Source organism: Theropithecus gelada, chromosome 9 (genome assembly GCF_003255815.1).
Source record: "Theropithecus gelada isolate Dixy chromosome 9, Tgel_1.0, whole genome shotgun sequence".
Lineage (NCBI taxonomy): Eukaryota > Metazoa > Chordata > Mammalia > Primates > Cercopithecidae > Theropithecus > Theropithecus gelada.
In genome coordinates this window covers 126,568,560-126,712,738 of record NC_037677.1, presented here as the reverse complement: position 1 = coordinate 126,712,738, position 144,179 = coordinate 126,568,560, and the positions used below count along the sequence as shown (strand labels likewise).

The 144,179-nt window shown below is 44.5% G+C and overlaps 2 protein-coding genes and 1 pseudogene across 6 annotated transcripts; 1 reads left to right on the top strand and 2 right to left on the bottom strand.

The window, feature by feature from the left end:
- Positions 1–11,301: 11,301 nt before the first annotated feature.
- GLRX3 (glutaredoxin 3) lies at positions 11,302–55,770 on the bottom strand. 4 transcript variants are annotated; one of them, XR_003121182.1, is made up of 11 exons: positions 55,639–55,770; positions 46,559–46,667; positions 32,193–32,267; positions 31,273–31,474; positions 25,266–25,438; positions 24,970–25,031; positions 22,759–22,816; positions 20,621–20,669; positions 16,770–16,809; positions 16,587–16,679; positions 11,302–12,336 (listed from the first exon to the last, which is right to left on the bottom strand). XR_003121182.1 is itself a non-coding variant. In XM_025397184.1 (11 exons), exons 1-11 carry the CDS (start codon positions 55,728–55,730, stop codon positions 12,317–12,319), a joined length of 981 nt encoding a protein of 326 aa, XP_025252969.1. In that variant the 5' UTR covers positions 55,731–55,770; the 3' UTR covers positions 11,302–12,316. The 4 variants fall into 4 exon arrangements, 3 of the variants coding, with proteins under 3 accessions (XP_025252969.1, XP_025252968.1, XP_025252967.1); XM_025397184.1 differs by having other exon boundaries at positions 16,766–16,809; positions 20,621–20,673; XM_025397183.1 differs by having other exon boundaries at positions 12,009–12,336; positions 20,621–20,673; positions 24,970–25,028.
- A 22,324-nt stretch (positions 55,771–78,094) lies between these two features.
- Positions 78,095–126,890, top strand: C9H10orf143 (chromosome 9 C10orf143 homolog). Its single transcript, XM_025397032.1, has 4 exons — positions 78,095–78,209; positions 111,162–111,326; positions 111,435–111,497; positions 126,591–126,890. The coding sequence occupies exons 1-4, from the start codon at positions 78,141–78,143 to the stop codon at positions 126,618–126,620; spliced, it is 327 nt and encodes a 108-aa protein (XP_025252817.1). The 5' UTR covers positions 78,095–78,140; the 3' UTR covers positions 126,621–126,890.
- On the bottom strand, positions 80,572–82,909 carry LOC112631621 (annotated as a pseudogene). Its single transcript, XR_003121161.1, has one exon. The product of XR_003121161.1 is annotated as an endoplasmic reticulum export factor CTAGE5 pseudogene (transcript).
- Positions 126,891–144,179: the final 17,289 nt, after the last annotated feature.

The window sequence follows — 144,179 nt, the reverse complement described above, 5'->3', positions numbered from 1 at the left end:
GTTCACACAACTGCACTCCAGCCTGGGTGACAGAGAGATACCCTGTCTCCAAAAGAAGAAAAATGAAGAAAAGAGATGAGTATGCAGACGTCTCCATGTAGAACTCAGCAATTTATGGGCTACTCCCCCTCAGGGACACTCATTCAGTGTGGGCTGCACACAGGGACTTCCAACGACACCCTATAGAAGGAGGGAGAAAGCAGAACTGGGGTGGAGACCGGGCAGGTGACCAAGGTCAGTGCCGCAGCGAGAAGTCGTGTCAGCAGCGTAGCCTCGATGTGACGGGAGCCGGGTGGCGCTTTGCCCCTGAGGGCTTCCTCCCACAACACCGCTGCCCCAACCTTACCGTGAGAAAACCCCAGTCGAGAAAGCCTTCACAATACTCTTCACACTGTCACGGTCACCAGAGACAAGCAGAGTCCGAGAAATGCTGCAGCCAAGGAGCGTGAGGACACGGCGGTCTGGTGGGATCCTGGGACAGAAAGGGGACCTCAGCTGTATGGACTCTAGCTAATAGTAACGTGTCACTATTTGTTCATTCATTAGAACAAATGCACCTCGCCTGTGCAAGATGTTCACGGGGCGGGTAGGTGGGGGGAGCAGGGGGTGTAATAAGAACTCTGGACTACCTGCTCACTTTTTCTGCAAATATAGAACTGCTCTAAAAATAAAGCCGACCAGTGTTTTAAAAAGCCGAACCTCAACTGTCCCCAAGGTCCCTTGGCTCCCCTCTTCGAGGGGACGCAGAAGGTTCACCGGGGCTAAGGAACAAAAAACTCCTGGGGAGGGCCGACTCCGGGGAGGGGAGGCCGGGCCTGCGGGGCCCTGCTGCTCGAGTGCTGGGGCCCAGGCCCGGTGGCTGCAGGGGCCGGGCCGACCCAGGTTTGGGGAGGCGGGCAAGGCACCCCGATGGTCTGGGGCTGGGGTATGCCAGCTCCGCTCCCTTCTTCAGCGCAGGTCGCAGCCCGGGCAGGACGGGACAGGGGCGTCCCCTGCACGACCGAGCACCCCGCGCCAGGATGAAGGGCCCACCCCGAGGAGGCTCGGCCGCCAACCAGACGGACCCGCGGGTCCCCGGGGACGGACGGGCAGGGGTCCGGGGATCCGCCCTGCTTCACCGCAGCCGCCGCTCGCAGCACGGCCGCCTCCAGGGCTCGGGCACGTGTTCCCCGGAGGTCCCGGCCCACTCCTGCTCGGAAAGACTGGGCAGCCGCAGGCAGCGGGGCGGGGCTCCGAGCCAGACCTGGGGGTTCCTGCCCCGGCCACGCAGGCACCGCGGACTCCGCTCCGCTCCCGCAGGTAGAGCACGGTGCATGCAGGTAACGCCCGGGCCGGCCGCAGAACCAGGTGAGCCCCGCACAGGTGTGAAGGCAAGCGCCTCTGGCTTGGCGCGCCCCCGAGACCTTCCAGCCGCCGCTTCATCTGCGGAGGAGGCCCGGGCAGACCGGTCGCGCTCCCGGGACCCCGCACACAGTGGGGCACACGGCGGGGCACACGGCGAGGCACATGGCGGGGCACACGGCGGGGGCGCGCGGTCCGGGATCCGCGGGCTGGCTCTTGCGCGCTCCTCGGTCCTCGCACGCCCCCTGGCGCCCGGAGACCGCCCCTGGAGACGGCGAGGCCGGGCTGGAGTGCGGTGCGCAGCGCCCTCGCGTGGACACGCGCCGCCACCGCCCGCCGCCAAGGTCTGCAGCCGACGTGGCCTCTCTGTGACTTGCTGCGCGCTGACCTCGATGGTGCAGCAGCGACTAGGGGACGATAGCATCCTGGACCGTTTTGCATACGTGGAAACTGAGCCTTTCAAGGTGAGCTGGTGCATTGACTCCGCATATGACAGAAAATTCAGTTCGCGCCCCGGCCTTGTCCCTCCAGTCACACCAGGCTGCAGCGGCAGCAAAGCTTCCAGTTGGCGCGGGGCCCTGGGCATCACCTGCCGTCGCTGGTCCCAGGGTGTCCCTGCAGCCTCAACGTCCAAGGCACTCTGGGATCCAGGACAGGGACCCGACCCAGCCAGTCAGGGCTCGTGACTGGCTCCTACCCTGGCGTCTGGTTCCAGGGCTGTTGGTTCCTGCACACGCCCTCCCCAGTGGCGCCACCTGGACCCTGGCACCAGGGGCTGCGCGCCTCCCCAGATGCGCCGGGCAGACTCCTCCAGAAGGGATGTGTACAGGCCGCCCCAGGAGCGCACGCCCGGAGCCTGAGCAGCCCCTCCCGGCGCAGACCCCTGACCCCACCCCTGTGTGCCCCAGGGCCCGGGGGAGGGGACAGAAACAGGATGGGAAGCAAGGGGGGCACACGTGGGCGGGCGATCTGTTCCCTGAAGCTCCCAAGACCCAGGACTTTCTAAATTTACAAGGCAGCCTTCACGGTCACTGGTAGGTGTATTTGTCAAGGTAAGAGGACAGGACACGGTTTAACGTTTGTTCGCTTGACTTAAAACTTCCAGTATTTGCGGCCTGGCGCGGTGGCTCACGCCTGTAATCCCAACACTTTGGGAGGCCGAAGCGGGCCGGATCACGAGGTCAGGAGATCGAGACCATCCTGGCTAACACTGTGAAACCCCGTCTCTACTAAAAATACAAAAAATTAAGCTGGGGGTGATGGGACGCACCTGTAGTCCCAGCTACTCGGGAGGCCGAGGCAGGAGAATAGCGTGAACCCGGGAGGCGGAGCTTGCAGTGAGCCGAGATCGCACCACAGTAGATAGAACCCTCCCGCCCGCGTCAGACCTGACTTCAGGCAGAATCTGTCCCCGCCCCAGGCCTGAGCACAGTGCTTGCTGTGATCCGGGAGAAGCAAGATCCGGAGCGGGTTTGAACCCTGGGCTGAGCCACTCGCCCCCTGGATGACAGCTTTGGCAAATTCCTGAGCTTGTTTCCCTACCGGCAAAAATAACACCCAAAATGCCATCGTGCTGGGGGGTCCTCAGCAGGTTCTAAATAGGCACCATGCTTCGGGCAGGGCATGGCCTTCATGGTGGGCTGTTCCTGTGGTGCCAGCGTTCTCTCCTTCCAGCAAAGCTGGTCCTGGGCACCTCCTCACCCTCTCTGCCTACCATTAGGACCAGTATGGGCCCATTCACAGCCCATCACTCCACCCTCCACACAGTGCTGTCCCTGGCCACCCAGAGGAACACGTCTCCCTCCCAAGCCACAGGAGCCAATTCACTGACTCCTCACACCTCACAGAGGTTAAGAGGGCCAACTGCAGCGAGGAGGCCCAGGGTCAAATCCTGGTCCACCAGGTACTATGACCAGAAGCAGTTTGCTTCACCCATGCCTCAGTTTCCCCATCTGTCAAATGGGGCTGATGATGCCTACCTCATAGGGTTGTGGTGAGAATTAGATGACTTAATACGTGTCAACTATTCAGGACAGCACCTGTTTGCTGTGGTACTTTCAGCGTCGGTTAGAGAGTAGGTCCCCGTAGGAATGCACATAGAACAAGGGGTCACAGGTGACCAGGTATGTGTTTCTCTAGTGAGAAGTTCGGAGCAAGTTCAAAGAGAAGATCATGGTTAAGGTAAGTGGCCCTTTAACAGAATCTCCAGGAAAGGAGAACCCTGGGATCAGGGCCTGAGCTCCCCAACTTCCTTCAGCCACACTGCTTGAAGCAGGACTGGCTTTCCAGGCCTGCCACCTGTGCGGTCCTGTGGGGCCCTGCACTCAGGACTACATTCGGTTTCACGTTCTGCTATCATCATCTCAAAATTCTTAATAATTTTATCTGAACGCGTGCTGTTAGTGCAGAGGCACCACAGAGCATGTGGGTGAGCAGAGAACTGGCTACTCCTTGCCACCCGGCTAACATGCAGGGTTCACAATGCACCAGAAGCAGCGTTCCAGTGGGCCCCAGCGTCAGGCGTGACAAGACTCAAGGCGAGGGCAACCTCAGCGTGTAACTGGCTATGACAGGAGAGCTGGAGCTGACAGCCCTGGCACCACACTTTCCAATCACACCAGAACTTGCTTCCAGCCCAGAAAGAGAGCAATTGCATTCTAAGAAACACGGATGACGGAGTAAATCATCATATCCTCTCTGCCTTGTCTCTTGCCTGTACTAGCCAACTACTCACTGAAGATGACACAGAAGGCAGGCAATGAGAGGGCAACCCACAGCTCCTTCTCTCTCTCTTGCCTTAGCCTGAAGGCAGTGCTCGCTGAGGGAATGTGCACGGATCAAGAGCATTTCCTTTTGTGCAGCGCCTCCAGCATCCTGGCAGAAGCTGAGATAGACATTAATGGGCCAGCTCAGGTACCCCACACGTAAGTTAAATGCTCTTATATTTGCATTTGAAATTGCCACTGCACAGTGTTTAAAAGCAGAAACGTTCATGTTAATGACTTAAATTTCTAATTTTTCTTTACTTAGAATATTAAGTAGCAAATAATAAACACCGGGGGAAAAGCTTTGTATCTCAGCACCTCCAAGGGCACATTTTGCCTGCTTCCTGAACAAGCCCTAAAATTTATACACCTGGACCTGCATGCAGGCCCTGCCCTGTGATATAGGAGACTCCTTCCCTGACAGCGGACGGGGAAACAGCAGAGGGCTGCAGCCCCGATGGGAACCCAGGGCTCCAGGACTCCTGGGCTTAGCTGCAGGAGGAGGGCAAAACCTGTCGTCATCCCAGAGCATGCCCAGCGGGATGTTATTTTCAACAGGAACATGCTTTCTTACATTTAAGTGTGTGAAACTACACACAATTCCTGCACCTCAGTGCATGCGGTTCAGGGATGGAGACAGAATGGGCCACCACCTCCCATCTCAGCCTCTCTGCTCAGGACCATCCCTGCCAGATCCTATGCTGCTTCTCATCAGCAACTTTAGACAGCCAAGCGTGCTGCAGCATGGGACGCGCTCCTACCCACCAGGAGCCTTTGATTCTGGGACAAGACTCCTGGCATGAGGAAGACCCGCAGATCCTTCCTACCTGCACCCACCAAGGGCAAATGCCCTGGAACCTTCCTCCAGACCTAAACGCAAAATAGAGGGATAGGTTGGGGCTCAGAAAATGATACCCAAGGCCTGGGGTTTTGGCACACTGAGTACTAGGAACTTCAGGACACCGGAAGGGCCTCAGAGGCAAGGGCTCTCTGACCCCCTCTGGTCCCTTCCCTTGCCCCCACCCCACCCACCTCAAGGTAGGCCACAGGAAGTAGAATGCCTCTTCCCAGTGCAGGTCACAGAAACCAGAACCCCTCTCATGCAAGGCCAGCCATAAAAACCTAGAAATATGGCCGGGTGCTGTGGCTCACACCTTGTAATCCCAGCACTTTGGGAGGCTGAGACGGGTGGATCACTTGAGGTCAGGAGTTCGAGACCAGCCTGGCCAACATGGCGAAACCCCATCTCTACTAAAAATACAAAAACTAGCCAGGTATGGTGGTACATGCCTGTAATCCCAGCTACTGGGGAGGTTGAGGCAGGAGAATTGCTTGAACCCAGGAGGTGGAGGTTGCAGTGAGCCAAGATTACGCCACTGCACTCCAGCCTGGGGGACAAGAGCAAAACTCTGTCTCAAGAAAAAAAAAAAAAAAAACTAGAAATATGACTCTCACCTTCCCTGGCCTTGTGTAGGAGTGTAACTGAGCAGCTTAACTTCAAAATGCATTTTTAAACTTTTTTTTTTTCCTTTTCTTTAGTACTGAGACATAACCTTAAAGCAAATTGCAGAAGCCTTTTCCCTTAATCTTAAAATAGACTCCATACCCCTCCCCCTTCTTACCGTATACCCTCTTCACATGTGTCTGTGAGCTAGTCTCTAATTACGTGCTTATTTCGAAGTTCTAGGGGCTAATCTTGTGACAGACCAAGCGTGGAAACCCAGCTGCAAAATCCCAGAGCTTACCTCAAGGTGGGCAGTCAAATCTGGCCACTCGTTGAGATGATGCCAACCCACACTCCAGGTGGACTGAGGCCCAGGACAGCCACCAGAACAAGACACACAATGTACTCAGCACAACCCCTGCACACCTCCCATTTCAAGTCCCCTCCTGTCCCCGCTTTCTAAACCCTTGCCTTCTCCCCAGAAATTCAAAGTCGTTACTTTGGGTGGGAATCCAGCCATATCCCCATGACTAGCTCTGGTTAACCGTCATTTTCTTTCTACCAGACCTTGCTCTTGTCAACCGGACTCTGTAACTGGCAAGCAGCCGGACCCGTGTTCCACTACAGGAGCCGGCCACAAAAACATCCTCCATAGTACTTTATCTGAAAGTGTTCCCAGACCTTCATCCCAGAAGGGCCCTGTCCTGTACCTGGAAGGAAGGAATGCTACACAGGGGGCAAGGTTTTCCCATCCAGTCTACGATTAGATTCTTCCCTTCTGTCCAATCACATTTCTGCATGGCCACCCACTCTTCGTTGAATCTGAGTGTGAACATGCAGTTTCTCTTGGGTCTTTATTTCTGAAGGCTCCTGTATCACCTAAGTCTTTACATAAATTTTATTTTTCCTTGGTAATCTATTAAAGGGGTGTTGGCTGTGCCCCTTGTGATGGGTGAAGAAAGGTATCCTCCTTTCTGCCCCTACAGACAGGTGACGGGGTTCTCGAGGGCATCCAAGCTCCTTCTGGCTTTTCTCCATTATATCGGGGCTCTTCCTTTTAAGCACAAAACATAGGACAAGAGCATAAAAATCTATTTTAATTCCTTTACAAATTACCATACATGCCTTCGTCCTAAATAGACGGCTCCCATATCCAGGTTACAAGCTTGGGCTCAACGACAGGGCTAGGAGTTAGGGAACTCGTTCCTGGGGACAGCAGGCTGGTAGACAAGGGGCAGAGAAACGCTTACCTCACCTTGGACCACATGGCAGGCATCCCCCAGGCAACCCCGAACAAGGGCAGGCTCTCTAGGAGTTCATACGGAAATCTGTAACTTCCTCAAACAAAAGTTGATTTTTTGAGAAAAGATTAAATTAACACTGTACCACTGACAACCAATGACAAGATGAATGACCGTGGGGAGAACAGGTCTTTTTCAGTCAAAATGTGCAGGTCCTCGCAATTTTTTTTTTTCCCCGAGACAGGCTCTTATTTTGTCACCCAAGCTGGGGTGCAATGGCACGATCACTGGAGCCTTGACCTCCTGGGCTCAAACAATCCTCCTATCTCAGCTCCCCAAGTAGCTGGGACTACAGGTGCACACCACCATGACCAGTTAATTTTTTATTTTTTGTAGAGATGAGGTTTCGCCATGTTGCTCAGGCTGGTCTCAAACTCCTGAGCTCAAGCAACCCACCCGCCTCTGCCTCCCAAAGTGCTGGGATTACAGGCATGAGCCATTGTGCCCAGTCTGGCACTTAATTTGTAAAAGCCACATCATTTCTAACAGGAAGGTAAAAATACCAGGTCATTTCAGAAGCCCCAGACTTGGGCAACTCCACTCACTAAGGCAGTGTGCTACCTCAAAGTCAGTGTGGCATGAGGTTTCAAGTACAGCACTGGGGCTGCACTGAGGGATCCTGGTTCAAATCCCCACTCCTAGCCCTATAACTTACAGTGACCTAAGTGCACCAAGACTCCCTCAAGGTATTCTGCTGCTTTCAGTGACAGTGCCTGTGCCCAGCCCATGAGCTAACTGAACTCATTTCTTCTGAATCTGAACGTCTCCAAATATCAGACAAAGCTGTATGAAAAAAGCCCCCAAGACTCTGAAACTAGAATGGGATGCCAGTTACAAAACTTCTCTTTAAAGTTACCCATCCTGGTGAATGAGGCACCAGGAAGCTACTGCAGCTTGTGTCTGATTCGGAAAGGTGGATACCTTTCCTCATCCATCACAAGGGGCACAGCCGACACTCTTATAACAAAAGAGATTAACAAGAGAAAAGCATAAGATTTATTTAAGTCTTACGTGACACAGGAGCCTTCAGAAATGAAGACCCAAAGACTCAAGAGAAACTGTCCATGTTTACACTGATTCAATGATCAGTGGATGGCCATGAGGAAATGTGACTAGACAAAAAGGGAAGGGTCTAGGTCCTCCAACTCAACATCTGAAATGTGTATAAAACAAGAATTCATCTGCAAAAAATCAAATTACTTTCGAAAGGTTTAAATTTTGAAAAGTCGCAACTGTCAAATTTAAGAAAACCAATCTTAGGCCAGGCATGGTGGCTCAGGCCTGTAATCCCAACACTGTGGGAGGATCACTTGAGCCCAGGAGATTGAGACCAGCCTGGGCAACAGAGTGAGACTTCATGTCTACAAAAAAAATCAAAACACAGCCGGGCATGGTGGCACATGCCTGTCATCTCAGCTACTGAGGAGGCTGAGGTGGGAGGATCTTGAACCTGGGAGGTCAAGGATGCCGTGAGCCATGATTGCACCACTGCACTCCAGCCTGAGTGACAGAGGAGACCCTGTCTCAAACAAAAAAAAAGAAAGAAAGGAAGGAAAAGAAAGCTGATTTTACTTTAAAAACTAAACCAGAGATCATGTTTCATATTGCAATCTTAAGCTTTTAACTTTTGACTGTCAAGATAGGTCTTATTTGTGTTAATTCTTTCCAATAAGACAGATCATGATTACCAAGTGCTTAAAATGTATTACAGTTGTTTCAAAGATTAAACATTTTCTAAGTTAATAAAATGAGACTTTCTAATTATAAAAACATGCTATTTTTTAGTCTACCCCTCAGTAGACTTATGACATTTTTGTAAAGAATGGAAATGGCAATAATTTTTCTCCTTCCTTCTTAATATCAATCCAGTGAGACCAAGGTGGACTTCCTGATGCTTCTGCAAGGCTCAGCGTTCAACAAAAAAAAGGCAAAAGCATGTAAGTCACACGTGGGCAAGGCAACTGAACCCACAAGGTCCTGTTATTTTAATAAGGAGCATTTACATTATGATAGCAAGTTTCAACACATTCATCAACAAGGCGGTCTTCAAATCAGTCAACCCCCGGAGTTTAGAAAACAGAGTCATGAGGAAGAGCTGCTCGGCTGTAGGAAGTAGGGTTAATGCCCTCTAATCCCCAGGAAAGGGGCAGACTGAAGCCAGAGCCAGAATCCTGGCAATTCACCAGTTTCTCATCACAGGTAAAAAGGCAACTGCATCCCACACAGCTCTGATGGGGAGGCCTCCCGGGAGGGGCAAGCCTAAGGTTTGCGTGTCCCAGACCCTGGATGGAAGCCCCAGCTCCCAACCTGTAGCTGTGCCCTTGAGAGAGCTGCTTTCTCCCCTCACCTGCAAAGGAGAATTCCACAAACTACCTAACCTGTTTCATTGGTTTTAGTTTTCCTTTCCATTTTTGATCAAGAGTTTTTATTTAAAAATAAAAAAAGTTCATTCCTGCAGGCTTATTTCCCCTAAACAGATACCAATTCCCTGAGAAGCCTTCCTACAAAGAAGGCACAAACACACAAGTCAGGAGGAGTGAACAGCTCTGTCTGTATGAGGGCCGTTCTGGTTCCTATTCAACCGGCCTCTTCTAGAAAGGAAATTCTGACATGTGAGGTTTGGTTTCTAAGAGTTAACAGGCAAACAGATGGCAGCCCTCATCATTGAGAGCCTCCCCACAGCACCAGCTCTATCCTAAGCACCATGCAGCTTTAACCTGGCAGGATGCCACACGAAGCCCCACTACAGACTCAACAGAGCAGGCCGAGAAAGGGAGGGCAGGCAGAGCTGGCCACAGGCTCTGGCCTGGGTCCATGCTCCCAAAAGCATAGCAGTGCTTCTCAGGACAGAAATGTGTCCAGACATGAAAACTCTCCATACAAAACCTGCCTGAACGGTCCCTCCCACCATAAGCACCCAACAAGGCCTCACGTGTGGGACAACATCCAAATGTCACATTGTCACCTTTCCTTGTGAACTGAACAGATTTCTCAAATTCAGAAAAAAACTTTGTCTCTAGAATTTGAGGATCAGAGAGGATTTCAATTCTGATAAAACATTTCTGTAAGAGCAGGCTCAATTATAAACCCATACACAAACTCTCTTTTTGTTAGAAAATTCAATAGGGGAAGTTCAGTTGGGCTCAAGAATCTTACTTTACTTTCTAAAATACACTAATAAAATCAGATTACGAATGGCCAACAGTCCGCCTGCATGAACAAGATCTCTTGACCTTCTCCATGTCTGGCCAAAAACAACTAGAAAATAGAAATATGCTGCATTGTCACCCCAACTTACCTGGAGTCAGCGGAGCCAATGACCACCAGAATTTAAGAGGATAAATTCATATGGGACACAGGGGCAACTCCCCAAAAACTCTCAACACTCATCCTGACTCAAAGCAGGATGGCTCAACAAAGGATAATGTCACTGGTATCTTATGTCCTACAGGAGTCAACCAAAGGAAAGGAGGTCTTTCTAAAGTGCACTAACCACATGACCTTATCAGAGCAATGGCCTCTGGCCAGAACAGTGCTTCCTAAATTGGAGGTAGCCATTTATGTTGAAAGTTGTGCATTTTATTTATTTGTATGTGCATTAGAAAAAAACAGGCTTACTGAATCTGTGATGGCAAAGATATTCTTGCTTAGGATAAAGTGAAGTTAAAAGTTGACTTAGAAAATATACTAGGACAGTTGGCACTTAAAGAAAAAGCAGTATGCAAATGATTTGTTTGAGATAAGTATACAAAAAAAGTACGGAGCCCTCCTCCATGACACACACATCCCTGCAGCCAATGGCTTCATAAAATTTTCAGTTAAAATTCTATTTGTATCTGCATTTAAAAAGTTTTATTTATACAATGATTTTCATTTTAAATAGAAACAAGGAAGTTGTCATGGACCAATGCTCTAAAGAGCCTTATTTAATTACACAGAACGCCAAGAAAATCCACCACCATAGGCATCCTAACACCTAGCAGGAAGCAAGGCCTCATCGAGCTTTATGACTTGTACAGACCAGCCTCTGTCACACACAAATACAGCACTCTACTCCTTACACAATCAAAACAGAGAAAAACAGCCTGAGCTGAAGAGACAGCAACAGTGTGCAGGTGGTGGGCTAATCTTACCTAGGCCTAGGAATAGACGCATTTCATCCTGTTTATTCTTGTCTGAATTACTGACTTCTGCTTCCCTTTCCTTATCACCACCAGACAGTGCCAGCATCTTAACCGCCTAAACAGGGTGGGGTAATATATGAAGAGAACGTGTCACAAGTGCAAAAAAAACTAAGACCCATGAGGTGAATTTAGCCATCCCATTTGAAGCCTGCTTGTGGAAGCCTAGTGAAGCAACTATTTCTCATATATGTTAGATTCAGGATCAAAAATACTGTTAAAATTTTCATGGACTTCAAACTGTTCTCAATAGGAGGACCAAAGGACCTTGAAAGACCAAATCAATGTTTATTATAAACAAGTGGACCAAGTGTGGTGGTCCTACCTGTAAATTCCAGCACTTTGGGAGGCTGAAGCAGGAGACCTCATCTCTACAAGAAATAAAAAAATTAGGTAGGCATGGTGGTGGCAGCCTGTGGTCCCAGTTACTCAGGAGGCTGAGGCAGAAGGATCGCTAAGCCCCGAGAAGTCAAGGCTGCAGTGAGCCATAATCGTGCCACTGCACTCCAGCCTGGGTGACAGAGCCAGACTCCGTCTTAAAAAAAAAAAAGTAGTGATGCTTACAACAAATGACAATACTTTTCCATTCTTTGTCATGACTACCCACTCTTCTAGACCTTATGAAAAAGTGCTTGTTGTATCATATTCAATGAGAAATCATTTTCCTCTGAAATGTTTCTTGATAATTCACTACTGGTGCCTTGTGAAATGAGAGTCTAAACCTGCAGACATCCTACACTGCCTCTGCAATTTAACCAGTGCCGAGCTCAGCAATGACATCAGAAACTAATTTCCGTTGTTTTTCCTAAGCTGTAAGGAGATCTTTCACCAGCGAGGGGAGCCATTGTGTTGGCAAAGGAGTTGTCCTAAATACTGTTGTGTACTGCATTCCGCCACAGTTCTCCATTTTCTGAAGACTGCCTTTCTTAACTGCTAGAAGATACTCATGTACTAAGAAAAAGAGATTTAATGTGGGTTAATTATAGTAGCTGTATGTTTAATATTGCTGTAAAGATATACTTTTTTCATACAATTATTGTTAATAATTTGAAGATGTTTATTGCATTCTATTTTTGGTGGGAAAAAAAATGTAACATACATTTATTTAGCACGACATTGTGAAATACACAAAACATGTAACTGAGTAAGCAGGAATTTTCTATTCCTAGTCCATTTCTGAGGACTAAATCATGAACTGCTTCCAATGTAATTAAATATTTCTTGCAATAGTTGGGCACCAAGTTTAAGATTTATTAATTTTCTCCTCTCAGTATAGGCAGCAATTCACCATTTTCTTTCAGTTCCTAAAAATGAAAAACAACAATAATAATATGTATATGCATATATAAAAAGATGGAAACATCTAAACAATCACAGCTTGTATGTATATCTGAGAACCAAAAGAAACACTTATTGGATTAAAACTCCAGTCTTTTAACATTTTCAAACTAAATGTGCCATAAAACCTGAATACACTATCAGGTTAAAAAAATAACAAGGTATTCTTGGCCAAGTGTGGTGGCTCACAAATGTAATCCCAGCATTTTGGGAGGCCGAGACAAGCAGATCACTTGACGCCAGGAGTTCAAGACCAGCCTGACCAACATGGTGAAATCTGTCTCTTAAAAAATAAATAAATAAGGCTGGGCACAGTGGCTCATGTCTGTAATCCCAGCACTTTGGGAGGTCGAGGTGGGCAGATCACCTGAGGTCAGGAGTTCAAGAACAGCCCGGCCAACATGGTGAAATCCTGTCCCTACTAAAAATACAAAAATTAGCCGGGCATGGTGGCGGGTGCCTGTAATCCCAGCTACTCAGGAGGCTGAGACAGGGAGAACCTCTTGAACCCGGGAAGCAGAGGTTGTAGTGAGCCAAGATCATGCAATTGCACTCCAGCCTGGGCTAGAGCGAGACTCCATCTCATTCATTCATTCATAAATAAATAAATAAATAAATGAAGTTAAGGTATCCTAAAACCAACAGATTGTTTAGTATTAGGAAATGGAGCAACCGGAGCCAATGAAGCCCCCTATTTAAACTACAGCAATAAATAAGGAAAATAAATCAAGTGACTTTCAAGGTTGAAGAATGAAGCAACATGGCTAGGCGCAATGGCTCACACCTATAATCCCAGCACTTTAAGAGGTCAAGGGGGCAGATCACTTGAAGTCAGGAGTTCAAGGCCAGCCTGGCCAACATGACAAAACCCATCTTTACTAAAAACACAAAAATTAGCCAGGTGGGTGTGGTGGCATGTGCCTGTAATTCTAGCTACTTAAGAGGCTGAGGCATGAAAATTGCTTGAACCCAGGAGGTGGAGGGTGCAGTGACCCAAGAGCCAAGATCACCCCACTGCACTCCAGCCTGGGTGACAGAGTGAGACTCTGTCTCCAAAAAAAAACAAAAAACAAACAAACAAAAAAAGCAGTGTGACGTTAAAAGCCTACTCAAATCTGATGCTTGTTCCCCTCCCATTCTTCCACTCACAGAGAGGAAACAGGCTTTGCTATTGAAACCCAACCTGGCAATACATCTCTGTCTCAGGAAAAGCAGAAACCATCAAAAAGACCTAACAATTCAGAAACACACATGGCATCAAAAGAGCTACCACTAGATTGACTGGAACTGCAGTACAGGCGCCATGCTCCTTGTGCCTGTTTTTCAGATTTAAAATCTGGAGTATAGACCCCAAGTTTGAAAGGAGAGACATGATAAATAAAATTTTCTGGTTTAAACAAACATTTAATATGATATAACATCTCAGGTTATCACTGAGCAGTGTAAACATCAATCAATAAAACCATTAAAATCCGTATGACCTCCTCTCTGGATGAAATTCAAATAGGAATGATGCTGTCACACAAAACCCAGACGGCTTTGTCATGTCTAGGGATCTTCTTCTACTATTCAACGAGCAGACACCCTGCCGCTCCAAGGGACCGAGCAGGACTTTTCTGAGCACACGCTCAAGGAGGCAGAGAGAGGACCATGCAGCTGAGTGGGCAAGGGCAGGTGGCCCTCAGGTGGATCTGGACTCAATGGATTACTAGTGATGGGATGGTTGACAACTCACCTGACCTCTCCATGTCTCTGTTTCCTCATTCTTCTACTGACAGAAGAATTCTGCTCTCTAAGGCTGCTTGGGAGATTACGTGAAGCAGCCTCTTAAAGCACCAAAGCAGTGTGCCTGGAACACTGGGAGTGCGCCAAATAAGGAAGTCCTCACTATCCTCACTGCTGTTAATGTGAGTCGGCAGGTGAAACATCTAAACCTAACCAAACCAAATCTTCTAAATCTCTCTCAACAAACTGTGTTAAGTACAAACATTCTGCAACAGCAGCAGTGAACCGTTTACTCTTCAGAGGCAGTAACAACTCACAATTTTCTCAGGACACTAGATTGGCTGAGTAACGAAATCATTATTCAGTCACTCATTCAACAAAAAAAATGCTCATTGCTCCAAAGAGGCCAGCCAGATTAGACCATTTCAAACATCTTTTAATTGAACTGAACATGAAGAACTGCATTCTGCAAGAAACAGATCAAAATGGCATCGAAAGAGCTATTCCATGTATCTTCTCAAGGAAAAATGTTAACAATATCACACATTTCAAATGTGTATGTTCTTAGCAGGTGAACATAAAAAAATCATATAACACTCTGTTATATAACTAAAAAGAAGTTATCCACGCAGCTTAGCTTTAGAATTAAATGAGATTTATTGATTGTATCTTCCCAAGAGTTACCAATGGCTAAGGTACAGGCTATAAAACATTCAGACAAGAACAGGCTCAAGAGTATTTGGGGTGTGAGTACTGTTTGTGTCTTACAAAAATAAGATTTTATATATATATATATATATATAGAGAGAGAGAGAGAGAGAGAGAGACAAAGGGAGGGAGGGAGGGAACGGGAGGAGAAACAAATGCAGATCTGTTTTTGCTGCTTCAGGGCTATACAAGAGCTATATATGGTCTTAAACATTTTTTCCTCCAGGAGTGAGACCATTCCCCAGGAAAAATGTCTCACTGGCTTGTTGAAGAAGTATGAGATCAAACCTGGAACTCTACAGGAAATAAAACAGAGGCCACCACAGGACAAAAACAGCCTCTGCAGTCAATGGAGCTCAAGCTTTGTTTCTATAAAACATATTGGTCCAAAGTGCTGATGTCATTTCAGTGGTACGCTAGTGCTTCACTTTACAAAAGCATGTGTTAAAAACTTTTATTTTGGCCGGGCGCGGTGGCTCACGCCTGTAATCCCAGCACTTTGGGAGGCCAAGGCGGGCGGATCACCTGAGGTCAGCAATTCAAGACCAGCGTGGTCAACACGGTGAAACCCCATCTCTACTAACAATACAAAAATTAGTGGGGCGTGGTGGTGTGCGCCTGTAATCCCAGCTGCTCGGGAGGCTGAGGCAGAAGAACCACATGAACCTGGGAGGCAAAGGCTGCAGTGAGCCAAGATTGCACCATTGCACTCCAGCGGGGCAACAAGAGTGAAATTCCGTCTCAAAAAAAAAAAAATTTATTTTACAACGTAACTAGAAGTAGTACTACTTGCTACTTGTTCTCCACATAAAAAGTCGGAAGATCTGACCTCACAGAAAATTCTCTAATGGACTGAGGCAAGAGGAAGGTCTGAGGGCAGTCGGCAGCCCACCTTTTGGGGCAGTTTTGTTCTTGTCCCCGAGCAGAACCTGGCATTCCTGCCCAACATTCCTGTCTAGCTCCTCTCTATACCCACCCGGCTACCACCCTCCTCGATACCACCATGCCCACAGTGGGCCTGGGGTGCAGTGGGGCCTGTGGGTAGATATTAAAGCTACAGCTTCTGTTTACTGTTTTGGGCTAATCAAAGAGCTATGGAGCACACAGGTGCTAGTTGGTGGGCCTGCCCTAAATTCTAGACATTAAATATGAGCAAAGTCATGTCCATTTAAAACTCAAGCAAGAAGTAAAGTCACTTATTCATCCAACAACCATTTACTGAACTCCTAAAATACACAAAGCATCAGGAAGGACTCAAGATACATAAGAAATGGTGTCTTCTCTAAAACACTTACAATCTAACAGATAACAGATTTCCAAACATCTGAAAACCAAAAAGCGACCTACATTTTTTCTCTCGGGGGACCGGGGCAGTGATCTTCAGCCTCTGTGGCAAGGATGGGCAGCATTGGGTCATAGGCCTCACACTGCTGTCAGTCCATGCACCCAAGGGCAGGTGAGTAAGGCAAGAAAAAATAATTTGTTGGCTGGGAGCTGAAGCAGGATCTCACAAGGACCCTGAGTGGCAGGTAAGATCACCCCACAGAAAGGGGATGAAATGGCTAGTTCAGGTGTGGAAGTAAGAACCGGCTGCCAGGTGGGGACAGTGAGAATGGCAGGGTACTTATGCACACAGAAACGGTGATACTGGTCTAGAAATGCCTGACAGTCAGGCTGGAAACAGGAGTCAAAAACAACTCTCCAGTTTCCATTCAATATGAAATCATTTTTAAACACACCAAAGTCTTCTCCGTTCTTTAGAAGAGCAGAAGAACTGACTTACCTTCACGATATCCAATCCTCCCACCAGCTCCCCTTTCACATACAGCTGAGGGTACGTTGGCCAATTTGAGTAGGCTTTTAATCCTTGCCGAACCTAAAGAAACAACAGGAGTCCGGAAACCATCCTGTCAGGCCCTTATGATTAAAGCTAAGACAAAGGTGAAACATCAAACACAGAACTTACTTCTTCATCCTCCAATATATCGAATGTTTCATATTCAACACTGGAAAAAAGAGAAGACATTTTAACTGGAAATACAGTTAAATCAAATTGTAACACCTCTGTGCATTTGATGTTTTAAAAATAATCAAGAAAACTATTTTGTTGCTAACAAAATGTACTATAGACCAATGGAAATGATTTTACTTCTTAATCTGTCTGGTACTACACAGAATTAGTCATTCCAAGATACAACTTTATCTGGATTTTTCTCCGTACAATATTGGGTTAGACCAGGGATGCGGAAACGTCTTCTTAAAGAGTGAGACAGTAAACACTTCAGGCTTTAGAGGCCAGTCTCTGTTTTAACTGCTCAGTTCTGCTGGGCAGCACAAAAGCAGCCACAGACAACATATAAATGAAGGGATGTGGCTGTGTGCCAATATAAATTTATTTACAAAAATGGGCAGCCACCTGCAACTTGCCAACCCCTGGGTCAGACCCACATCCCCATCTGCACAAGCCTTCATTAACTGAACACTCTCATCCACTTCTAATATCTAATCCACCCCCGGCTGCTGCTTCTTAACCTCCTGGAAGCTGCCCGTGGAGCAGGAAGTAGTAGTGCTCGCGGATGGAGGCTGGAGGGCTCAGCAGCCAGATGACAACCACGCTGCCAGTTCCCTCCACCTTAGCAAGAGACATGCTTTCCACACTTAAACTTATTTCAGAGAGGGTGCTGTTTTTAATGTACAAAAGGCCAATGAAAGCTTTGTGGCTTTATGCCATACAATGAACATTACTCGTACAAAGAAAAATCACTGCATGAATGTCCAACTGTATCTACTCAGAGTGATTTCACCGTTAGGTGGTCAGGTATTAGTAAGCATATATGCCTAAATCCTTGCAGGGTGCCTGAGGGTACAGGTGCAATTCCCAAAAGTGGTCAAAAAAAATGCTACATGTAAAAAAAAACTATAGACTTTCCATAAAACTGAAACCATCACAGGGAAATCTTGTTTATTTAGTAAACAAGTTCCCAAGGAAACTGTCTATGGTGCAGGGAACAGTAAAAAACAAAAAAAAACAAAAAAAAAACAAAAAAAAAAATAAATGACAGGATAAATCAGAAGCAATTACCAAAAAAGGAATGTTTGAAAGAAGAGCAAAAAAGGACCCCAATGTAAACCTAATGTTTTTTTAAAAACCCAATGTAAGTCTTTGTTCAAGCTGAACTAACTAAAGGTGGCAGATCTCTTAATACTGTGATAAAAACAATGAGTTACAAAACTATTCATAAAGGATCCAGGAAGCACTGGGCCCAAGTGTATATATGTGGAGTCCTAACAGTCAATACACTTTCTAAGAGTTATTCATAAAGGGTACCTTTCAAACCTCAATATACACTTGGTTCTCAGCCACTCATGCATGTGTATTTTGGCTACTAAAGGAAAAGATAAGAAATGAGAAAAAGTAAAAAGGAGTTTTCTCCACATACTTTGACTCCAAACAAGAGCATGGTCTGTTCACGTTAAAAGAAGCTGAGGTCCTGGATGGCCTCACTCATCCTAGAGCCAATCATGCTTAGCAAGTCCGGAGCTGGGAGTCATTCTCTCCCAAAGTAGCCTCCTGCTCTCTGCGACAACAGGGTGCTTTCAATACAATGGAGATCAGACAGATATGGGACAGAAAGCCAAGTTACCAAGATATTCCACCACAGACATGAGCTGGGTCAGGCCCAGTGTGTCGGCTCAGAAGACACCTGAGGAACCTGGTGCTGCTTAGGGAGGGATGGACTGTGTGTGTCTCACTGTGGGGCTGCAGCAGAGGGTTGACAAAGAAAAAGCAAAATGACCAAAAACAAGTCAGCCCCCACTGTATGGCCCAGGGCAGGAGTGAAGAAAGGAACAGGCTGGAAGTTACCATCACAATACACTCACTGTACTTGCCTCTATAAAATGTCATAATAATCTGAAGAAAACCACATCTTTTTTTTTTTTTTTGAGACAGAGTCTCACTGTCACCCAAGTGGGAGTGCAGTGGCTTGGTTTCAGCTCACTGAAATCCACCTCCTGGGCTCAAATGATTCTCCCAGCCTCAGCCTCCTGAGTGGCTGGGATTATAGGCGTGCGCCACCACACCCGGCTAATTTTTGTATTTTTAGTAGAGGCGGGGTTTCACCATGTTCACCAGGCTGGTCTCGAACTCCTGACCTCAAGTGATCAGCCCACCTCGGCCTCCCAAAGTGCTGGGATTACGGGTGTGAGCCACTGTGCCTGGCCCGATATTATTTTTGTGTCCCTGAAATTGTATTCAGCATGTGCTATTCAACTGACGATTTTCAATAGATCTTTGAAGTATATCAAAGATTACTTGAAAGTAATTTATTTAAAGTTACAGTTAGAATATATGATTTTTAAAAGATGCAATTATGAAATAATGAGAAATAAACAAAAATATTTGACAAACCCTACAGAACATGTGCTATATATCTCCAAATAAGTGCTTTTGTTTTTAACCACAAAAATCAATGGCACTGTTCTTACCTGACAGCTTCACCACTGAGCACATTAAAACTAGGAGCACTGCAATTTAACTTGCATTACACCTCTCAGATCCAGGTAATGGACCTTAATATGCACCCCTCAGCTTTTTGTATTGTTTAGCAACTAGGATATTTGAGAAAAATTAAAAACTACCTATAATATATTCTCCCTGAAATATATTTATGCATGGTGAGGACTCAGTTACACATCCTCCTCTGGGAAAGTAGACAAATAGTTATTCCAAAGGTTGCCTAAGGACTTCCTTTATGTTACTAATAGGTTGACACTGGCCAGAAAATACTATTTTGGTCTAAGTTAAGGCATTCATAAAATAATACAGCAAAAATAATGAAAATATACAAATATTTATGGATACAGACATTACAACTGAAAAGCACCAGTGGCAGAACGGAAAAGTAGAAATATTTTTTTCTTTTTTTTGAGACAGGGTCTTGCTCTGTCACCCAGGCTGAGTGCAGTGGTGTAATCACGGCTCACTACAACCTCACCCTCCAAGACTCCAGTGATCCTCCCACCTCAGTCTCTCAAGTAGCTGGGACCACAGACGTATGCGACCATGCCTGGCTTATTTTTTTATTTTTTGTGGAGAAGGGGTCTCACTATGTTGTCCAGGCTGGTCTCAAACACCTGGGCTCAAGCAATCTTCCTGTCTCAGCCTCCCAAAGTGCTAGGATTATAGACATGAGCTACTACGCCTGGCCAGGTTGGAATTTTTTGGGGTTTTTTTTTTTTTTGAGTTTTAAAAGTTTAACTTTATTTTTTTTACTAAGGTCCAGAAATTTCTGTAAGACAAGTACATTAATGAAATGTTTCCAAAGAAATACTGAACAATATACACTCTAGTTTGCTGAGGGGTCCAGCTCAAAAGTTCAAACCTAATTCTTGTGCAATAAAAATCAGTATGGATAGCAGATGATCTAGAATACACTGTGTTTTGAAATCCACAGCTGGTTTCATTTTTAACCATAATGAAAAACCAGTACTCCTATTCCATCAAATGTGTTTTATAAGCAATAATAAATTCAGGTCCACTGTATTATGCAACACACATCTTTGGAAAGCAACATCAACAGTGAGATCAGATCAGTAGAAATATACACAGTGAAAAGAAATACACAAAGTACTGTAGTTTTATGAAAAACTACTACTTGAGAGAGAAATCTTTCCACAAATAGCATACAACTGTAGACTGATGAAAGGATTTGGGAAAGCTTTACGAAAGCTTAATTCCAATTCTATCTTCCTGAGAGTGGTGGCAAAGGGTATTTCCTTCCTTCTCTGGGACATCTGAAAACAACATTTACATACCCAGTACTATTTAGTATTTCCAGAATTTGTTTGCTGAATCCACATTTTGCTTCCTAGATGAAAAAAAAAATTGTAAAGATTACATTTTTTATATGACCCAAGCAGCACGGTTGTACCTAAAACTCTGTCAACCAGCACAGCACTTGTCCATCATGGTTGCCACTGCTTTCACTCAGCTAGCAGAGCTTCTACTAATCCCTTCTTCAAGTACGAACCATCTGCACATCAACCCAGGCACACGTGACCCACAGACTTACTTTGGTTTGTAACCACTTGAGATGACATGTGTTCCAACAGTTTATAATCTCTGTGGTCAAAAAGTTCCTCTAAGTGAAACCTAGATTTTCTACAAAGATTTCAGTTCATTCTTCACTTCACTCATGCAAAATGATCTTAACTCACTTAGTCTTTTTGCAATGATTATGACAATTATTTTCCCATTTCCAACTGGACTCTGACTCCTTTTTTTTTTTTTCTTTTTTTTTTTGAGACGGAGTCTCACTCTGTTGCCCAGGCTGGAGTGCAATCTCGGCTCACTGCGACGTCCACTTCCCAGGTTCAAGCAATTCTCCTGCCTCAGCCTCCAGAGTAGCTGGGACTACAGGCGCACGCCACCACGTCCCGCTAACTTTTAGTATTTTTAGTAAAGATAGGGTTTCACCATGATGGCCAGGATGGTCTCGATCTCTTGACCTCAGGATCCACCTGCCTTGGCCTCCCAAAGTGCTGGGATTACAGGCATGAGCCACCACGCCCGGCCTCATTTATTTTTACATTACAGAATACTAACACTTTTTTGAGTTTATGAAAATCTTAAGCTTTTTTCATCCCACAGGACTCCAAATTCCAGCAATCTTGTGGAAAAGATATGGTACCATGTAAACATTTTAATAGCCCTAATAACACTGTTTCCAAAATGTATTAAAACTTTCTAGGTTTCCAGAAAAAAACAGTTTTGAGAATAAATATCCGCTTAAACAATTACCAAGAATAAGAAAAAAATGTCACTTTATCATTACTAGGAATTATTAACTTCCTCTATTGTTTCAATACACTGAAGCAAAACCAAAGAATTTAGGATCTAACCTAGTGATTCCAAAATGCTGAAATTTATATTAACATTTTATTTGTTACTGTTACTTTCATTACCTAATTATATTAACCAATTAGTTATGTTAACTAATTAGCTTCATTATACTAGTTATGTTAACTTACACACTAGTTATGGCAACCAGAGTCTGCCCTGTGAAGAAGTATTGAGTCCCTTTCCCAATGAGCAAAGTGGCAAAGTGGTTCTCTGTGTCACTTGCCCAGTGCATCTGGCTAACAAGTGAGGCAGTTTCTTTATTCCAACAGCCTCACCTTTCAAAGCTTTGGTTTCTTTATCTCTAAAATAGGCCAAACTCTGTCCAACCCTGCCTACTTCAACAACTGATTGAGAATTAAATAGAGGTTCAACTGCTATGAAAACTACAAAATATGGTATAAATGTGTATGGCTGGTTTCTGGAAATTACCACTCTGATCTCAATCTGAAAGAAAATTAGTTCTGCTCAAACTATTAGTGGAAGTAATCTATCAAACTTGATATTCAAAATGACGCACAATCAATATGCACTTTCGTCAAAAAGCTACAAGAACCATCCCATTACAAATGAGAATTGCTGACCATTTCACTCATTCATCAAACACACACAGAGCACACCTGCTACAGCCAGGGTTTGCTCCTCCACTGTCACAAAAGGACGATCTAGGGGTGCAAACCCAAGCACGACCAGGTTCCCTGCATTCAGGAAGTCCAGTGACTCAGCTGCACACTCCAGCAGTCCACAAACTCCAACAAAGGATAATGAAATAACAACTCATACAACCAGTAAAGCGTTAACAGTGTTGACCACGTTAGCTGACAAAGTTTGGCAGCAGAAAGAAATGCACCCCACTGAGATGTTGATGATAAAGTCAAGCAAAATGTAGATTACTTTGTTTGATCTCCGTAAGCACCAATTAAGGCCTGGATAACTTCCTGATACCGCTACAGCTTCATTAGCTAAAGCTAGGAAAAAGAGATTTAACTGTCCCCTTGTTGCAGATGTTAACATCAAAAGAAATTACAAATAAAACCATTTTTGAGTTCTTTACCTGTTTGTTTCCTTTCATAAAGAGCATCACAGAAGCTTTATTTGTCAGCACTTTGAGCCTAAAGAGAGAAAATTGATATAAAACGGCTCAGCTCAATTATGCAACACCACTTTTCCTCCGCTTCGTGAGTAACATGCATATTTGAGGGATGGCAGGATGACAGTTCACAGCTTTGAGTGGTATTAAACAAGCAAATGCGTTGACATTTTCCTTGATTTCATTCTCTCCCTAAGCCACTGTAAAACACAATATGGCTTTTAAGGCAAAGAATGTTCCTTCAAGTTGCAATTTAAGCCCATCAACTCACAGTAATAAAAAAATAATAATAATAACCAATTCAGTAAGGAATTGTTCAATAAGGGGCCTATATATTAAGCCCATCCAAAACTTTCAGAACTAGATCTTGTGAGCACCATCTTCCATCATGATGCTGCACACCACTGTACACGTGTAAAGCTCACAAGGTCAGACTGCAGGGTGACAGCGTTAAACCTCAGAACATCAACTAATGCCAGATGCTCAAATCAAATACTTTCATCTTAACATTATATTTTATACAGTCTTGCCAACATCATAATCTAATATGTTATCAGAAATTTTAATTATCTGTATACAGCCACAAGTTTAGTCACAAATCTCAGGAAAAGTCAGTGTTGGGAGGACAGGTCACTAAAGAACCTAAGCTCCATGGGGTCACGCCACCATGTTCTCCCAATTCAAGGCTCAAAAATCTCCTTATAAACGAATCCCAAATGAAATGCATAAATCATGCACAAAGCTGTATCACTTACATTGCCAACCGAGTGGGATTAGCTCAAGTTCAGAAAAATATGAATGGATATAGGAATATGATGCTGACCCTGACAACCCAATAACTAACCCAGCCACCTGGATACAGGGAACCACAGCTCACAATGTACTGCCAAAATACACGTCACAAGTCCATGAACTCCACTTCCTGCACTCTGCTCACTAGGAGCCCTTTAAATTATTACTCAAAATATGCTGAATTTTACTTTCTACATAATTCTAGCCAGTTACCTTTCAGTGTCCGCAAGCACAGATTTAGAAACAGCACATTTAGGAAAACAAAGGTCCAATGGAGACAAGGCCATTAACAGCAGCAAGTGTACTCAGCAGAGAAGGAAAATCAACTGAACAGCGAATACAAGCATATAAAAAGCACAGCTGTCCTTGGAGAACACACAGCCTCCATGGGCCATGGGCATCACCAGGCTACAGGCAACAACCACACATGAAGACGCCCAGAGTCAACAAAGGGATGCGGAGCATCACTTTCTCACGAAGAATGCAGAAAATGGTACAAACCACAGGACAGAATGCAGTACTCAAAGATCAGCCTTACATACGTGGAATGGAGCATTATTTATAGAAATTATTAATTAACAACAGACAAATGAGGTATTTATTATTATTACACACTTTTAGAAATTCTCAAGATGTTACATGGCAAAAAAAAATTACCAAAGGAAGGTTTATCTTACAATCTCCAGCCCCAACTATGAATGGCTGATTGCTGATATAGTAAATTCCTCTTTAAAGTTCTATATTAATTCACATTTACTGCAATAAAAATCCTATTAAGTTGCCTTATACACCAAAGTCCAACATTTCTGTAAGAGAACTTCTCCAAAAGCCAAGTGAGATCCTTGACAAAACAAATACATGTTTCACAGCCCCAAAACCTGCTCATGTAAGTTCTCGTGGTCTAGAAAGGCCATGAGAAGTGCCCAAAGCTTGTTGCGAGGTGATGAGCTTTTCACACTCACCACTTGTCACTCAGTGCTCTGGCGTTGGGGCAGCACCCGCAGCAGTCACCAAGGCTGCACCCAGGAAAACACGAGTGTGCTGAGGTTACGCCAAGGAGCAGTGACAAGACAACTGGACCCTGGCTCTGAAATGCAGAGAGGTAAGCAAAATTTGGTTGTTCCACAGAAACAATGACATATCTATAAAAGCAAAGAAGATCTTCCACATGATCATTAAGTTGGTGCTAAAATTTCTCCAATCCAAATTAGATTTGCCAAAGTTTGCATGGCTAGTTTGACTAAACAATGAAATTATGACCTCTGGCATACAAATACCAAATCCTTGATTTCCACACAGAAAGAGCAATGCAAAACCTGAGGACTTTAAAATATTTTTAACATATTAAATGATAGACTATTTAAAACTTTCCAAAACACTTACCTTTCCTCTAATTTGGGAGCTTTGGGACAAATTGTATCTAGTTCTTCAGATGCTTCTAGCTCCTAAAATAAGCACACATGTCAGTTTTCTAAAAAAAATTATTATAACATAAATCTCCTTGATCACACCATAACACAACTTATTGATCAATCAACTAATCAGAAATACTGTGTATTCATTACAGGTTCTTATTAGTAAATATAGATTCATAAGAAATTTGTATCTTAGATTTATCACTTTAAAAAGTATGCTCTAAATGGAATTTATTTACAAAGCACAGACTTCTCAATTCTAACCTTAATTATATCAAGTCCTCCTATGAGCTCTCCAGAAACGTAGAGCTGAGGATAAGTAGGCCAATTGGAATAGGCTTTGAGTCCCTGTCGAACCTCTTCATCTGAGAAGATATCAAAACTGCTAAACTGAATATTATGTTTGTGAAGAATTTCCACCATCTGCTTGCTGAAACCTGTACACAAAAAAAGAAAATAAAGCACTTAGCTTCTCTCTCTCGAAACACGTACACATGATAATACATTAGTTCAGCATACATATCATCTAATGGACATAGACGCCTGCCTTATTTTGCTGGTGATTTAATTAGCATGGCTGAATAGTATACAAACAGAAAATAAATTCCTGGATCCCCTTATTTGACCTTGAACCATATCACACACTCAGATATGACTTAACTTTTTGACACAACTGTGAGTATTAAAAAAAAAAAAAAAAAAAGTGGTGTGTATATTTATTAAAGTTACTCTTCAATATCATGGACATTTTTTGTCACAGAAGAAATAGCACTAGCCAAAAAGCAGAGACCTGAGGGTGATGGTGCACACCCGTAATCCCAGAGACTGGGGAGACTGAGGTAAGAGGATCACTTGAGACCAGAAGTCTGAGGTTGGAGCAAGCTATGAGATTGTCACTGCACTCCAGCCTCCAGTTTGAGTGATAGAGCAAGACCCTGTCTTTAAAAAAAACCAGAAATCTGAATCTGACACCTGCTCCCTCCACCCACCAAGGTGACACATGATGAGGCCATAGGTGGCCTCTGCTCAGCACTTTCCTAGTAATCAGGAGACTGACCTGACGCTCTGGACAGTCCCTCCCAGCCTTCCTGTTGTGAACCTATAAGAATCAATTCTGGGCAGAGGAAAAAAATTCTACAATTGTTATTTTTAACTACTACTTGACTATACTAAAAACCCAATGCTGTTTCGTTTCTACTGCCATTTTACTACTTCCTGAGTTCCCACTTCGATAGTTCTCAATCTTCACTGTCTCTAAGTAGGATAAATTAAAAATCAAGAAGGCATGTGTTCTCCTGTAGTCTGAAATACACACAGTACATTGAATTTTAAAGCTATCTTCTCTGTTGTTATATATGAACCATCAATAGATTGACGGTATTCTTTCTCATCTCAAGTCATAACTTGACAGTTTCTTTTTTAAAACTATTTACATTCCCTAAAGTATGTAATGTAATTTTTTTTACTACACTATAGTGACAATTTTATGTTCCATGATTTTATTATACTTTTGTGACACATTTTTATTCTGTACTTTTTTGACATCATCTTATTATGACATTAGAACTGAAGAATAAGAGTGTGAATATCAGTCTTTTATAAACCTATTAGCCTAGTCTGGAAAAAAAAAAAGTATTTTTCTTTCCATAAGCTAATTCTTCCCCATTGTTCCCAATACTTTGTAGGGCCCTACTCTTTCACGCCTCATTCTTCTTCTCAAACACAGTTATAATTCACTGGAAAAGAACCTATTCTTCAGATTCAAACTTTCTAAAAGACTTAGCAGTATCAGCAATTGTTTTTAAATAAAATCAAACCATAAAATTCAATATAAGATTAATTGCAAGAAAGGGTTTTACTGATGTCACCCAAAATCATATTTACCATTAAAACATGGATCTACAAGTGAGCTCCAAACATTTTCCAAATCTGCAGTTTATTGAGATGAAGCACTAGTATTTATTTGTATAGCATGTAAGTTGCTTTTCCTACATCGGAAGTGTGAAGTTCATGTACAGCCTGAAGTAAAACACTGATTCTGAAATTTTTTTATTCATCTGGGAGTTCATTAGTAAACAGCTAACGGCTGATTGCTGATGGTTATTCTGTTGCCAATATATTAACTCATTTTTACTGTAACTGGCTGAGAAAAAGCTTTATTTTAGCTTTAGGCAATTACATGCAGACTAGAAAGATTGATTGGTAGTGTTTCATTTTTAAGGGTTAAAGTGGCAGACTAGAAATGTTATGCTTCAGGATAAGATGGCAAGAAGGCTTTATTCTAGTAACAAAATATTTACACACTTTTTTTTAAGAAAAATGCATGCATGCAATAAAAATATTTAAATGTAGAAAAGTAATGTTTAACTGCCACAGAATCCCCATTTCCACCCCCAGTCATTTCTACTCATGACATGAATAGGTGCCTAACACTGCATCTCATCACTACCTAACAATAAACCCTAAAAAACATCTTTGAAACCTGATTTTGTGGCTGATACTGATTTAAAAGTAAGAGCCAGGTTGGATGACTCTCACTGCAGGAGGAATATCTGACTATGACTTAAATACCTTTTGCTTTGCTAAAAGCTTTGTTAACTGAAATAGCTATAAGAATTCCCAAATAATTAACCTGCTCAAGGATTTAAGATTCTGTTTAAGATGACATATACCTCAGTGCTTCTGGAAACTCTTCCTAAAACAAGCATTTTCCTGTCTTCATGAAGATCACAGAGTAAGGACAATCCAATTCTTTTCAACTGAGACCCTATTTACATGTCAGGCTCATAACACACCATACAATTCTGCAGGCAGAGCCCACGTGAAGGATAAGAAGATGGAGACATGACCTGTGCAGGAGCTGGGCTGAGTCCAATGGGGCTCCAGCAGAAACCCTAAAAATGGCTTTCAAGGCTTTCTAGATATAAAATTTAAATGTTATTCATTCATGTTTTTCTGATTAGCAGAAAGCAAGGTGGGGACCAACTAAACAGACATCGTTATACTCCACAGTGGAGTTCAGTGTTGTTAGCAGAGGCAGCACTTTCAAAGCTAATTTAGTGCAAAATAAGGAAAGAACAGCCACATGCGTGCTCACAAGATGAGACAGCCAGTGCTTTTATAAAGGGGGCTTTGCCTACACCCTTCTCTAAAATGCCAGCAGAAGAGCAAAAACAACGCTCCACTAAGCAGGCTCGGAAAGGAACAGCAGAGGGTCCAGGGGACTTACGTTCTCATAAGAAAACAGTTTAAAAATATTTTCCAATTAATCCTAAGTATTTTATTAAAGAACAGCAACATTCTTAAATGATCTATTTACTATGTAAGACAGAAAGACATGTAACAGAAAATATCAGGAAACAGAAAAACCCATTGAAAATGTAGTTATAAAAATTATATAGAAAACGAGTACTCTGAAAGAAGAAACTAACCGTTCAATCATATGTATCTCAAAATATTTATTGTCTTGTATTAAATATCTATAACACCATGTTTTCAGATGGCTCTGAAATGTGTTTTGTTATGTTTTGTTTTGTTTTGTTTTGAGACGGAGTTTCACTCTATCACCCAGACTGGAGTGCAGTGGCTCAATCTCGGCTCAATGCAACCTCTGCCTCCCAGGTTCAAGCGCTTCTTCTGCCTCAGTCTCCCAAGTGGCTGGAATTACAGCATGCCACCATGCCCAGCTAATTTCTGTATTTTAGTAGAGACAGGGTTTTGCCATGTTGGCCAGGCTGGTCTCAAACTCCTGATCTCAAGCGATCCGCCCACCTCAGCCTGTTGAAGTGCTGGGATTACAGGCGGGAGCCACCACGCCCAGCCCTGAACTATTTCAAAGTTTCTTTTTTATTCTATTATTTGTTCAGTCTTCCAAATGTCACTCCATTATAATAATATAAATATAATTTAAATAACATAAGTTTAACATAAATATAAAAATGCTAGTATATTCTAAATTCAGTTTAATAAAGTGAAAGGTAAGCAGAAAAATTATAATTTCTAAGTTTCTCTCTAATTTACTTGAATAATCATACAATATCTGCACTGAAAAGGCCCTCCAAGATTGGCTCCAACAGCCAATCTTATTCCCAACAGCACTAGAAGGAATTAAAGGCATAAGGAGGGTACCTGACTTGTCTCCAAAGTTGCTAAGGCTGCAGGAGTGGGCCTGAGGCTCGCCTGGCATGACATCCAGTGTAGCACACTTCCCAGGACACCCTTCTCCTCTGAGCACCCCTTCCCCAAGCTTCAGTGTTGCCACCTGCCTTTTCATTAGTTTTATCATTCAGAAAAGACTGAGACTGCTGCTGTTCAACCCCAAAGGAGACAATACTGTAGAGATTTCACTGTAGGTGTGCTTCACCCACATTTCATAGCCAGTTCTACTGTACCTGAGATCTGAATGAAGGTGCTGAATACGATCCATTCGTGTGGTAAGTTCCCATTTAGTGGCTACCACATAAGGTACAAGAAATGATTTTCATGTTTCATGGAAGAAGGTGAACGTGAACCATTTGCAACCCCCGTTAAAAACAAAATAACAAGCGCAACAGAGACTATCTGTTGCTACTTTTAGTGTAGTACAGACTAAGTTAGCTTTGCAATACAGAAACAGCAGGCATTATGTGACACATAAATACTGGCAGTGAAATTTTTTAGGCAGAACTAAAAGATATTTTTAAGACAGAATTCACAGGCGTCTCACGACTGTAATCCCAGCACTTTGGGAGGCCGAGACAGGCAGATCACCTGAGGTCAGGAGTTCGACACCAGCCTGACCAACACAGACAAACCCTGTCTCTACTAAGAATACAAAAAAATTAGCCAGGCAAGCTGGCAGGCACCTGTAGTCCCAGCTACTTGGGAGGCTGAGACAGGAGAATCGCTTGACCCCTAGGAGATGTAGGTTGCGGCCCGCTGAGATCGCACCATTGCACTCCAACCTAGGCAACAAGAGCAAAACTCCGTCCCGAAAAAATAACAATTCATCATGAAACTTTAGTTTTAAAACTAGACATAATCATAACCTAATATGTAATTTAATAGCTCTACAGGGAAGAATTTAGAATCAAATTCACACTAGAAGCTTGGCTATCTTTATAAAGTCACTCTGGACATGCTGTAATCACATTAAGAGCATACTCAATGTTACTGCCCCATCTTAATAAAGTCCCTCCTGTGTAGTTGATATAAATACTCTTAGAGTCTCAACAGCATCATCAAATGGCATTAAATGCTCAATTATGCAGCATACTAATGTTGTACTAGGCACAGTAAAAAGAAAATAACATAAACCCAGTACCAGAGGGGTCAAATAACTCTAAAACTTACTTAAGGACAAAATTATAAGCATCCATGTGTACAGAAAATAAGAGTGACTACAGGCCAAGATTTCGGAATCTTTCCATTACTAGCAGCTATAAACTGGAAACGACAGCAATGCGAGAAGAGAATCATTAGACAGTGATGACGCAGGGGAGGCAAAAGCACACAGGGTGGACGCAAAAACACTAAAATATTCCACAAATTTTTTAATTGCTGAATCTGAACTAGGTGAAAAACAGGAGGCTGCCAAGAAAGAAAAAATAACTGCTAACAGCAAAAGCAGCTAAACAGGCAAAAAAGACAGCAATACAGCAGTTGGAACCTAATCCTAACTCTGCTTACCAGGTGATCTTGGGCAAGTCACCTCTATCTTTGAGTCTGAGGACTTAAGTATAAAACAAAAATCTGAATTCGATGAGTTCCGAGACTCCTTTTGGTTCCAACATTCTGAGTCCATAATGCAAACTAATTCTTTTCTTTTTTCTGAGACGGAGTCTCACTCTGTCGCCGAGGCTGGAGTGCAGTGGCATGATCTCGGCTCACTGCAAGCTCCGCCCCCCGGGTTCACGTCATTCTCCTGCCTCAGCCTCCCGTGTAGCTGGGACTACAGGCGCCCGCCACCATGCCCGGCTAAATTTTTTTTTGTATTTTTAGTAGAGATGGGGTTTCACCATGTTAGCTGGGATGGTCTCGATCTCCTGACCTTGTGATCCGCCTGTCTCAGCCTCCCAAAGTGCTGGGATTACAGGTGTGAGCCACCACGCCCGGCCTGCAAACTAATTCTTCTATAGTGTCACTGGGAGTTATAACCTTTCTGATTTTAAAGGTATGTGAACACAAGTATAAGATGTATAGTATAGCTTGGAAAGAGGATGCCCATCTCAACCATACCCTGTTCTGGGAAAGTACCCATTTTGTTTATATTATCTTAAAGGCAGCTTCTTACCACAGCGTGGTTCTTGAGGAGTTCCTTTCATAAACAGCATGCAGGGGGCAGCATGAGTCAATTTCTTCAAGCGAAGGTTGAGATCTTCTTTAAGATGTTCATTAGCGCTGGGTGGGAAGGAGCCACTAGATGCATGTCGCTGAACTTTTTTGGTCAACTCTGGGGCATGTGCACCATCTAATCGGTCAATTTTCTGAGAATTCTAAAGTTTAAAAAGTTATTTAGAATACATGCAGCATTCCATAATAATGACATTGTTCTAGCAAATTTTTAAAGGGGACAACAGTATTACTGGAGATGTAAAAAAAGAAACCCTCATTGCCAACTGCCTGCACTGCATCTCAATTTTAGAAATACATAATAATTTTTTTCTTTTCTTGGAAACACACAGAGAAAACACTGCAACATCTCAAAGTCAAATCAGGTCAGTCTAATATAATACAAAAAAGACGGCCCCCACACTGGCTGGGATGAATCTATTATTAAGTATAAATGAGGCATTTGGGGAACTATGATGACACCCATGGGTGCCCAGCACAGTTGTGCACCTGCTTCCTAAGACTCATTCATCAAACCAGAACCAGTCAGAGGTTCCATTATGTCCAGGCACATGCTCTGAACAACCAATTTAACCAACTCAGGGAACACTGGGGTTCCACAGCCACATATCTGAATTTTGATCAAGAAGCTCTTGATTCTGGCTGCTGGCCCTACACAGTCCATGTAAGATGTTGGCAAGCAGCTGGCATGGTCTTCTTTTTCAGCATGGGTGCAAAAATGAGACTATCAGAAGAAAGGTGGAGGGCCAGAAACAGCCAAACACCTAATATTCGGGGATTAGGGAGAGGGTAAAGAAACAAAATAGGTAGCCCCATGGCACCCTACAAATGGATAATCTCTTGTACCACCTGTATCCTTACCTTAAAAAACAGAAAAGTGGGAACAGAGCTAATTTCATATTTTTCAGATACTTCAGGAACACCTTCAGCTTCCAACTTTAAAATAAAAGAATTCAAACTTGATTATTACAAGGTCCTTTTTCTCTATTTGATATGTAAATCAGTTTCACATGCAATATTCCTTCAAGTAGTTGGCATTTTTAAAGAGTATGGTACAAAAGTTTATGACACATTTACATTTAAATGAGACTCACTGGGCTGGCATGTCATCCACTGAGTTTGCAGTGTCAAAACAGGTTCAGAGGTTTTTATTTTGTTGCACATTTCAAAAGATGCCTGGAGGCTGTGAATAAAATTTTTGGTGCACTAGTGACCTAGTAAATTTTCAATCATATGCAGCTACTACTATATTGAAATCCATAAATCACTGACCCCAGTTATGTCATGATTACAGTGCTTATTTTCTGCCCACAGCAATTCTTGCTGTTTGCTCTATTGACTAATTTCAAGAGGCAGTACATCATGACTGACAGTTGCAGCCTTCTGCAAATTATGAAGCAAAAAGGACTATTTTTTCAATAAACTATTGATGTCTGATAAATTTTGCTTTTAACTCCTGCAAGGCTGCTGGACACTAGGCAGATAACTTGCTAGCTTACTTGCTTCCAGTCTATTTACAATGTAAATGCCTTTTAAATAAGATGACTGCATTGTTTGATAATTTCCTTGAGGCCCCTCAACAAGAGAGGATGTGATATCTGATGCATGAATTTAAAACATATTTAGTAACAGAATTTCTAAATAATTATAGCACAATTACTGTAAGCTATTTATGTAGGTCTTTATAAATGATATACTTTGAGAAATACCAAGATATATCCTTCCCTCATAGGACTGTCAATTTAATATAAACTTTTTGAAACCAATAAAAATCTGTATTCACATTATACCTGTAGGAAATAAAATTTATTGATAAATTATATTGTTAAAAGTTTTTAAAATATATACACTGTATTTTTCCAAGAGTGAAAGATTTCCACTGGGCTTGAAATACTATTTTTATTTAAAGCCTTACCCAATCAGGTTATATCTACCCAAATAAAGTTTGCAGATAAAGTGGGAAGCAAAGTCATATGTATTTGGTTTTTATCCTCTATCTCCTACATTCTTGGGTGCTCTTTTACTACCTTAATTTTTAATATTTTAGAAAACCCTTGTGCAACAATATTTTTAATTGTTTCCATTTTTAAAATGTACTTATATGAAAATTCCATAAAATCAACAATGTCTAATAATCTGAAAAAAGAACAAAAAGATAAGGCATTCTGAGACAGCGATTTAGTACAGACTCTCAAAAGTTTTAAAGACGTTTGTGCTATTTTCTTTTACACAACAGCACACTCAGATCAAAGATGACCAGAAAAGTTGACGAGTAGGGCATGCCTACATTACCATCCTCCAGCTCATTATTTTCGGTCTTTCAACTAACATCTATGGAGTGCCCACTACGCGCTGGGCATTGTGCAAGGATCAGAAAACGGCCCTTCCCTTAGTACAACTGAATTCTAATCAAAAAGTAATACAAATCTAAAAACAGGGCAATACTAAGTAGAAATAAGGTAATGTGATCTTAAACCACAACAAAACAGGTAGCACCCTGACTCATAAAAACAAATTCCAATCTTCTTTTAAAATCTGATTTCTTAGCCAGGCATGATGGCGGGTGCCTGTAATCCCAGCTACTTGGGATGCTGAGGCAGGAGAATCACTTGAACCCAGGAGGCAGAGGTTGCAGTCAGCCCAGATCGCACTATTGCACTCCAGCCGGGGCGACTAAGCAAAAAACTGTCTCAAAAAAAAAAAAAAAATCTGATTTCTTCTTATATTCTTACATTCCTGCTGGTTTCCAGTGGAGTAACAATTATTCTGAGAAGTAAACGACCTCTTACAATTCCTGCTGAAGGCTGAGAACTACCACAACTGCCTCCACTCAATCAGCTCCCAAAAGAAGAGATCTTCATAACACAGAGGCAATGGTAACAGACAAATCTTCAGAAGAAGGCAACAGGAATATCATTTAAGGCAAAAGAGTTCTCCAGAACATCAAGGGCATCTGACTGAAGTCCTAAAACCGTTGCAGCACTAAAATTCATTACAAATACTTTGTTGGATTTAACGTAACAGTTTTAACAATGAAAACAGAAAATAAATATATAAACATTTTTAAAGGATCTGCATTCAGAAGAGCTCAAAGATGACCAGAAATAGCTATCGTTCATGGGCGACCTACTCTGTGCCATAAACTATGAGAAGGCCTTAACATAAAACAACCTAGCCTACAGACAATTTTGAAAGGTGCAAAATTTTAGCATGTTATCATCTCAAGTTAATAAGTGGTTAAAGAGGAGGTGCGATGGTTGATTTAAGGTTTCAACTTGAATGGGTTAAGAGATACCCAGACAGCTGTTAAAACATTACTGCTGAGCATGGCTGTGAGGCTGTTTCGGGAAGAGACTGGCATTTGAATCAGTAGACTGAGTAAGGAAGATCCATTCTCACGCAATATGGTGGGGGGGAGGGGCACCATCCAGTAAGTTGAAGGCCTAAAAAGAACTAGGAAAAAAAAATGCAGAGGAAAAGCAAAAAAGCAAATCCAGTCTTTCTCCCTCTTTCTCTCTCTCCCTCCCTCTCCTCCGCACACTCCCATCCCCCACCCCTCCTGCCCCATTCCTCCCTCCTGGAGCTGAGATATCCATTTTCTCCTGTCTTTGGACATCAGAGCTCTAGGTTCTCCAATCGTTAGACTGCAGGACTTGCATCACCGGCCCCCCAGGTTCTCAGGCCTTCAGACTTGGACTGAGCCACGCCACCAGCTTCCCTAGTTCTCCAGAGAGTGGAGGGCAGATGGCAAGACTTCTCAGCCTCCTAAATCCCCTCACATCTATCTGTACCTATCCTATTTAGTTAGTTCTGTTTCTCTAGAGAACCCTAATTAACACAGGAGGTAACTTGGGTAACTTGCCCAAAGATACCCGGCTAATAAATGGCAGAGCTGAGAAACAAATCCAAGTTTGTTTGACTATAAAACCTGTGCTTTTTTCACTATACCATGGTTAATTTTTTCTACTACTACAATCAAAAAGAAAGATTACATGTCAAAGTAGGATTTATACACTTCAGGACCAACCAAACATGAACATTTCCAAAACAGAATCTAGGCAAAATGCCTCAAGTGGGAACCACTTGCTTACTATACCAAGAATCTAAACCTTGGGACCAGTCCCACCTGATATGTGTCTATGGAGAAGGAAAGAAAGCGCAAGGGAAGCATCAGGTAAATCCAGAGATGGGGAATCCTCTCTCTATTCTACTTTTATGGAGCAGTGGTCATCAGAGGCCACTGTGATAGTAACAGCAAATAGCTACAATTTATTCTGGGCCAGATACTATTCTAAGTGTGCTTCATGTATAGACTCATTTAATCCTCACAATAACAGGTACTGTCTTTAACATCCATTTTACAGAAGAAACTGGAACTTAAAGAGGTTCAATAACTTGACCTAGATCACTGCCATGGTTTGAATGTATATGTCCCTCCTAAATTCGTATGCTGGAAATTAACATCCAAGGTGATAGCAATTAAGAGGGGACCTTTGGGAGGTGATTAGGCCAAGAGGGCTCTGCCCTCAGGGATGGGAACAGTGCCACTATAAAAGGGTTTGAGGCTGGCTAGTCCGTTTTTGCCCTTATTCTCCTGCTGCCAAGTGAGGACACGGCAACAAGGTGCCATTTTGGGAACAGAGAGCAAGCCCCTGCCAGACACTGAATCTGCTGGTGCTTTGATCTTGGATTTCCCAGCCTCTAGAACTGTGAACAATAAATCTGTTGCTTAAAAATTACTCAGTCTAAGGTATTCTATTACAGTAGCACAAATGGACTAGGACAATTACAAACCGTTGAGTGATGGAGGCAGTGTGTCTCTGGAGCCAAGCGCCTCCCTACACCACGTTCCACTTCATGGCTGCTGCCCTTTCTTCATTCCACAGACCCTTCAGTAACCTTCAGTAACAGTGACCACAACCACCTTCCTGCAACACCTTCCACTTGGCTCTCCATGTTTCTTTCCTCTGCCCTCCCGAACTGCTCAGACTCTGTCCATTTCTGTCATCTCTGGCAGCCTCTGAACACCAGCATGTGCCAGCCTTGGTTCTGAGTCCTCTTCTATGCCTATCCACACTCACTGTCCTGGAGTGGGCTCATCCGATCCTATGGGTCTAAATGACGCTGCTATTATAACCCCCAAGTTCTTCCCAGCCCAGGCCTCTCCCCTCACCTCCAGACTATACACTCAACATCTGCACTCAGAGCTCTATCAAACACCTCTCACTAAACCTGTTCCTCCCCCAAGGCATCTCTATCTCACAAAATCCATCCAGTTCCTCAAATCAAAAAGGAGACAACCTTGATTAATCCATTTCTCTCACTCTCACATCTACTCCATCAACAGGTTTTCTGGGCTCCCCTCCAAAATAGAATCCCACTCAGACCATGACATCATTTCGTCTCTCACCTGGCCTAGCAGCCTGCTAACTGGGGTACCTGCTTCTATTCTGCACCCTTCCCCCTTCAAACCATTCTCCACCCAGCAGCCAGAGTAACTGACTTATGACAGGAATGGAACTGTGTCATTGCTACTGCACTTGGAATAAGACCTGAATGTTATCATTCCCCACAAGGTCACTGACCCCTGCCACTGCCTGCCACTCCAACCTCATGTCACATTCTCCCCTCCCTCACCGCTCTCCAGCCCCACTAGCCTTCTGCTTTGACACTCTGCACTTCGGTTAAAAGCTCTTCCTAGCTCTCCCAAGGGCTGGCTCCTTTTCATTCTCCTGATGGCCCTGCTGGCACAGTAGCTCACACCTGTAATCCCAGTATTTTGGGAGGCCAAGGTGGGAGGAATGCTTGAGTTCAGAAGTTTGAGGCTGCAGTGAGCTATGATCACGCCACTGCACCCTGGCCTGGGTGACAGAGTGAGACCTTGTCTCTTAATAAAAAAAGAACTCTCTTCCTTAGATACACCTTCCAGTCCAATCTAAATAAAGTATCCCACCTATCCCAGTTTCCATTTTTCATAGCCTATTTCTTTCTTTTGCAGAACTTATTACTACCTAAAATTACCTTGATAACATATATGTCTACTGTCTGTTGTCTGTGACCCTTAGTGTTATGTTTTGTATCCTCAGTGCCTAGACTACTGTGTGGCATTTAGCGTTTGATAAATAAATTTTGATAGAATAGTAAACAAAGGGGGTCAGTATACCTAAGCCAAGAATGGGGATGGCCACTTGCCAATGATGGCACTGAGCCGCAAGACTAAAGAGAGAACACTTAAACCTGCTATTCAGGAACATTTGGTTAAACCTCCAAAAGAGGCTTCCTTCTACTCTGTGATGTGTGATATTAAAAAAAAAAAAAAAAAAAAGAATTTCAAAATCAAAATCTTTGTCAAACAGCCAAATATAAATCTCACAATAGAAATTTAAATTAACAGTTTTGATAGCTTAGGCGGAGATCGCTTCCAATATGGCCAAATAGGAAGAGCTCCAATCTGTAGCTCCCAGCAAGACTGACGCAGAAGACGGGTGATTTCTGCATTTCCAACTGAGGTACCAGGTTCATCTCATTGGGACTGCTTGGACAGTGGGTGCAGCCCACGGAGGGCGAGCCAAAGCAGGACGGGGCATCACCTGACCCGGGAAGTACAAGGGGTTGGGGGATTTCCCTTTCCTAGTCAAGGGAAGCTGTGAGTGACTGCACCTGAAGGAATGGTACACTTCTGCCTAAATACTGCACCTTTCCCACGGTCTTCGCAACTGGCAGACTAGGAGATTCCCTCTGGTGCCTGGCTTAGTAGGTCCCACACCCATGGAGCCCTGCTCGCTGCTAGACAGCAGTCTGAGACCGACCTGGGACACTGAAGCTTGGCTGGGGGAGGGGCGTCCGCCATTGCCGAGGCTTGAATAGGCAGTTGTATACTTACAGTGTAAACAAAGTGGCAGGGAAGCTCGAACTGGGTGCAGCCCACCACAGCTCAGCAAGGCCTACTGCCTCTCTAGATTCCACCCCTGGGGGCAGGACATATCTGAACAAAAGGCAGCAGACAGCTTCTACAGACTTAAACATCCCTGCCTGACAGCTCTGAAGAGTGCAGGTGGTTCTCCCATCATGGCGTTCGAGATCCAATAACAGACAAGTGGGTCCCTGACCCCCGTATAGCCCCACTGGGAGACACCTCCTAGTAGGGGCCGACAGATACCTCATACAGACGAGTGCCCCTCTGGGATGAAGCTCCCAGAGGAAGGGTCAGGCAGCTATATTTGCTGTTCTGCAGCCTCCACTGGTGATACCCAGGCAAACAGGGTCTGGAGTGGAACTCCAGCAAACTCCAACAGACCTGCAGCTGAGGGGCCTGTTAGAAGGAACACTAACAAACAGAAAGGAATAGTATCAACATCAACAAAAAGGACATCCACACCAAAACTCCATCTGTAGGTCACCAACTTCAAAGACCAAAGGTAGATAAAACCACAAAGATGGGGAGACATCAGAACAGAAAGGCTGAAAATTCCAAAAACCAGGAATGCCTCTTCTCCTCCAAAGGAACACAACTCCTTGTCAGCAAGGGAACAAAACTTGACAGAGAATGAGTTCAACGAGTTGACAGACGTAGGATTCAGAAGGTCGGTAATAATAAACTTCTCCTAGCTAAAGGAGCATGTTCTAATCCATCACAAGGAAGCTAAAAACCTTGAAAAAATGTTAGACAAATGGCTAACTAGAATAGTCAGTGTAGAGAAGAGCTTAAATGACCTGATGGAGCTGAAAACCACAGTACAAGAACTGCGTGAAGCATACACAAGCTTCATACTAGCCGATTCGATCAAGCGGAAGAAAGGATATCAGTGATTGAAGATCAAATTAATGAAATAAAGTGAGAAGACAAGATTAGAGGAAAAAAGAGTGAAAAGAAATGAACAAAGCCTCCAAGAAATATGGCACTATGTGAAAAAACCAAATCTACGTTTGATTGGTGTACCTGAAAGTGGCAGGGAGAATGGAACCAAGTTAGAAAACACTCCTCAGGGTATTATCCAAGAGAACTTACCCAACCTAGCAAGGCAGGTCAACATTCAAATTCAGGAAATACAGGGAACACCACAAAGATACTCCTGGAGAAGAGCAACCCCAAGACACATAATTATCAGATTCACCAAGGTTGAAATTAAGGAAAAAATGTTAAGGGCAGCCAGGGAGAAAGGTTGGGTTACCCACAAAGGGAAGCCCATCAGACTAACAGTGGATCTATCCGCAGAAATCCTACAAGCCAAAAGTGAGTGGGGGCCGATATTCAACATTCTTAAAGAATTTTCAACCCAGAATTTCATATCCAGGCAAACTAAGCTTCATAAGTGAAGGGGAAATAAAATCATTTAAAGACAAGCAAATGCTGAGAGATTTTGTCACCACCAGGCCTGCCTTACAAAAGCTCCTGAAGGAAGTACTAAACATGGAAAGGAACAACCCGTACCAGCCACTGCAAAAACAGGCCAAATGGTAAAAGACCATTGACACTATGAAGAAACTGCATTAATGAACAGGCAAAATTACCAGCTAGCATCATAATGACAGAATCAAATTCACACATACAGGCTGGGCATGGTGGCTCATACCTGTAATCCCAGCACTTTTGGGAGGCCAAGGCAGGTGGATAATTTGAGGTCAGGAGTTCGAGACCAGACTGGCCAACATGCTGAAACCCTGTCTCTACTAAAAATACAAAAATTAGCTGGGCATGGTGGTGGGTGCCTGTAATCCCAGCTACCCAGGAGGCTGAGGCAGAAGAACCTCTTGAACCTAGAAGGCGGAGGTTGCAGTGAGCCAAGATCGCATCACTGCACTCCAGCCTGGGCAACAGTGAGACTCCAACTCAAAAAAAAAAAAAAAAAAAAAAAAATTCACACATAACAAAATTACTTAAATGTAAGTGGGCTAAATGCCCCAATTAAAAGACTAAAAGACACAGCCTGGCAAATTGGACAAAGAGTCAAGACCCATCAGTGTGCTGTATTCAGGAGACCCATCTCACATGCAAAGACAAACACAGGCTCAAAATAAAGGGATGGAGGAAGACCTACCAAGCAAATGGAAAGCAAAAAAAGCAGAGACTGCAATCCTGGTCTCTGATAAAACAGACTTTAAACCAACAATAACAAACTGGATAAAGAAAATGTGGCACATATATATACACCATGGAATACTATGCAGCCCTAAAAAAGGATGAGTTCATGTCCTTTACAGGGACATGGATGAAGCTGGAAACCATCATTTTCAGCAAACAATCACAAGGACAGAAAATCAAACACCGCATGTTCTCACTCATAAGTGGGAGCTGAACAATGAGAACACATGGACACAGGGAGGGGAACGTCACACACCAGGGCCCTGCTGGAGGTGGGGAGCTGAGGGAGGGATAGCATTAAGAGAAATACCTAATGTAAATGATGAGTTGATGGGTGCAGCAAACCAACATGGCACATGTATACCTATGTAACAAACCTGCATGTTGTGCACCTGTACCCTAGAACTTAAAGTATAATAATAATTTTTAAAAAAAAGTTTTGATAACTTCTTTAAAGACTTTCACCAAACTTAGCCCAGAAACAGCTAATAAAACCATGTTAATTGTGGGTTTTTTAAATTACCATGATAGCACAGATAAAAACCTACAGTCTTTTTAAGATTTAACAATTCTACCAGAATTATCTGAGAAGCATTTTTAGAGTTCCTTCCTGTAGAATGAAATCCAACATATGCTCTCTTAAGATGCCAAATAAATTGGCCAACATTCTCTTACACTGAAAATTTTTAATTCCACTAGTTAGCGTGCACCTGGTTATACAGTTAGTTGGTATCCTTCAGAAGATTGCCCAACACTATCTGTTTACACAAAATAATTATACACTCAGATATTAAACATAAACTACACTTACATTTATGATTGTACAGACCTTTAGAAATTCAACAATGCAATCTGTATCTTTAAGACAGTCGCACTTTCAAAATAAGAATAAACTTTGAAGATTCCTGTTTTTTAAGAAGCAAAAATACATTTAAATACATAACTCCTCCATAACCTTGATCGTATATTTTAAATTACAGTCAACATAAAACGCAAGTACAGCAGCTACTATACAAACAAAATTAATGTCAAATAAAATACAATAGTATAAAATCTCACCAACCAGCCAGGTGGTAAGTCTGACTTTGAGAATGTTTGCGCTGAAGCACATGATATGGTAAAATGAGTATACCACAGCCTAGCAGGATGAGAGTACTAAGCTGGAAGTGGGATCAGGAAGGCTTGCATGGAAAGCAGGAGCCACCCAAACAAAGGAAAGTCATTTTTTTCTTTTTTTTTGAGACGGAGTCTTGCTCTGTTGCCCAGGCTGGAATACAGTGGTGTGGTCTCAGCTCACTGCAACCTCTGCCTCCCGGGTTCAAGCGATTCTCCTGCCTCAGCCTCCCGAGTAGCTGGGAATAGAGGCACGTGCCACCACACCTGGCTGGGGTTTTTTTTGTATTTTTAGTAGACACGGGGTTTCACCATGTTAGCCAGGATGGTCCCAATCTCCTGACCTCATGATCCGCCCGCCTCAGCCTCCCAAAGTGCTGGGATTAAAGGCATGAGCCACCATGCCCAGCCCTATTATTATTATTATTTTTTTTTACTAATGAAAACCTGGTAAGGTAAAGGTCCCCATCTCAAGTATCTCACATCTAGTCAAGGAGGCAATGAAAAGAGGAATTGAATGACAATACAGACAAAAACATAGGGCATTTCCTGATCCAAGCAACCCATGGCACAGACTAAGTTCAGAGACAAACAAAAAGCTACAGGAAAAAATAGCTAAACTTTCATACAAAATAGCTGATTTGGATCTCAAATACAACCAGCAGCAGGCACCCAACAAAGCCTTGTGCTATTCTTCCTCTCTCCCATCCCCTCTGCCAGATACCATATTTTGGAAGATTCTATCAAACAATTAATTAAATGACAAAGGTGTACTCCTATTTTAGGTAAAGACACAAACAAGGATCAGTATGAGAGAAGGTACTGACAATGTAATTTGAAATTAAAAGGCATTAAGATATTTTAAGTATTTCATTTTATTCTCAATAAACGTAAGGTTTCTCTAAGACCTTTCTGTTCTGTTTTGAGACGAAGTCTCGCTCTGTCGCACAGGCTGGAGTGCAGCAGCGCGATCTCCGGTCACTGCAAGCTCCGCCTGCTGGGTGGAAGCGATTCTCCTGCCTCGGCCTCCTGAGTAGCTGGGACGACAGGCGTACGCCACCACACCTGGCTAAATTTTGTATTTTTAGTAGAGACAGGGTTTCACCATGTTACTCAAGCTGGTCTTGAACTCCTTTTAGTGATAGAAATACCACATCATCTCTTCCGTGCCACTGGAGGTGTGACAGCCTCAGGATGGAGCCCAGAAGAGCCCACTATACATGTCAGTGACTCAGATAAATGGAACACCACCCATTATAAAGACAGCACCCAAAAGGAGTACAGATGCACTTTTAATTTTTTTTTTTAAGAGACAAGGTCTCACTCTGTCACCCAAGCTGGAGTGTAGTGGCACAATCAGAGCTCACTGCAGCCTCTCCCACCCCAGCCTCCCAAGTAGCTGGGGCAACAGGTGTACACAGTTAGTTTTTTAAATTTTTATTCTGCAGAGATGAAGTCTCGCTATGTTGTCCAGGCTGGTCTCAAACTCATGTCCTTGAACAATCCTCCCACTCACGCCTCCCAAAGAAGCCTCCCAAAGTGCCGGGATTACACGTGTGAACCACTGTGCCCCACCCCAAATACACTTTACAACCATATCATCAATATAGAGAATGAGGGATTCAGACGCAATAAATATGAAAACCTTGTCCTTCAGCATTCAATTCCAATGAGCACAAACTAACTACTCTGACCAAAAATGGGTGACTAACTCTTCTAACTCTATTTTACCAGCTCCTACAAAATAAGAAATTATTGATAGTCACAAAAGTTTACAACCTGTTTAAAAATATCTAGTTTATGATCACTTATTTAAATGATTTTATAAATCCCAGTCACAAAAAAGAACTGATCCCTTTACTTTACAAGCCAAAAATGCCAAATTATTTTATCATTTAAAAAAAAAAAAAGACTGAAGGGCAAAGTGGCTCACATCTGTACTCCGAGCACTTTGGGAGGCCAAGGTAGGCAGTCTGCTTGAGTCCATGAGTTCAAGACCAGCCTAAGCAACAAGCAAAATACAAAAATTAGCTGGGCAGGGTGGTGCACACCTGCAGTACCAGCTATTTGGGAGGCTAAGGTGGGGAAATTGCTTGAGCCTGGAAGGTAGAGGCTGCAGTGAGCCAAGATCACACCACTGAACTACAGCCTGGGTAATAACGGTGAGACCTTGTCTCCAAAAAAAAGACTAAGAAATCAAATAGACACAAGATAAAGTAGAAGAACATTAGTTCATACTCTAGAACTTTCCAAAAACTCTCATTAACAAAAAGAAAGCAGTTTTAAAATGAACTACATTCCTTTTTTTTCAGACACGGTCTCACCCTATGTCACCCAGTGGTGTGACTGCCTTGAGACCTCCTGGGCTCAAGGAATCCTCTGCCTTATCCTCCCGAGTAACTGGGACTACAGGTGCACACCAACATGCACAGCTAACTTTTTTAGTTTTTCTTGTGTAGAGATGGTTTTGCTATGTGCATCAGGCTGGTTTTGAACTCCTGGCCTCAAGCAATCCTCCCACCTCAGCCTCAAGAGGTGTTGGCATTACAGGTGTGAGCCACGGCGCCCAGCCTGCATGCCTCTCTTACTGGGAAAGACCAATGATATCTCATTCTACTTCTCTTTTACTTACTACTGTTCAGCAAGTACCTTTTAATTAGCTACCTTATAAATGCCATGCAAATTACCTTTGGCCCTAATGATGGCTAATGAAAGAAAACTATGTTATAGAGTGAATTTCCAGAAAGTGATGACTCCTGGAAGAATGACCAATCTTACGCTGTCATCATCCTCATGAGTGGCAGGTGCAGTCAGGCTCAGGTATCCCCCACAACCCAAAATCGCTGAGGGCTCCTCCAACTTTTGGCTCACAGAGATACTTAAGCACTTGAACAACTTAAAATCTCACTGCCAAGTCTGGTACCAATGTGAGAAGTAATTCTATAGTCACTTTAAATAAATCATTCAGTTAGCAGCTAAGAACAATGTGTTACCTAAACCAGAAACATGATACACATAAAAGCAGACTTAGAACAATTACCATCATCTCGATTAATCTTATGATTGAAATGTTTAATCATTCATTTCACTTGTAATCATTATCTTTTATCACTGACCAAACATGCAGTTTTAATGCCCTCCTTCTATTATTTATATTGGACATTTTAGGGTTACACTCTAAAGTTACATTATACATTTCATTGGAATTTTAAATAAGCCCTTAAATTTTAAAAACCTAATCACTATATTCACATCTGCCCTATTTGCATAAAGAAACACTAGAAGGATTCATACAAAATTAATACAAGCAGTTACTTATGTGGTGGGACACAAGGGTGACAACGGAGGAATGGGGTGAGCCTTCTCAATGGACACCTTTCTATACTGTTCAGTATTTTGAGCCATCTAAGTACAATACCTATTCAAAGCAAACTTATTTCTACAGAAGCTGCCTGAAAATTTTATCACCTACTACACGAATGAATTATCCTGTCAGAATTCTGTTTTCAGTTTACATAAAAAGAGACATAAGACCAATACAGTTGATGTTATTTTTAACCCCATATATGAGTATACTGGATAACATGTACTCTGAACTCACAGATTCTTGTTTTAAAAAATAAGACTTTGGTTTTTCTTTTTTTTTTTTAAATCTTAAGGATTCAGGCTTTGGAATACAAGGTGCACCTCCCCTCCTGATAATTCATTTCTAAGACTTTCAACACATATTTTGGCCCTGTTGCCTAAACCAGTACTAAGTCCTAAATAGTATTTTCAATGTGCTAAACCAATTGAGTTAATCCACAGTCACAACTATGGCTTTCCTAGTACTTATCCACTCAAGAGAGAAGCAGGAATGGAGGAGCACACAAACCAGAGTGAAAAACAAAAGAGGCAAGGAAGAGACTGACTGGCTTCCCTCTTCCTCCGCATTCTGAACAGGTTAGAAAGACTTTCACCTTCTCCCATAGGTCTGTCTGCCTTCATCTAAACCAAGATAGCAACTTCCTGTTCCCTGGTCCCTAGCAGCATTTACATACCCTTTCCTGAACTATTTTCCACAGCACACCTAGCTTTTCAATGACATAATTTGTGTTACTATTTTAAATGTCTTAAAACCACAGTTACCCACAGGGAACTAACTCGTCTGCCTGTGCTCTCCAAAACTCCAGCCCACAGCCACCTTGATGTTTGATAGTCATGCCCCACACTCGAGGATGATCGAGGAAAAGTGTACATTTGGCCGGGCGTGGTGGCTCACGCCTGTAATCATAGTACTTTGGGAGGCCGAGGCAGGCAGATCACGAGGTCAGGAGACCGAGACCATCCTGGCTAAGATGGTGAAACCCCGTCCACCAAAAATCCAAAAGATTAGCTGGGCGTGGTGGTGGGTGCCTGCAATCCCAGCTACTCAGGAGGCTGAGGCAGGAGAATCACTTAAACCAGGGAGGCAGAGGATGCGGTAAGCCGAGATCGCACCACTGCACCCCAGCCTGGGCGACAGAGCAAGACTCGTCTCAAAAAAAAAAAAAAAAAAAAAGAAAAGAAAAATTATTTTAAGATTTTTAAGAATAATGTGCAAAAATAACAGATCCCACATCAATCACAGATATTTGGAATTCCACACCACTCCATCTTTATATTAGTTAATAAAATCTGATCTTTTATTTTATTTATGTATTTTTCAGAGACAGTACCTCGCTCTGTCACCCAGGCTAGAGTGCAGTGGCGCAATCTCGCTCACTGCAACCTCTGCCTCCCAGGTTCAAAAGGGTCTCCTGCCTTAGCCTCCCACACAGCTGGGATTACAGGCACCATCCCCCCACCACGCCCAGCTAATTTTTGTATTTTAGTAGAGACAGGGTTTCACTATGTTGGCTGGGCTGGTCTTAAACTCCTGAACTCAGATGATATGCCCGCCTCAGCCTCCTAAAGTGCTGGGATTACAGGCGTGAGCTACCATGCCCAGCCCTAATCTAACCCATAAATCAGAATTAAATTCATAAAAGACATGACATTGAAATATAAATACCTTCACAAATGAAACTTGAGGGTGTTCTTTAGCTAACTCTGCCATAACTTCATTCATCTGTGCACACTGTGGAGCCCATGGTGCCCAGAAATGGACCACAAGGAGGGATCTGTAAATCAATTAAATGCATTGATTTAAAATTATAACAATTTTGGAAATAAACAAATACTGATATAGATTAAATTACCAAAAAGAAAAAAAAACTTTAAAAGAACTGCCTGAAGTTTTTCATATTGCTAGAATTTTGTTGTATACAACACCGGAATGTAAAAGCACTCTGCAAAGTCTTGAGACTTTCAGATAAATTTTCAAGTCAATGGTATTTTGAGTCAAGCCCATTTGAAGTAGATCTGAATATTCATCCACATCAATTAAAAGTCATGTAAATCACTGTTGTTGGGAGTGTAAATCAGTTCAACCATTGTGGAAGACAGTGTAGCAACTCCTCAAGGATCTAGAACCAGAAATACCATCTGACCCAGCAATCCCATTACTGGGTATATACCCTAAAGATTATAAATCATTCTACTATAAAGACACATGCACACATGTTTATTGCAGCACTATTTACAATATCAAAGACTTGGAACCAACCCAAATGCCCATCAATGATAGACTGGATAAAGAAAATGTGGCACATATATACTATGGAATACTATGCAGTCATAAAAAGGAATGAGTTCATGTCCTTTGCAGGGACATGGATGAAGCTGGAAGCCACCATTCTCAGCAAACTAACACAGGAATAGAAAAACAAATGCTGCATGTTCTCACTCATAAGTGAGAGGTGAACAATGAGACCATATGGATACAGGGAGGGGAATATCACACACCGGGGCCTGTCAGGGAGTAGGGGCCAAGGGGAGGGAAAGCATTAGGACAAACACCTAATGTATACAGGGTTTAAAACCTAAATGATGGGTTGACAGGTGCAGCAAACCACCATGGAACATGTATACCTATGTAAGAGACCTGCATGTTCTGCACATGTATCCCAGAACTTAAACAAAACTAAAAAAAAAGCCAGGTAAATCAACTATATTTTTAGACCCCTGGGCAAAGTGGAAACTGAATTTCCGTATTAATGGCACAATGTTTGTGAAAAATGGTTGTAGACACATTATTACTAGTAATATCATTATTTACTTTTTAAATGTGGTATAGTGATGAAGAGACATAACCGTGGCCATAGAAACAATAGTAAGTGTTGAAAATGAAGGCATGCCAGTGGAAAACGAGGAAAAGAATAGAACTGCTTTTCACAAAGACATTCTTTTATACTTTTTAATATTATGCTACAAAAGATTTTTCCAGGCCTGGCACAGTGGCTCACACCTGTAATCCCAGCACTTTGGGAGGCCGAGGCAGGCAGATCACTTGAGGTCAGCAGTTCAAGCCCAGCCTGGCTAACATGGTGAAACCCCATCTCTACTAAAAATACAAAAAATTAGCCAGGTGTGTTGATGCATGCCTGTAATCCCAGCTACTCAGAAGGCTGAGGCAGAAGAACTGTTTGAACCCGGGAGGCAAGAGGTTGCAGTGAGCTGAGATCACACCACTGCACTGCAGCCTGGGCAGCAGAGCAAGACTTTGTCTCAAAAAAAAAAAAAAAAAAAAAGAGATTTTTATAGGCCAGGCAAGGTGGCTCACACCTGTAATCAGCATTTTGGGAGGCTAAGGTGGAAGGATCACTTGAGCCCAGGGGGTCGAGGTTGCAATGAGCTATGATCGTACCACTACACTCCACTGTGGGCAACGGCTGAGTAAGACCCATTAAAAAAATAATAATAATAAATTTCTAAACATTTATAGTATGAACACACAGAATAGATTAATAACTCAGTATCTACTTTAGTTAGCTTTCATACAAAATTATCTTGGCAAAGATATCTATGGTCATATCCAACTGAAAAATCCTTCAGTTTTATGGAATTCTGTTCAAATATAATACCACCTCCCAAAAAAAAACTGAAAAATCACGAACAGAAATATGTTCCATGGCAAAAAGAAACAAGGACAGCTAACCTATGGGTAAAGAAAGGAATAACAAACTATAAAAACCGATCAAATAACACCAGTGAGAAGAGAATAAGCCTACAATAAAGTGTCAGGAAAGCAGAAGCAAAGAGCAGCATGAGGATTTCGAAGGTAGAAAGGACAGGATTTGCTGACAGATGAGGCGGTCTACAGCTGACTCCAAGTTCTGGCTTAGAGACTGACGGCTAGTGGCGAAACTATGCCTCAAATCATAGTGCAGAAGCTGCCAACCTGAGGAAAGGAAGTTTAATGGGCTGTTAGTATGATGTCTAGACCTCAGGGAAGAAGTCTGCACTTGATATACAGATTTGGGAATCAAGAAAGGAACAGTGCCAGCACCAAACTGCAAAGGGATACAGAGGGACACAGAAGAGACCCGAGGTCAGCGCCTCAGAGGGCTTAGCAACATTCAGTTACGACAGATGGAGGAGAAGGAATTCATGTAGTGAAGCAGAGAAGCGATCCTAGGCGGTACTGGAAGACTAAAAGGTCTCAAAGAAGTCAACAGAAGAGTGTCAAGAGGGAGTGACAATCATCCAATGCAGTGGGAAAGGGCAACTAACAGAGTAACTTCAATAGAATAGCAGAAGCACAGGTCAGACTGCAGTCCACTGAGGACTGAAGTGAAGATGAGGAAGGAGAGATATACTCTAAGAGATCTGTACAGGCAGAGGGAAAGACAAAATCAAGGAATGGGCTTTTTTAATACAAGAAAATCTTCATATGTTTACTTTACCAGGGATAGTGCAAATGGAGAGGGAAAGGCTGTAGACACAAGATAGCTGAGGATGCAAGGACTCAGAAGAGGCAGGAGAGGGGAAATCCAGAGCAGAGAAGAGCTTACCTTGCAGAAGAAGGAGGCAGTCTCCTCTGAGTCAGGAGCCAAGGAATTAAGAATGGGTAAGGCTACAAATAAATGTTAAGTGTTGGGATAGGTAGGAGTGGAAGGAGGGCTCGGGGAGATACTACCTGAAGTCCTGTTTTCTCTCAGGTGGGAAGCAAGGTCATTTGTCGAAACGTAGGAAAATAGAGAGCAGAGACCACTGGTAGGACTGAGGAAGGGAGAGTGTCCACAGGCACACAAAAGGAAAGCAGGATGCTCCAAATAAAGACCCACCTAAGGCAGGGAAGGACACATTCTAGAAGCCCCCAATCACTGGCTGTTAATTTGCATCCAGCACAACTCAGCAACTTCAATGGTTGAGTAGGTGGCGCCTCAGGTCCAAGGCAAAGACTGTGCTGTTTCAATCAAGCCCTGTTTCATTTTCCTCCTGTGCATTCAGCTAGATTACATTTTTCAGTCTTTTCCTTGCAGTTGTCTGGGGCCCTGGAACTGAATTCTGGCCCCTAAAACTAGAACACAGGCCTGATCCCTCAAAACCCTCCCTCAGGGCCGGGCGCGGTGGCTCAAGCCTGTAATCCCAGCACTTTGGGAGGCCGAGACGGGCGGATCACGAGGTCAGGAGATCGAGACCATCCTGGCTAACACGGTGAAACCCCGTGTCTACTAAAAAAAATACAAAAAACTAGCCGGGCGAGGTGGCGGGCACCTGTAGTCCCAGCTACTCGGGAGGCTGAGGCAGGAGAATGGCGTAAACCCAGGAGGCGGAGCTTGCAGTGAGCTGAGATCCGGCCACTGCACTCCAGCCTGGGCCACAGAGCGAGACTCCGTCTCAAAAAAAAAAAAAAAAAAAAAACCCTCCCTCAGAAGCCTCTGCCCACCATAGCCTCCAGCAATGAAGAGGATCCAGGGAGGCTCCATTGCCTAAGGATGGTGAGAACAAAACAGAGGTTCAGAGGCCTCAAGCAAGAATGCTCATGGCAGCCCTATACATATTAGCTCAAAACTGGAAATTAGCCAGATGCCCGCCAATGGTGGAAAGTGATAGACATTCACACAACGGAATGTAACTTAGCAGTAAAAAGGACCCAACTACAAACACAGGCAATGACATGGATGAAGCTCAAAAATATGTGAGCAAAAGATGCCACAGACATTCCACTCACACAAAGTCCAAGAGCAGGGAAAACTCATCTACGGTGACAGTAAGAAATCAGTCGTTTGGGTAAAGGGGATAGAAAACTTCCTGGGTTCTACATTCTTCCTGTGAATGGTGGTTATTGGTATGTATACAATTGTGAAAATTCATCACATCTGATGATTAAGATCTGTGCATTTTGTTACTGTAACACTTCAACTTCTTTATAAAGCTGGGATACCATTTTTCACCAAATTGACCAAAAAAAAATTTTTTTTTCTCTTTTTTTGAGACAGGGTCTTACTTTACTGCCTAGAGTGCAAGGCAAGTGTAGCCTCGACTTCCTGGGCTCAGGTGATCCTCCCACCTCCGCCTCCCAGACTACAGCCATATTTTGTTCTTTGTAAAGTCGGGGTTTCGCCAATGCCCAGGCTGGCCTCAAACTCCTGAGCTCAAATAATCAATCCACCTGCATTCACCTCTCAAAGCACTGGGATTACAGGCATGAGCCACCATGCCCAGCCAACAAAAAGACTGTTTAAATCAAAATATTCAATGATAAAAAGGACGACGAGAAGTACTTTCATGTCCTAATGGTAAAAATTAAATTGGGACCTTTCAGAAATTTCTCACACATGAGTATCAATCCTAAGGAGTAATTAAGAGAAAAAGATTTGGCCGGGCGCGGTGGCTCAAGCCTGTAATCCCAGCACTTTGGGAGGCCGAGACGGGCGGATCACGAGGTCAGGAGATCGAGACCATCCTGGCTAACACGGTGAAACCCCGTCTCTACTAAAAAATACAAAAAAAACCTAGCCGGGCGAGATGGCGAGCGCCTGTAGTCCCAGCTACTCGGGAGGCTGAGGCAGGAGAATGGCGTAAACCCAGGAGGCGGAGCTTGCAGTGAGCTGAGATCCGGCCACTGCACTCCAGCCTGGGCGACAGAGCGAGACTCCGTCTCAAAAAAAAAAAAGAGAGAGAAAAAGATTTTCTGTATGTGGATATTTTCCCACTATTTTATGTAGCAAATCAGAAAAATCTGATGCTCAATAATAGTTTTTAAATGGTCATAAGAAAATATTATAAAGCCATTACAAATCAAATTTTCAAAGAACTTTCAATGCCACAGTAATACTAATATAACTACATTTTTCAAAAATTAAAGTAGGTTACCAAACTTTATAACAGTATGAGCCCAAATAAGTAAAAAAGAAAAAAAGAGAGTATGCTATAGAAACAGAATTCATTTCAGTTTCATTATTACTAACATGGCTTTGAAGAGTAATTTAACTTCCACATCTGTAAAATAGCAATAACCAACACTCTGGGATGTTGAGAAGATGAAACAAAAATATAAAACATTTGAAAACATTAAAACATGACATTGTTAGTTGAAATTATCCACAATATTCTCCTATTTAATGCTTAACTTCCATTTCTCAATTAAGCACATAATGTCCAATATTATAAGGACATACTATATCTGAAACAAATATAAACGTTATCCCCTTTTGGATTATATGTTACAGTATTCTTTCCACCTTAAAGGATAGCCCCATATGCCTGGTGCACTGTTGGAGAAAAACATCAGACAAAAACCACATTCAAATCCTGACTAATGTAATTTTAGACAATGTAATAAACGTCAGCTCTTCATCAGCAAATAGCTGTTTTTCAATTATTATAGTATTCTGCTACTACATTCATCTGCAGATAATACCAGCTACTGCTTATTAAACATATCATATACTAAACCTGCTTACTCTGCCAATGGATATTAATAACCCCATTGTACAGACCAGCTGAGATTTCAGCAACTTATGTAAATATCTGATTCAATTACTTAAAAGAAAAAAATTTCAATTCATGTCAAATTTTAAAATTGGAGAAGCAATGATTTGGAAAGTAGATTTAAAATTATTACATCAACACAAGTACTAAAATTCGGGCACTTTTTGTTTGTTTTTTGAGACAGGGTCTCACTCTGTCACCCAGGCTGGAGTATAGTGGCAGGATCACAGCTCACCGCAGCCTGGAACTCCTGGGCTCAAACAATCCTCCCACCTCAGCCTCCTGAGTAGCTGGGGACTACAGGTATGCATCACCATGCCTGGCTACTTTTTTTATTTTTTGTAGAGATGGGTTCTCACTATGTTGTCCAAGCTAGTCTCAAACTCCTGGCCTCAAGTCATCCTTCCAAAGTGCTGGGATTGCTAGTGTGAGCCACCACAATATTCTTAAATGTCTCCATCTTCACCAAAAAAGCTGCAGAAATTTGCTCCTTCCCCAGATGCCACACATCGTTTCTCGTGTGTCCGTTTAAAATAGTCACTAAGGAAAGTGTACATTGTTTCCTGGGTCATTTCAAGTACAGACCAGTGGCAAGGATACATCCAAATGGTATTCACATTTAAACTTTTATCCATTTTGGCCGGGCGCGGTGGCTCATGCCTGCAACGCGAGGTCAGGAGTTCAAGACCAGCCTGGCCAACATGGTGAAACTCATCTCTACTAAAAATGCAAAAAGTAGCCAGGCGTGGTGGTGGGTACCGGTAATCCCAGCTACTTGGAAGGCTGAGGCATGAGAATCGTTTGAACCCATGAGGCGGAGGTTGCAGTGAGCCAAGATTGTGCCACTGCACTCCACTCCAGCCTGGGCAACAGAGAGAGACTGTCTCAAAAAAAAAACAAAAAAAAAACAAAAAAAAAACTTTTATCCATTTTCATCGTTTAAGGACTTTTTAAAACATGAAGCATTTAAAACAAACATAAAACACATAGACAAAAGAGTCTTTTCAGGTGATGGTAAATTCAAAACGTTTACTTAGGGCAGGTCCACACAAGACCACCCGCTCATTTCAAGAGGTCACTTCTGGTGACTCCCGTGATTGTGCTCTGTACTGGATGAGTCAGAGTCCAGCTTCCATCAGTGAGTAAATGTCACATGTCCCCCCCGACAACCCCTGCTTTTTTTCCTTAACAATTTCCCAGGTAAACCTGAAATGCCTAAAGAGCTGTGTTATTTCATCACCCCCATAAAGCATTTCTAACCATTAGTCAGTAACTCTCACCCCTCCCCCTTTCCAAAGGCAACACCCCATCTCACCTGCACTCTCCATTGCAAAATCAGAGTACTACTTGCCTCTAATTCAAATTCAGTCAGCAAAATTTCACTCCATTTAGATCAACAGTGCTGGTCACGGGGGCTCAAGCCTGTAATCCCAATACTTTACAAGGCCGAGGCAGGTGAATCACTTGAGCTCAGGAGTTCCAGAGACCAGCCTGGGCAACATGAAGAAACCCTGTCTCTACGAAAAATACACAAATTAGCCCAGCGTGGTGGACCGCACGTGTAGTCCCAGCTACTCAGGAGGCTGTGGTGGGAGGATCGCCTGAACCCAGGAGGTAGAGGCTGCAGTGAGCCGAGATCACGCCACTGCACTCAGCCTGGGCAACAGAGCAACAGCCTGTTTTGAAAACAAAACAAAACAAAATTTGGATCAATAAGCATTTTTGGCCAGATGTGGTAGCTCACACCTGTAATCCCAACCCTTTGGTAGGCTGAGGAGGATAGATTGCTTGAGTCCAGAAGGTCGAGACAAGGCTCGACAACGCGGAGAGACCTCGTCCCTACAAAAAAATATAAAAATTAGCCGGGCGTGGTGGTGAGCACCTGTGGTCCCAACTACTCGAGAGGCTAAGATGCGAGGATGAGGTGGGTGGATCACTTGAGCCTGGGAGGCGGAGGCTGCAGGGAGCCGTGATCACTCCCCTACACTGCAGCCTAGGTGACTGAGCCAGACCCTGTCTCAAAAACAAAACAAAACAAAGTATATTTTGCCTGTGAATTCCATGAACCACTCTGCTTCCTACCTAAGGGCCAACATCTACTGAGTGTTTCCTGCATACTAGGCATTGTATTAATTGTATTTTACATACGTCATCTCATTTAACCCTCACAACAACCCTGAGGTACTAATAGGTGCTGATCTATTTCATCGTTGGGAAACTGAGGCTTGGGTATGAAATGTGCCCAGGGGTTACACGGCTAGTGAGTGGCTGCGGTGGGACTGGATCCCAGGCAATCCGACAAAAGAGCTCCCGTAGCAACCGCTATTAATACAACTAAGAGAACAACTCAGTCCTTGGAGTAGTCTACAATGTGAGGTGGTATTACCACGGAGAGTCCACGTGCAGACCTTTCCCCGCAAACACGCACGCCAGTGAGCATTTACTCGTAAGCATGCTTGCAGTTCAGAGCTGCCAGTCCACCCAGAAAACGTTTTCTGTGCATTCCTATGGATCTCCTTTTGTCTTCCCGGGATGGAAGACTTGACACCGGCGCCAAATCTGAACAGACTCTCTCACTACACCAGTTCATGGAACAGGAAATCTCTGTCTCCGGCAACAGGTTCGGTCTGAAGACTGAGGCTACCTGCTGACCAACAAACTTTAAAGGCTGACTTCAAAAGGCAGCCAGGCCTAGCTAATGCAGCGGGGCCTTCCCCAGCCGCTCTTCCTGCGACAGGGGCGTTCCTGAAGGGAGGCTGAAGAGGAATGGGCCGACGACCGGTCTGCAGCTCCCTCCCGGCGGGCACAGGAAAGGTGGAGCCCGCAGCCATGGGTCCCCGCTCCGTGGCGCGGTGGGCCGGGGTCTCGGCACCGCCCCGTCCCCCGCCCCGCCGCTGCGGCAAGGCTGAGTCACCGCCTCCGTCCCGCTGCGGGGCCGCCCAGGCCAGAGGACGGGAAGGTCGCGTCCCCCGGGCTTGGACAGCCGTCGGGGTCGGAGCGAGGGCCGGGGCCGGGGCTGCGAGAAAAGCCTCGAGCCCTGCTCGCTGTTCCGGGGCAGGGAGCCCGCGGTTCGGGCCAGTCAGCGCCGGAGGCTCGGGGGAATCCACGGGTGGCGCCGGGCCCGGTCCCCCGAGGCCGAAGCGAGCCGGGCGCCAAGGAGCCGGGCTGGGCCACCCGCCGCCCCACACCGGCCCGGTCTCGCGGCCACTCCCGGCCCGGTCTCGCGGCCTCTCCCGCCGGCTCCTCACTCCTGCCACTCGCCGCCTCGCTTACTTGGCTTTGAGGCGCAGCAGCTCCTCAAACTGCCCGGCTGAGCCGACCTCCTCCAGCGCCGCTACAGCTGCCTCAGCCGCCCCCGCCGCCATGCTGCCGCCGCCAGACAGAAGCAATCGCGTGCCGGCGGCCGGATGTAGGCGGGGCCGCGGAGAGCTTAGCGGCTGCGCGAGGGAAAGCCCCGCCCCTGCCTGCGCTGACGCTGCAGAGCCTGAGAAATCCCAGAAAGGGCCTCGGCAGCGGGCGCTGAATCCCGCTGGGTGGCTTTGGATCCCGCTGGGTGGCTCTGGATCCCGCTGAGGGGCTCTGACCCTGCCAGGTCTGGGCACTCCGCTGCGGGCCTCCTGGCTTCCGGAGTTCATGGCTGTCATGGTTCCTGGCTGTCAGGGCTGTCGGGGCTCCCTGGCTGTAGTGGCTCCTGGCTGTAGGCGCTCCTGGCCCTATAAGGGCTTCTGGCTATAGTGGCTTCTGGCCGTCCAGGCCCCTGGCTGTAGGGGTTCCTGGCTGTAATGGCTCCTGGCTGTCGGGACCCCTGGATGTCGGGGTTCCTGGCTGTAGGCGCTCCTGGCTATAGTGGCTTCTGGCTGTCGGGACCCCTGGATGTCGGGGTTCCTGGCTGTAGGGGCTCCTGGGTGTTAGAGTTCCTGGCTTTCTGGCTATAGTAGGGGCCCCTGGGTGTCAGGGTTCCTTGCTGTCAGGGCTCCTAGTGGTAGAGGCTTCTGGCTGTTGGGTTCCTGGCTGTCGGGTTCCTGGCTGTCGGGGTGACTGGGTGTCGGGGCTCCTGGTGTTAGGGTTTCTGGCTATAGTAGGGGCTCCTGGGTGTCAGGGTTCCTTGCTGTCAGGACTCCTGGTGGTAGAGGCTTCTGGCTGTTGGGGTTCCTGGGTGTCGGGGCTCCTGGCTGTCAGGGTTCCTGGCTGTCAGGGCACTTGACTCCTTAGGCTCCTGGCTTTTGGGGCTCCAGACCTTCCTTGCACTTCCTGTGTCTCCTGGGTCTGCAATAGTGAGAAGGGGCCGGTGGAGGAGTGGGGGTGAGACGTGAGTGAAAGTGAAATCAGATGTGTACATTTAGGAAGCTGAAATTATCAAAAATGAAATTGCATAAAGGTGAGGAAGAACTGGGAGGTTTGGGAACAGAAGTGGTAGATCTTGAACTTCAACACAGACCCGGTGCTTCCAACTCAGTCCTGAATTCAGACCTGAACCTGGAGCCCACAGCATGTCCCTCCTCCCCTGGCCTCCGCGCCTGCCACCACTCATTGCAGCCCCACCGAGCCATCACCCATTGTAACCTCAGAACAATGGATTCTGCTGGGTGGGTCCACTGGGTTGGGGGCATGGGTCCAAGATCCCTGCATTCCTCCTCCCTGGCCTCCTCAAGTGGTCCCTGGCTTGTCTTTCTCCCTAGGGAATCCCCCTGATGTGGGCTCTCCATGTGGCGTACTCTGTATCCCCATGCTTCCCACACACTTTCTGGCCTGAGTAATCTCCACTCCCCCAGTGACATCAACCTCCAGGGAAACCTCAACAGCCAGCCCAGAACCCTCCCCTGCACCCCAGAGCCCAGCATCCATTAACTTTGAGGAGGGGCCATCTTTTATTGGATATCCCCAAACCACACTGGGCCTTCCCTCCAAAGTGCCTCTCCTCTTGGTTCCCATCTCAGGGAACACCATCGCTCCTACCCAGACACTGGGACTCCCTCTGACTGGTCCCCCTGCTGTCCCTGGGCTTTGAGGCCAAGCCCCCACAGAGCCTTCCCTACTAGCCAGGTGTTCCCAGGCCCCCTGTGCTTGCTTCTACCATGGCCTGTCTCATGTTCTAGAACTGTGTTTGTCCCCTCCATTGGCCTGTGTTCTCAAAGGGCAAGAGCTGGTCTGTGTCTCAGTGCCTGGATCAGAGTCAGACACATAGGAGGCACTCAGTCTGTGCTAACAGCTGCCAGAGGACTGGGCTCACTGGATTGCAAAGACTTCGTATGAGAAAAGTAGCATATCATTCATACTTTTTATATTGATTACATGTTGAAATGAGGATATTTGGATATATTGGGTTTTCTGAAATATATTATTTAAATTGGCCTCTTTTACCTTTGGCTCCTGAGAAATGTCTAATTTCACAGGCAACTTTCATTCGTGGCCCCTGAGTTTTCTTGGGCAGCACCACTGTGGTGATTAAAAGAGACCTTTTGGAGCCTGACACATGTATACCTCACCTGGAGAAATACATAGTATTGAACACAGTAAATTATGTTATTTAAAATGCAACGGGAGAATGATGAGGAACCATTTTGTATCTTACCTGTGGTGGTAGGAACACAAACTAAACATGATAAAATTGTTAGAACTTGGCTGGGCACTCTGACTCACACCTGTAATCCCAACACTTTGGAAACCCCAGGCAGGAAGATCACTTCAGCCGAGGAGTTGGAGACCAGCAGGGCAACATAGGACGAGTCAGTCTCTACAAAAAAAAAAATGAGCCAGGCATGGTGGCTCACACTTGTGGTCCCAGCTAGGTGAGAAGCTGAGGTGAGAAGATCACTTGAGCCTGGGAGTTGGAGGCTGCAGTAAGCCATGATCCTGCCACTGCTACTGCCCACTAACCTGGGCGACAGAGCGAGACCCTGTCTCAAAAACAAAAACAAACTAAACACACACACACGCACGCGCGCACGAGTACAAGTAAAACTGGGAAAATGAAAAAGATCAGTGGATTGTTTATAAATATCAACATCCTGGTTGTAATATTACAGTTTTGCAAGGTGTTGTCATTGTAAGAAAGTGTACACAGGATCTGTATTATTTCTTACAACTGCATGTGAATCTACAGTTCTTTTAAAATAAAAGTTTAGTTAAAAACAATGTAAATAAGATTTTAAAGTTTACTATGAAAAGAATGCAATGGGAGGGAAAAAGACACCATGTCAAAAAAAAGAAAAAGATACCATGTCATAAAACAAGATACACATTCTGGTCATCATTTTTTTTCTTTCCTTTTCTTTTTTTGAGATGGAGTTTTGCTCCTATTGCCCAGGCTGGAGTGCAATGGCGTGATCTCGGCTCACCGCAACCTCCGCCTCCCAGGTTCAAGTAATTCTCCTGCCTCAGCCTCCCAAGAAGCTGGGATTACAGGGATGTGCCACCACACCCGGCTAATTTTGTATTTTTAGTAAAGATGGGGTTTCTCCATGTTGGTCAGGCTGGTCTCGAACTCCTGATCTCAGGTGATCTGCCCACCTCGGCTTCCCAAAGTGCTGGGATTACAGGCGTGAGCCACCACGCCCAGCTTGTGATTATCATTTTTAAGTAGAATTGAATGTAGATAAAACATATAACTATATCAGTGAATGGCGCATAGAAAAGGGCCTCCAGAAGGATGCTCCCCAAATTATTTTCAGAGCTTGCCTCCAGAGAGCAGAAACAGAGGAGAGCTAAAGGGAGGCCCTTCACTTTGGCTTACACACTTCTTTGTGTCATTTGCATGTTTTCCAATAGCATGGACTGCTTTTGAAATTTAAAAAATAATGAAATGGTATTGCACAGGGGAAATGTGCTATAGTGAATCCTTTTCAAAAGAAAGCCGTAATCACCCCTCAAATGTGGCTGTTTTATAAATGCTGATTTTTCTTTTCTTTTTTATTATTATTTATTTATTTATTTATTTTTGAGATGGAGTCTCGCTCTGTCGCCCAGGCGGGAGTACAGCGGCGTGATCTTGGCTCACTGCAAGCTCCGCCTCCCAGGTTCACGCCATTCTCCTGCCTAAGCCTCCGGAGTAGCTGGGACTACAAGTGCGTGCCACCACGCCCGGCTAATTTTGTGTATTTTTAGTAGAAACACAGTTTCACCGTGTTAGCCAGGAGGGTCTCAATCTCCTGGCCTTGTGATTTGCCCGCCTCAGCCTCCCAAAGTGCTGGGATTACAGGCATGAGCCACTGCACCCGGCCCGCTGATTTTTCTTTTAAGTGGAATTTGCTGAAAGTAGCACAAACCAGTTGCAGAGCAGACTCTTTAAAAAGAAAAATGCTATGAAAACTCCTGGATAGTTTATTTTCGCCCTTTTTGTAGTTTATTATTGTAGGGGCCATAGGAAAGCTTCCCCTTAGCCCTCTGATGGTTTGCTGAAAATCACTGACAAAAGGCAGATTAATAGGAGAAAAGATATACAAATTTATTTGATCACAGTTTCACGTGACTCGTGAAGACTCAGAGATACAAGGAAAACTGTCCATTTTTATGCTTAGGTTCAACAAAGTATGGACAGTGGTGTAGAAATACGATTGGACAAAATGGGTGTGCTCTTATGCTAGCAGAACTCACTGGGGGCTTCACAGATGCTGACGCCCCCCTAGGAACCACCTGCTACCAGCCATGGTGAATCCCACCATGTTCTTCAACATGGCCATCAGTGGTAAGCCCTGGGGCCATCAAACAGCCCTTCAAGCTGTTTGCAGACAAGATTCCAAAGACAGCAGAACAGTCTCGTGCTCTGAGCACTGGAGGGAAAGGATTTTGTCACAAGGGTTCCTGCTTTCACAGAATTATTTCAGGGTTTATGTGTTAGGGTGCTAGCTTCATATGCCATAATGGCACTGGTGGCAAGTCCATCTACAGGGAGAAATTTGATGATGAAAACTGTAGCCTGAAGCATACAGGACCTGGCATGTTGTCCAAGGCAAATGCTGGACCCAACACATACGGTTCCCAGTTTTGCATCTGCACTGCCAAGACTCAGTGGTTGCATGGCGAGCCTGTGGTCTTTGGCAAGGTGAAAGAAGGCATGAGGGTCCCGAAATGGCAAGACCAGCAAGAAGGTCACCATTGCTGACTGTGGACAACTCTAATAAATGTGACTTTATGTTTTATCTTTTAAAAAGAACTGACTGCGAAAACCCAGCAGGGCCTGTCTGGTGTTCAGGTTCTTCCTGGCCTCTGTGCAGCCTCCTTCCTTCTGGGTAAAGGAGCAAGACCCTCTCTGGAATGGGGGTCTTATGACCTACACTCAAGCAAGATAGGTCAGAACATTTCTTTTTGGCCAGTTTTTTGTTTGTTTGTTTGTTTTTGAGATGGGGTCTCGCTCTGCCACCCAGGCTGGGGTGCAGTGGCATGATCTCGGCTCACTGCAACCTCTACCTCCCAGGTTCAAGTAATTCTCCTGCCTCAGCTTCCCAAGTAGGTGTGATTACAGGCATGCGCCACCACACCGGGCTAATTTTTTGTATTTTCAGTAGAGATGGAGTTTTACCACCTTGGCCAGGCTGCTCTGGAGCTCCTGACCTCAAGTGATCCACCTGCCTTGGCCTCCCAAAGTGGATGAGCCACCATGCCTGGTCTGTAGCCAGTTTTTACAGAGAAAAGTTGGGGTGTTGGGTTCTGTGTTTTTACACAGGAAAGGTGGGGTCAGCTTATTTAGCTGATCTTACTATAGGATAGAGTGTATTAGGTAGTATAGAGAATTTTGGATTTTCAGGTGTTGGGGGGCAGGGAGTTAGAGTAATTATTTGGGGAAAAGGGGTTCTGGTTTCTATGTCATGCCTAAGGGAAGAAGGATTCTAGTTTCTCTGGCTAGCCTCAGAGCAGAATGAAGGGCAGGGACAAGAGGGCAGGAGAAGGTCAGAGAAAAACTTTTGCTTCTGAGGCTACAGCTGAGGCCTCATTCTGGGGTTCTGTTTCCTGAGCCCGTGTTGTCACTGTTGATATCAAGAGGCCCAGAGGCAGCAGATGACCTCCTCCTAGCTCTGGGAGCTCTGATGTTCTGACGTGGACAAGACTACTAGGCTCTGCCCTGAGCTGAGCCAGGTTTTGGGGAGCTGTGGGATACACCGGTGCCCACTGGTAGATTGCACTTTTCAGCTATTCAAAACCCCCCAAAAGTAAACATCCGTATTGATCATTCAGCACCCCCTTAAGCTGATGATGTGGGAACCACACTGCCCACGCCCCACTGTATAGCCAAGGAAACTGCCCAACCCACGGCAAGGGAGGGGCGGTGCCAGGACTCACTGCCCCAAGCGGTGCCCTGGAAAGTCCATCCTCTCTCTGTATGACCATGTTAGGGCCCACAGGGAAAAACTGGCCATGACCCTATTAAATTGGCTTGGGCTGGCACAGAACGCGCTGGACGTGGCCTTTCCTTAAGCCCCGTTAAAGCTGAAAAGCAAGGACTGTGGCTGATTGTGGCCATGTGCCCACGGGTTCCTCCTGCCCACTAATATTCTGCTGACCCTGTATATAAGTATATAAGTATCATTTAGACATGTTCTTTTTTTTTTTTTTTTCCGAGAGGGAGTCCCGCTCTGTCACCCAGGCTGGAGTGCAGTGGCGCGATCTCGGCTCACTGCAACCTCCTCAAGCAATTCTTCTGCCTCAGCAGCTGGGACTACAGGTGTGCGCCACCACACCCGCATTTAGCCATTTAGCCATGTTCGATTCCTTCTTGGTGGTGGTGGTGGGGTTCCCATAGCCTGAAGAATAAGGGCCTGGGGCTGAAGCTTGGGCCTGGGAAACCTGAAGCTCCAGAGGAAGATGCTTTCCTGGACTTCCCTGGCAGCAAAAAAATACTTCACCTCTTGCCTGTGAATTGACTGTATTTTAAAGGGTGTGTGTGTGAGAGAGAGAGAAAGAGAGAGAGAGAGCAAGAGAGAGTGAGAAATTGAGGTGTAATTATTTTGCTGGGTAATGACAACAAACATTTACTGCTCCTAAACAGGCAAGGAAATGATTTAGCCACAAACTTTTCATGATGCCTCATTCCCTCCTGTGGTCCTGTGGTCCTCAGCCTGCCCAGTGGGAGAAGGGGGGTGGGGGGCCACAAATAACCCATGTGGAGAGGAATGCGGGGTCAGCCTCAGGAAAACTGGGAGGGGAGGTCCCACCTGATGAGGGCCTTTGTAAACCCTACCAAGGGAAGCCCAGAAACACCAAGAAGTACAGGGAGAGAGAGGCGAAGGTGTTTTAAAGAGTAAAGCCTGATATTAAAAAGTGTTGTTATTCGAGTAAAATGGCCAACGTTTCCTTTCTTTTAAGAGCGACTCTTAAATTCCAATTACTCCGCCCCCAAAGACCAGTTGAGAATAACCCCAACTGGAGGGAATTAATTTCCTTAGGAATTTCACTCTTACAAGATTAATGGAGCCCCCCTGCAGAGAAACAGTAAAACTGTAAGTACAGTAGATTTGCACCTGAAGGATACATATTTTAATTTCTGTTCTCAAGCTGCGATAACATCTTCTCCAGCTACTATAAAAAGCATAAATGAGCACCCGCACGTCTGCTGAGAACTTGCAACCCCAGGCTCCCGGGTAGCAGCCCCGCGCCGACCCCCGACGCTGCTCGCCTGGGCGCGGGATGGGAAGGCCCAGGACAAACAGCCTCCCCGCGAGCCGGGTCGACCCAACCCAGAGCAGAACGCCTGGACCAGATTATCCGAAGTTGATCCCTACCCCACCCCCAGCCCTGCCACCCACCCTGGCACCGCCCTCCCGCGGGGACAATTGGCCTGGACCCAGAATGGGGAGCCTGAACAGTGGCCGGTCTCCCACCCGCTCCTCCGGAGCCTGCAGCGGGGTTCAGCCTCTGTCCAGCAGACTTCCTGGCCCCAAGGATGGTCCTTGGGAAGGGTCTCCCCTGACTCCACGTTGAGAGCAGCCCATCCCTTCTCCTTAGCCCAAGCCACTCTGGCAATGGGGACCCCCCTCCCTCACCCTAACCAAGGACCGGTCTGGGATGGGGAGTTGGGGATGGGCTGTGAGGACTCTTCCTCAGCCCTTAGGAGTCCAGAACTTATCTGGGAACACATCAGCCAATTTTCTGTTCCCTTTCTTGCCAGGAACTGCTTTTATTGGAAGAAGTCTGTGTATATGCGTGCTATAAATGTTGTTTATGCTGTCATAGCTAGATTTTTATTGGTTGTATTTTTGCTGCACTTGCTTGAAAAATAATTATTTTCAAAGAAAAGAAGAATTACATATCCAGTAAACTAAATAAGACTCACTGTTTATTAGAGACCTCTGACAGCTCCTCAAACACGAAAAAAGATTTCCAAGCAGTGGATGGACAATTTATGTGTAAGTTTATTTGTAAAACAGATTTCAAGACATACTTCATCTTGGCTTTGCCAATAAAAATACATTCCATTTCTTTTCAGAAGTATGTCTTATCTGATGGCTTCACAGTAATCTGGTTTCCCCTAAGAAGCTGAGACTGTCCGGGCAAGTGTGTACCCAGTAGCCCAGTCTAGCCTGGGGTTGAGTTGTGGGGCTGCTATGCAGGGGGGAAAAGTTATTATGTCCCACGGGACGTTCTCTAGAAGAAATGTATTTGTAAGAAATGTAGTTCATAAATCCCAACCCAGCTGCTGCAATCTCCAAAAATTACTTAGTTAAAATAATTTTCAAACATGTTTTTAATTGTTTACAGTTTACCGGAGGGAAGAAAAACTCACCTTGGAATTGCCTGCCCATTTTGCATTCCCTGCATAGATTCTTTTTTTTTTTTTTTTTGAGACGGAGTCTCGCTCTGTCGCCCAGGCTGGAGTGCAGTGGCCGGATCTCAGCTCACTGCAAGCTCCGCCTCCCGGGTTCTCGCCATTCTCCTGCCTCAGCCTCCCGAGTAGCTGGGACTACAGGCGCCCACCACCTCGCCCGGCTAGTTTTTTGTATTTTTAGTAGAGACGAGGCCCTGCATAGATTCTAATCTCTCCCCCACCTAGAATGAGTCAGGGAGTTGGGCGCGAATTGTAGTGCCAGATTCCAGGCTGTAGGTGGCATAAGTGCCTCTTCAGGCGGGCGAAACAGCAGCCTTTGTTGGGCGGCTTCTTTATCCAACCTGAGAAACCACAGCTGAGAATTCACACAAACTGATGCTGTATTTGTGGAGGCTCCGCCGACCCACCCCAAACACATGCTTTTCCCCTGACCTGCAAACTTTTAACACCTTCCTCTTCTCTTCCCGTTTCACTAGGCTATTTGAGATCTTGCAAGATTTATCAAGACCGTGCTGGCCATATGAAAGCATGTTAACACAGGGAGGGAGAGAGGAAGAGCCCTCCACATGTTATGACTGGCATGCACGCTTCCAAAGCATCGTTACTAACCAAAGGCCCAGTTCCTGCGGCGATCACCCCAGACACACCGAATGCTATTTGCTGGTCACTGAGGGTGTATACCTAATTGCCACGGATGTTTACATGTAGCTGCATTTTCTCTCCTTTTGAGTCACAATGTTTTATATGTAAATAGTATTGTGTGTGTATGTGTATTTATCCTCCAAGTCCAGTTGGAGTTAATTTTCTGCAGTTATTTGTAGTTCACGTTTCATATCTAAGAAACTAAGGACACAGAGGAGCTTTCCTTGGTGTCACAAACTTTTATTTTATTTTTTTAAATAGAGATGAGGTCTCACTATGTTGCCCAGGCTGGTCTCCAACTCCTGAGCTCAAGTGATCTTCCTGCCTCAGCCCCTCCAAGTGCTGGGATTACAGGTGTGAGCCACTGCACCTGGCCAACAAACTTCTGATTCTTATAGAATCAGATGTAATTCCTTAGAGACCTGAGAAGTTCTATACTCAGGTTCTTTCATGCTGTCTGGCTTCAAGAGTTCTCGCCTGAAGGAGGTCCCTTCCAGGACACTGGGTCCCAACCCACACCACCTCCTTGGAAGGCGTGTGCCCTCTCTTCCGCTGACCTTGACATTCTTTCAGAGGCTGCTTTTGCACAGAAGCATCACCTCCCAGAGGGGACCACTGGAGTGGCCTCAGGCACCAGGTACAGTCAGCGGCTCCTACCTGTGGAAGGCAATCAGGGTAGAAAGGTCTAGGAAACACTAAAAATACATACAACCCTTACAAACACAACTCGGTGATACACGCTCATAGTTCTGGGCTCCAAGCTGGGGCCAAAGCACAGACTCCATAGCTAGTTCTAGCATGTAGCAGATGTCACCTAACCTGAAAAGCTACTTGGTTGAAACTTAGTTAAATCTGTGGCCACAGCAGTTTTATACTTGCCCCGAGTCCTCCAATGTCTGCCACACCTGCAGTGGCTTCCTTCCCATTCTCTCTCTCCTCTAAAAAACAAGTGACATTTCCCCCCAGTGCAGGAAGATGGAACACAGACTATTTTGTTAATCATCTAAATTTGTGTTCTTGCGTTCTTCTGGAGTTGTCCAGGCTGAGGCTGCATGGACACTGGCCCACCACAAATGCCTCCCTGTGCCGAGAGTGAGGTGGGCCAGTCGGGGCAGAACGCCTGGTTCTTATGGCACCCCGTGCTCGCTCAGCTCTGGGAGCCCCCGTGCCAGCGTGCCAGACAGCTACTCTAAATGAAGTTCGAGTTCCATTTCAGGAAGGTGGTGAAACAATAAAATAACCCAGGATGACGTGAACAGTTTTGTATTTGCTTCAAACTCTGAAAGGATTCATGGTTCCCATGGCCTCCAGACTGGATGGCACACTTTGGGTTTCAATGGCACAATGATTTTTCTGTAAAACAATGGCTGGCTTTAAATTTCTTCTTCTAGAACAAACCAAAAAAGAAAAGAAAAAACAAACCACTAATTTTTAAAGGATGCATAGGCCCCAGTTGCCTGATGGTATGTAGAAAGCAAGCCCAATCCCTGATGGTATGTGGAAAGAAAGAAAAAAGAATACAGAGGGAATGTTCTGGTGAGGGAGCTAATTTTGTAAGAGTCAAGTGGAAGCTTGCTGTTGACTCCATGATTAGCCTACGTCTGAGGTCGTATCTATTCCTTGCCCATCATGTGAAATATGCTTTAATCAGAAGAAACATCTCATTGAAACACTCCATGCCAACATTACTTTCATACTTTCCCACCATAACATATATGTTCTTTTTCCAGTTCACCGCTGGTTGAAATGACTAAGAAGTGGAAACAGGAGATGCACAGGAGATGCAGGAAGAAAGTTACCCTCCTATGATGAGAGACGGATGTGTGGGGCCCTACTGAGGAACCCTTTACTCCATGAAACCGAGGGAAAGATCTGTGCTGAGCCACGTCTGGCTGACTGCACAGACACAACAGGGCAGCTCTGCCGGTCACCAAGCCCATCAGCAGCCAGGTGGCCAGTGAGCAGCAGCTGCCCTGAGGGCTGATGGTGGGAGGCAGAGAGCCCAAAGGCCGAACCAACAGAGGGCTCAGTGCCCCGCTCCCTCCTCCTCAGCCCCTCCACGGGGGAGCACAGTTTGGCCCCATTTTCAAAGCCACTGTTTTATTTCTGTTGTCCCAAACTCTGGCCTTCCTCCTGGAGAACACCAAGAGGAATGCTCTCACCAGTTAGGTTGAAACCCTTATTTTTTAGTTTGTGCACATTCTATGTCACTATGTTAAGAGTGACCAGATGTATTAGTCAGTTTTCATGCTGCTAATAAAGACATACTGGCCCGGCGCGATGACTCACGCCTATAATCCCAGCACTTTGGGAGGCCGAGGCGGGTGGATCACCTGAGGTGGGGAGTTTGAGACCAGCCTGGCCAACATCGAGAAACCCCATCTCTACTAAAAATACAAAATTAACCAGGTGTGGTGGTGCATGCCTGTAATCCCAGCTACTTGGGAAGCTGAGGCAGGAGAATCGCTTGAATCTGGGAGACAGAGGTTGCGGTGAGCTGAGATCGTGCCATCGCACTCCAGCCTGGGCAATAAGAGTGAAACTCTGTCTCAGAAATAAAAGACATACCCAAGATGGGTAATTTATAAAGGAAAGAGGTTTAATGGACTCACAGTTCCATATGGCTGGGGAGGCCTCACAATTATGGCAGAAGTCAAAGAAGGAGCAAAGTCGTGTCTCACATGGAGGCAGGCAAGGAGCTTATGCAAGGAACTCCCCTTTATAAAACCATCAGATCTCATGAGATTTCTCACTATCAGGAGAACAGCACAAGAAAACCCCCCCCCCCCGTGACTCAATTACCTCCCACAACACGTGGGAATTATGGGAGCTACAATTCAAGAAGAGATTTGGGTGGGGACACAGCCAAACCATGTCACCGGACTGCCTCTTGAGGGAATGAATCACAGATGTATTCCTGACCACCCTGTTTTCTCCCTTCTTGAATCAGGTAAGTATATAATTCCTTGCCCAGGACTGAGATTGGTCATAACTGTATTTGCCATAAAGAAACATGTCTTTTTATGATGGGAAATATTTATTGAATAACAGTATTCTGTTATTTAATGACTACATGACCACTAACACAGCTGGATGAAGTTGAATTCCAAAGGAATCCCAAAGCCTAATCCTATCCTTAAATAAAATATTCTTTTCTTTGAAAAAGGGTCTTGCTTTTTCACCCAGGCTGGGGTGCAGTGGTGTGATCATGGCTCACTGCATCCTAGACCACCCAGGCTCAAGGGATCCTCTGCCTCAGCCTCCCGAGTAGCTGGGACCACAGTCGTGTGCCACCACACCCAGACACTTTTATTTTCATTTTTCATAGAGATTGGGGTCTCCCTATGTTTCCAAGGCTGGTCTCCAACTCCTGGGCTCAAAAGATCCTCTGCTTTGGCCTCTCAAAGTGCTGGGATTACAGGTGAGAACCACCATGCCTGGCCTAAAATGTTCTTTTTTTAAGAGATAGCTGTAACAATCTTTAACTATTTAGCAATCCTTTTGGAGGGGGGGAAGGTTGTCTTTTGTTTGTCAGCAAATGTAGTATGTGAGTTTACATGTCTTTGCTTTCATTGTATAATTTCAAATAGTCAGAAAATATTGCATTCACTGGCAATCAATTTATTTTGATTGATAAAAAGGGGTTAATAAAAACCCCCTTAGAAATAAAAAGAAGGTGAATAGTAATATATCAGTCATGGTGCCTTCTTTCTGCTATGCATAAAGAAAACAAGCTTTTTTACTTCTCCCCAATAAGTCTTCTCCCCTTATTTTCTACACCTATGGAGTCATTTATAATCTTTATTATTTCCAACCACACACTAACATGGCATCAGTCATATTGCCACATGCTGGGTTTTTTTTTCCTTACTATGTTGTGAGAACTGAGAGGCAAAAATGTCCTATAATTTATATGAAAATACATGTCCAAAATGGATTATCAGACATAACCAATGTGACTTCATACACTTGAAAATAAAAAAATTTAGGATGAAATATAAAACACCACGGTAAAATTTCAATCTATTGTTGAAACAAAGCATGACTTAGAAAAGACATTGGTGTGTGGCATTTAACAAACATCGTCAAGCTATTAGAAGCAGGGGTAGGTTAAGATGGGAGACAGTACTTTCCAGTCAAACATAAAGCTATTGACTTTGGAAGGTACATTTGTGGTTTATTAATATTTTTATTTATCAACAGCACCTATGAATAAAATGCAAAATGACAGACTATAAAATTCTTACCTTCTGTATACAGCGTGTGTTTATAGTACCATTGTGAGATGGACTTGGGCATATACATTACACAGTGTGTCATATAGATCTCTAATTTGCACTGGTCATAAAGACTTTTTTTTTTTCTTTTTTTTTTGAGACAGGGTCTTACTCTGTCACCCAGGCTGGAGTGCAGTGGTGGGTGAGATCTTGGCTCACTGCAACCTCCTCCTCCCAGGTTCAAGTGATGCTCATGCCTCAGTCCCCTGAGCAGCTGGGATCACAGGTGCCCGCCATGACACCTGGCTATTTTTTTTATTTTTATTTTTAGTAGAGATGGGGTTTCACCATGTTGGTCAGGCTGGTCTCAAATTCCTGACCTCAAGTGATCCACCCACTTCAGCCTCCCAAAGTGCTGGGATTACAGGCATGAGCCACTGCGCCTGGCCTAAAGTCTTTTGATATTAAATAATTATCTGTTTCTTTATCGTCCTTAAAAAGCACATTTACAATGTCAGAAAATAATTCAGGGCACTGGCTTAGATCACAAGTCTGCACGTAGAGGTATTATTTTGAAAGTTGAGGCCAGGTGTGGTGGCTCACGCTTGTAATCCCAGCACTTTAGGAGGCCGAGGTGGGTGGATCACCTGAGGTGGGGAGAAGTTCGAGACCAGCCTGACCAACATGGAGAAATCCCATCTCTACTAAAAATACAAAATTAGCCAGGCATGGTGGCGCATGCCTGTAATCCTAGCTACTCGGGAGGCTGAGGCGGAATTGCTTGAACCCAGTAGGCGGAGGTTGTGGTGAGCTGAGATCGCACCATTGCACTCCAGCCTGAGCAACAAGAGCAAAACTCTGTCAAAAAAAAAAAAAAAAAAAGAAAAGAAAGTTGAAAAATAGTGGGTTGTTACTTTCTTTTTTGTTTTAATGACGTATTCCTGGATTGTTATAAGGATTGCATTTAGAAAAGTCTTTCTCTTTTTTTAATCTCATTTTTATGAGCAGGTAGAAAAGTCTTAAACTGAGTCTTATAAAAGAAAATGCAGCCTAAGCTAAAATGATACTGGAACAAAACCATGACCCTCACCAAAACAAATGTGTGACTTCCCTTGTAGGGACAAGGGCATCCTTCAGGTTCTAATCCTCTTAGGCTAGTACAGCTGCCCTGTCCACAGGGAGAGGAGAGGGCTAAAGACCGAGTCTAGACAGGAGAGATGAGAGACAGCAAAGCGGGAGACCCTCCATAGGCAGTCCTATGCAGCTACTCTTTAGTGATGCGATTTGAACATACAAGTATCAGATGTCATGAGAAAATCACAAAGCAGCATCTGCGTGGCTTGTGCATTCTCACTGACTTGCCTCACTTAACGTCGAGTTGTGTCTGCTTCACTGGAGCCTCTCCTGCAGAGAGGGCAAGAGGGCAGGGGTACCCCTCCTAGAGGCTCCCCCAGGGCCTAAGTAGACACCCCACAGCTAACTGCTGAACTCACCTATCCCCGGCCTTGAGCAGGCACCCACTCTGGGCCCTGCCTGCCCTGGGCGCCAGGACACACAGATTAGCAGACACAGGGCACCTGAGCTCCCTCAGCAAGTCCAGGTGAGCAAACGCGGATGGCCGGCAGAAGGGGGAGCTCCTTTGGAGGACCAAGTGCCAGGAGAGGTCAGAGGAGCAAGCCTGAGGCACGACGTGAAGTCCCCATGCAGCACTGGCTGGAGCTTGCAGGAGGAGAGAGGTGGAAAGTGCATGGCATGAAGCCAAGCCTGGAATGCACGGCCCTGGGGCAGCGCAGGCACTGGCAACGGGGTGGTAAGCGGGACCAGCAAGGAGCCGGGTGGGGAGGCAGGCAAAGCCCTTAATCGCACATGGCCCTGCACAAGCCACTTCAGACTCAAAGGGGTGTGTGCAGAATAAAGAGCACACAAGGGTGTGCAACAGAGGCTCATGTCAGAAAGCCACGCCCTGGGTCTTGCATGTCACTCCCCAGCAGGGCGCCCGGAGAGTGCCACTGGGAAATGGAGGCCTTTGGGGTAACTGACAAGATAGAGCTGTGGGTTGCTATTTCTGTTTGTTTGTTTTTGTCTAACTCACCTTGTTTTCAGGAAGACTTGCAGCTTAAGCAGGCTTTACGTGGGAACCCATAAGGCTACTGGACACAGAAGGGTGGGAAACCAGATGGACTTGGTTGAATTCAGGTCTGCCACTTGGTGGCCTTGCAGCCCCGGGAACCATGGGTAACTTCTCCGAGCTTCAGTTTTTTTGTCTGAACATGAGGATAGTCCTGCGGTATTACTGTGATAATGAAATGAAATCAAAGATTCCAGGCTAACTAGCAAAGTCTCTGTTGGCACACTTCTTTCCTGAGTGCCTGCAGTGTGCCTGGCTCTGGACAGCGGGGAACAAGCACTCTGGGGGGTTGGGGGGAGAGTACAGAACATCAGCTTGTGAACCCCAAATATCTGAGACGGGTCTCAGTTAATTTAGAACGTTTATTTTTGCCGAGGTTGAGGATGCATGCCCGTGACCCAGTCTCAGGAGGTCCCAATGACATGTGCCCAAGGTGGACAGAGCACCGTCTGGTTTTATACATTTTAGGGAGATACAAGTCATCAATCAACATATGTGAGATGCACATTGGTTCAGTCCAGAAAGGCGGGACAACTTGAAGCAGGAGGGGCTTCCAGGTCATAGGTAGGTAAGAGACAAATGACTGCCTTCTTTTGAGTTTGAGATGAGCCTCTCCAAAGGAGGCAAACAGATATGCATTTATGTCAGTGAGCAAAGGGGTGACTTTGACTAGAAGGGGAGGCAGGTTTGCCCTAAGCAGTTCTCAGCTTGACTTTTCCCTTTAGTGATTTTGGAGCCCCAAGATTGATTTTTCTCTCACAAACCAGAAGAGAAACTGCCACAGAGTGATGAGCACCCCTGGAGAACTGGAATTGGGCTACACAGGCCAGCACCAGGTGGCTGCTTTAACCTGGGTGGTCCACACGGCTTTGCTGGGAAGAGGACATTTCAGTCAAAATCTGGAAAACCAGGAGCAAACCAGGTGCAGTTGAGGGTTGAGGGGTGAGACAGTGTGGATGTTTGTCCCCTCCAAATCTCACGTTGAACTGTGACCACCAGTGCTGGAGGTGGGCATAGTGGGACGAGTTTGGATCATGGGGGTGGATCTCTCATTAATGTCTCCATGTCGTCCTCCAGGTACTGAGTGAGTTCTGGCTCTGTGGGTTCATGCAAGAGCTGATTGTTTAAAGAGCCTGGCACCTCCTCCTCCCTCTCTTGCCATGTGAGACCCCGCTGCCCCTTGGCCTTCTGCCATGATTGAAAGCTTCCTGAGGCCTCACTGGAAGCAGATGCTGACACCATGCTTCGTGGACAGCCTGTAGAACCGTGAGACAAATAAACTCTGCTTTGTAAATACCCAGCCTCAGTTATTCCTTTACAGCAGTACAAAATAGACTAATCCAACGGGGACGCCTTTCCAGGTAAAGACGATAACCGATTATTGTTACTATAATATCTAAAGAAACTGTAAATTTCAAAGGTAAAAACTAACCTTATTCTAGTGCCCAAGGAAGTGCTGGGAATGTTTAAATAAGAGGGCAGCAGGGAATGGAAGCAGTGCCTCTGAAATGCCTACTCCATGCCAGGCTCCCTACTACAGGCTTTACATGTTATCTTGTATATCTCAGTAAGATGAGCAGACACGGTGCTTTTTAAAAGACGTCATGGGAGTTTGAAAGGGGGAAGACTGGGTAAATGGAAGAACGGAAGTAATGGCGTTGCAACAGTTGAATTGAACTGCTCCTTGGCTTAGCCCCACCACACACACAGATACCCCTTGGCATGGCCAAGATGAGTGTGTTCATTGGCAAATCAGCAGCCACTCTTGGAAGCTCTGACTTCTCTAGAAGGCAAGTGACAGGAGCAGTCTATGTTATTCCTATTTTATAGATGAGGGAACTGAGGCTCAGAAACAAACACTCGTCAGTTGAGTACAAGAGCCATTACCAAGTCAAACGTCTCTGGAAACTTCCTGAACTCTATGTGATCCAGGAAGGGGAAAGGCTACGTGCTCAGTTGGAGAAAAATTAGAGGCAGTCACACCAGCTACCATTAGTTGAGAGCTTACCAGACACAGTGCTCACCACCCCACAGTCACAGACAGCATCTCACTTAAAACTCCAAAGTGTCCGGGTGCGGTGGCTCACGCCTGTAGTCCCAGCAGGTTGGGAGGCTGAGGTGGGTGGATTAAGAGGTCAAGAGTTTGAGACCAGTCTGGCCAACATGGTGAAACCCCATCTCTACTAAGAATACAAAAATTAGCCAGGTGTGGTGGCAAGCGCCTGTAATACCATCTACTCAGGAGGCTGAGGCAGGAGAATCGCTTGAATCCGGGAGGAGGAGGTTGCAGTGAGCCAAGATCACACCACTGCACTCCAACCTGGGTGACAGAGCAAGACTCCGTCTCGGGGAAAAAAAAAAGTACAAAAAACAAAAAACCCAAAAGTATTCCACTGAGGTAGACACTATTAGCATCCCAATTCTTAATTTTATTTCTCTAGTTTTTAGACAAGGTCTCCCTATGTTCTCCAGGCTAGAATGCAGTGGCCATTCACAGGTTACACCATAGCACACTGTAGCCTCAAACTCTTGGCCTCAAGCAACCCTCCTGCCTCAGCCTCCCGAGTAGCTGGGACTACAGGTATGTGCCACCGTGCCAGGTTTTCTTATTCCAATTTTATGCACCAAAAAGTGGAAGGAGACTTAGAGGTTCAAGCAGCTTTGTCCAGGTGCTGGAAACTGGCAGGGTGGGACTGAACTCAAATCACCCTCCACCTGAGAGAGACTTCCCTTGAAGGCGGTGTGCAAGATGACAGTAAGTGGTGCATAAACAGGTTTTTATTTATTTATTTATTTAAGGCAGGATCTTGTTGTGTCACCCCAGCTGGAGTGCAGTGGCATGATCATGACTCACCGCAGCCTTGACCTCCTGGGCTCAAGTGATCCTCCCACCACAGGCTTCTGAGTAGCTGGGACTACAGGTGCATGCCACCATGCCAGGCTAATATATATACATACAAAAAATATATATATATAATATATATATAATATATATATTTAAAAATATATATCTCTCTCTTTTGTAGAAACCTGGCTCTCCCTATGTTGCCCAGGCTGGCCTAGAACTCCAGAGTTCAAGTGATTTCCCCACCTATGCCTCTCAAACTGCTGGGGTTACAGGTATGCGTCACCATGCCTGGCCATGAGAAACAGTTATTTTATTTTTAGAGATGGGGTTTTGCTTTGTTGCCTATGCTGGTCTTGAACTCTTGGGCATGAGCCACCGCACCCAGCCAGGCATTCTTTATATAATCTGGATATTAACTCCTTATCAGATATGCGATTTGAAAATATTTTCTCCATTTCCTGGGTTGCCTTTTCACTGGATTAATAGTGTCCTTTGATGTATAAAATTTTAAATTTTGATATAGTTCCAAATTATCTATTTTTTTTTTCTTTTATTGACTATACTTTTGGTGTCATATGCAGGAAATCAGTATCATGAAGCTTTCCCATATTTTCTTTTCTTTTTTTTTTTTTTGAGACGGAGTCTCGCTCTGTCGCCCAGGCTGGAGTGGAGTGGTGCAGTCTCAGCTCACTGCAACCTCTGCCTCCCAGGTTCAAGCGATTCTCCTGCCTCAGCCTTCCAAGTAGCTAGGACTACAGGTGCGTGACACCACACCTGGCTAATTTTTTGTATTTTTAGTAGAGACAGGGTTTCACCATGGTGGCCAGGCTGGTCTTGATCTCCTGACCTCGTGATCCACCCGCCTCAGCCTCCCAAAGTGCTGGGATTACAGGCGTGAGCCACCGCACCCAGCCAATTTTTTTCTTTCTTTTTTTTTTTTTTTGAGACAGAGTTTTGTTTTGTCAGCTAAGCTGGAGTGCAGTGGCGTGATCTTGACTCACTGCAACGTACGCCTCTGGGGTTTAAGCAATTCTCATGCGTCAGCCTCCCAAAAAGCTAGGATTACAGACATGCGCCACCATGCCTGGCTAATTTTTGTATTTTTAGTAGAGACAGGGTTTTGCCATGTTGGCCAGCTGGTCTCGAACTCCTGGCCTCAGGCAATCTGCCCGTCTTGGCCTTCCAAAGTGCTGGGATTACAGGCATGAGTCACTGTGCCTGGGCTCCCATATTTTCTTCTAATAATTAATCTATTTAACATACTAAAGTAGTGAGCATTCAAACCATCATTTTATAGATGTTACATATTATTCTTAAAATTTTTCAAACTTCAGATATTGAGAATTTAAATAAATGTACTATGTAAATAATAGGAGAAGTTTAGCATACACCTTGCAGTTAGTACCCATGACTGATGCTTGGAAAATAGTGTGCTAAGCTAAACTGCATCTTTCTGAATATACCTATTGCTGTATCTCATTCCTAGGCTAAGTAGTCCTCCCCATTACCAAATAGTCGCCTCATGCATCCATTTAAGAAAGACAGCAGGCCAAAACTGGAGTCACTAATGCTAAGGATCCATGCCACCACACTGAAACCTGGGTTGCTTACTTGTAAGATCTTCTGAGAAATCAGGAGAGAGATGAAAGAAATTACATAAAGCCAAGATTTTGTTTGCACCTCTATAAGGGAAGTAATCCTGAAATGACTGAAATGACTGTTCTGCTATTTGTTCATTCTTCCTGCTTTCCTCCACTTTTTTCTGCCTGTCAAACTCACCCACTCGGTCCTCACTGGAGCACTTTTCTCTCTTGTAGACTGCCTGGTGCATGCAATGCTAATAAAAGCCAATCAGATCTTTGAAACTAAATTTGTTGAAATTTTGTTCTTATACACATCTGAAAAGTAGCCATAAGTATAAAGGCCAGTGATACCAAAAAAGGGTAACAAAGCAAGTCATCTAATCTAAACTGCAAGACAAACGTTTTTAGAGGCCTACGACGTACCTTATTTTCAATTCTGAAATGCAGAAAGTCCTCCAAATTAGTTTTTCCCCACGCTTGGAGTGAACTCATTTGAACTGATATGAGACTATTTACAACCTTTATTTATTTATTGTATTTATTTTATTTGAGACAGGGTCTCACTCTATTACCCAGGCTGGAACCACTGCAGCCTCAACCTTCCAGGCCTAAGCAATCTATCTTCCCATCTCAGCCTTCTGAGTAGCTGGGACTACAGGTGGGAACCATAGTGCCCAGCTAATTTATTTTTATTTTGTAGTGACGGGGTCTTCTATGTTGCCGAGGTTGGTCTCAAACTCCTGGGTTCAAGCAATCCTCCCACTTTGGCCTTCCAAAGTACTAAGATTACAAGCATAAGCTACTGTGCCTGGCCCTTTTTACAACCTTTATATATCCCACTTAGGGTGAATATTTGTGAAGACTCACACATTTCTGCTATAGAAACATTGTTGGACTATGGAGGTATACAATATATCTCACCTTTTTTAAACATTCAAAAAATTCTGAATTTCACAAACACATCCGGCCTGAAAGGTTTTTGATAAGGGGCTATGAATCAGTGGTGGCACAATTAGTCCTAGGAGTACTAACTAGGAGGAGAAATATAACATTTGTTGAGTACTTAGTTTGTGTCCAGCATTGTTCTAAGTATCTTCTAGGTAAATGCCTCATGTAATCCTCACAATCTCTATGCTTTATTATCCTATCCTTTATAAATGAGTAAACTGAGTGAGATTAACTATTTAATTTGCTGAGGATCATGCAGCAAATAGCCCGAAGAGCGATTCATGCGTTTCACTATAATGGCTAAGAACAGGGCTTTGTGCAAAAGATACCTTCAACTGCAGAATGATGGACTCACATCACAGACACACGACGAAGTGACCGGTAGTCAGTTGTGGGTTGGTTGAGAGGCTCAGGCTGTTCTGGCTCTAGGGGCTTTCCTGCTTTCCTAGGGTTCCCCCTAGCTGCCCTCACGGTGACAAAAAGGCTGCCGCAGCTCCAGGAAACTTACACTGGGCAACGACAACAGGAAGAAAACAGCCCCCACCCATCCACCTCCCTTTTTATCTAGAAGAAAAATCTTTCCCAAAACTCTGCCTCAACAGACCTCGCTTCCTTCTCCCTGGCCCGTACAAGGTCATGTGCCCACTGCCAGCCAATCGCTGGCAACGGATTGACCCCGTTTTAAATCATCCAAAAAAGGCGCGGGTCTGGGCTGTTTGGAGCAATCAAGGGAGCTCCGTGCTAAGGCAGGAGGGGCCTGGACAAGCGGCTGCAGGAGTCCGGAACTCGGTGCCCTACGATGAGGGCTCAGTGGTGCTCAGCACCGCGCCGGGCCAGAGACTGAAACGCCGCCGGCTGTTGAGGGTTGGTTGGCTGCATCCCCGGCAGGGGCCAGGCGGAGCGAACATCACGGCGGCAACCACCTCCGCAGCACACGCTCCCGACAGTGGCTGCGCTTTTCCCTTCAGCACAGCCCAAAGGCCCTGGCAGCTCAGCACCTGCGACCTCCTAGTACCCTCCAGCCTAGGGGAGGAGAAGTGCTTCCGGGGCCTCCCAACCAGCAGCCACCAGACACAACAGTCGTGTGCCGCGCGGGGCTGGCCTGAATGCTCTGCACCTTCCCACCGCGGCACCAGTGGCTCCCACCCGGAAGCGAGGCAGCCCTGCGGACCACAACTCCCAGAAACACCCGCTGTTTCACTCAAGCTAATTGGCCCGCTGCGCCATCTATTAGCCAACCAGCCACAGGGAGACCGCGCCCCACGAGGCCTAATAACCAATCATAAGACAGAGGAGGCGGGCGCTCCTCCAGCCGATCCACTGGCTGTTGTCAAAAGTTTGGCGGGATCCTGAAAGAATGCTTTCTTTGGAGCCCCACGGCTGCTCCTGTGAAGAGAGAAGCCACAAGCCGACCTCTCTGCGAAGTAATGACTTGGGGCAGACGGACAACGCCCACATCATCCCAATATTCCCAGAAGACTCCGGTCTCTACTGCTCCTGCCTGCGAGCCTCGCCTGGCGCTCTCGCGCTTTCCGCGGCGCCCCGCCCCTCAGTCTCCTCATTGGCTTTCCAGGGCCGTGTGCGGAAGGGGGCGTGGAGCGCGGGCCTCGGCCAGGCCTGAGAGGCCCGTAGGGTTTGACGCTGTGGCTGCATGGACAGCCTAGCGCTCTACCGCTGGCGGCGGCGGAGGGCGGAGGATCTGCAGGTTCAGGGGGACGTGGTGAGCCCCCGGGGCCTGGGCGTTAGGGACGGGAGGGCGGATGGCCCCTGGGCGGGTTCCCACCGCACCTCGTGTTGGCGGGCGCGGCCCTGCCTATGAGGAGGCCTGGCCCAAGCCACTCGCAGGCGCGCGCACCTCCCTGGGAGGGCGTGGCCCGTTACGGGCGTGGCCTGTTCCGGGCGGGGTTGTGACACCGCCCTCCCGGTTTCGCGCCTGCGCAGACTCGCGGAACCTGGGCACCTTGACCACACGCTCACTGGGGCTCCAGACCCAGGCTCCCTAAAACATGGGCCGGGACTCATAGCAGGACCTCGGGTGCTTGGTATCCGTGTCAGGTTTTCTCCTGCCGTCTACACTTGACTGTTCATGAGTCTTGTTCACTGAGCGCTTGCCACGTGCCAAGCCCAGGGCTGGGTGTTCGGGGACGAGTACGTGGGGAGCGAACACGCGCAGAAAATTACCCGCATTGAGCGTGTTAGTGCTTCTTGGGCTGAGTCCATTAACCGATGAGAAAAGGGTAAGATGAGATGGTAATGGGGAGGCTTGCACAAGATCCCAGGGTGAGTGGGTACGTCAGGTATGTGTGAGACGTGAAGGATGACCAGGGGTATGTAGGATGGGAGCTGACAAAACACAGTGTTGGAGGAAGAAGCTTAGAGTCTTAGGGAACTGAAAGAAGTACTGCAGAATTGGAGCTGGAAGACAGAGCTGCTTGGCGTTACTGTATTTTATCTTCCACCTCTGCTTGCAAATTGGCCAGTTCTTACTCAGCCTCATTTATTTCAAAGTTCCTTGCTAAGGGCAGCAGTGAGCAGCCAACATACCGCATATTTGCCTTTTTTTTTTTTTTTTTCCTTCTAGAGCTACACAGGCTTGGTAAGTGCAGGATCTGTCTTCCCAGTTAATGCAGGCAGCATTTTTTAAGATGTATTTACTGCGTAGCGGGAATGACTAGCTTTCTACCCTGCACCACCTCTTTCCTCACCACCCACTGCCTGGCCGTGAAGCCAGTGCCACTTAGGTTTCTGTCACAGCCGCACCCCTCCTCCAGGTACAAATTGTTACATTACTAGGGTGCAGGTTACCCCAGTAATGTAGTAATAATATGGTATAGTAATGTAGTATAGTAATAGTATAGTACAGTAATATAGCAGGTTAGGGTGCTTTTGTAACCAAGAGCCTTCAAAGTATCCTGGCCCTAACAAGATGGAAGTTTGATTCTCCTGCACAGAACAGCATGAAGGTGAGCAGTCCAGTAAGGTGGAACCCAGGGTCACTAAATATAGGCGTAGGGCTGGTGGCACCCAGATCAGGGGATATGCAGGGACCTAGATTCCTTCCCATCCCACCATCCCCTGGGTGTTACCCTCCTCTGCATAGCCAAGAGTGGATCACCACTACCATGCTGCCAGACGGTAGGGAAACAAACAGGAAAGTGACATGACTATGCTGATGTGTTTAGACCTTACTCCACTGCCCTGGAAAATGAAAGGTGCGGTCAGTGTGCAGGCAGGGAGGCAAGGCTTGTGGCTACAGTAGTATGTCAGAGGAGAAGTGGCAGAGGCTTGCACAAGAGAGGGCAGTGGGGTGGTGATACTAGACAGACGTGACTGTATATTTAGAGGGAGAGCAGACAGTCTCACTGATGGAGTGGCTATGGCAGGGTAATGTGAAGGGCAGAGTCCAGGGTGATGCCAGGGTTGACTTGAGCCCTGGGAGGGCAGTGCTGCTGTTCCTTGAGAGAAGAGTGGTGTGGAGCTGTGAGAGGCAATGAAGAGCTCCTGTTAGGCCGTGCTGTGTTTTCGGCGACTTTGAGACATTTAGTGGAGACATGGCAAATACTGCTAGTGATAGAATGGTTATCATGTAGATTATCTGAATTTTTTAATCAACTAAAATTTATTTAATTAAGCATAAAGTTACTTTCACATTTGTCTACACCTACAGTAAATACAGTTCTTGGCTTAAAGACACAGCGTTCAGAATTTAAAGCCTCCCCACCTGCAAGATTACATACGTAAAACTCCCACTATCGTTTCTATAATAGTGGATTAGTTAATCAAATTAAAATGGTTATACCATCTAGAATACAATACAGTGGAAATAATTTACTCATAAGATTCATATTGAAATCATCCTTACTTACAAAATACTATCCTAAGAATTATAATTCCATTGTTTCAATTTGAGCAAAAGTGTAATCACTTAAGTAACAGCAGTTACTTAAACTGAAAATGAGATCAATCAGAATTACTTTTGCAGAGAGCAAAAATATTGTCAGGTGTCTTGCTGCGGTTTTGGATGTTCAGTAGCAGGCTCATTTGAAGGCGATATCAGCCCAGAAGGGAACTCATTTATACCTTCAGAATGTGGGGGTGCGGGGAAAAATCCAGGTCTTGAGGGGACGGTAAGGAGGAAAACCCCTCGGTGGATAGACATTTCTCATTGCAAGTGGAACATGTGGCGGACCTGGGAAATCCTTCGTGGAAAATAATCCCGAGAAGCTCCAAACCTGGTTCCTGGAGGAGGTCGGGGCAAAGGAGGTCCTCTTCTCATGAACGGGCCCCTTGTATCCACTGGAAACAATGGACCTCTGATTGGAGCAAGAGGTGGAGGAACAAAGCCAGGGCCAGTTGCTTCATTTTCAGCAGGGAGAGATGAATCAGGCATATTTAAATTACCAAGATCATCTTTGGTATCATTTCTACTGGATTCCATTTCTGAAGGCATTGACCCATCCATTTTATCCAAAGAAGGCACATTAAAACTTCTGAGTTCTGCTGGTCCAGATGGTCTACCAGAGTTAGAATAAAATCTGTCTTGCCTCTGGGGAGGAAGAGCTGAATCAGGATATGATCGTCCTGGTGGAGGAAACATCCTACAGTCCTGTTCCCACGGAGATGGCAGGGACCCAGTGTCAGAAGGAGCCGTGTGAGGATGGGTTAACTTCTCACAGCTTGATTCTCGTCTTTCATTGGTAATCTGATGGTCCAGAGGATTCCCTGGGCCTCCTGAGCTTCTCCCTTCTTCCCCTGGAGGCAAAGGTGAGAGTCTGAGTGGACCTTCCAACACAGTTGGAGGAGAGAGAAAAGCTCTCTTTTCAGATAAAGGCTGACCCAATGATGAGGGACCATATGGGGAATGCTGTCTGCCAAATGCTGTATTTGGACCATCAAGTACATGAGGATCTTTTTCTAAAAGTTCAAATTTAAACTCTGTTTTAGTTAATTTTTGTCTGTTAGCATTTTCTTTCCTTAAATCATTGAGGTTTCTTTCAGCAGTCCAAGCTGCCAACCAATTATGATGTGCTTTTTTCTCATGGGAAATAATGTGCTGTTGATAACAATGAATAGTTCTTTCCAATTCTTCTTCAAGATCTTTGGCTCGCTGTCCATAGGTCTCCAGCTCTTTAGTGGCATGGCTGATCTTTTTGTCTGCCTTAGAAAGTTTCTCTTCTTTCTCTAACCGGTTATTTTCCTCTACTGTTAATTTCCTGTAGAGTTTCATTTCATTTTCTTGATATAATTCAGTCATTACTTTAAGTTTCTGTTGAAGCTTCTGATTCTCACTTTCAAAATGTGTGTTTTCTGACTGCAAAGATGCTTGTTCAGTCTGAAGATTTTTAATATGCTCTGTAAGCTCTTCCTTTGTTTTATCAACTTCAGATAACTGGATATAAATTTGGTTTCGTTCTCCCTGTAAGGTTTTTAAAGAAGCATTTAACTTAGCAGCATGAATCAGTTTCTTCAAAGCTCCTTTTGGAGGATCATCTAAGTAAGCACCATCTTCCGATTCACTGTTCACTTCTAAGTTACCATCATCCGTTATGTCTTCTCCAAGCCTAGCAGTCCAATCTTTCATCTTTAGCAAGCGTTCAGTCAGAGTCTTGATGTGATTTGCTGTATCATTTAGAACTTGTTCTGCATGTACTTTGGAGTCTTCAAATGTTATTTTCTGTTTATTAAGTTTACTCACTTGTTCTTTCCATACTTCAACTTCTTGCAAAAGCTGTTTCTGGCTTTCCTGAAGTTGAGAATTTTCATTCAAAGCATCTTTTATTGCTATCTTCAGTCATTCTTCAGTCATTTGAAATATCTTGAAGAATTATTTTGGCTTCAGCTACTTGTGATTTGAGGGATTTTGACTCATCTTCTAGAGACTGTATCCGTTTTGAAAAATCTGCCATCAATTCATTTTTTTGAGAATGTTTAGATTTCTCTTCTGTTAACTCTTTCTCTAGACAGAGTATTTCATGCTCAAGTTCAGAATTGGACCTGTTCAGATTTTCGCAGGTTGCCTCCAAACTTTGTTCTTCCATTGTCGCATGCTCAAAGCTGGCATCCTCTAAAGATGATGCTACTTCATAGTCTTCATACTCTTTTTGAACAAGGCTAAATTTTTCAAGTAGTTTACATTTTACTTCAGTTAGTCCAGAAAGCATTATAGCAAGCTTTTTCTCTCTTCCCACATAAAGCCGACTCCTAACCGATATAAAACTTCTCCGCAAAAAAAGGAGAACAGCAAAAAATCCAACAACAGCGGCACATATCACCAATTCCCATGGAAAACCATAAGGATTAGAATCTATAGGCAGTGCTTCCACAACCCTGTGTAGCTCCCCCATGACCAGCCCCAAGTACAGCTGAGGGGTAGCCCCTGGCTCCTCCATAGCGCCAAGGCTGCTCTGGCGGTCGCCGCAGTAACCCAGCGACAACAAGCAGCGGAGAACTCGTAGCGTTCTGTCCGGAACCAAATCCGCAGCCGGCAACCGGAGCGGACCATACCGGACCCGGCTGCGGGGGGAGCTGGGGGATGCGGGCACTCGCAGGCCTAGGCTGCCCACCCTGGCCTGCTTGTTCCACTACATCCTGAGGTAGCACATGTCCGAGCCGGACCCGCGCAAGCCTGTGAAACCACCCCTCGGTTTGGTTTCGGCCAGGCGGCCTTGGAGGGGGAGGTTTTTTTGTTTTTGTTTTGTTTTCATTTTGGTTTTTTTTTTTTTTTTGAGACGAAGTCTCACTCTGTTACCCAGGCCGGAGTGCAGTGGCACAGTCTTGGCTCACTGCAACCTCCATCTCCCCGGTTCAAGCGATTCTTCTGCCTCAGCCTACCGAGTAGCTAGAATTGCAGGTGCCTGCCACCATGCTCAGCTAACTTTTGTATTTTTAGTAGAGATGAGGTTTCGCCGTGTTGGCCAGGCTGGTCTCGAACTCCTGACCTCAGGTGATCAGCCTGCCTCTGCCTCCCAAAGTGCTGGGATTACAGGTGTGAGCCACCATGTCCAGCTTGGATTATCTGAATTTATAGCACAACACTGCTAAGTTATTCCCTTGATACAAATGAGGAAACTGAGACACAGAGAGGGTAATTAACTGGCCTAAGGATACACAGCTAGTAAATGGTGGAACAAGGTCTTAAATCCAAGCCATTTGGCTGCAGGGCCTGCCCTCTTAACCACAGGGCTACACAGCTTCCCATGTAGCATTTGTGGAACTAAAATAGCAGGCCGGGCGCAGTGGCCCGTGCCTGTAATCCCAGCACTTTGGGAGGCCAAAGCAGGCTGATCACTTGAGGTCAGGAGTTCCAGACCAGCCTGGCCAACATGGTGAAATCCTGTCTCTACTAAAAATACAAACATTAGCTGGGCTTGGTGGCATGCCTCTGTGATCCCAGCTACTCAGGAGGCTGAGACAGAAGAATTGCTTGAACCCAGGAGGCAGAGGTTGCAGTGAGTAGAGATCCACACCACTGCATTCCAGCCTGGACGAGAGAGTGAGACTCCATCTCAAATAAAAAAGTAAAAATAAAATATACCCACAAAGCTTCCCAATGAAGTCCTAAATTGGCCATCATAAAATGATGAAAAGTGTGATGCTGTGGGCTGTCAGGGAAGGGGAGCCAGAGGTCATTATTGATCAGAGCGAACAGGGAAGGTTTAATGGAAGACACCCTGAGTGATAGATCAGGTTGGAATTGCTGAAATTGAGTGCCAGGCTTCAGGTTGCAATACTTCTTGACTGTTACCTAAGAATAATGAGTTGGGTATCTTATTGGCATGGTGTATATTGCCTCTTAATTTGATAAAGTTTTGTTTATATTGTATTGTATCCTAGTCTTTGATTTAATAATCCAGATTGAGTTCAATAAAGTATCCAAGTTCTTCTACCAAGTTTTCTGTCCTCTCTCTGCCTCTCTGTGTATTTCTCTCTCACAGGCGTCTCCAGAATTTGGTTACTGAGGAACGGTAACTAGTTTCTTCTGTTCACAGCCTAGAGGCTCTATACTCTGCACATAACCACCAGCAAAGTTTTGGAAAACACAGCAGCCAGGACCCATCTCGGTAGTGACTTTGCAGGTGATTCTCCGGCAGAGCCAGGGTGAAGCACCGCTCCTGTACTGTGAGTGTCTGATCACTGTGAGTTTCCTTGCAGTCCAGTTAGCTAGCGTGGTCACATGTGTCATACATAGTTCAATGCCAGTAGTGTTTATCGTTTCCATTGGGCAGACATGTTTAGAGCACCTGCTGTGTCTCAAGCCCTGTCCTAGGCGCTGGAGATGAGATGAAGAAAAGATGAGCGTTGCTTACGTTTATCCTGCAGCTCATGACGAGGCTGACTCTGCAGCTCCAGTGCTCGACTTTTTACACAGTAAGTCCCCCTGCTTACCACACGCTGGCCATACTCATGTGTTTCAGACTGAAAGTTGTCTGCCTAGAATGCCTAAAGATTCAAGTCCACTCAGTCTTTCACCTCTGCTGAGACTCTCCTCCCTAAAGAACTCACTGAGACCAGGTTTCTTGGGTAGAGCAACATTTTAGATGCCTGGACTGGAAAATCAAGTTGATATTTTTCTTTTCTGGTGTCATATGAGTTGATTCAAGATCCTTGTTTCTAGCTTTTTTTTTTTTTTTTTTTCTTTTTTCTTTTTGAGACAGAATCTTGCTCTGTTGCCCAGGTTGCAGTGCAGTGGAGCAATGATGGCTCACTGCAGCCTCCATCTCCTGGGTTCAAGTGATCCTCCTGCCTCAGCCTCCTGAGTAGCTGGGACTACAGGCGTGCATCACCACGTCCAGCTAATTTTTTTAAAACTTTTGTTGAGATCTTGCCATGTTGCCCAGGCTGGTCTCAAACTCCCGGGCTTGAGTGAGCCACCTGCCTTGGCCTCCCAGAGTTCTGGGATTACAGGCATGAGCCATGGCGCCTGGCCTCATGTACAAGTATTGATTGATTGATTGATTGATTGACTGAGACAGAGTTTCCGTCTGTCATCCAGGCTGGAGTACAGCAGTGCCATCTGGGTTCACTGCAACCTCCGCCTCCTGGGTTCAAGTGATTCTCCTGCCTCAGCCTCCCAAGTAGCTGGGACTACAGGTGTGTGCCAGCTAATTTTTATATTTTTAGTAGAGATAAAACTAAATACCCAAAGGAAATTGCAGAGATTATTAGATTGAATAAAAAATATCAAGACTTGGCTGGGCGCTGTGGCCCAGTGCCTGTAATCCCAGCACTTTTGGAGGCCGAGGCAGGCAGATCACCAGAGGTCAGGAGTTTGAGACCAGTCTGACCAACATGGAGAAACCCTGTCTCTACTGAAAATACAAAATTAGTTGGGCATAGTGGCGCATGCCTGTAAGCTCAGCTACTTGGGAGACTGAAGCAGGAGAATCGCTTGAACCTAGGAGGCATAGGTTGCGGTGAGCCAAGATCGTGCCATTGCACCCCAGCCTGGGTGGGCAACAAGAGCGAAACTCTATCTCAAAAAAAAAAAAAGAAAAATCAAGACTCAATTATAGTCTACCTATAAGAAACTCACTTAAAATATAAAGATACAATAGATCAAGAAATAAAAGGATGCAAAAAAATATATAATGCTAACACTGACCAAAAGAAAGGTGGAGTTGCTATATTAATAAAAAACAAAGTCAATTTTAGAATAAAGAATATTACCATGGATATAAAGGATGATTTCATAGTGATTAAAAAAGTCAATTCATCAAGAGAACATAAAATTCATCAATGTTAGTGCATCTAATAACAGAGCTTCAAAATACATGAAGCAAAAGCTGATAGAACTGCAAGGAAAAATAGACAAATCCACAATTATATTACTAAGTTTCAATAACTTCTCACAAAAATTGATAGATACATGAAGAAAACCATTAAGGATATAGAAAATTTAAACTACTGGCCAGTGCAGTGGCTCACGCTTTGTTTTTTATTTTTGAGACAGAGTCTCGCTCTGTCCCCAGGCTGGAGTGCAGTGGCGCGATCTCCGCTCACTGCAAGCTCCGCCACCTGCTGGGTTCACACCCTTCTCCTGCCTCAGCCTCCGTAGAAGCTGGGACTACAGGTGCCCACCACCACGCCCGGCTAATTTTTTTGTATTTTTAGTAGAGACGGGGTTTCACCGTGTTCGCCAGGATGGTCTCGATCTCTTGACCTCGTGATCCGCCCGCCTCGGCCTCCCAAAGTGCTGGGATTACAGGCGTGAGCCACCGCGCCCAGCCGGCTCACACTTTTAATCCCAGCACTTTGGGAGGCCGAGGTGGGCAGGTCACTTGAGGTCAGGAGTTTGAGACCAGCCTGGCCAACATGATGAAACCCCATCTCTGCTAAAAATACAAAAAATTAGCTGGGTGTGGTGGCAGGCGCCTGTGATCCCAGCTACTCAAGAGGCTGAGGTGGGAGAACCACTAGAGGCAGAGGTTGCTCTAGCTCACTAGAGGCAGTGAGCCGAGATGGCACTACTGCACTTCAGCTTGGATGGCATAGTGAGACTGTCTCAAAGATAAAATAAGATAAAATAAAATACTGTCAACCTGTCTTACTTGACATTTATAGAACTCTTCATTCAGAAACAACAGAATACAAATTTCCCAAGACTAATTATATTTTGAGCCATAAAGGTAGCTTCAATAAACATAAGCTGGGACTACAGGCACATGTCACCCCATCCCGGCTAATTTTTGTGTATTCTTGTAGAGACATTTTCACTGTGTCACCCAGGCTGGTCTCAAACTCCTGGGCTCCAGCAATCTGCCTGGCTTCAGCCTCCCGAAGTCTTGGGATTACAGGTATGAGCCACCATGCCTGGCCTCAATTTTGTTTTCTGCCTGAAGGAATTTTTTTTAACATTTCTTATAGGATAGGTTTGCTGGTGATAATTTTTTTAACTTCTATATTCTAAAAAAGTCTGCTTTTTTTTTTTGAGATGGAGTCTTGCTCTGTCACCAAGCTGGAGTGCAGTGGTGTGATCTCAGCTCACTGCAACCTCTGCCTCCTGGGTTCAAGAGATTCTCCTGCCTCAGCCTTCCAAGTAGCTGGGACTACAGGTGCCCACCACCATACCCAGCTAATTTTTATATTTTTATAGAGATGGGATTTCACCATGTTGGCCAGGATGGACTCAATCTCCTGACCTCATGATCCACCCGCCTCGGCCTTCCGAAGTGCTGGGATTACAGGCATAAGCCACTGCGCCCGGCCAAAAAAGTCTTAATTTTATCCTTATTTTGAAAGATATTTCCACTGTGTATGGAATTCTAAATTGATAGATTTTTTCTTTCGGTAATATAAAAATGTTGCTCCACTGTCTTGCCACAGTTGCTTCCAGTGAGAGATCTGCAGCCACCCTCTCTCTGCTCCTCAGTGTTGAACGTGTCTGTCGTCTCTGGCTGCCTTTAAGGTTGCCCTTGACTAGTGTCTTTGAGCAGTTGGCTCATCACATGCTCTCATGTAGTTTTTTTTCATTATTTTATGCTTAGGTTTTATTGAGATTCTTGGATCTCTGGGTTTATAGTTTTTACCAGATTTGGGACATTTTCAGCCTAGATAAATAGATAGATAGATTTTTTTCCCCCCAGACAGAGTCTCACTGTATTGCCCAGGCTGGAGTACAGTGGCGCGATCTTGACTCACTGCAACTTCTGCCTCTCGGGTTCGAGCGATTCTTCTCCTCCCAACTCGCTGGGATTACAGGTGCACTCCACCACACCCTGCTAATTTTTTGTATTTTTAGTCAGCATGGGGTTTCACCATGTTGGCCAGGCTGGTCTCGAACTCCTGACCTCACCGGGCGTGGTCAAAAACAAAACAAAAACTGGCAAAGAACTGACACAGATGTTAGATTTAGCAGAGAAGAACATTAAAAGAGTTAATATAACCGTATATGTTCAAAATAGTAAACAAAACATGGAAGATATTTTAAAAAAAATAAAAATAAAATGTGACGAGCTCCAAACCAAATGCTATAACGTCTGGGATTAAAAATGCACTGGATATAATTAGTGGACAGTCAGACACTGCAGAAAAAAAGATTCATGAACTTCAAAGCACAACAGTGGAAACTATCGTAAACCAAACACAGAAAAGAGATTTTTAAAAGTAGACATAGCATCAGGGAACTGTGGGACGACGATCAGGAAGCTTACTAGATGTGTAATGGGAGTTCTAGAAGAAGAGGAGAGAAAAGGGACAGAAAAAATATTGAAAGACATAATAGCTGAGGCCGGGTGTGGTGGCTCATGCCTATAACCCCAGCACTTTGGGAGGCTGAGGTAGGTGGATTACAGGCGTGAGCCACTGTGCCTGGCCCTATTTTGTCCATTTTTGATCAGTTCATGCAGAAGAGTAAATCTTGTTGGTCCAGTTTGGCCCAAAAAGGAAGTTGGATAATACAGTTTGGGTCAGAGTTTAAAAGAAAATGAAGGCTGGGCACGGTGGCTCACGCCTGTAATCCCAGCACTTTGGGAGGCTGAGTTGGGTGGATCACGAGGTCGGGAGTTCGCGACTAGCCTGGCCAACATGGTGAAACCCCGTCTCTACTAAAAATACAAAAATTAGCCGGGTGTAGTGGTGCATGCCTGTAATCTCAGCTACTCAAGAGCCTGAGGTGGGAGAATCGCTTGAACCTGGGAGATGAAGGTTGCGGTGAGCCAAGATCACGCCCCTGCACTCCAGCCTGGGTGACAGAGAGACTCTGTCTCAAAAAAAAAAAAAAAAAAAAAAATTAGAAAAAAATGAGGTCGGGCATGGTGGCTGTAATCCTTGCACTTTGGGAGGCTGAGGCGGACAGATCACTTGAGGTCAGGAGTTCAAGACTAACCTGGGTAACATTGTGAAACCCCATCTCCACCAAAAAATACAAAAATTAGCTGGGCATTGTGCCACACGACTGTAGTCCCCAGCTACGCAGGAGGCTGAGGCAGGAGAATCACTTGAACCCACGAGGCAGAGGTTGCGCTGAGCCGAGATCATGCCTCTGCACTCCAGCCTGGGCGACAGAGTGAGACTCTTATCTCAAAAAAATAAATAAATAAAAATAAGAAGATTCAGAGTTAAATTTCCTTGTTTTACCCCATCAGTTGCAGACTTTAAAGCTCATCTGCTGAGTGAGATCCTTGCCGTGAGAACCTAGTAAATAACCAGCTGATGATGCAACCCCTGACAGAAGCCCTTATTTTACTTTTCTGTGGTCATTCTTCTTCTAAATAATTATAACCCATTCCTCAAGAAACAAGGTATTTAATTCTCTCACCCATTTTGTATTTTGGCAACAATCTGTTGAGCTATATTATGCTGTTTGTTATACCCAGTTTAATGAGATTCCACCATCCTCCCATCTAGATATAGGAAATTGATCGATGATAATTCATCTTTGGTTACAATCCTAATACAGGTGTTCACCCTGCCAGTTATGCCTAGACTCAATCATTTCTTTTTTTTTTTTTTTTTTTTTGAGATGGAGTCTCGCTCTTTTGCCCAAGCTGGAGTGAAGTAGCATGATCTTGGCTCACTGCAACCTCCACCCCCTGGGTTCAAGTGATTCTCCTGCCTCAGCCTCCTTAGTAGCTGGGATTTTACAGGTGTGCACTACTACGCCTGGCTAATTTTTGTATTTTTAGTAGAGATGGGGTTTCGCCACATTGGCCAGGCTGGTCTCGAACTCCTGATCTCAGTGATCCTCCCTCCTCGGCATCCCAAAGTGCTAGGATTACAGGCGTGAGCCATAGCGCCCAGCCAATCATTTCTAATTTTTGGCAGGTTTCTTTATATACGACACAGAAAAGTCACAGTGAGGTTAGGATCAGCAAGGAGGCCATTTTCTGTGGTTAGCCACCTCTTAAGGTGTCTGTTTTGTCCAGCGCTGACCCTGGAAGGACTGTGCCTTGGCTTCTGGTTCTGGAATTACTAAACGCCCAGAACTGAGTGGGGCACATAGCAGGTATTCAGGAGAGGTTTTTTGGTTGACTGACATGTGACAGTGTGTGTGTGTGTGTTTAACTGAGAATTGGTGAAAGAAGGATTAAGCAAATGCATAAAGTTGTTGGTATTTTCAAAACATCATTTGTTTAGGGAAAATTATAATTCATTTGGGGAAAACGCCCTCAGCGTGCCACATGGTCACCTTTCATTATCATCACCTAGCTACCATCTTTTTAGATTTCTCTCTTGCAGTTATCAAGAGCATGTTATTTAGGTTTAGAGCTTTTTTGTTTTTGTTTTTTGAAACAGAGCTTCCCTCTATCATCCAGGCTTGAGTGCAGTGGTTCGATATCAGCTCACTGCAACCCCCACCTCCCAGGCTCAAGTGATTCTCCTGTCTCAGCCTCCAGAGTAGCTGGAATTACAGGCACATGCCACTATGCCCAGCTAATTTTTGTATTTTCAGTAGAGACAGGGTTTCCCTATGTTGGTCAGGCTTGTCTGGAACTCCTGGCCTCAAGGGATCCTCCTGCCTCAGCCTCCCAGAGTGTTGGATTTACAGGTGTGAACCACCGTGCCTGGCCAGGTTTAGAGTTTTTTTAAAAGTGTGTAATTAAGTGGTTTTTAGTAAATTTACAGCTGTGCAACTATCACCACCCAGTTTTCATTATCTTCACCTCAGAAGAATCTCTGGCCATTGGCAGTCACTCCGTTCACACCCCTAGCTCCAGGCAACCACTGACTGACTTTCTGTCTCTGGATTTGCCTTTTCTCGAACTTTCTTGTAAAGGGAGTCATACGTGATAGGGTCTCCTGTAGCTGGCTTCTTTCAGTTTGCATCATGTTTTCAAGGTTCATCCAGATAAAGCATAGTGTGCTCCTTTTTATGGCTGTGTGATATTCCATTGTGTGAATAGAACACATTTATCCATTCATTTTGGTTATGAATAGTGCAGAAAATTCTGAAAATTCACATAGGTACTGATCATTGTGTGAACATATCTCTTAGATGGATACTTAGGGCTGGAATTGCTGGTTTCTATGGTAAATTTATTTTTAACTTTCTAAGAAACTGCCAAAATATTTTCCAGAGTGGCTGCACCATTTTACATGCCCACCACCAACATATGAGGGCTCCATTTTGTCCACATCCTCATATATAGTCATTCTAGTAGATACAGAGCAGTATCTCACTGCAGTTTTTATTTTTACATTTTCTGTAGAGGTGCAGTCTTGCTATGTTGCCCAGGCTGGTCTCAAACCCTGACCTCAAACGAATTTCCCAAGTCGGCCTCCCAAAATGCTGGGATTACAGGCATGAGCACCCATGCCTGGCCATCACTGTAGTACTGATGTTGAGCATCTTTTCATATACTTATTGACCTTTCATATCTCTTTATCGGGGAAATTACTCTTCACATCTTTTGCCCCTTTAAAAAATTGTGTTGTCTTCTCGTCAAGTTGAGTTTTTAATGTATTCTGGGCTGGGTGCGGTGGCTCATGCCTGTAATCTCAGCATTTTGGGAGGTTGAGGCAGGAGAATCGCTTGAACCCGGGGTTACAGTGAGCTGGGATCGTGCCACTGCACTCCAGCCTGGGTGACAGAGCGAGACTCTGTCTCAAAAAAATAAAAAAAAATTAAATATATATGTGTGTATATATATATTCTGGATACTTGTATTATATATATGATTTGTAAACATTTTTTCTCCACGAATGTGGCTTGTCTTTTCACTTTCTTTCTTTTTTTTTTTTTTATATATATTTTAAGTTTTGGGATACATGTGCAAAACATACAGGTTTGTTACATAGGTATACACATGCCATGGTGGTTTACTGCACCCATCAACCCATCATCTATATTAGGTATTTCTTCTAATGCTATCCGTCCCCTAGTCCCCCGCCCCCTGAAAGGCCCCAGTGTGTGATGTTCCCCTCCCTGTGTCCATGTGTTCTCATTGCCCAACTCCCACTTATGAGTGAGAACATGTGGTGTTTGGTTTTCTGTTCCTGTGATAGTTTGTTGAGAATGATGGTTTCCGGCTTCATCCATGTCCCTGCAAAGGACATGAACTCATCCTTTTTTAGGGCTGCATAGTATTCCATGGTATATATGTGCCACATTTTCTTTATCCAGCCTCTCACTGATGGACATTTGGATTGGTTCCAAGTCTTTGTTATTGTGAATAGTGCTGCAATAAACATACATGTGCGTGTGTCTTTTTAGCAGAATGATTTATAATCCTTTGGCTTTATACCCAGTAATGGGATTGCTGGGTTAAATGGTATTTCTGGTTCTAGATCCTTGGGGAATTGCCACACTGTCTTCCATAATGCTTGAACTAATTTACACTCCCACCAACAGAGTAAAAGCATTCGTATTTCTCCACATCCTCTCCAGCATCTGTTGTTTCCTGACTTTTTAATGATCACTGTTCTAACTGGCATGAGATGGTATCTCATTGTGGTTTTGATTTGCATTTCTCTAATGATCGGTGATGATGAGTATTTTTTCATGTTTGTTGTCCTCATAAATGTCTTCTTTTGAGAAGTGTCTGTTCATATCCTTCACCCACTCTCTGATGGGGTTGTTTATTTTTTTCTTGTAAATTTGCAAAGTTTGCAAATTTGCAAATTTGTAAAGTTCCTTGTAGATTCTGGATATTAGCCCATTGTCAGATGGATAGATTGCAAAAATTTTCTCCCATTCTGTAGGTTGCCTGTCCACTTTAATGACAGTTTCTTTTGCTGTGCAGAAGCTCCTTAGTTTAATTAGATCCCACTCATCAATTTTGGCTTTTGTTGCCATTGCTTTTGGTGTTTTAGTCATGAAGTCTTTGTCCATGCATGTGTCCTGAATGGTATTGCCTAGGTTTTGTTCTAGGGTTTTTATGGTTTTAGGTCCTACGTTTTAGTCTTTAATCCATCTTGAGTTATTTTTTGTATAAGGTGTCAGGAAGGGGTCCAGTTTCAGTTTTCTGCATATGGCTAGCCAGTTTTCCCAATACCATTTGTTAAATAGAGAGTCCTTTCTGCATTGCTTGTTTTTGTCAGGTTTGTCAAAGATCAGATGGTTGTAGATGTGTGGCATTATTTCTGAGGCCTCTGTTCTGTTCCATTGGTCTGTATGTCTGTTTTGGTACCAGTACCATGCTGTTTTGGGTACTGTAGCCTTGTAGTATAGCTTAAAGTCAGTCAATGTGATGCCTCCAGCTTTGTTCTTTTTGCTTAGGATTGTCTTGGCTATACAGGCTCTTTTTTGGTTCCATGTGAAATTTAAAGTAGTTTTTTCCAATTCTTTGAAGAAAGTCAATGGTAGCTTGATAGGGATAGCATTGAATCTATAAATTACTTTGGGCAGTATGGCCATTTTCCTGATATTGATTCTTCCTATCCATGAGCATGAAATGTTTTTCCATTTGTTTGTGTCCTCTTTTATTTCCTTGAGCAGTGGTTTGTAGTTCTCCCTGAAGAGGTCCTTCACATCCCTTGTAAGTTGTATTCCTAGGTATTTTAATCTCTTTGTAGCAGTTGTGAATGGGAGTTCACTCATGATTTGGCCCTCTGTCTATTATTGGTGTATAGGAATGCTTGTGATTTTTGCACATTGATTTTGTATCCTGAGACTTTGCTGAAGTTGCTTATCAGCTTAAGGAGATTTTTGGCTGAGACAATGGGGTTTCTTAAATATACAATCATGTCATCTGCAAACAGAGACAACCTGACTTCCTCTCTTCCTATTTGAATACCCTTTATTTCTTTCTCTTTCCTGATTGCCCTGGCCAGAACTTCCAATACTATGTTGAATAGGAGTGATGAGAGAGGGGATCCTTATCTTGTGCTGGTTTTCAAAGGGAATGCTTCCAGCTTTTGCCCATTCAGTATGATATTGGCTGTGGGTTTGTTATAAATAGCTCTTATTATTTTGAAATACATTCAATCAGCACCTAGTTTATTGAGAGTTTTTAGCATGAAGGGCTGTTGAATTTTATTGAAGGCCTTTTCTGCACCTATTGAGACAATCAAGTGGTTTTCGTCGTTGGTTCTGTTTATGTGGTGGATTACTTTTATTGATTTTTGTATGTGGAGCCAGCCTTGCATCCCAGGGATGAAGCCAACTTGATCGTAGTGGATAAGCTTTTTGATGTGCTGCTGGATTCGGTTTGCCAGTATTTTATTGAGGATTTTCACATCGAAGTTCATCAGGGATATTGTCCTGAAATTTTCTTTTTTTGTTGTGTCTCTGCCAGGTTTTGGTATCAGGATAATGCTGGCCTTATAAAATGAGTTAAAGAGGAGTCCCTCTTTTTCTATTGTTTGAAATAGTTTCGGAAGGAATGGTATCAGCTCCTCTTTTTACCTCTGGTAGAATTCAGCTGTGAGTCTATCTGGTCCTGGGCTTTTCTTGGTTGATAGGCTATTAATTACTGCCTTCGTTTCAGAACTTGTTATTGGTCTATTTAGGGATTCGATTTCTTCCTGGTTTAGTCTTGGGAGGGTGTATGTGTCCAGGAATTTATCTATTCTTCTAGATTTTCTAGTTTATTTGTGTAGAGGTGTTGATAGTATTCTCTGATGGTAGTTTGTATTTCTGTGGGATCAGTGATGATATCCCCTTTATCATTTTTTATTGTGTCTATTTGGTTCTTCTCTCTTTTCTTCTTTATTAGTCTGGCCAGTGGTCTATCTATTTTGTTGATCTTTTCAAAAAACCAGCTCCTGGATTCATTGATTTTTTTGAAGGATTTTTCGTGTCTCTATCTCCTTCAGTTCTACTCTGATCTTAGTTATTTCTTGTCTTCTGCTAGCTTTTGAATGTGTTTGCTCTTGCTTCTGTAGGTCTTTTAATTGTGATGGTAGGGTGTCAATTTTAGATCTTTCCCACTTTCTCCTGTGGCATTTAGTGCTATAACTTTCTCTCTAAACACTGCTTTAGCTGTGTCTCAGAGATTCTGGTACATTGTGTCTTTATTCTCATTGGTTTCAAAGAACTCATTTCTACCTTAATTTCCTTATTTACCTAGTAGTCATTCAGGAGCAGGTTGTTCAGTTTCCATGTAGTTGGGTTGTTTTGAGTGAATTTCTTAATCCTGAGTTCTAATTTGAGTGCACTGTGGTCTGAGAGACTGTTTGTGATGATTTCCATTCTTTAGCATTTGCTGAGGAGTATTTTACTTTCAATTATGTGGTCAATTTTAGAATAATTGCAGTGTGGTGCTGAGAAGAATGTATATTCTGTTGATTTGGGGTAGGGAGTTCTATAGATGTCTATTAGGTCCGCTTGGTCCAGAACTGAGTTCAACTCCTGAGTATCTTCGTTAGTTTTCTGTTTCGTTGATCTATCTAATATTGAAAATGGGGTGTTATAGTCTCCTGCTATTATTGTGTGGGAGTCTAAGTCTCCTTGTAGGTCTCTAAGAACTTGCTTTATGAATCTGGGTGCTCCTCTATTGGGTGCATATATATTTAGGATAGTTAGCTCTTCCTGTTGCCTTCATTCCTTTACCATTATGTGATGCCCTTCTTTACCTTTTTTTTTGATCTTCATTGGTTTAAAATTTGTTTTATCAGAGACTAGGATTGCAACCCTGCTTTTTTTGCTCTCCATTTGATTGGTAAATATTCCTCCATCCCTTTATTTTGAGCCTATGTGTGTCTTTGCAGGTGATGTGGGTCTCCTGAATACAGCACACCGATGGGTTTTGACTTTTTATCCAATTTGCCAGGTTGTGTCTTTTAATGGGGATATTTAGCCCATTTACATTTAAGGTTAATATTGTTATATGTGAATTTGATCCTGTCATTATGATGCTAGCTGGTTATTTTGCCCATTAATTGATACAGTTTCTTCGTAGTGTCGATGGTCTTTACAATTTGGTATGTTTTTGCAGTGGCTGGTACCAGTTTTTCCTTTCCATATTTAGTGCTTCCTTCAGGAGCTTTTGTAAGGTAGGCCTGGTGGTGACAAAATCTCTCAGCATTAGCTTGTCTGTAAAGGATTTTATTTCTCTTTCGCTTATGAAGCTTAGTTTGGCTGGGTATGAAATTCTGGGTTTGAAATTCTTTTATTTAAGAATGTTGAATATTGGCCCCCACTCTCTTCTGGCTTGTAGGGTTTCTGCCGAGAGATCCGCCATTAGTCTGGTGGGCCTCTCTTTGTGGGTAACCCAACCTTTCTCTCTGGCTGCCATTAACATTTTTTCCTTAATTTCAACCTTGGTGAATCTGACAATTATGTGTCTTGGGGTTGCTCTTCTCGAGGAGTATCTTTGTGGTGTTCTCTGTATTTCCTGAATTTGAAAGTTGGCCTGTCTTGCTAGATTGGGTAAGTTCTCCTGGATAATATCCTGGAGTGTTTTCCAACATGGTTCCATTCTCCCCGTCACTTTCAGGTACACCAGGCAAACGTAGATTTGGTCTTTTCACATAGTCCCATATTTCTTGGAGGCTTTATTCATTCCTTTTCATTCTTTTTTCTCAATCTTGTTTCATGATTTATTTCATTAAGTTGATCTTCAATCTCTGATATCCTTTCTTCCACTTGGTCGATTCAGCTATTGATACTTGTGTATGTTTCATGAAGTTCTCGTGCTGTGTTTTTCAGCTCCATCAGGTCATTTATGTTCTTCTCTAGACTGGCTATTCTAGTTAGCAATTTGTCTAATCTTTTTTCAAGGTTCTTAGCTTCCTTGCATTGGATTAGAACATACTCCTTTAGCTTGGAGAAGTTCGTTATTACCCACCTTCTGAAGTGTACTTCTGTCAGTTCATCAAACTCATTCTCTCTCCAGTTTTGTTCTCTTGCTGGCGAGGAGTTGTGTTCCTCTGGAGGAGAAGCAGCATTCTGTTTTTTGGAATTTTCAGCCTTTTTGCACTGGTTTTTCCTCATCTTCATGGATTTATCTACCTTTGGTCTTTGATGTTGGTGACCTTTGAATGGGGTTTCTGTGTGGATGTCCTTTTTGTTGATGTTGATGCTTTCTGTTTGTTAGTTTTCCTTCTAGGAGTCCAGCCCCTTTGCTGCAGGTCTGCTGGAGTTTGCTGGAGGTCCACTCCAGACCCTGTTTTTTCGGGTATCACCAGCAGAGACTGTAGAACAGCAAAGATTGCTGCCTGTTCCTTCTTCTTATGAAGCTTCCTATGAAGTTTCTCCCTGAAGCTTCATCCCAGAGGGGTACCTGTGAGATGCCAGCTGGAGCTCTCCTGTATGAGGTGTCTGTCAACCCCTGCTGGGAGGTATCTCCCAGTCAGGAGGCACAGGGACCAGGGACCCACTTGAGGAGGCAGTCTGTCCCATAGCACAGCTCGAGCACTGTGCTGGGAGATCTGTGGCTCTCTTCAGAGCCAGCAGGCAGGAACGTTTAAGTCTGCTGAAGCTGCACCCATGGTCACCCCTTCCCCAGGTGCTCTGTCCCAGGGAGATGGGAGATTTATGTGTAAGCCCCTGACTGGGGCTGCTGCCTTTCTTTTAGAGATGCTCTGACCAGAGTGGAGGGAGTCTAGAGAGGCAGTCTGGCTACAGTGGCTTTGTCAAACTGAGGTGGGCTCCGCCCAGTTCGAACTTCCTGGAGGCTTTGTTTACACTGTAAGGGGAAAACCACCTACTCAAGCCTCAGTAATGGCAGATGCTCCACTCCCCACCAAGCTCAAGCGTCCCAGGTCAACTTCAGACTGCTGTGCTGGCAGTGAGAATTTCAAGCCAGTGGATCTTAGCTTGCTGGGCTCCTTGGGGGCGGGATCCGCCTAGCTAGACCACTTGGCTCCCTGGCTTTAGTCCCCTTTCCAGGGGAGTGAATGGTTCTGTCTCGCTGGTGTTCCAGGTGCCACTGGAGTATGAAAAAAAAAAAAAAAACAACAACTCCTGCAGCTAGCTTGGTGTCTGCCCAAATGGCCACCCAGTTTTGTGCTTGAAACCCAGGGCCATGGTGATGTAGGCACCCGAGGGAATCTCCTGGTCGGTGGGTTGCAAAGACCATGGGAAAAGCGTAGTATCTGGACTAGAGTGCACCGTTTCTCACGGTGCAGTCTCTCACAGCTTCCCTTAGCTGGGGAGGGAGTTCCCTGACCCCTTGTGCTTCTTGGGTGAGGCGACTCCCCACCCTGCTTCAGCTCTCCCTCCGTGGGCTACACCCACTGTCTAACTAGTCCCAATGAGATGAGCCAGGTACTTAAGTTGGAAATGCAGAAATCACCCGCCTTCTGCATTGATCTTGCTGGGAGCTACATACCCGAGCTGTTCCTATTCAGCCATCTTGCCAGCCCCCACCTTCCTTTTTTTTTTTTTTTTTTTGTGACAGAGTCTTGCTCTCTCACCCGGGCTGGAGTGCAGTGGCACGATCTCGGCTCACTGCGAGCTCCGCCTCCCAGGTTCACGCCATTCTCCTTCCTCAGCCACCCAAGTAGCTGGGACTACAGGTGCCTGCCACTATGCCCAGCTAACTTTTTAGTATTTTAGTAGAGACAGGGTTTCACGTGTTATCCAGGATGTTCTCGATCTCCTGACCTTGTGATCGGTCCGCCTCAGCCTCCCAAAGTGCTGGGATTACAGGCGTGAGCCACCATGCCAGGTCACCAGCCCCCACTTTCTTAATGGTATCATTTGAAGTCCCAAACCTTTGAATATTGATGAAATCCAAGTTTTCCACTTGTTTCTTTTAGGGATCATTCTTTTGGTGTTGTATCTGAGAAATATTTGCCTATTCCAAGATCATAAGTTTTTTTTTTCAAATGTTCTCCTTTAAAAATTTTATATTTTTAGTTCTTACATTTAGGCTTCTGATCCATTTCAAGTTAATTTTTGTGCATGATATATGTCAAGAGCCCAAATTTATCTTTTTACATGTGGATATTGAATCATGTCGGCACCATGTCTTCTAAAGACTGTTCTTTCTCCATTGAATTTTGTTGGCACCCTCGTCAAAGATCATTTGACCATAAATATAAGTGTTCATTTCTGGACTTTCAGTTCTGTGCCATTGAACAGTATGTTCATCCTTATGCCAATACCATATTGATTACTGGAGCTGTATATTAAGTTTCTATTATATTAAGTTTTGAAGTTTTTAAAATACATTGTTTAGTTCCTAGTGCTTCTTTAGGTGTATTTTTCAGTCTTCTCTCTCCACCTAGCCTGAAAGCAGACTTAAGACCCAGCTCGGTCATTTCATATCACCAGACTTCGGGCAAGTTGGCTAAGGTTTTGTTTTTTGTTTTTTGTTTTTTTTTTAAACTTCTTTTTCCTCATCTATAAAGTAGAAATAGAACTCCATACTCCTCCATTGTCACAGGATTATTGTGAGGATCAAATGAAATAACGAATGTGGAAACATCTAAACTAGTTTTCTGTAAATGCAAAGGACATTTATTAGGCTGTGCCTGTTGCAAGTAAATGTGCATAACTGCTTCCTTAAGATCCTTAATTTATTCAGGACTATAACTTATGCTTACAGTGTGCTTGGTAAACCTTGCAAGCCTAAAATTAATCCTCAACAAGTCCAGTGTGTTCATTTATGTCTTTTTCAGAATCAAAGTAGAAGAGTGGTTTTTCTTTAATCTTCTCCATTATCTCAAGATAAGTAGCTCCCCTAGAATTCAGTTGCCCTCTTACTTTGAGTGTTGGCTTGTTCATATCAGAACTTGCCTTCTCTTTGCCAAGCTAGACTTGGTCAAGAGTGTGGACTGAAAGCTTGAGTGTAGTAGGCCCAGGAGTCTTTTTTAAAAAAGTATCAAGATGTTAAGATCCGGCCGGGCGCGGTGGCTCAACCCTGTAATCCCAGCACTTTGGGAGGCCGAGGCGGGTGGATCACGAGGTCAGGAGATCGAGACCATCCTGGCTAACATGGTGAAACCCCGTCTCTACTAAAAATACAAAAAACTAGCCGGGCGTGGTGGCGGGTGCCTGTAGTCCCAGCTACTCGGAGGCTGAGGCAGGAGAATGGCGTAAACCCGGGAGGCGGAGCTTGCAGTGAGCCGAGATCGCGCCACTGCACTCCAGCCTGGGTGACACAGCGAGACTCCGTCTCAAAAAAAAAAAAGATGTTAAGATCCAGTTGGTGAAAGCCCCAGTGTGCCCTGGTAATGCAGGAGTTGAGTGTGAGAATCCTAACTTCTGCTCCTCCTTAGTGGATGCAGTTCCAAATGTCATAGAAAGAACCTCCTAATAGTACCAGATCATTCTCCCAATGAAAATGTCATAGGGAAGGAATCTTTACTTGATGGAAAGAATGCTTTCTTCCTAAATGGCAGTCTGTGGGGCCTTCTGAATCTTGCTCCATCCAGCATTCCTATTGTATGTTCAGACCAATGGGCATGCATGTCAGCTGCTTCATCTAGCAGAACTAACTTTATCATGGTAGGACTTGGACTAAACTGAACTGAAGAAACTTCCCTCAGCCGACTGTTCCTGGTACCTATGGACTTAATTACCCAGCATTACACACTTATACTACAAATGATCTTCAGCATAAGGGCCATTAGTCAATAAAAATTCTCAAAATGAGAAGATATTATTTTATTTTATATAAAATATATTTCCTTGTGGACTTATTAATTGCATTACTGATTTCTAATGATTTCCTTTGTTATTTTATTTAAAGAATTAATATTTTTTTTGAAATGGAGTTTCCCTCTTGTTGCCCAGGCTGGAGTTGCCCAGGCTGGAATTACAGGCACGTACCACCACGCCCAGCTAATTTTTGTATGTTTAGTAGCGACGGGGTTTCACCATGTTGGCCAGGCTGGTCTCGAACTCCTGATCTCAGGTGATCCACCCACCTTGGCCTCCCAAAGTGCTGGGATTACAGGCGTGAGCCACTGCACCTGGCCAGCTCCTTTGGTATTTTAGTTTGCTGTATATTTGCTTAACTCATATGGTAGCTCACGTATTAACACATGTAATACATATGCTTAATCCAGTGTGTTTGATGTTGAAGAGTGTGCCATTTTCTTGCTTTGCTGACTGAAGAGAGTATGTGGTACTTTTCTGTTGAAGAGGTCAGAGAACCATGCATCTTCTCTATTCTCCACCCTCCTGTTGAGCCCAGAGTGGAGGCTGCCAGCATGGCCGAGCCCCACCGGCGGCAGAGCTGGCGCTGGGCTCTGCTCACCCTGCTCCCTGTTCTCCGGCTCTGCTGTATGTTTCTGGGGGCTTTGGGGAAATGTCCCCTGTCCGGTTTGTATAAGGGCTGGCTCTTCTCAGCACAGAAACCAAGGCTTTGAATCTCATCTCTGGCAAACTGTTAGGTCTTCAACCCCCTATCCCTTAATAGACACTTCATTCATTAAGCTCACTTTGAACCATCACCTCCAATAAAGGAAGAAGTCCCCTCCAACAAATGGTTGGTCTTGCCTCCTCAAGACAGACAGCGAGGCTGCCTGAGACCTGTGGCAGCTTCGTGTGTTTCTATCATTGAGGCAGCACCATCCCTGTTTGCTATTTTAATTTAGCATCCTTTGAAACAGCGTCTATTTCTCGGCCACGCTCCTGCTTCACCTTTCTCTGATAAGGATGCTGGTCACTTGTTCTATTCTAGTTATTGTTATGTAATGGGGTCTTTGTGTATACTTAGGATTTTCATTTCATTCATATAGTGCAAGTGTCTTTTTAGCTTGACGTAAGTCTTCATCTGCCTTTGCGAAGGCTGACAGATCTTCTCGTTCAACATAAGCAGCCCTAGATGTAAATGCCTCTGTGGCAGTCATTTTTCTTTGTCCAGGCCAATCCATGACAACTGAACTATTTGCCAAGTAAGTGTATAGATCAATATCGTATGTGGTCAGCTCTCAATAATCCACAGTAAGTAACAGAAAATATGAATAAATTAATTCACTCTGCTGGCTGAGTGCCACTGAGGCGTCATCCTCACGTTCCCTAGTGGAACCCACGCTCTGCTCGCCTCGGTGGCAGAGTATGGCTTGGCTCTCCTTTCTCCTACTACAGGCTGTGGGGACTCTGGCCCTTCAGTCTCCTGCGCCCCTTGAAGAATGTCAGCTTATCATTGCAGATAATCACAAGTCTGCTGACCTTCATGTGCCAAGGGTCATTCAGCCACACAGAAAAGGTGTAGAATATAGTTTCATAAGTGTTGTAAATTTCATCCAGAAAGTACAGGTTCTCATTCATATTCATGCATGCCTGTTTGCTTTCCTTTTGAGTAAGTCCCATGTTATTGAGAAAAGAGGAAGGGAAATAATATTATTGCTATTAGCCGACTGTGGTGTTACTGATGGGGAAAAATTGAAACTTGTAAAATTATGTGGGGAATACTTAATATTTCCACTTTTCCCCTTTAATCCAGATGATTGAAAGTTGACAGCAAACCAGTTTTAACATAATACACCTCCTTTTGCACTGTAAGGATTGAGCAGATCCTGAATAACCAGAGATTGAAAGCCTTGGTCTTAGTTCTTCAAACTGTCATCCAACTAAGGTGAAGGCATAGAAGGCTGCATTATTTGCAAAAGTCCTAAAGATGATTAATATGATTGCTGTAATATATGGCAGAATAAGGATTGAATATATTTTGATATGCTACAAATCAAATACATATTCCATGGAAATCAGATTTAACTAGTGTGCACAGGAGAGCCTACAGTTAAATTAAAAGAAGAAAAAGAGGAAGACAATAACAACTTAATAAGCTCTAGGAACAGGAGAGTACGTTTGTGTGGAGACGCCAAGGAGGCTGCACGGGAGGGGAACTCGCATGGACCTGTGTGTGATGTGGTTGCTGGGGCTGTTAACCTAGTGTAGGTTTCTCCTGTGGAAACACAGTGGCCAGTTCTTGGCAAGTGGTGATTCTACTCTGCTAGTTACATGGCATTGAAAGTATTTTGCATGGTTTATTTTAAGCAGGATATTGGCAATTTAGAAACACTGGAGTAGGGTGTCTAGGATATGAAGAGTCTGAAGAACATCTCTGAAATGGAATAATGAGAGAGACTAGGGATGTCTGGTTGGAGAGAACAAGCCTCCAAAGTGTCTGAGAATGATCATCAAATATGTGAATGTTTATCTCATACACAAGTGGCTTTGTTTATTTTATGTTGCTCAAAGGGGAATAATTAGAAACAGTGGGTTGAGGTTGTGAGAAGGCAGTTTGATTTAGATCAGTATTTCTCTCACATTAGGGATGCAAGTATATATTTTTTTCATTTTAAAAAACTTGTTATTTTGAAATAGTTTTAGACATACCGAAAGGTTGCAAAAACATAGTATAGAGAGTTCATATACATCCTTCACTTAAGCTTGTTAACGATCTTAGTATAGTTAGCAAGCCATGAAATTAAAGTTGGTGTGGTACTGTTAACTATAGACCTTATTCCAATTTTACCAGTTTTTCCACTAATATCCTTTTTCTGTTGCAAGATCTAACCTAGGATCCCACATTATATTTAGTTGTTGTGTTTCCTTCCTCTCTTCCAATCTGTGACACTTTGGCCGTCTGTTAGGACCTCGACACTTAGTGATTATTGGTTAGTTATTTTGTTGTCCCACATTTTCTTATGATTAGAGTCAGGGTGTGCGTTTTTGGCATGAGTACTGCAGAAGTGATGTTGTGCCATCTTGTACATTGTGTGGAGGAGGTTCATGGTTTTGTGTCCCATTACTGCTGTTGTTCACCTTGTCACTTGATTACGATGGTTTTATCCATTGTAAAGTTACTATTTTTCTCTTTATAATTAATACGAATCTTGGGGAAGATAGTTTGAGGCTGTGCAAACATCAATTTCTCCTTAAACTTTTGCCTCCTGATTTTAGCATCTATTATTAGATCTTGCCCACAATAATTTTTACTGTGATATTTACTTAATGCATGTCCCTCTTTCCTTTTGCATTTATTAATTAGAATTCAACTATAAGGAAGTCCTATCCCTTCTCACCTATTTATTTCCTCAATTATTTTTGATATGGGTAGACTAATAGGCATTTACATTCTTCTGTGGATTATCCAGTGCTGTTTTTATTTATTTTATTGGTTAAATCATCCCAGCTTTGGCCAATAGGAAGTCCTTCCTTTGACATGCCCTCATTTTACAAGAACTTTCTAAGGTTTTGGCCCATAAAGTGTTTCAGGCTCATCTTCTATTTTCCCTGCTGCTTCCCTGAATCAGCTGCTTCCCATGGAGTCCAGATTCCTTTTATGGGAAAATGGTATTTAGAAACCAATTTCTAGGTGCTAAGTATAATCTTGCTACTAGGATGCCATTGTCCTTAGTGGACACAGCTAGGATATATATACATATGTGTGTGTTTATGTGTATGTGTATATCACCCCCCCACACAGTAACCCACACATACATATCTTTATATATTTCTATATCTCTGTCTGGATATGTATTAAAAATTCTAATCCAACACCACTGGGTTCATTGTAGCCTCTCCCTTTTCTGTATTTGTAGCTTATTTCTTCAACAATGAGAAACTTAGCTCTTATTATTTATGATGTATTTACTTACCTATCCAGTGCCAATAAAGTAATTTCAAAATTGCTAACCCTGTAATAAACACATTTACTAGCTAGAGTACAGCATTTCTATACAGTGCTTTTTGTCTTTATTTAGCCTTTGATTTTCCAGTCAAAATAGTTTTTTTTGTTTTTTTTTTTTTTTTTTAGACGGAGCCTCGCTCTGTTGCCCAGGTTGGAGTGCAGTGGCGTGATCTCGGCTCACTGCAGCCTTGACCTCCCAGGTTCAAGCAATTCTTCTGCCTCAGCCTCCCGAGTAGCTGGGACTACAGGCGCCTGCCACCACACCTGGCTAATATTTTTGTTGTGTATTTTTAGTAGAGATAGGGTTTTACCATATTGGCCAGGCTAGTCTCAAACTCCTGACCTTGTGATCTGCTCGCCTTGGCCTGCCAACGTGCTGGGATTACAGGCATGAGCTACCACACCTGGCCCAAAATAGTATTTTTTAAAGTTATTTGGGGTAGTTGTTTTCAGTGTGGCTATGTTACTTATTTGTAATGTAGTTAGGTTCATTATTTTTGTATTCCACTTGGGTTCCCCTCCCTCGATGTCCTGGTTTACTTAGATTTTTCCCTTCCTTTTTGGCATGTGAAATGTTACTCTGGTGCTTCAATGCAGAGCTATATGCTCCTCTTCATTTCTGTTCCCATGCTACCCTTTTCCCCAAACCTTTCGTACCCACTGTCTATAGGAAAGCAGTCTCTTTCATTTCTCAAATATCCTTCCTGTATTTCTTTTGCAGAAATGAGCAGATAGTGTCTATTTTCTTATAACCTCTTCTTTCTTACACAAAGGATGGCATATTATAGATACTCTTTTGCACTTTGTGTTTTTCACTTAACAATGTTTTCTGGAAATCACTGTAGACCAGTTCATGGAAATCTTCCTCTTCCTTTTCTCAGTTGCATAGTACTTCATTGCTTAGAAGTACCATAGTTTATCTAACCACTCTCCGGTGTAGGGGCATTTAGGTTGTTTCCAATATATTGCATTATTGAAGAACTCTGTGCAAATGTGCTTTTTCCCCACATTGTTGGAGGTGTATGTTTACAGTAGATTCTAGAGTTGTAATTGCTGGGTTAAAAACTGTGCATATAGCTTTGTTAGGTATTGCCAAATTTCCCTGCATTAATTTGCATTCTCACCAGCAAAGTGGGAGGTGCCTGTTTTCCTGCAGCCTCACCAACAGGGGCTATATCACATTCTACAATTTTTGCCCTTCTGATGATACATGATATCTTGATGTTATCTTAATTTGTATTTCTTTAAATATGAGTGCGTTGGAACACTTTTTTCATGTTTGAGGACCATTTTAATAGCTTTTGTAAATTGTTTATGTCTTTTCTCCATTTATCTTTCAGGTTTTTGGTCCTTTGTCAGTCAGCTTTTGTAATAGTTTCTTATATTCAGGTTGTTCACCCTTTTTCTGTGATATATGTTGCAAACATTTTTCTTCCTTTTTTATCAGTTATCTCTTGATGTTGTTTAGGATTTTTTTGTTTGTTTGGCCCTACAGAAGTTTTTATTTTCATATAGTAAAACTTACCAATCTTGATTTTCTTGCCTCTGTATTTTGAATCATATTTATTGCCTCTGTATTTGAATCAGTTAGAAAATCTTTCCCTACACCAAGATTAGAGAATTCACTCATATTTTCTCCTAGGAATTGGATAGTTCTTTATAATTAGACCTTTTGCATTCAGGTCCCTGATGCATCTGGTTTGGTTTTGTATGTGGTTGTATTAGTCTGTTTTCATGCTGCTGATAAAGACATACTGGAGACTGGGTAATTTATTTAAAAAAAAAAAAAAAGACGTTTAATGGACTCAAAGTTCCATGTGCCTGGGGAGGCCTCACAATCATTGCAGGTGAAAGACACATCTCACATGGCAGCAGACATGAGAGAGAATGAGAACCAAGCTAAAGGGGAGCCCCTTATAAAAACATCAGATCTTGTGAGACTTATTCACTAACACGAGGACAGTATGGGGGAACCGCCCCCATGATTCAATTATCCCCTACTGGGTCCCTCCCACAACATGTGGGAATTATAGGAGCTACAATTCAAAATGAGATTTGGGTAGGGACACAGCCAAACCACGTCATGGTGTGAGGTGCAGATCTAAATTTCTTTTCTCCAAATGTTTCCAAGTTGTCCCAGCACCGTATATTAAAAAGTACATCCTGCTGGGCACAGTGGCTCATGCCTATAATCCCAGCAATTTGGGAGGCCGAGATGGGAGGATTACTTGAGGCCAGGAGTGTGAGACCAGCCTGGTCAACATAGTGATACCTTATCCCTTAAAAAAAAAAATGAAAATTATATATGTAAATATGAAAAGTCCATCCTTATCACAGTGATTTGAAGCCAAACTTTCATATATATTTTGATTTCTATCTGGACTTTTAATGCTACCACACTGGTCTGTTTGTCTCCTTGTGTGCCACTGTGTTTAATTATGGAGTCTCTATGGTTTGTTTTCATGTCCAGGAGTTGTTTCATTTTTTTCTTCAGGGTTTTCCTAGCTCTTCTTGCTTATTCGTTTTTCATTGTGACCATTAGTATCAACTAATGTAACTCTGTAAAATAGTTTACTGGGATTTTTACTGGGATTATATTGAATTTACAAATTAATTTAGGGAGAACTGTCATTTTTATAATGCTGGGTTATCCTATCCAAGAATTGGGGATGTCCTTTCTCTTGTTCATATCTACTTTAGTGTCTTTCAAGAATGTCTTACATTCTTCTTGTATAGATTTTGTGAAATTCTTGTGAAATTTGTTCCTAGATATTTAATCCTTGTTGCAATTATTTTAAATGGAATTTTCTCTGATTATTATTTTGTATTTGAAAGCTATTGATTTTTGTATGTTAATTCTGTATTAGTGAATTCTTTTATTGTTTGAGTTAGTTTTATCATTGATTCTCTGGGGATTTCCACATATGTATGGTTATCAACTGCAAATAGAAGTGGTTTTACTACTTTACCCCTTCTTATAATGCTGATTGATTTCTCGCGTCTCAGTATATTGGGTAATACCTCTCATACAATGTTGAACAGAAACAGAGACAGTGAGCATCTTTGCCCTGTTCCTGATAGTAGTAGAAATGCTATTCGTTTTTCCTCATTTAGTAATGAATTAAGGAATGTGTATTTTATTAATTTAACAGTATAACCCTCAATTCCTGTGTTCTTTAACTTTTATCATAAATAAGTTTTAAATTTTGTTAAAGGATTTTTCAGAATCTATGGAGGTCATCACACTATTTCCTTATGTTTATTAATATAGTACATTATATTAAGAGTTTTCTAATACTTTGAATATCTTAGACCTCATTTCATATTTTTACATCGATATTGAGCAATTGATTGGTGCATAATTGTATTTTCTTGTTCTTTCTGTCTGGTTTATCAGTGTTACATTTGCTTCATTAAAGGAGACAGTGTGCTAGACTCTTCTTCATAGAGCATTGGCATTACCTGGCCTTTGAAGGTTTGGGAGAATTCCCCTGGGAAACCATGTGGTCCTGGGGCTTCTTGTGGGTAGTCACTTAATAACTCTTTCTGTTTCTTCTGGGAAATCATCAGTTTAAACTTTCTAACTCTAATGGGATCAGTTTTGGTAATCAGACTATCCTTAGGAAGTTATCAGTTAATCTACATTTTTCAAATTCACTTGCATAGAGGTCTGTGAAATAGTCCCTTAAGATTTTTAGAATTTCTTGTTTCATTGGTTATTTCCCCTGGGTCCTTTCTTATTTTCTACTTTTGTATTCACTCCTCCTTTTTCTTGAGTAACTTAACTAGTGGTTTGTCTACCTTTTTTCCCTCTAAAAACCAGGATTTATATTTGTACATTAGATCTACTGTTTTTCTGTTCTCCACCTCATTAATTTTATCTTATCTGTTCTTTTTTTCTCATTAATTTTAGCTTTTTCCTTCATGTTTTCTTTGTGTATTATTTTGATTTGCTTTCTTGTTCTTTTCCTAGTTTTTATGAGCTGGGAATTACTATTGTTATTATTTGTTTTTTGAGACAGTCTCGCTCTGTTACCCAGGGTAGAGTGCAATGGCATGATCTCAGCTCCCTTCAGCCTCAGCCTTCTGGGCTCAATCTTCCCGCCTCAGCCTCCTGAGTAGTTGGGACTACAGGTGCACCACCATGCCTGGCTAATTTTTATATTTTTTGGTAGAGACAGGGTTTCACCATGTTGCCCAGGTTGGTCTCAAACTCCTGGCCTCAAGCGATCTGCCTGCCTTAGCCTCCCAAAGTGCTGTTACAGGCGTGAGCCACCGTGCCTGGCTGGGAATTATTAACTTTCATTCTTTCATTTTTATTGATAAAAGTGTCAGTGCAATGAATTTTTCTCTGATTACTGTTTTAAATGTATTTCATGGATTCTGATATGTAGTGTTTTCATTGTAATTATTTTTTAAAAATTCTTTCCTCTCAGTTGGTGACCTAAGAAATAATAAGACTCTTAAATTTCCAGGCGGAAGTGCCTTTCCATGTTTTTGTTTTTGTTAATTATTGATAGTTTATTGCATTATAATCAGAAAGTATTGGTTACATTTCTACCCTATGGAAATCATGGTTTTTTCCTTTAATGCCATCAGTGGTGACTGTGCTGTGGGTTCTTGAGAGGAATGTGTATACTCTGTTATCAGGGTACAGAGTTCAATATATATGTCCATAAGGTCAACCTTTGTTGATTATGTTGTTTAGATCTATCTCCTGACTTGTTTTCTGTATACTTGCTCTGCCTTGTACCGAGAATGGTGTATGAAACCTCCTATTATTAGTATGTTTCTAACAGTGTTTGTTCACATCTCCTGTAGTCTTTGTTTGATAAAGGTTTTGGTTATATTATTCGGCTCATAGTGTTCATGAGCATTCTGTCTTCACTGTGAACTGTGGCTTTTAGCGTTAAAAAAAAAGTCCTTGGTTGTATTCACACTTTGGAGCTTGTGTTCTATGTGATCTGCTCCTGCTCTCTTTTTGTTTTTATTTCTCTAGTATACTTTGGTCCATCCTTTTTATTTGTAGCCCTTCAGAATCACTTGATTTTAAGTGTGTCCCTTGTATACAGTGTATAGTTGGGTCTTGTTCTTTTAAAATTTTGGATGTAGAAGGATTTGTATTTTCTAGTGATTATTTGTGTTTAAACCTATTTAATATCCTTGGGTTCCCTGTTTTATTATTTAACCCTTCATTGTCCAATTCTCAGTTTTTTTCAGCATCAGTTAATACTCACCTATTGCTTATACAATAATGAACTATACAATAATGAGAACTCTTCTTCCTTTTCCTTCATCTCCCATTTTTAATGCATCATTTCTAGTCATAAGGTTTCTATATTGTATAAATGCATTAAGTGAAAAAAGTTCATTAAGAATATATTAAATAATAATAGCACAGATAATAAACACATTTTGCAAAAGTCATAAAGGTGATTTGCAAGTGGCTGAAGAAGTTGGGGAGATGCCAGTATACTATGCAGTGTGTTCTGAAATCCGGGCTGTCCAGCAGCGGGGCCTCTTGGGCTGGCTGCCAGGGCTCCTGGCGTGGATTGCTGGCCCTGGGCCAGGGTGGCCTCCATGACTGTTTACAGAGGTCCTCCTGCCTCTGAAACTCTGTGTCAGTTACAACATTGTTACTCTAAACATAGAGAAAGTCTTGGGACTTTCAAATCGAGTACTTTTTTTCTTTAGCATTAGAGGATTCCTTTTGTAATTATTTTCTTTAGTTCACATAGTAGTAAAAACCAAATGCTAACTTTCCCAAAGGTTATCAGTTATGGACTGTGTGTGCAACCTTTGAAATAAATAAAATTAATTTGCTCTTCAGTGCCAGTGAGACAGAGAAGTAGTCACATGTGAATTATTCATATTGTATTAAGAAAGTATGTAATTTGGTACTAAGCAAAAGCATATAACTAGTTTCTTGAATAAAATTTATGGGTTTTGCACATTTTCAATATCAATAAACCAGTCACCGTAGTTTATTACAAGAGTTTCAGCCAAAATTATTTGAAGTGACTATTTTAAATGTATAAAGCTAAGTAAATATCAGGCAATGCAAGAAATAATGAGGTTAAATGTAATTGATGATTGTTATTCTGAAAAGATAAAGTTTAAAATCATCTCCTCAAATGCCCTATAAAGTTTTCCAGCTCCACAGGGGTCTGTATTTGCAGCTGAAGTTTTCTGAAAGCAAATTCAATTAGAGTGTTGTGTGCTTTATGAGACCATCTAAAGTGAAATTTTGTTTGTTTCAGAAACGGGCATGCAGGAGATTAGAAGCCAGTGGGCACGAGCGTGGCTGCCACCCGGTGAACGCCTGTGTCCTGGCATCGTGGGGCCCAGAGGACCGGGAGCCTCCATCAAGAGGCTGCCCCCCAGCACCGAGGCCAGAGAGTAGCCAGGGGAGGCTAAGTACAGGGGTATGTTCCTGTTCCCACCAAACTAGTTGTGAGCATGTTGAAATATTTTAATAGAAAGTGTAAATAATCATTGTTCTGATATATCTGCAACTGTGATTTGTTAAATAGATTTCTCAGAATGGTGGAAGGAGCTCAGCCCAGCCTTGCCCAAGATGTATTGCAGGGGAATCTGTAAGTGCATTAACCTTCTTGCTGTGACATAAAAGATAGACTTCTTCTTAAATATTAGATCCATAAAACAAAGTTAATAAAAACTGCAATTACGTTTCTGAAGAATGAGGAACATAAATAAAAAGGTGAAAATTGATTTAAGCTTTTCTTAGCATTCTATCGGTATACAAACTAATTTGTGTCCAGCTTCAGATTGGAAATAGAAATTACAAATACATTTAAAATTCCTTCTAAAAAACAGGGTTTAGGGAAGGGACAAGGCCATTGGATTTGGTTAAAATAGAGAATCATTTAAGGACATCTTGGAGAAAAGATCTTTCTCATTTAATTTTCCAAATAGGAATCACCATTGCTTTTTTCTTTTCCCTGTTTATGCTTTTCTTGCATGTTTCTGTCATAAACTTCACATAAATCACAGATTTCAGAAGGGAACACAGTGTTCACATCATTAATTCAAAGTAAAGGGAGGTCAGAAACTGCCAGAGTCAGATTCTCAGTCTCTTCTATTGGGCAGAATATCATAAAGTATATATTAGCATAATAATACCTTTGTTATTAATTTTGAACTTACTCCAAGAACAAGTTAATATGTCTTTGATAACCTCTATAATTCTTGGGTTTCTTTAATTTTAAATTTGAAATCTTAATATTGCAATAAAATAGAATTATATTTAAATTCCACCTAGAAACCAGGAATTTGTGTGTGTGTGTATGTGTATTTCTGAGATTGCCCCCTAAAGATCTTTAGAGAAATGTATTGCTGTTTTTGATAAGCAAAAGATTGAGTCAATAAATTACAGAGATCCTCAATTGACATACTGTAAGCTACTGTGTTTTACAATGATAAGCACTGATTTTGTTTCAAACAAAGACCTAAAACCATGACACCCATCACCATGTCTGATGACAGGGTGAACCTCTAATTGTCTGAATTCCTTAGACAAATATGAAAACAAAGTTTAGTATGAAACTCATTCCATGAAGGTATACTTTGCTACTTTTTGTACTCTCTTTAGAAAAATTTTCATAGGTTATGTTGCATTCTATGGTGTAATTCTGAACAATGGTGAAATTAAAGATCCGGCAACTTGAATTTAGTATGTTTAGGTTGATTCACATAGCTGTTAAATATACCCTAGAATACAAATGAATAATGCTTGCTTTGAGAATCATGCCTCCATTGGGGTTGAATTCCTTGTTTGCCAATGACTGACTGATGCCTTCTTTGTCCCCCCGACCCCATTTCCATGGAATGTATCTTTCACATCCCCCCCGTCTGTTGGAAGCAAACACTTGGAATGTAGCACAGATTCTTAATGCTTTGGGAGCTTGTGTTCTGGCATGAGTGGCTTAAAGAAAAAAAAATTTAGTTCCAGCAACTGATTGGATCATTTTGGCTAATATTCTGTTTGAACAACAGTACCTATTTGATTAGGGTTTTTCCTTTCTTTATAATTCCCCAAGCTTGCCTCTGTTATGTTTCGTAGGAAATGAATCTATGAGCAGAAAACCTTCATTGATATGTAAATATCATTTTTTTTTGTTAATACTCAATATTCTTTTCATCTAAATTTCAGAAACTGACTTTAAAAAATCAGTTTCCTTTTATTTGTAGTTATTCTCAATAAAATTTCACCCAGGCTTGGGCGTTTTAATATTTACACCCACTATTTCTGAAAGTCTAATGTAAATAAAGATTGAAATGTGAATTTGAAAAGTCACACCTCTTGATATTTGAACAGACTATAGCTGCATATATCTTCTTCTTCTAATAATATGGCTAGTTTCTCTCCTAAGCTTTTAAAATAATAAGACACTATTTTTGTATTATAAAACATCAAAAGGTTCAGTGTTAAATAAAAAGCAAATAGTATTTTTAGCAATGAAAGATCCCTGGGAGTTGTGCTTAACAATAAATCACCAATGGGGCAAAATTCCAAATTTCAGAAGACTTTATTAAACTTGCAGTTCCATTCACAAATGCCTGCTTCCACCTGGACCTGCCCACTCTCCCGTGATGCCCGTAGGCGGTTCAGAATGGTTCTCTTGGTCAGAGAGAAGCCAAGGTGATGTCAGGGGTAGTTTGTGTGAAATTCCTAATGGGAAGCTTACATGTGATTCTGAGTTAATTTGGTGGCTTTTCTCCAGTAAGCTCCTTTGCATCCTGAATTCTCTAGTGTATTTTTGACCTTAGTAGGATGTCAGCTGATCTGATCTGTTCTGCTCTGAATTCTCAGTATAGCCGTCTGAGCTTGGTGGTCCTTCTGTTCCTAAGCTTTTCCTTATGTTTATGATTGAGTTGTTTCTCACACATACAAGGTTTTGACATTTCCCATATGCAAGAGTTTCCTCGGCAGACCTCTTCAACCTCATTTTCCAAGTTTGCATTTCGGTCTATTTCTGTTGACCCATTCTGGCGCATCGTAACCATTGTTACGATGGTTCAGGAGTGGCTGAGGTGGTTTCTTATAGTAATTACCGTTAGGGTTCACCTCCTGCTGTACGTTATTATTTAGGAGCATCGCCTCGTAGCCCTGTATCACCCTGCTCTTGTTATCAATGATCAAAATGAATGTGGTGAGACCTGGTCTTGCTGCATCCAGGGCGTCTGCTCCTGCCCAGGGTCAGGCTGCTTGCTCTCGCTGTTGTGCACTGTCTGGGGCTGCAAGTCCTGTAGAGGATGATTGCCATCACTAGGAGGCTTCCTTTCCTGCCACCACTGGCTCCCACGCTGGGCAGTCACCTGGGCTGCAGGCTTCCTTTCCCGGATCTGCACGGCTGGCTTGTACCCAGGCCACACAGTAACCAAGTGTAAAATGGAAATGAAGCTGCTCCTTGCAAATTCAAAGAAATTAAGTGAAAACTTAGGGGGCTGCCAGAGGTCTCCAAGATAATCAAAAAAAGGTACATGAAAAGGGGAGGAAGGTTTATAAGGCAGAACACTGTAGAAAGGATTTAGGATATTGGTTGAGGGGAGACGTGATGGTATTTCCTCAGCACCGTGTTTTCCTAGAGGTCTCTGGTCCCTGATGTTTTGTAGTCTCTCAGTGCTGGAATCCTCTGGAGAAGGGCCCACCCTCGGATCTTATTGGATCACTGGTCAGCCGTTGCCTGTTTTTTTCTCAGCTCTGACCCCCTTTCTCAGCCCCTCCTCTGTGTTGTGGAGACTGTGTTTCCCAGACTCCTTTGCTTCTGACTTCTGGGAGAATCCAGCCAACGTGAGGCATTGGCGGGACACAGTAATGCTGGGGAGAAGGAGGAGGAGGCCAGAGCATTTCTTTCTCTCTCTCTCTCAGTCCTCCCCCAGGACTCAGCTCCTGCAGAGCAGTCCCTCTCGGCCCAGCTCCTGCGAGGTCCACTGCCTCCTCACTTTGTCCTCCTGGTGAGTGTTTGGCTCCTGTACTAGTCCATTTTCATATCACTATAAAGGACTAGCTGGTGCCTGTAATCCCAGCTTGGGAGGCTGAGGCAGGAAAATCGCTTGAACCTGGGAGGTGGAGGTTGCAGTGAACCAAGATTGCGCCATTGCACTCCAGCCTGGGTGACAGACGAGACTCCATCTAAAAAAAAAAAAAAAAACTACCTGAGACTGGATAATTTATAAAGAAAAGAAGTCTAGTTGACTCACAGTTCCACAGGCTGTACAGGAAGCATGGCTGGGAGGCCTCAGGAAACTTACAATCCTGGTGGAAGGTGACGGGGAAGCAAGCATGCCTTACCATGGCAGCAGGAGAGAGACAGCCAGAGGGGAAGTGCCACACACTTTCAAACAACCGATCTCATGAGAACTCACTATCACAAGAACAGCAAGGGGAAGTCTGCTCCCATGATCCAGTCACCTCCCACCAGCTCCCCTCTAACACATGTGGAGTACAATTCAAGATGAGATTTGGGTGGGGACACAGAGCCGAACCATATCAGCTCCCCCATTTGGCTTCTCATCGCTTCCATCATTTGTGTAGCCAAATCCTGTTACAGTCCCTCTGTTTGAAATATACCTAGATTGGTTTCTGTTTTCTTACCTGTGCTAATCAGCTAATGAATGGACAGACTCTCCTGGGGAGAAAAGTTGCTGTTTCTAACAGAGGTCTCTGGGCTTTTATTGTCCCCTGCAAGGGCTCTGTCAGTAGTCCGCAAGCTTGGCACTCCAGAGTGCTGGCAGGGCTGATCCCGGTGATAAGCCACATGAGTCTCGAGAGCCTGGACATGAAATTTCAAAATACAGTCAGGCCCTTCAGTGTTGCCCATCACTAATGCTCCTTCACTCCCTTTTATCTGTGGTTATTGGTTTTTATTGCTCAAACAGGTAGGGAGTTACCACTGAAAAGCCAGCATGCAAAACATGGTGTTTCCTGGTGCCATGGAGCCTCCGCTCCCATGTTGATTCTGGATACCAGCGTTGTCATTAGCCTAATCTTTTTTTTTTTTTTTTTTCATTGAGGGCAAATAGCAAGGGAGCAGTCTTAATAAGCCTCCGTATTATTCACTTTTTGACGCTGAAATCTATTGCCTGACAACATTTGTGTGTGTGTGGTGTATATGGTGTGTGTGCATGTGTGTGTCTATGTACATATGTAGTGTGTGTGCACGTCTGTGTGTGTGGAGTCAGGCAATGTAGGAGTAGAAATTGAGGACAGGGGAAGGGAGGTGTTTGGTCCAAACCTATTGTTTTGGTTCAGTTTTCCCTTGTAGGGACAGCAGGAGGAGCCAAAGTATGATTATTCTGATTCTAAATGGATGCATTTTTTTCTTTGTATTGCTTTTTATCTCCAAATTGGTGACCTTTAAAATACTTCTGTTTATTTTGTTTACATATCTGTACATTATTGGTCACTGCTTTCTACATCTACATCATCTATAAATACTGCACTAGAACAGGAAGGCTTGGAACCCATTGATCTCTGCCCTCCTCCAGTGCCTGCGGTGACGGCTGAGAACGCTGCCTGTGCTTGCTATGGCGGGTCCGAGTGTCAAGCTGGGGTCGGGGCCGAAGATGGAAATGTAACGTTCTGACATGGATGAACAGAGATCGATGCGCAGTGCCCTGCTCTTTGTGTCCTGTCTCGGCCACAGCTGATAGCAAGCATCCTTGTCAGTTGTTTCTTCTGTCCTGAGAGAAGAAAACACAATCATGGAGGGATCAACGGGAACTTCATTGATCATTCTGTAAGAATCAAGTTGTGCTCCATGCATTTCTCCCCCCAGGTTTGTCAAGGATCCCGGAGTTCATTGGTCTAACCCTGTCAATTTACAGATAAGGAAAGTGAGGTCCCCAGGCGCTAAGCGGTTGGCCTGCCACGCAGCGTCGTTGATGGGGAGGCAGGGGCCTGAGCACTCGGCTGGGAGCCTCCTCTGCTTTCTGCTCTTTTGGCTGATCAGTGTGTTTGCAGTCAGCATGCCGGCGTCACTCCCCCACACTGGTGGCCCAGCGTCAGGCTCGAACACCCTCTGAGAAGTGTGGCAGTGATAGTGCAGATTTTTGTGGATTTCATCCCCAGACACAGTGAGAAGCTCTTGGCTAAGACACAGGGCTGATTTACTCACACTGTGAGGGAATAAGCTGGGAATGGAAGAGTCTGGCTGTGTCAGTATAGCCAAATACGAATCCCAGAATAGGCGGGTCTGAATAGACCACTGACAGAATCTTCAGACTTAGCTTCTAGCAGTAGCTGACAGTTTCTCTGGAATACGGATATTGAAAAACTACCTTTAAAAAAATTTTAACTGTTACTTAGGTCATTTTCTGGTGCTAAAGGAGCTGAGGGGCTTCAGATGACTGGAAGAAAAAAGAAAAAAGTTCAATTTAGACTTCCTACAGACATGTTAGATAAAACCAACACAGATGTGTCCCCCTCCTGCTGCGGAGACTCAGGGTAGACGTTGATAAAAAACACACAGCTGATCATGTAAGAGGCAAAGAGAGAAAGCAAAGGTAGAGCCGTTGGGACCAACACACTCTTTAGTGGGCCATTACTGGGTCTGGGTACTTGTTGGGTTTGGTCCTAGAATGCACCCAGGGCTGGGAACTGGAATGCTCATGTCCAGAGATAGATGTGGTTTTGGCCTAACAGAGGTGTGGGAGCTAGAATTTGGATCCTTGCATGAAGTTTAGAGGCTCGAAGAGCTGATTATACCCTAAAAGGGGACTGGAAATTACAACACCAGGCTTTGCGTGGGTGTGGGCTCCAAGCTTATTTTATCTCAATCGTATAGGAACCAAAAGTAGAAGCCCTGCCATAAACACAGTTGCAGCCCGTTGAAGTCCTGAAGGCCTTGGGTGGCAGCAGATGCAGAAGTGTCCTGTAGGCATGCCTCCACCACCCAGTGCGTAGGAGATTTGGAGATAAAACAACCCCTACTGAGGATAAGATCACAATAGAAAAATAAGCACATAAACGAATCTACTACCATGGTGAGAAGAGGGGTCAGGAAATAAACAGTAGAATCGAAATCTCCAAGAATCTGAAATAATAGAAGAACCTGAAGTTGGATATAAAGTACGGGCACACCTCATTTTATTGCACTTCACTTTATTGTGCTTTGACGATATTGTGGTTTTTATTCATTGAAGATTTGTGGCAACCTTGCATTGAACAAGTCTGTTTGGTGCCATTTTCCCAAAAGCATATCCTCACCTCATGCTTCCGTGTCAACATTTTTAAACAACAAAGTATTTTTAAGTTAAGGTGTGTACATATGTTTAGGCAGAATGTTGTTTGCACACTTAATGGACTACAAGCATATTGTAAACAAAACTTTTATGTGCACTGAGAAACCAAAACATTTGTGTGACTCACTTTATTGCAGTGTTCTGCAACCAAGCCTGCAATGTCTCTGAGGTATCCTGTAGTTATTTTACAAAATGATTAAAGAAGAAATCAAGCCATAATAAGAAAGGAAGGCAGTTTGAAAAAAATATTGGACGATTTTTTTAAAAAGAACTAAAAGTGCATGATATGTTCACTGAAGTTTTTTTAAAAAGTCATCAGATTAGACACAGTTAAAGACAGAATTCATGAATTAGAAGATAGAGCTGGATAAATCCCCCAAGCATAGCAAGGGAGATAAGAAGATGGAAAGTATAAAAGTGTAATTAGGAGTCATAGAGGAAAGAATGAGAAGGCCCATTAGGAAATCCAGAAGGAAGGACTTTAGAGAATGTTTGAGTAGAATAGTTGAAAAGATAATGGCTGAGAATTTTCCAGAATTGAAGAAAGGCATATGTGGTCAAACAATTTTAAAGTAGAATAACAAGCAAGGGAAATTATCCATCAGCTATCAAGATATATTACAAAGCTGTGACCATTAAGACAATGTATTACTGGCCCAAGCGTAGACTAACCAATGAAATAAAATTGAGATATTTAAACATGCATATATGGCAGTTTGAAGGCATTATAAATTAGATTTACATAGACCTATAAATTGTGCCAGGGTAATTAGTTATCCATGTATGAGGAAAGATAAAATTAGATCTCTGCCCCACACAAAATCAATTCTAGGAGGTGGGAGGTGGGGGTGGGAGTTAATAAGAACCTATATATGAAAAAAAAACTTTAAAATTGTTAGTAGAAAATATAGAATGTGACGGCCAGGCACGGTGGCTCATGCCTATAATCCCAGCACTTTGGGAGGCCAAGGTGGGCAGATCACCTGAGGTTGGGAGTTGAAGACCAGCCTGACCAACATGGAGAATCCATGTCTCTACTGAAGATACAAAATTAGCCAGGCATGGTGGTGCATGCCTGTAGTCCCAGCTACTTAGGAGGCTGAGGCAGGAGAATCGCTTGAATCTGGGAGGTGGAGGTTGTGGTGAGCCAAGATCACGCCATCGCACTCCAGCCTGGGCAACAAGAGCAAAACTCTTGTCTCAAAAAAAAAAGGAAAAAGAAAATATAGAATATGACTACATATATTGACATGCTACATATCAGAATTCCTTCATCATTGTCTAAGAAAAGCTCTTTGCACAACATAAAGATGGGTGTCTTGAATAAATATGCAAATCAGTCCAGTAAATAAGTGGGCAAAGTATATGACCTGGCAGTTCAGAGAAAAGGAAACTCAGAATGTCCAATAAATATAAATAGGTGTTCAACTCACTAGTAATTTAAAGACTTGCAAATTAAAACATCAAATTAGCAAAAATAAAAATGGTGCTATAAGTGTGGGTGAGGTTGTAGAGTGAAAGGACACGTTCACTTCCTCAGAAGCCATGTAAATGGGTAAAGCTTATGGTGTGCATTTCTGGTGAGCTAGAAGATATAGTCCTAGGTGTATATCTTAGTTGATGCCCAAGAAAGTGTATACAAAATATTTGTTGTATTTGGGAGGCTGAGGCGGACAGATCACTTAAGGTCAGGAGTTTGAGACCAGCCTGGCCAATATGGTGAAACCCCATCTCTATTAAAAACGCAAAAACATTAGCTGGGCATGGCGCATGCCTGTAGTCCCAGCTACTCAGGAGGCTGAGGCAGGAGAATCACTTGAGCCTGTGAGGTGGAGGTTGCAGTGAGCCAAGATCCCATCACTGCACTCCAGCCTGGGTGATGGAGCAAGACTCTGTCTTAGAACAAAACAAAATATTTGTTGTAGCACTGTTAGCATAAGAAAGGCCAGAAACAACCTAAATGTTCATTAATAGAATGGATAAATGAATTGCAACATATTTACTCAGTGAAATGTTATAGAGAGCAGTGAAAATGGATCAAATGGATAAAAAAGGAAATTACAGAAGGATCTATGTAGAATGATACTATCCAGATACAATTTTAAGCATGGGAAACATATATATGTACTAGAGGAATAAAAACATTTGTGAGAGTGGTAAACAACTTCGAAATAAGGGAGTTGTTTCCACTGAGTGGAAGGGCTCAGGGTGCAATGTTTTGGTGATATCTAATGTTTTATCTCCTAAGTTATGTGATGGTTCATGAGTGTTTGTTATATTGTTGTCTGTACCTTTTTTCGTATGTCTGAAGAATCACGGTGAGTCTTGGGTGTGATGTATCCACACATAGATAGGTCATAATGACACTGGAGGACATCAAAGGCAGAGAAACATCTGTAGAGCTGCTAGAGAGAAATTACTGGCCAAGCATGAAGGGATGAGAATTTGACAACAGATCTCTCATTAGTAGCAATAGATGCCAGAAGACCTTGGAATGCATCTTGGAGATGCTAAGGGACTGCACTGTGACATGCATGTGGACAGGCTGCACTAGGTCTAGGGCTGCAATGGCCACTGCAGTGGGGTTCCTCTCCCCACCCCAGAAAATTCAGTTGCAAAAACTGACTCAAGAACAGAGAACAGAATCAGGTCAGTAACAATGGAAGAATCTGGGAACGTTATCAAAAAGCTACCATCGCATGGATTTTACAGATTTTAAAAACCCTGTGTGAAAGAACACATGGATGATTTAACATTAGGAAAACGATCACATTGTCTGATCAGAGGGAAAAAGAGATGATCTATTAGATGCAGAAACAGCATACAGTCAGATGCTAATCCCATTCATGATACATGTTTAAAAACTCCACAAAACAGAAATAGAAGGCTTTCTTCTTCTAAAAATTAAGGATGTGATACTTAGTGGAAGCATCTGTGTTGAAGAGAAAAGGACGAGGATGCTATTAGCACTTCTGCTGGGTGTGCTAGGGCTCCTAGCTGGCATAATGTGATAAGAAAAAGAAACAATGGGCATAAGAATTGGAAAGAGAAAAATCTAAATTGTTATTCCAGATGGCGTAATTATCTACATAGAATATCCAAGGCTGACCACAGTGACTCATGCTTATAATCCCAGCACTTTGGGAGGCTGAGACAGGAGGATCGCCTGAGCCCAGTAGTTAGAGGCTGCAGTGAGCCATGATTATGCCACTGTACTCCCTCCCAGGCGGCAGGGTGAGACCCCATCTCTTAAAAAAAAGATGTCCGGAAAATCTGCAGATAGACTGCTAGAACTAATATCCAGCAAGGTGGTTGAATATAAGATGAACACACAAAAATAGATAGACTCTTATTTACTGGTAACACTCAATTAGAAGAACAAAACTCCATTCACATGGTTGCAGCATGAGGATGTAAGTTGCTATCTAGTGTTCTGTATTTCATCTTGAAGGACTCCCTTCAGCATTTCTTGTAAGGCAAGTCTTCTAGCGACAGATTTTCTGTTTTTGTTGTTGTTTTTTTAAAATCTGGGGATGTCTTCATTTCTCTATCATTATAATTTCAATGTCATTTGGTTTTGTTGGACATCGAGGAAAGGCATGTATGGCCACATGGTTTTGAACTAGAGTAACAGGTGCTGACAGTCTTTCTCCTGGCACTTGGAATATGTCATCTCGCTGCCTCTCCCTCCACGATGTCTGATGAGAAATCAGCTGTTAGTATCACTGAGGCTCACTTGCACGTGGTATGTCGCTTCTCCCTTTCTGTGTGCAAGATTCTTTGGTTCTAGATCATTTTATTATGATGTGTCTAGGTGTGGATCCCTTTGGGTTGATGCTAGTGGAAGTTAATTGAGTTTCTTGTATATGTAGATTAATGTTTTCAAATCAAATCTGCGAAGTCTTTGGCCATTATTTAAAAAATATTATTTCTGCCCTTTCTCCGTGTCCTTTTCCTCTGAGACTCCCGCTGACGGGTGTGTTGGGACACCTGATGGTGCTGCACAGTCTCTTCGAAGCCCTGTTCATTTTCCTTCGCTTTTTTTTTTTCTGTTCCTCAAACTGGATAATCTCAATTGATTTCATGTTCACTGGTTCTTCCTTCTGCTTGCTTAAATCTGCTGTTGAGCCCCTTTAATGAATTTTTAATTTCACTTATACTTCTAAACTGTAGAACTTCTGTTTATATGTATAAAATTCTCTCTTTATGGATGATTATCTATTTGGTGAGACATCATTCTCCTTTCCTTTAATTCTTAATCATGATCTTTTTTTGTTTTTTGAGATAGAGTTTCGCTCTTGTTGCCCAGGCTGGAGTGCAGTGGTGTTATCTCAGCTCACTGCAACCTCTGCCTCCCAGGTTCAAGCGATTCTCCTGCCCCAGCCACCCAAGTAGTTGGGATTACAGGTGTGCACCACCACGCCTGGCTACTTTTGTATTTTTAGTAGAGACAGGGTTTCACCGTGTTGACTGCTGGTCTCAAACTCCTGACCTCAAGTGATCCACTCGCCTCAGCCTCCCAAAGTGCTGGGATTACAGGTGTGAGCCACCGTGCCCGGCCATGACCTTCTTTAGTTCTTTGACCATATTTAAAATGGCTGAGGTGAAGTCTTTGTCTGGTAAGTTCATTTCTGGACTTTGTGTTCTGTTTGCCCCTCCAGGTCAGATCCACTGCCCACCTTTCCCGGCATCTGCACAGGAGGCCAGCCTGTATGGCTTACATCGGGGGGTGCCTGGGCTCTCCCACTTCCCTTTGGGCTCAGCCTCTAGGGGTATTTGGGACAGGCAACAGGAGACTGGAGAGCGAGGGCAGGGTATGTGGCCATGTCCCCTGGCCAGTGTCTGCTCCTCTGAAGGAGCCGGCAGCATGTGGCACCTCCTCCTCCCGGGTTCTGGCAGCCGCTGCTGCCCTTTATCCCTTGGCTCTGGCCCCTGCACTGTCCCTCGCGGCTCCCAGGCAACTTTGTGACGAATCTTTTGTAATAACCCCTTTGTGAGGTCTCCTGTTCGCCCCTGTATCTGTTTCCTGTTGGGGCTATGACTGGTACAGAAGGGTGCACACCCACTTTCGAGTGTTGACACCTCCAAAAAGGAAGGGAGGAAGATGAGGCAAGGGTGTGACAGGTGTCCATCGGCACAGGGCACCGCAGGTGCTCTAAAGACATTTCACCATACAAAGATGCGTGCCGGCAAAGACCGATGATTGGCTTAGAGGTCCAAGCTTTTACTGTAGGCCTTTGAAGAATTATCTTGAGAAGGGACAGTGTTTTGTGGCAGTAAAGATGAATATGCTGTTAAAGGAAGAAAAAATGACTCCTCTGGCAGATGGTAATGGCAGGAATCATCAACATCTTTAACCCACAGAGAGCTGCTGTCATTCTGTCACACAGGTACTCGGGGAGAAGCAGAGAGCTAGCCACAGCCAGGGCTCTGCCCATGAAGGAAAAATGGCTTCAGCAAAAAGGGTAGGGGATGTGGGGTGCAGTTCTCTCCTCCCCCAGTCTACAGAGATGACTTGCAGCTAGATGTACCGGAGGTGCAGGCATCAATCTTGGTGTTTCACGTGATGGTCCCAGATGGAGTGAGGTGTATTCCTGTTGGCCCTGCTGTCCTTGCTGGCTCCACAGAAAGGTCATGGAGACCCCAGCGAGGAAGGCTTCCAAAAAGGAAAGGGGGACATTTTGAGGGAGTTCATGCATGGTGGCAAACCCCGTAAAGAAGCCATTGCAGTGAGAGATGAAAGAAGGGCTGAGGCCACACACGTGTGCCGCAAGGGTGCAGAGGAGAAGGCGCTGGGCAGCAGGTGCAGCCAGAAGCAGCTGGCCCCAGCCCCTTTTCATCCCAGGGTTAGAAGCAAATAAAAACTCCCTCTTAAACGTCGTTCTCTTGCTCCGTGGAACTGTGTTTTACCAAAAGTGGAAAAGGGTTTTTCCATTATTGCTGATCCAATGACTTCAAGCCTGACCAAACAGGAGGCAAGGCATTTTAATTGTCCACAGTAAGACTCACAGTCGAGGCACAATGAGCCTGAAGCTCCTCATCAGACCTGCCTCCGGTGGCTGGTGTGGGCCATCTGTGAGTCCCAGAGTCCGAGGACTTGAGGTCCCACTGGCCCAGCCCCGGTCTAGATTGGGGTCAGTACGAGGCTTCTCTTTGGGTGTCACTGGGGGCTGCTTGCTTTGAGAGAGACAGAGACAAACTGGGACATGTCAAGAAGAGAGAGTAGGATTATGTGAGGGCTTGAGATCATGCCAGGGCAGAAGGTTTAAACGAGCGATTTCTAAAGGTTCTTTTGTGTCTAAGAGAGAGTAGAATGATGCGGGGGCTTGAGATCGCACCAGGGCAGAAGGGTTAAAGAGCAATTTCTAAAGCTTCCTTTGTGTCTAAGATTCTGGGTCTTGGCCAGATGCATTGGCTCACACCTGTAATCCCAAGACTTTGGGAGGCTGAGGCGAGTGGATCGCCTGAGGCCAGGAGTTCTAGACCAGCTTGACAACATGATGAAACCCTGTCTCTACCAAAAAAAAAAAAAAAAAAAAAAAAGCCAGGTGTGGCGGCAAGCACCTATAGTCCCAGCTACTCAGGAGGCTGAGATGGGAGGATCTCTTGAGCCTAGGAGGCTGAGGCTGCAGTGAGCCATCATTGTGACACTGCACTCCAGCCTGGGTGACAGAGCCAGGCCCTGTCTCAAAAAAAAAAAAAAAAAAAAAAATTCTGGGTCTCAGTCCTCAAATTGATGTGGCTGTATCTTTGTCCCCAAGTTTTAACATGTCTTCCAGATATACCCCTCCTTGAACAGAGCAGGGAAGGATGCGTCAGGAGTAAGTCACTTCAGTGAATAGCTTTTTTGAAATGAATTAAACTGCATTTCCCTGCAATCCTCCCGTCTCTGCCCTAAGAGAAGCCCACTGTCTCTTGGGCCTGCATACCCCACTGCACCTCAGAGTGAGCCTCCCAGGCTTCCTCCGACTCTGCCCCTTCAGTGCATGGCCCAGAGCCGCGATTTGCCAGCTGGGCTCCTGTGCTCAGAGTCTCCCTACAGAACAGGTTCTTGTCCAAAGAAGTTCAGGAAATGCTACGTACTTTCCGCTGCCTTTTAGAGATTTGATGTCCATTACACTATGAAAGACCTTGAGAATTGTATGAATGTCCTTTTGCAAAGGGATACCTGCTACACATGTGATTCTGGGAATATTCTGGGAAGTAAAGGCCTGTTGAATAAATGCAGCACCTGTATGCACCATGGCATCAAGGGCCCTTCAAATCTCAGTGCTGCTTGACCTCCCAGACAGCTGCTCCCATCCCTGTCCTGTGCACCACAAGCCCCCGCTCTAGCCGCCACAGCTTCTCCGATCCTGGAACGGTCTGACCTTGTGCTGTTCTTATCGCTTGGGATATACCTTCCCACCTCCAAAGATTCTCTCGCTCCTTCGTGGCCCACCCAGGATTCCTCTCTTGTGTGAAGCCTTCAGGCCCCTCACCAGGTAGGGTCACGTGCTCTCTTCCCTGGCTCCTGTAGCGTTTTGTTCTGATCACTCGAAGGAGCCATCAGTGTCTCACGTCAGTGCTCTGTTGTCTAATAGTCCCTCCAGGCAAGTCCAGAGTCTCTCCTGTCTGGTCCCCTTGGGTCAGGGCAGCCCCTGCCTTCCAGGAAGCAGGGATGTCATCAAGGACTGGACTGCTTTGTTCCCTCACTGCCCAGCCTACCCCAGCCTTCCTGGGCTGCAGCCAGCTCAGGAGCCTGTTGCCCTGATGGTGGAGTCCTTGCAGGACAGGGAGGCTGTGCCTGTCTCTGCCTGTGGGCCAGAGTGCCACGCTGCTATGTGCCAGGATATGTGGCCAAGTGTGACAGAGATTCCTCAGTGCCGACGAGCCTCTCATTGCACAGTGGTACAGTGTCTGGCCAACTGTCTATCCCCAGCCATCTGCTTCTCCCACTTACTTCTGCGGGTGACGGTGAGGAGATAAGAGGCCTGCCCCAGGAGATGGGTGGGGGGACGGAGGGTCCCTGGTGGGGATTGTCAGGGGCCTCTGTTACTGCAAGATGTCCCTGGTGAGAGGAGCCACTTTTGTGTTGCTTTTGTGCTGAATCCTGATTCCATATTTAGACATTTTTAAAAAATTTATTTTATGAATATATGAATAGTATTTTCATTCTCTTGTTATTCCTCATAGTACTATAGGAAAGAAGGGAAGTAACATTTATTGAAAATGTTCTATGTACCAGTCACTACTGGAAATGCTTTAAATATCTTAATGTAATATATATTAATATATCTATAAACAGATACCTCAGGAATTAAGATATCGCTTACAAATAGTCATTTTAAATGTAGTGCTTTGTGTTGGCACATGTATAGCCAAGGTGTATTAATTTGGCCAAGTTAAATTAATTCCCGCAATGTGCTGTTTTATCTTTGTAGGGACATTTTAACCATACCAAGAATCATTAGAAGATGCAAGCTGGAAGAAAGAAGATCCCAGTTTTGGTTTTTAACCCTTCATGTTGCAGCAAATGTGAATCTCCTACAGATGGGTTTGGGGATTTCCCTGTTCAAATAGCAGCCCAGTGTCCTCTGTGGGTGGGGGGAAGTTTGTCCTTTCATTCTAGTAAATCCACCATCCTCTGCATGAGAGCCAGGAGAATCCACGTCACTTCAAAAGAGCCCCCAAGGCTGGGCGTGGTGGCTCACGCCTGTAATCCCAGCACTTTGGGAGGCCGAGGCAGGCAGATCACAAGGTCAGGAGATCGAGACCATCCTGGCTGACACGGTGAAACCCTGTCTCTACTAAAAATACCAAAAAAAATTAGCCGGGCGTGGTGGTGGGCGCCTGTAGTCCCAGCTACTCGGGAGGCTGAGGCAGGAGAATGGTGTGAACCTGGGAGGCAGAGGTTGCAGTGAGCCGAGATCGCACCACTGCACTCCAGCCTGGGCGACAGAGCGAGATTCCGTCTCAAAAAAGAAAAAGATCCCCCAAATCATTACTACGTACTATAGCCTCCTTTCAAATGTTCCTGGTTGAGAGGGAGATGAATTGCATTATTTACAAGTCAAAAAATGTTGTATCAAACTTCCTATGAGCTTGGGCACTCATGAGCTGTGGAGGCCCGCCCAGACGCAGCCAGGATGCTTCTTCATTGTTTTGTGGATGTACCCAGGGCTGTTTACACATTCTTTCATTAAAAGGCTTATTTTTATATTTAAAACGTTCCAATCTTGCAGTGAATTTTACTAAGTGCTAGTGTCCAATCTGTTCCCCAACTGAGGTTATCAGAGACAGAATGCCTTTTATATTCAAGTGGAAATTACTCATTTTCTCCTGGGTTTTCAATGTGTTGTCTGACTGTGAGGCTGGCATTATTTTCTCTGGGTTTGAAAGCTTCCTGAGATGTCCTGTTTGTAAGCTCCTGTGCGCATCACGTTATCTGCAGGGAACGTGCTCCCTCCAGGGAGTGTCCTCCACACCGATGTGGGAAGAACCCGCTCTGTAAGTAGCCATGGCATTCGGCCATGGGGAGAATTCCGTACGGGAAAGATGGAGCAGAGAAAGACAAGGTGTTGAAACTGGTACAGTGCCACCTGGGATGTGGATGATCCAGAATTACAGGACACGTCTTCATTAACCCTGGGTAAGATCCCAGAGCTGTGACTTGATTAAAAAATGCCAGTTCGTGCCAAACGGCCAAAGCTGGGAGAGAGGGAGAAGGTATTGGCATTTGTGGCCTTACGAAAGATTCTTATGAAGCGCTTTAGTTTGTTAATTAAGATGAGATACACATCTTAATTTTTATGGGAAAAAAGAGAAAACTCTTAGATTCACAGCATGTTCTTTTTTGTGTGTAAACTCTTCCTTCTCACCCTCGTTCTTGGAGAGAGCAGGTGTCCACGCAGTGTCAGGTGGGTGTTTTGTAGCTGACGTGGCGCGCGTCCCTCCAGCTATTCATACGAAGCTGGCTTTTGTAGAGAACAGTCCCCAGGCATCCTCCTGCCCCAAGGAAAATGCCCCTGCTTGAGAGTCGGACAGATGTGAGTTCCCATCTCATCTCCACCGACCATCTCCACGTGACCTTGATGAGTCCTTAGACTTCTTGGAGCCTCTGGTTCCCATCTGTGTGGTGGGGAGGTCCCCCTCAGGGTTTGTCCTTAGCCCCCAATGCAACTCCTCGGTGTCAGCACCCTCCCTCCCGGTGCACAGCCTCTCCAGCCCAAAGCAGTCCTTCTGTTCTGGAAAAGCAGAGCTCACGAAACATGATGACCAGCTGACAAGGACGAAAGGGATGAGGTGCAACTGGCCAGAATGTGGGTGTATTAGGGTTCTCTAGAGGGACAGAATAGGATAGGTGTATATGTGAAGGGGACTTTATTAGGAGTGTTGACTTGCACGATCACAAGGTGGGGTCCCACAATAGGCCGTCTGCAAGCTGAGGAGCAAGGAAGGCAGCCTGAGTCCCAAAACCTCAAAAGTAGAGAAGTCGACAGTGCAGCCTTCAGTCTGTTGGTGAAGGCCCAAGAGCCCGTGGCAAACCCCTGGTGTAAGTCCAAGAGTCCAAAAACGGAAGAACTTGGAGTTGGATGTTCAAGGGCGGGAAGCATCCAGCACGGGAGGAAGAGGAAGGCCGGAAGACTCAGCCAGCCTAGTCTTTCCACATTCTCCTGCCTGCTTTAGTCCAGCCATGCTGGCAGCTGATTAGATGGTGCGCACCCAGATTGAGGGTGGGTCTGCCTTCCCAGCCCACTGACTCAAATGTTCATCTCCTGTGGCAACACCCTCACAGACACACCCAGGATCAACACCTGGCATCCTTCAATCCAGTTGACACTTGATATTCACCACCACAGTGGAGAACCAGCAGCTTTATCCAGGTGCTGGAGTTTCTGGACTGTGAAGGGAATGGAGGAGCTTGTCACTGGGTTCCTAAAAGAGGGGATGGCAACATTTTCTTGGTGTTTTCAGCCATTTTAGTACAGGCCATGAAATAGAAGGCTCAGAAATTCCAGACTTTCCTAGGTGTGGTCCACACCTCAGTCCAATCCTAGTCTGACCTTGTGTGGACAGAGGTCCTGCCCTTGGCCTTGTTGTCTCCTGACAGCCACCCGCCGCCCACCCCCTGACTTGCTGTCACAGCTGCCCTGGCATCCATCCTGGCCTTCAGCCCCACCTTCCTGGCTCCAGAGTTGTCCCTGGCCACGGGACAGTCTCTGCTCTCCAGCCCAACCCACCTCCTGCTGGGATTACCTGGAGGAGCTCGCCGCGTGCAGAACTGTTTCTCCCAGGCAAATGAATTTGTCAGCACCACAGGTACTAAAACAGATTAGCTAATAGGCAAAACCTGCATAGATTTCACTAAACTGGGTCTTGATGCGCCCATGACGAGCGTGAAATGGGATTATCCCTTTAAAGTGCTTCATGTTTGTGTTCTTGTCAAAAGAGGAGGAAAAAGACATTTTCTTACACCCTGAGGAAACAGACTGGGCATTGATGTGTGTGTATTTCCATTAGAAAAGTTTTCAATTTGTTCTTTAATTATAATCTGTTACTGCTTTTGGGGGGAGATAGGGGCTAAAATGTGAAAACATACCTTTAATAATTTCACAAAGTAAGTTTCTAAACCAACAACTTGTGAAACTCATTTTAGAACATTCAAAAGCGTGATAAGTGGTTAACAAAGATGTGTTAACATCATTTGACATGTTTTTCCTCCTTTTAAAATATAATTTCCAAATTTGTTTTTAAAACAATAAAAAAGTATACTTGAAATCCATACTTATTAAAGAAAAAAAAGTTTAATTATAAATTTTAGATAAAAATGAAATTAAGTCGTCCATAATTCCATTACTCAAAAGTAACTCATGTTCACATTTTGACGTATGTCTTTTCAAAATTTTTTCTATGTGAATATGTGCTCCTAAGCATGTACTTTTAAAATTTATATTTTATTTTATTTTGAGACAAGGTCTCACTCCTCTTACCCAGGGTGGAGTGCAGTGGTGCAATCACGGCTCACTGCAGCCTTGACTTCCCCGGGCCCAGATGAGTACCTCCTCAGCCTCCTGTGCAGCTGAGACCACAGGCATGTGCCACCACGGCCGGCTAATTTTTGTATATTTTGTAGAGGTGGAGTTTCACCGTGTTGTCCAGGCTGGTCTTTAACTTCTGGGCTCAAGCCATCTGCTCACCTTGGCCTCTCCCAGTGCTGGGATTACAGGTGTGAGCCACCGCACCCAGCCTAGCATATACTTTTTTTTTTTTTTTTGAGACCGAGTCTCACTCTGTCGCCCAGGCTGGAGTGCAGTGGCGCGATCTCGGCTCACTGCAAGCTCCGCCTCCCAGGTTCACACCATTCTCCTGCCTCAGCCTCTCGACTACAGGCGAGGACTGCAGGCGCCCGCCACCACACCTGGCTAATTTTTTTGTATTTTTAGTAGAGACAGGGTTTCACCGTGTTAGCCAGGATGGTCTCGATCTCCTGACCTCATGATCCATCCTGACCTCATGATCCATCCACCTCGGCCTCCCAAAGTGCTGGGATTACAGGCGTGAGCCACTGCGCGTGGCTGCATATACTTTTTAATGTTAACATCATGTACATCTTTTCATGTCAATTAATATATATATTAGATTACCATTTTAAGTGGTTACACAGTATACCGTTAAATGGAAATGCTACATTTACCCAGTTCCTTCATAATGAGTGCTTAGGTTGTATCTATCTACTTGCTGTTATAGAAGTTGCTCTCTAAACATCCTTTTATTTTGTAAAGTTTTGCAATTATATTCAAAAGAACATTCTAGAAGTTGCGCTGTTGGCTCAGAGGGCACTTCTGGTTTTCTGCCCTCTGGAAAGGTACCAAGAGCCTATGTCCTGTCCCTGTGCACCAACATTGGCAGAAACATTTTTTAACATGGAGCATTTTGCACCCACAAAAGTAGGCAGGACAAACAGACAGGACAAGGAGCTCTGTCAGCTCTCATTCAGCTCCAGTGATGATCGGCCACTGCCAGTCCTGCCTGCCTGTTCCCACCTGGTCCCACCGTTAGATGCAAATACCAGAGTATGACTGCAGCTGCACTTTTTTTCAATGTCTCTCCTAAAGAGACATTTGAAAAGCAAAACCGCAATAAAATTGTCACTCCTAACACAAAATTTGCAATAATTCCTTATATCATGCAATAGCTAGCTTTTGATGAAATTTCTACATGCTTAATCCATTTCATGATGATTTTGTTTTGTGTTTTATAACTTGTGTGAATTGGGATCCGAATGAGGGCCACATCCTGTGACAAGCTGATGGGTTCCTAAGTCTCTCTCTCTGTTCAAGGATCTTCTCTCTCTCCCTTCCCTCTCCTGAAACTGGATTATAGAGTTTGTGCTGATTTCGCTAATTATATCTCCCTGAGGTTTTACCTGCTTCCCTGACCTGTGTTTCCTATAAATTGGTAGTTGATGTAGAAGCTTAAGCAAATTCCATTTTGATTTTTTTGGCAAGTCTTCTCTTTTGATTGATGCCAGTATGATATTTGCTAGTTGCAGTTTTAATTTGAATGCCACACACTGCTTTTCGGAGATGCTTACGGGCCATGTGTGTCTTTTGTAAACTTTCCACCTTTGCCCATTTTTCTATTGGAGCATGTGTCTTCATTATTTATTTTTAAGAGTTCTTTATATATGAAGGCCGTTGAATCTGTTTCTCTCTCATGTTAGAAATATTTTTCCCAGTTTATTATTTTTCACCAATGATATTTATATATCCTTTGCCACACAATTTTTCTCTGTCATATCTGTCAGCCTCTTTTTTGCTGGCTTCTAGTCTTACAATCATTCAAGAAAGGCCTTTCTTTCCCCAAGGTCATGTACATTACATGAGTTGATTGTAACTTATACGTCTACATTTTTGCACAATTCTGATATTTAGAACTTTAGCTACAACTTTCTGGAGGGTAAAGAGTGATAGACCTAACTTTATCTTTTCCCCAAACATTAACCAGTTATTCTAACCACATCTTTTCCATTGACTGTCTGTTCCATTTTTATCATACATGGAGTAGTTTCTGTACTTGCTTCTCTGTTCTTTGATCTTTCTTGTGCAGTGGCCATAACATTGTGCATGTGTGGGTGGTCTTTTTATTAAAATGTAACACACATGCAGAAGAGCGAATAAATGTGTGCCCAGGTCTAGTGCACCTGCATGGGTATGACCAACTTTAGGATCATTTTGTCATATCTCAAAAAAAAAAACCCACATAAAGTATTGATGGGGTCTGTGCTGATTACTGATGAATTGCAGGATAAGGGGTAGCTTTAGAGTATTGAGACTTATGCAGACACATGGTACATTTTGCTCTGATAAACACTTTCCCGTTTTGTTAGTATAGGTCCTGCACTTTAAGCTCATCCCAGATCATCTTTATTCAATTACTATTTCTATGTATAACTGTTATACCAGATCATTTCTGAAAAAAATGCTGTTTAAAACCTACTAGTGCATTTTCCCCAGATGCAAAGGGAAATTTTGGTCCAATTTCTACATGCTTCGTCAATTTCATAATGATTTTGTTTTGTTTTGTATGGCCGTCCTCAGGAAGCCCATCCTTCCTGAGCACGTGTATGTCAGACGCCGTGCTGAATACTTGCCTTACATTATCATATTTAACCCCCAGAACTCCTTGAGAGAAGAAGTACCTTCATTGTACTCAGAAGAAGAGAGGCCCAGGGAGGCTGCATCACTTGTCCATAGCCAGATGCTGGGGTCAGACCGGGCCTCCACTCCAGCATCTGCCTCCTCCAGACCCTCACTCCTAGAACTGCACATGGATTGTGGGGTGGCAGAGTGGGGGTGGGTGTCTCGTTAAAATGCAGACTCTTAAGTCTGGGGCAAGGCCTGGGATTCTGCATTTCGAAAAAGCTCCCAGGAGATGCCACAGACCACGCTCAGGACTGTTATAGCACGTTGCCTGCCCACGTCATTTAGGATATGGTAACACGGGATCTTGTGGAGGTGCAGACAATTCCCCGGCTCTAGAGTGGAAAACATTCTGTTTTGGGGAACAATTTGAACAGTTTACCTTGCCAGTCCAGGAAGCCCCTCACCTCGGTGCCACTTCCTGGAGTCATGACATCTGGGGGCCTGGGCAGGCTGCCCGCCAGGGGCTCCTCTGCCACTTACTCTGTTTCCTTATCTGTGAAATGAGAATAGCAATAGTAGCCGCGTCATCACTCACTGAGGAGTCAGTGACATAGGTCTGTATTTGATGCTCTTGGAATGGAGCTTGGTGGCCATAGCCACTTTCACTGCGTGCACTTGCACAGGCCTCAGAACCCACCACTGCAGCGCCCAGGGCCACAGTGGCACAGGAATTAAAGCCAGCCCTCTGCCATCCACATGCTGACCCTGTTGTGAAGCCCCTGTCCCCCGACGATCACAGGCCTCGTGGAGAGGCTGGCTCAGATCTCCTCTTCCCCACCCACTGCCTCTTAGCTAGGATTCGTGATTTTTATGCAGTTTTTTGGGGGACCTTTAGAAACTTCTGGTCCCCCAGTTGCTTACCGATATGTCAGAGTATTTGGTGAGGATTTCCTGGCCTTGGTATCTATGATCACTGTCAAGTCTTCAGCAGCTTGGTAGAAAGACAGGGTGGTCCTAGTGCAAACTTGGAAGGGCGCAGAGGGGACAGCAGGGAGTTCGTGTTTACTGGGCACTGAGTTGCAGATGGGGAAGATGAGAGTTTTGGAGATGGATATGGCGATGATGGCTGTACAAGTGTGAAAACACTTAATGCTGTTGAGCTGCACACTTAACGGTTTAAATGGTGAATCTTATGCCATGTATATCTTACCCCCATGAAAAAAATTCAGCTGGATGTGGTAGCTCACACCTGTAATCCCAGCACTTTGGGAGGCTAAGGTGGGAGGATCACATGAGCCCAGGAGTTCAAGACCAGCGTGGGCAACACAGTGAAACCCCATCTCTACAAAAAAAAAAAAAAAAAAAAAAAATAGCTAGGCGTGGTGGTGGCATATGCCTGTACTTTCAGCGAGTAGTGAGACTGAAGTGGGAGAGTCACTTGAGCCCAGGAGATCAAGGCTGCAGTGAGCCATGATTGAGCCACTGCACTGTAGCCTGGATGACACAGTGAGATTCTGTATAAAAAAGAAAGAAAGAAAAAACTCTCAATGGCTCAACCCTTCCCTTCTCTGTAAAATGGCATTGTTTCTTTTCCTCATTTCTCACTGACTATGGACCAGCCAAGTATGAGCTTTCAGTCACCCACGTGAAGGCCCTGGGGTATTCACTGAACGCTCGGCTCAGCATGACCCTTGCTGTTGAGCCCTGTGCATGCAGCGGCTCTCGGGGTGCTGCCCTCGCCCTGCTCATGACGGCACTCCCACCCCGAATCTTCTGGTCTGGCCACTGGAGCTTGGAGCCTGAGGGGCAGCACTTCCCTCTGGGCAGGAGCCCAAAGACCACCAGTGGCTTGCTAGGGTCGGTAAGGGCTCATTTCACATTTACTAAATACACGGCGATGTTTTCAGCCCTAAATCAGGACATACAAGATTTCCCTTCTGACATCTAAATTTACTTATGTGAAAATCATTACACAAAAACATTTAAATTGCATTTAGTCATTTATTCAGTGACTATTATTAAAAAGGGTAAAGTTATTTAAAAGTTAACAACCATCAGCCACCAATGTATTTTTCAGTTAAAATGATCTATTTCATCACTCTTCTGGTGAGGCCCATTTTTCTCTACTTTTCTTTTTTTTTTTTCTTTTCAAGACAGAGTCTTGCTCTGTCACCCATGCTGGAGTACAGTGATGCGATCTCAGCTCACTGCAACCTCTGCCTCCTGGGTTCAAGCAATTCCCCTGCCTCAGCCTCCCGAGTAGCTGGGACCACAGGCCCGCACCACCACGTCCAACTAACTTTTTTGTATTTGTAGTAGAGCTAGGTTTCACCATGTTGACCAGGCTGGTCTCAAACTCCTGACCTGGTGATCCGCCTGTCTCGGCCTCCTAAAGTGCTGGGCTTACAGATGTGAGCCACCGTTCCCAGCCAGGTGAGGCCCATTTATTCACATTTCAGGAAAGCCAATTCAGTGATGATTCATAATTCTTAATTTTTTCAAACATTCTTGACAAGCCTTTTAAAAATTAATTTGAATCAGCAGAAGAAATTAAATCTCAGGAGTCATAAATGCCTTGGGCAATCACTGCAAGTCGTTGATCAAAAATGACCCATGGCCATTCCTGTGTCTCCTTTGGAGAAATGTCTAAAGCCCATTTTTAAATTGGGCTATTACTTTTTTTGCTTTTGAGTTGTGTAAATTCATTATATAGTTTGGAAATTGACCCTTTGTCAGGTATGTGGTTTGCAAATATTTTCTCCCATTCTGTAGGTTTCACTCTTTTCACTCTTGATTGCTTTCTTCACTGTAAAGAAGCTTTTCAGTTTGATGAAATCCCACTTGTCTATTTTTGCTTTTGTTGCCTGTGCTTTTGGGGTAATATCCATGAAATCAACTCCAATGTCATGAAGCTTTCTCTCTGTTTTTTCTAGGAGTGTTTTGTTTTTGTTTGTTTGCTGGACGTTAGCCCACTTGGTGAAATCTAGGAGTTTTATCGTTTTGAGACTTCCATTGAAGTCTTTAGTCCATTTTGAGTTGATTTTTTTTTTTTTTTGTATGGTATAAGCTAATGGTTCAATTTCATTCTTTTGCATTTGCATATCCAATTTTCTCAATACCATTTGTTGGGGAGACTGTCTTTCCCCCATTTTACATTCTTGGCACCCTTATTGAAGAGCAGTTGACCATATATGGTTGGATTTATTTCTTGACTGTATTCCATTGGTCTATAGATTTGTCTTTGTGTCAGTACTGTACCATTTTTATTAACTGTAGCTTTGTAATATATTTTGAAATTTAGAAAGTATGATGCCTTTAACAGATATATGAAAAGATGCGCAATGTCACTACTCATCAGGGCATTGCAAGTCAAAATCACAATGAGATACCACCTCACACCCATTTAAAAAACAAAAGACAAGTGTTGGTGAGAATGTGAAGAAATTGGAAGCCACGCACACTGTTGGTAGGAACGCAAAATGGTGCAGCCGCTATGGAAAACAGTGTGGAAGTTCCTCAGAAAACTGAAAATAGCACTACCATATGATCTGGCAATCCCACTTCTGAGTATGTATCCAAAAGAATTATAATGAGATCTCAAAGAGATATTAGCACTCCTGTGTTCATTGTAGCACTATTCACAATAGCCTGGATGTGAAAACAACCTGCATGCCCACTCAAAGACAGCAGATGAGGAAAATGTGACGTGTACATATGATGGAATATTTCTCAGTCTTTAAAAAGGAGGAAACCCTGTCCTATGTGACAACATGGACAAAGCTGGAGGACATCATGCTAAGTGAAACAAGCCAGACACAGGAAAACACATACTGCATGATTCACTTCTGTGTGAAACCTGGAAACCTTGAGCTGACAGAAGCACACAATAGAATGATGCTTGCCAGAAGCTGGAGGGAGGGAAAACGGGCAGTTGCAAGTCAGCCAGTATAAAATTTCACTTACAGCAGATGCATAGGTTCCCGAGATCTGTGAACACTGTGCCTGTAGGTAACAATGCCATATTGTACACTTAGAACTCTGCTAAAAGGGCAGATCTCATAGCAAGTGTTCCGGCCACAATAAAATTAAAAACAGCACACTGGCCCGTGACCCACGGTGGCACCTGGAAGGAGGGCTCATGCTTTCTCTCGTCCTTTCCATTTGGGTTCAGATACTCACGCTCCCACGTGAGAATCTCCCCATCCCAGGGTGGTCCCTAAGGGGCCTTCCCCCACTCTCCTGGGGACCCGCAGTTTCTCCTTGAGTTGGTGCTGGGCTAGCCTCCTGGCAACAGAGTGGGAGGAGACTCTGACAAAGCTGCCTTGTCTTTCCAGATGGTTCCACTTAAGACGCGGTTTCGCTGGCATCCATAGTAACTGACAGATGTACTCGGGATCTCTTGTCCAAAAGTCCTGGCTTTCGAGGAGCCCTTTCGGCTGCTGTGCTACCCGCAAACTGTGCCGAGTCCCAGCCATTCGCCCCCCTCGAGTCTCAAGCCCAACAGCAAGCTCCTGACACAGGTGGAAATATTCCTGTGGGGGCCTCACATGCCCGGGGCCTTGTTCTGGAAAACACCATCACAGAGGTAGAGGCAAGAACCAGGGGTCTGACTCTGTGGTCCCGAAAACCTTAATGAATAACAGTTTTGTTTCAGCAGCTTAAAAAGAAATCCTGAAGTATTTTTTATATTCTTTCAAGCTCTCCATCAGTATAAAAACTTAGAAACTTTGGCCGGGCGCGGTGGCTCACACCTGTAGTCCTAGCACTTTGGGAGGCCAAGGCAGGTGGATCACGAGGTCATGTGATGTATCAGGAGATTGAGACCATCCTGGCCAACATAGTGAAACCCCGTTTCTACTAAAAATACAAAAATTAACTGGGCGTGGTGGCGGGGGCTTGTAGTCCCAGCTACTCAGGAGGCTGAGGTAGGAGAATCACTTGAAACCTGGAGTTGGAGGTTGAAGTGAGCTGAAATCGTGCCACTGCACTCCAGCCTGGGTGACAGAGCAAGACTCCATCTCAAAACAAACAAAAAACACTTAGAAACTTCTAGCGTAACAAAACCCAACATTTTTCCACTGCCTGCCCATAGTTCCTCTGTATACACAATTCACAGAAATGTGCAAGACTGTGCCCCAGACTATTTGGCTGCAAAGGTTTACTGTACGAATGACCACCAGGATTCGACTGGAGTTAGCTGTGTGTAGAAAACATTCTTAGAATGTGCATTGTTTTTCTCTTCAGAGTGAATGCAAGAATTTTCAAATGCTCTACTAATCATTTGCTTTATCTTCAAGGGTACTGAGAGGCCCACAAAAGAGCAATGCTGACGAGTTGGCCACTAGTCTTATTCACTGGTGTCCTGGTCTAAGCTCTTCCTTTAATCCTGTGTTTTTATTAAAATAGCTCCTGATATTAGAATAGGCAGCTTACATTTGTGATTAAATAGGTACAGTGAAAGTCTATGATGACAAGGTGACGGGGTCCAAAGATTCGGCTGTGTAACCTCAAGTGTACCATGGGGCTGATGCAGGCTGGGGCAGCCTCCTCAAAGCTGTCTGGGCGTGAGACCCAGCTTGCACCTCACGTGTCCTGGCTGTGTCATCTGGGGGCAGGAACTATCACGGGGATGCTTCTGGGTGTGGGGGACTATGGGGTTGGTGTTCCCAGCTCCCATGGCTACCTTCTCCAGAGATCGCCCTGGTGGTTCAAGCTGCCTCACCTGGAGGTGCCTGGGGTCACCCTCCATGATTGGGTGGCCCAGGGCTGACCGCTGTTCTGTGCGGGGTACATGGACCCCCACTTCTTTGCCTCAAGGAGCTCCATAGAGCAGCATGTGATTCCCATCGGGCTCCCGTCCAAGTTCCTAACCCAGGGCAGAGGTGCATTGTAGAGAAGCTATTTTATACAGGCCGGAAGGATGTATGGTGGTGGCCTCCTGAGGTGGGGGTGGGAGAGGGAAATGAAACTCTTAACGAGCTGGAGGCGGGAGAGGGAGATGAGACTCTCAACAGCCACTGAAGGAAGGTGAGCACAACGGTCGCCGTTTACTAAGTATCACAAAAGCAAAAGCAAGTATGACCAAGTGTTAACAGTTAATTCTGGTGAGAACATGGATGTTCATTATGTATTGTAGTTTTCCATTTTTTGTGTGTTTCAAACATGAACCTTGAATAAATGGCAAGTTGGCTTAGCAGTGGAATCTCTGAACTGTAATTGCAGCCAGAGCTGCATCTGTCCGCACACGGACCGGTGTCTTTTGCACATAACAGCTCAGTGGTCCCTCCACACCTGAGATGGGACCATCATCCATGTTGGAGACGAGGAAGTCGGGGCACTGGCCAAGGCCACATACCTGCCTATGGCTGAGGTCGGTGCTCCAGCAGGAACCGACCCCAGACAGAGAGGCGCCAGGGTTTACGTCCTGTGTTAAGAGCTGATTTGGTTGCCACATGCTTTCTATATTCACAACAATCTCTTAGAATAATTTCTTAAATAGCCTCTGAGAGATAATGCTTCTTTGTTTATGTGAAATGAACTCAGATGCTCCCTATTGTAATTGAGGTAGAAAATGGCATGTATAGATATTCAAGTTTCTTTTAAAAAAACACACATTGTTTTAAGGCCTTACTACCCGTTATTTTCCATTTTGCCTTTGTGACTAAGGTGATTCTGATTATTTTATTTATGTATGAATGAATGGACAGGGTCTTGCTCCATTATCTAGGCTGGAGTATGGTGGAGCAACCAGGGTTCACTGCAGCTTTGACCTCCCATGTAGCTGGGACCACAGGCACACGCTGCCACATCTGGCTAATTTTTGCTGTTGAGGTGGGGGGGGGGTCTCGCCATGTTGCTCAGGCTGGTCTTGAACTCCTGGGCTCAAGTGATCCTCCCCACTTGGCCTCCCAAAGTGCTGGGATTACAGGCGTGAGCCACCGCGCCCGGCCGAACCTATTCTTAATGAGCCACAGCCACAATTCTGCACTTGGCTGGGGCCAGCAAGAGTGCACGTTTGGGTGTGAGGCTGGCCCATTCCTGCTACTCATTCATGCGCCTGCAACCTGCCGTGAATGTCTCGCCTAGGCGGATCCCACCACCTGTTTTCTGTTTCTGAATCCTTCCCCACCCCCTCGTTTTTCCATTATGGCTGATGATTTTCTCCTGGGTATAAAAGCTACCCATGCACACTGTCGAGGCCCTGAAAACACAGAACACTTGGAGATGAGATTTTAAATCACTCAATCTCATCACCGATGGTTTTACAGCCACATTTTAAATGTTGCTGTATTTCCTTCTTTCTCTCCTTGGATTCTGTAGCAATACTATCTATAAGGATAGAAATTCAAATTAACATCTTGAATTTTTATTTAATATTTAAATCATTTCCGTTGACTTTTAAATCTCCCTAATTGTTATTTTGGAGAGGTCTTCAAATTCTAAAAACCCAGACTCAGTCCTGCCATTGGAATGGTCTCCCTCCTCAGGACTCAAAGCAGCTCTTTCTACATGTTGTCTGCAAAAGAACTGACACTGGTAGCAGTGACAACAAAGTGACTGCGAAGTGAGCACGAGTTGGCCACAGCGTGAGCCCAAAATCCCTGTAGGTTCCCTTCCCGGGACCCACCTTTGAGCGCCCACTGGTCTGAGTGGGGGCTCCGGTCCCCCAGCCCCTGCCCAGGACCAAAGGGTACTCAAGCATCTTCCCAGAGCTGGTTCAACAAGGGCCCCTCCAGGTGAAGGCGATCTGGCTGGCCCAGGGGCTGCCTGGTCTGCTGCACACCACGCTTGCCCCACCCTGGATGGCACCCGGGGCATGTTTTCCACTTGGAATCAGTTGTTTGGAGCTCTGGCTCTGAATAAATGAGCCACAGAGTCACAACACACCAGGGTGGCGAGGAGCCCCTGCATGGTGTTCCCTCCAGTGGCAGAGGGGGAGCTTGCCCAAGCTCCCATTGCTCCAAGATGCCTGCTGTCTCCATGATCACCACTGGATGATTTTCCTGTAGATGGAGACCCAGTGTAGGAGGTGCAAATGAGAGCCCAGGCGCTGCGCCTGACATTGCAAAGGAAGCCCAGGCAGTGGGCTGGCAAGGAGCACAAGCTGGGGCTTGTCTCTCAGGGATAAACCTGGGACAGTGCTGAGAGAAGAGAGTCCCAGAGTCCTAGGGGCCAGCTGCGGCCTTGCACATTTCAGGGCCTCTGCATTTGGTTATATTAAGAAAATGGAGCTGGGCACAGTGGCTCACACCTGTAACCCCAGTGGAGGCCAAGGTAGAAGGATCCTCTGAGACCAGGAGTTGGAAACCAGCCTGGGTAATATAGCAAGACCCTGTGTCTAAGAATAAATAAATAAATAAAATTAACTGGGCGTGGCGGTGCATGCCTGTACTCCTAACTGCTTGGGAGGCTGAGGCAGGAGGATTGTTTGAGCCCAGGAGTTCAAGATGACAGTGAGCCATGGTTACACCACTACACTCCAGCCCGGGAGACAGAGTGAGATTCTGACTCTTAAAAAGAAGATGTGTCAAGCTCATGGCTTCCTCTGCATTGCATGGTCTACAGGAAGACTTGGTACACCAGGGAATCTGGAGCTTTTGTAGCCTTGAAGCTAGTGGGTGGCCCTTGGAGCCTAAAAGTGACTGAGGTCCCTGCACATCTCAATTCCTTGGGCTCCCATGGATCTGGAACAGCCAAATCCACTTACCCTGTGACGTGAGTTGGGGACTTGCAGAGGGTACTGGGGACTTAGGCGAGTGTGTATCCAGCCAGTCACAGGCAAGGTAATGATGGGGCTAAAGAGGGGGATGCCAGAGAGTGGGTGCCTCAGGAGAGAGGGCACCTACTCTCAGCCGACCTGCCCCCAACCTGGCCAGTAGGAGAGGCACCCACAGACTGGGGCTCTACCCTCTGTCAAGGCAGGTGGTTCCAGGGACGGACCACAGCCAGGTCATCTTTCCCCTGGGCCTGCTGTCCTGCAGCTGTAGGGGTGAGCTGGACAGCTGACCCCCAGACAGCCCTCATATATCCACAGAGGGCTGGCAGGCCTGCTGTCCTCCCCTTCCTGCCTCCTCCTCCCTGATAGCTTCCATCTCTCTGCTTACTGGACTCCAGGGCACCAAGATGATGGGGGGCCTGTGATGCCCCATGACTGGGATGAAGTCCTGTCATGAGCCACAGAGGCAGAGGGAGGAGACAAATTGCAAATAGTATTGAGGGGGAGACACTTGGACCAAAAGCCAGGCTGCCAGACTGGAGCACTCAATTGTTGTCTGAGTTTCAAAGGCAAAACAGCTGGCCTCCAGAAAGGAAGCACATCTGTGCTTTAGGGGAAGCCACATTACTCTCCTGGTGCTAAATCAGAAAAAAAAAAAAAAGATGTTTCCAGTGGATCTTTATGGAAATGACATTGATGGGAGGAGGGGAAGCGTGTGTTTGGGTATCTCTTATGGGTACTAGAAGCCAAGGCCACCATGTTAAAATATAAGGATGTGAAAGCATGTCTCAGGGAGCTAGGGTCACGTGGCCTGGGTGTGACCTGTCCATGGCTTTAGGGTCAGGAGTGATAGAGAAGGTGGACCCCTCATCAGCTCAGCTGGCTTCATCCGGGTCTGACTAGCTCTGGACACAGGAAGCCTGGAGTGTGGGGGCCTTAGTGGGTTACTTAGTGCTGGAATCTAGGAACTTGAGAAAGTGGCTGCAGGTTGAGAGCTGTGGGCACCATCAGGGCATTAAGGCAGCCTCAGGGAAGGGGGGCTCTGGAGGCGTCTCTACCAAGTACACAGCCCCGCTCAGTGCCTTACATAGACCCCCCCATGCCCTGTGCTGATGCTGGGGCTGAGAGAGAGTAAGGGAGCAGACTGCCTTTATTTCCCTTGCAATAACAACAGGAACAAAATAGCTTTGCTTCCCACCTGCAGCCAGTACTGTAGCAATTTACGCCATGGAATCTTCTTCCCCACGGCAACCCCATGGGGTCCGCACCAGTCTCCCCTGTATGATAACACCAGGTCCAGAGAAGCTGCAGAATGCACCCAGTGCATCCACCAGACTCACACAGGGGATTGGGTGGCTGCTTTTGGAGCCCATCTGGATATTGGCAGGAGCCAAACCAACCTCAGTGCGCTGATGTGACAAGCCAGGTGTCCACGGTGGATGCAAGACACATCTCTTCCAGTGAAACACCTGGGTTATAGTGTGCGTGCCTTTCCTTGCAACTGAACAGCTGTACTGTCCATTGACTAGAATACAGAACATTAAAAAGCAAGTGTACACGCTTACACACACACGCCTCAGGGGTGGGCTCACACCGCCCACTTCCCCACTCTGGCACCCCCAGAAAGGTCAGGGAGCTCCCCCTGGGGGACCCGTGACTGGGCCTCCTGGGAGACTTAGGCCTAGGCGCTGCATAGACGCACGGATTAAATGAACCTCCGCCTGTAGGTGAGCCGGCGCAGCAGGTGAGGAGGTGGCCTCAGGTGCACAGCCCAAAGCCCCTCCCAGAAAGGACACGCCCAGCCCGTGGCGCGGAGATGGCAGTTTCCATATTTAAAGGAGCATGGCCAGCTTCCTATCTGAAGTGTGTTTCCCCGGAGAGACCACCACCATTTGATCTATTTTTGATTAAAATGTAAAAATTAAAAATTAAATCAAATGGTAGCATAATTCCTCGGGGAAAACACACTTCGGTTATGAAGAATTCCCTGCAGTAACCCTGAGCCTCTTACGGCAGCATTGCCTCATCTGTAGGTGGTCTTTTTATGTCACACATAATTAAGAGGAATTGCGGTGTGAACCACCGAAACTGCCTTCCGCGTGGGGTCCCGCAGCTGGCGCTTCTGGAGCAGGTCCCGGGGGAGGCACCGGCGGGGGAGCGGCGTGCACAGGTGGCGCTGCCCACCTGCAGGGAGCCCGAGTGTGCGCCCTGAGCCACCCATTGCCGTGCCCCGTGCCCCATCCCTCGTGTCCCACGCCGAGCCTCGCCCCGCCCCACCCCGTCCACTCCACTCCGCGCCACGCCCCTCGCCCCACTCCAAGCCCCACTAGCACCTCTCGCCCCACCCATTGCACCCTGCCCCTTCCTGTGCCCCACGCCACGACCCGTCCCACGCCCCGCCTCATGCCCTGACCCACTCCCCGTCCCACGTTCCGTCTGCCCCGAGCCCTGCCACGTGCGTCCCTCTGTGCCGCGCGCCCCACGCCCAGCCCCACATCCCATGCCCCGAGCCCCACCCTGGTCCCAGTCCAGCACGTCACGCCCGGCAGGTGAGGTCGCATCCTGGGAAGGCGGGTGGCTCCTTTCTCCCCGGCACGTGGCAGGCACGTTCCCCACACGACAGATTCTGCGCAACAGCCACGCCCGGCGCCGTCAGACTTCCTGGGAAG

Bases quoted from the DNA above. Each gene is read 5' to 3' on its own strand.
- GLRX3 (XM_025397182.1), bottom strand. From the start codon at position 55,730: ATGGCGGCGGGGGCGGCTGAGGCAGCTGTAGCGGCGCTGGAGGAGGTC. The intron at 22,817-24,969 runs GTAAGTGTTTTG...TTCTCTCTTTAG, and splicing joins GCTCCCAAATTAGAGGAAAG to GCTCAAAGTGCTGACAAATA. The intron at 16,810-20,620 runs GTATGTAAATGT...TCTTTTTTCCAG, and splicing joins GAAATACTAAATAGTACTGG to TGTTGAATATGAAACATTCG.
- C9H10orf143 (XM_025397032.1), top strand. From the start codon at position 78,141: ATGGACAGCCTAGCGCTCTACCGCTGGCGGCGGCGGAGGGCGGAGGAT. The intron at 111,327-111,434 runs GTATGTTCCTGT...TTTGTTAAATAG, and splicing joins AGGGGAGGCTAAGTACAGGG to ATTTCTCAGAATGGTGGAAG. The intron at 111,498-126,590 runs GTAAGTGCATTA...TTATCTTTGTAG, and splicing joins GATGTATTGCAGGGGAATCT to GGACATTTTAACCATACCAA.